This window comes from Myxine glutinosa, chromosome 10, assembly GCF_964187855.1.
Source record: "Myxine glutinosa chromosome 10, kmMyxGlut1.1, whole genome shotgun sequence".
Taxonomy (NCBI): Eukaryota; Metazoa; Chordata; class Myxini; order Myxiniformes; family Myxinidae; genus Myxine; species Myxine glutinosa.
In genome coordinates, this window is record NC_136270.1 from 17,667,854 (window position 1) to 17,788,894 (window position 121,041).

The window sequence follows — 121,041 nt, forward strand, 5'->3', positions numbered from 1 at the left end:
AAACGTCTGAAACGGCGTCTGTAGTTGTCTTACAATCCATCGCACCGTAAAGTTATGTGCAGAGCGGTGGCTTCAGGATCGCTATCGGGGAAGTCTATTGCAAGAACTTCCCTGGTAGTCCACCCTGAGGCGAATCCGTAACAATACTTTTATTAGCCCCTGTTGGACTTGGGGGCTTATGAAAACTTGGGGGCTTGGGAGCTAGGGGGCTTATGGATTGTATCTTGTCCTGTCTGCAACAATATCTGAGAGATGGACTGATTTTGTTCATACTTGGCACAAAGACAATACATGATGGTATACATAAGCACATCATTTTGTTTCATGACGCGATCAAAGATGGCCGACTGGCGGTCATTTTAGTTCTAAAAAACTCGATGTTGAACATGTCCTCAACCATTTCTTGGACATGCATGTACCGATTTTGTTCAAACTTTGGACAAAGCAAATACATGAGTATACATATGCAGAAGATTTAGTTTTGTAATCCGACCAAAGATTGCCGACTGACGGCCTTTAATTCTGTATCGCAGAATTACTAAAACCACGAGGGCCATGACATTTTATGTATTTTTCTTCTTGTTTCATGGCAGAAGATACATTCAGTCCTCAAATGTACACCTGAAGCCTAAGGCCTATACAGAGTGATCAAAATGGTGGTGATTTGATGTTGAAGCTCCGCCCCGGCCGGACAGACTGACATTATATATGTATGCATGATAATTTGACATTTAAACCTAATATGGTGCTTGAGAGGAAGAACCAGAAAATGCTAATCCACAAATCAAGAACCATGAACTTCAACTTGTAAGTTATAATGTACAATTGGGTTGTACACAAAAACACGTGACTGTAGCGGTATCATTTTGCCTTTAGTTTTGTAATATGTGAATATGCCTTAGGTTTGATTTAACAGGATTTCCCGGCAGGAGAGAGCTTTGACCATTGTGGTTTAATAAAGAATGGACTTGGAATTCGAACGTCTCGGACTTCTTTTCTTCCACGCTAAATTAGTGAGGACATTATCCAAATCGACTCGTGAGGAATTGCAAGCATGCAACCAGTCATGGAGAACGGCCAACCAGCCGTGCCCTTCCCAAACGCTCAACCAGCTTTGTTGGTGACAGTGGTTTTGGTAAAGCTGCTGCGATTCTGGCCTTATGATCCGTAGTTGTGGTTCACGCGAGTCAAAGCCCAATTTAACTCCTGAAACATTACTACCTAGTTGTTGCAGTTCAAACACATTGTCTCCTTGTCACAAGAGTATGCGACGGAGGTGAGAGATATTTTACTGCAACCTCCAATGAACACTCCGTACACAACTTTGTTGACTCCCTCTGAGCATCACCACTTTAAACCACACCTTATAGCCGAGGATTTAGGAGATTGAAGACCCACACAACTACTGCGTTATACGCGAGCTACACTGTGAGCTGGCACTACCCCCCATCGCATATAATACTTGCGACTAATGCAGAGCTGGCACTACCTGCCATCACATAATACTTGCAGCTGACGCAGAGCTGGCACTACCCACCACCGCATAATACTTGTAGCAAACGCAGAGTTGGCACTACCTGCCATCGCATAATACTTGCGGCTAAAGCAGAGCTGGCACTACCCGCCATCGCATAATACTTGCGGCTAAAGCAGAGCTGGCACTATCCACCATCGCATAATACTTGCAACTAATGCAAAGCTGGCACTACCCGCCACCAGATAATACTTGCAGCTAATGCAGAGCTGGCACTACCCACCACCGCATAATACTTGTAGCTAACGCAGAGCTGGCACTACCCACCACTGCATAATACTTGCAGCTAATGCAGAGCTGGCACTACCCACCACCGCATAATACTTGCAGCTAACACAGAGCTGGAACTACCCACCACTGCGTAATACTTGCATCTAATGCAAAGCTGGCACGACCCACCACCACATAATACTTGCAGCTAATGCAAAGCTGGCACTACCCGCCGCCACATAATACTTGTAGCTAACGCAGAGCTGGCATGACCCACCACCGCATAATACTTGTAGCTAACGAAGAGTTGGCACTACCCGCCATCCGATAATACTTGCAGCCAACACAGAGCTGGCACTACCCACCACCGCATAATACTTGTAGCTAACGCATAGTTGGCATGACCCACCATCGCATAATACTTGCAGCTAACACAGAGCTGGCACTACCCACCACCGCATAATACTTGTAGCTAACGCAAAGCTGGCACTACCCACCACCACATAATACTTGCAGCTAATGCAAAGCTGGCACTACCCACCGCCACATAATACTTGTAGCTAACGCAGAGCTGGCACTACCCACCATCGCATAATACTTGTAGCTAACGCAGAGTTGGCACTACCCGCCATCGCATAATACTTGCAGCTAAAGCAGAGCTGGCACTACCCGCCATCACATAATACTTGCGGCTAAAGCAGAGCTGGCACTACCCGCCATCGCATAATACTTGCAGCTAAAGCAGAGCTGGCACTACCCACCATCGCATAATACTTGCAGCTAATGCAAAGCTGGCACTACCCGCCATCGCATAATACTTGCATCTAATGCAAAGCTGGCACTACCCACCGCCACATAATACTTGCAGCTAATGCAAAGCTGGCACTACCCACCGCCACATAATACTTGTAGCTAACGCAGAGCTGGCACGACCCACCACCGCATAATACTTGTAGCTAACGCAGAGTTGGCACTACCCACCATCGCATAATACTTGCAGCTAATGCAAAGCTGGCACTACCCGCCATCGCATAATACTTGCATCTAATGCAAAGCTGGCACTACCCACCACTGCATAATACATTGCAGCTAATGCAAAGCTGGCACTACCCGCCATCGCATAATACTTGCAGCCAACACAGAGCTGGCACTACCCACCACCACATAATACTTGTAGCTAATGCAGAGTTGGCTCTACCCACCATCGCATAATACTTGCAGCTAACACAGAGCTGGCACTACCCACCACCTCATAATACATTGCAGCTAATGCAAAGCTGGCACTACCCACCACCGCATAATACTTGCAGCTAACGCAGAGCTGGCACTACCCACCACCGCATAATACTTGCAGCTCACGCAGAGCTGACACTACCCACCACCGCATAATACTTGTAGCTAACGCAGAGCTGGCACTATCCATCATCGCATAATACTTGTAGCTAAAGCAGAGCTGGCACTACCCGCCGCCACATAATACTTGCACGTAACGCAGAGCTGGCACTACCCACCATCGCATAATACTTGCAGGTAACGCAGAGCTGGCACTACCCACCATCGCATAATACTTGCAGGTAATGCAAAGCTGGCACTACCCGCCATCGCATAATACTTGCAGCTAATGCAAAGCTGGCACTACCCGCTGCCACATAATACTTGCAGGTAACGCAGAGCTGGCACTATCCACCATCGCATAGTATTTGCAGATAACGCAGAGTTGTCACTACCGGCCACCGCAAATATGGCTGATCATCTCATTGACACCATTACACTGACCGTGGCTAATGTGACACCTGCACCACACCATGTCACGCAGCTACAATCTGAAGTGGCGGACCTTCAGAAGCTGGTACTCGAGCTCCATGCTCTGCAACACCAGTCATGCCCATCTTCATGTTCCCCTTGTATGGACAGAGAAACGCCATACCTTGAGCTGCAGTTTGCCTTCCCCTTTCATGAACACTCCAGATAGGTGTTTTACCATGTGACCTTTGGTGCTGATGCTCGTCAGTGTAGAGCACTGTGCTCGTACCGGCTGTAGGGAAACGATGAGGCCCATAACTAATGACGATGAGTTTACCAGGGCCAAAAGTTAGTTGCCTTGTCTTCCTCGTGGATCGTACTAGCAGTTTTCTTTTTCTTGTGGATACAGAGGGCCGAGGTGAGCATTGTGCTGCCGTCTCCCGCTGAATGGAAAAATGGACAGGAATATTCATTACATGCTACTAATAACAATGATATTGCTACTTTTGGAGAACGTCTCCTCCAGCTTGATTTGGGTTTACATCACTCACTTCTGTGGGTGTTTACTATTGCTGACACACCAGATACTCTATCCTAGGTGTGGATTTTTTTGTGTCATTGCAATGTCCTCGTATACATCAAGCATCGCCCTTTATTGGATGCCTCAGCACAGCTTTGGGTTCTTGGTAAAGCATCCTCCGTTTCTTCGCTGAATATCACTCGTCTCCCATCCTCGTCCGCGTGTCCTTTTCAGACGGTACTTTAGGACTCCTCGACCATAACGCGTCTATCGGCGAAAATTCAGCACCTCAAATACCAGATCACTCAAATACCAGGTGTTGTATTCCATCGAAACCATGGGAGCCTCGGTTTTTATGCTTGCTCGCCAACTAGCACCTGAAAAATTATGTATTGGTGGACAGGAATTTGACTATATGTTACAAAGGGGAATCATCAGACCATCATCCAGTAGTTGGGCTTCACATGGTACCCTAAAAAAACACCTGGAGATTGGCGTCCTTGCAGGGATTACCGGTCCTTAAATAACACGACTGTTCCAGACCATTACCCCATTCCACACATTCAGGGTTTTACCACGACATTACATGGTGCCACAATCTTCTCCAAGGTCGAAATGTTCCGATGGGTGGGCCAACCTTGTCAGCCTTCCACACCATCAAAGATGCACTGGCGAACGCCTCACTCCTGATTCATCCACAGCCCGAGACGCCAACATACCTGATGGTCGATGCGTCTGAGGTCACGGTAAGTGCGGCCCTGCATCAGTTCATCGATGCCAACTGGTGTCCACCGTCCTTTAAAACGCTAAAACCAACAGAGCGCAAGTACAGCGCCTTTGATCTGGAATTACTCGCTGTATACCTCGCCATCAAGCACTTCCATCACTTCTTAGAGGCCAGGGAATTCACTGTCCTGACCGACTACAAACCTTTAACTTTCGCTCTGTTGACTCATTCAGACTATCACTCTCGTACACTTCATCAACTCAGTTATATTTGGTAATTCACCACTGCTATCCAGCACATCAAAGTAACTGCGAACTCTGTGGCTGGCACGCTCCCACGCATCAATGTATTGGTGTTGTCTTCCACCAGTACACTGGCCATCTATTTTAAGGCACTTGCAGCAGCACAATGGGAGGACACGGAGCGCCATCATCTACAATCTGCAACCAATTTCACTTACATTTTCAGAGGTACCAATCCCAGGGACAAACGCTAGATACCCTCATGTGTGATACATCAAAGGGACAGTCACTCATTTTTGTACCTACGCCATTCCGTCATACAATCTTCGACACTTTCCACTTACTCGCGCACCCAGGTATTTGAGCAACCCAGCAACTCCTCACCATGCGCTGCCTCTGGCCACTCATCAACGCCGATGTGTACTGTTGGGCCAAGGAATGTCTTCAATGTCAATGCACAAAGATCCAACGCCATAACGTCGCACCACTTGGTAGTTTTTCAACACCAGACAGGGTTCATTGCATCCTGGGTCGTTCCCCTACCAGCTACGACCTTCAAATGGGCAGTGCTATTTATTGACTTGCGTTGACCACTTCACCCGTTGGCTACACCGATAGCTGACATCACCGCACCTACCATCACCAGGGCTTAGGTCCACACCTGGATCACACGGTTTGGTGTTCCATCAACCATCACTACGGATTGTGGTAGCCATCTTGAATTGGCTCTTTCATGAGCTGACTCAACTCCTGGGTACCGACCATGTGTGAACCACCGCTTACCATCAAGCAGGGAACGGTGTGTTGGAGCGTTTCCACCGCCAACTCAAGTCTTCCTTGAAATGGCTGTTTATCTTCCTTCATAAATTCCTGTTTAGACATGTGATTAGCTGTGCGTGTACAACGATGTTTTGTCAGTGTTTAAGGGTTAGGCACGTGTTAGCAAGACGCTCACCAAACGCCTTTCGTAAAATTTGGCTCCTGGAGTCCCTACATACTTGGACTAGCGACAACTTGCAATTTGAAGCTATTTTGTATCAACCAAGGCACCAGGGCGGCGCACCGAATCTGTGCCCATTGTGCGTAAAGTGTAATGCGTGCGTTTTCTAATGAATGAATGCAGAAATTTGAAAGAATTGGAAGAAGGAAATTGAAAGTGAGAAATGGAGGCACACCATCCATCCTGGATGCACACACCATCAGGAAATTAGAAAACAAATAATCGTGAGTGAAACAAGTACCGCAAACGAAAAAACATGTTTTAGTGCTCCACATTTTTTTTTTCTTTTAAAGGTTTTAAACCAATTTTTATGACTATTAACAAAGAAAAGAATGAAATTAAATTTTGATAGATGAAAATGTACCAGAAAAGAGGACCATGGACCAAATTTCAGCTCTCTAGGACGTATGGAACCTAAAAAACGAACAGCTCAAAGATTTGAAATGGGACAAGGAAAGTTCAGATGAAGTTAAATAAAAAGTGTGTAAAAAGAGAGATTGCGTGATCGATTGCTGCTTGGCAAGGGTGATAATGGGTGGTTTGGCAATGGCCTTCCCAGCAGTTCGGGCAGGAATTTGTTTAAGTTAGGGCAGGAATTTGTTTATGGTGCCGGTGATAGCTAGCCTCCTTGTGAAGGACCCTGTAGGATATCTAAAGGTCGACAGACATAATATATATATTTTGATTTTAATTAATAAACAAAGAACTGAATGTCGTTTTTTAATGCCAATATTTTTGTGGTGTTACAGTTTGCAATGGTCATGACGTCATCTGCCTGACGTAATTAAGGGAAAGGTTGTCTCAGCACATAACGAATAATAGCCGCACAACTCGCTCCATGCTCGTCAGAAAGTGAATTCGACGAAGATTTTTCAAATCAAGAATCCTCAGATTACGACGACAAGTGGGGATGACGTCATGCACGAAATACCTGGTGATCACAGCTATCAAGACAACTTTTTGTGATACGCCCAGGTTTTTGGCTTCATCTCTCCAATGGTGAAGAATCACTTTCGAATCACATGTACATGTAGTGAATGATGTACAGTAGGTTCATAAAATGATCTACACATGTTTCGATGATGATTTTCGAGTTATACCAAACTACCAAGTTCCAACTACAATATGATTACAGCACCACACATAAATGTACACACACGGGACTGCAACTTACCTGGTACAGAAACTAACCTGAAGTCGGCTTCCATCTCAGACTATGAACTTTATTTTACACATTTTTTTTCCTTCCGGCATCTGGAGGGAATCTATACATTTTGAAACCCTTTCTGATCGATTGGTCCATCCAATGGCACAGCATCCTGTCGTTAAAAAAAAAAAGAATGATGAGATATTGTTTGCTGATCCAAATAGCTATAGGTGGAAACAAAATGGCACTCATTACCCACGTGACCAGAATTTTTGGGACATGCCATGTCACTCGCTACTCCTTTTGTATCTTGTATAGGGACTCCAGATAGCAAACACCCTCCACCCCCAAAGTGTCACGTATTTTGTGTACGGCTCCAAAGTGCATTAAAATGAGTACATTTAATTATAACCTTGTTTTTGGCATACATAAACCAATATAGCTTTCCTTCTCAATTATCAAGAAAACTAACAAGAAATAAACGTTTTTTTACAAGCTTGTTTTGCGTGAACTTCGAACAGTGCAGTTTCTTCAGTGTCTATCAGGTGGGTGCTGTAGTTTATTCGGGGTCAGATGGGTGGGCGGTGTAGTTTATTCGGGGTCAGATGGGTGGGCGGTGTAGTTTATTCGGGGTCGGTTGGATGGGCGGTGTAGTTTCTTCGGGGTCGGTTGGCAGGGCGTTGTTGAAGGCGTCGGTACTCGGTTTTGTGCCAGATCGTGTTGGGCAGTCTGACGCGATGGAGCTTTCGTCCTTTTATCCACAGGTGATTGAGTTCCTTGTTTGTTTTTACCGAAAATCTTTTTTAATGTTCGCATTTCCCGGCGCAAGCAATCTGTCTGCTCGATCCACCACTTGTAGCAGGCCTTTTACGAGATGACGGTGTAAACTGCCATACTGACGACCAGTCCTCGCACTCCCTCCTCACAGACGTTTTTTTTTACCCCACCGGTTACCAATACCATGCGTACCACAGAGTGCATAGCCGTGTGACTTTCCCAATTGATCGATGAGTTTTGCTGGCCGTCGTCTCGCACTATTTCCTTTGGATCATGTAAGTGCACACATGGCAAGTTTCGGATAGGGCAGCAGAATGAATGTGTCGCCATGGTGTAATATTTCTCTCTTTGCCTTCACGGGTTTGAAGAATCACGTTAGAATAAAGAAAATGATTTAAAATCTGCTTCACCAATGCATGACTCCATCGTTCGATGTTCATTTAGATTCTTGTATGATTTATATATTACATACCAAGTTAGTGACGTGTTGCATATCAACAAAGGTCACCGATGGGGGATGAAGGGGTCGGGTAACCCTTCCCACTCGCCCCCGCCGACATTTCCACCTTTTTAATGCTGGTTGTCCACGTATCGATATCCCAGGAATGTAAACATTCTCGCACTAAAAACAACGACGTCACAAAGGTGCGCACGGACAACTCTCCTGAGTTGTGTCTGAAGAACTAGTTACAGGTGCAGTTACAGGGGAGTTGTGATCGGAGACTATTGAATCCTTGAAGCTGCAGATCTGTATGGTGTTGTGCACGAGGATCTGGTGTTGTGCACGAGGATCTGGTGTTGTGCACGAGGATCTGGTGTTGTGCACGAGGATCTGGTGTTGTGCACGAGGATCTGGTGTTGTGCACGAGGATCTGGTGTTGTGCACGAGGATCTGGTGTTGTGCACGAGGATCTGGTGTTGTGCACGAGGATCTGGTGTTGTGCACGAGGATCTGGTGTTGTGAACGAGGATCTGGTGTTGTGCACGAGGATCTGGTGTTGTGCACGAGGATCTGGTGTTGTGCACGAGGATCTGGTGTTGTGCACGAGGATCTGGTGTTGTGCACGAGGATCTGGTGTTGTGCACGAGGATCTGGTGTTGTGCACGAGGATCTGGTGTTGTGCACGAGGATCTGGTGTTGTGCACGAGGATCTGGTGTTGTGCACGGGGATCTGGTGTTGTGCACGAGGATCTGGTGTTGTGCACGGGGATCTGATGTTGTGCACGGGGATCTGGTGTTGTGCACGGTGATCTGGTGTTGTACACGGTGATCTGGTGTTGTACACGGTGATCTGGTGTTGTACACGGTGATCTGGTGTTGTACACGGTGATCTGGTGTTGTACACGGTGATCTGGTGTTGTACATGAAGATCTGTTTTTTGTTTGTTTGTTTGTTTTTTGTATACAAGATCGAGGCTCGTCTTAGAGCTAACCTTGATCACAAAAAGACAAACTGACACATAAAACATGAGATAAAGGGAACGGGAGACAAGATGGGGAGAGAGAGGGAAGCACACAAGTACAACATTTGAGAGCAGGGACATCAGGAGATCTGTGGGAGGGAGAAGGCTTGGGGGGTGGGGGGAGGTTAGGAAAGGAGAGTTGGGGGGGGGGGGGCGGTGGGAGAGGTAAAAAAAACACAAGGACACTGCAAGGACTTCCAGGAAAGATGTTGGAATTTCAAAAAAGTGGATCTTTTGTGGAAACAGCCAAAAAAGTGGAATCAACCGGGGTAGAAAAGATCAAGGTTTTGGATGGGGGAAGACGAGAAATGGAGGTGAACAGCTGTTTTAAAGACCTGGAGGGAGGAGTGGGATTGAATAGAGAGAGGGAGTTTGTTCCAGAGGTGGGAGAAAAGAGGAATATTTCTTTCTTTTTTTCTTCTTCTTTTTTTTGTATACTGAATCGAGGCTCGTGAAAGAGCTAACATTTATTTCACAAACAAATCAACCAGACAAACAAAATATATAAAAAGAGGGAGCGGAAGACAAGATGGGGAGAGAAGGGGAAGCACACAAACACAACATTTGAGAGCAGGGAGATGTGTGGGAGGGAGAGGGCTTCGGGGGGGGGGGGGGGGGCGTGGGAAGAGGGAGGGGTGGGAGAAGTATAAAACACCAAGGACTTCCAGGACAGAAGTTGGTATTTCAAAAAAGTGGATTTGGGGTGAAATTAGCGGGGGTAGAAAAGATCAACGTTTTGGATGGGGGAAGATAAGATATGGTGGTGAACAGCTGTTTTAAAGACCTGGAGGGTGCAGTGGGATTGAAGAGAGTGAGGGAGTTTGTTCCAGAGGTGGGAGAAAAGAGGAATGAAGGAGTGAAGGTGAGCAGAGAGTCTTGATTTTGGCAGTTTAACCATAAGAAGGTTGCAGGCAGATCTTGTGCGACCTGTAGGAATATTTGGGGGACAGAGCCCAGAGAGAGCTGGGGGGGGGGGGGGGCAAGGCCAGAGAGGAGTCAGCAGAAGACGGAAAGACCACCAACCTGCCTGCGGTGAGTGAGTGAAAGGCCCTTGGAGTTAGCTTCATCGCGGGAGATTCCAATGATTCTGAACGCTTTGTTTTCAACAGCGTGAAGACGAGCTAGGTGTGAGGCAGGAGCACCAGCCCAGAGGGGAGAGCAGTATTCCATTGAGCTGTGGATGAAACCCTTGTATGTGGTGAGGAGCTCAGGCGTGCCAAGGAAGGACTTCGCACGACGGAGGATGCCCAGTCGGCGACTGGCTTTGGAGGCCAGATTTGAAATGTGGTTTTCCCAGGAAAGATCATGGCAGATAGTGAGACCCAAAAGCTTGAGTGACAGAACTTCTTGGAGAGGATTATTCAGAGAGTGGATGGGAGGGTTGTCCAGTCGGTCTTTTCGGAGAGACATGGCAAGGGTGTGAGATTTGTCAGGATTGAAAGACATGTTCCACTTGTTTGCCCAGTCTGTGATTTTGTCCAGGTCTGCAGAGAGTGAGGAGTCTGCAGACTGCCGATCTGAGGGATGAGGAATGGAGCGACAGAGAGTAGAGTCATCAGCAAAGAGATAGAGAGGCTTTTCAAGAGAGTCAGAGAGATCATTGATGAAGACCAGAAAAAGCCCAGGGCCCAGAACACTGTCTTGGGGAACTCCAGCCTGAACAGGAAGAGGAGATGAGAGAAACCCATTCAGGGCCACACGTTGACTACGACTCGAGAGGAAGTCCGCCAGCCATGCGTGGAGATTTCCATGGATACCAAAGGAGGAGAGTTTGGTGAGCAGAGCGGGGTGCCAGACTGTATCGAAGGCACGTGATATGTCAAGGAAGACAGCTCAGCTCTAATTTCCTGTTTGGCATTGAGGACCTCCATCCATTGTTGAGAAAGCAGAAGCAGCATGTCCAGAGTAGAGTGACCAGGTCTGAAACGAAATTGATGATCAGAGATCAAGCCATTGGAGAAGAGGAAAGATTTCATATCTGAAGCAATGATGGATTCCATGACTTTGCTGATAATTGGGAGAAGGCTGATTGGTCTGTCGTTGCTAGGATCTGTTTTTGCACCTTTTTTGTGCAAAGCAGTGATGTTGGCTGATTTCCAAGCATATGGCAGATGACCTTGAGCAAAAGAGAGGGTGAAGAGAACAGAGAGAGGGAGTGAAAGAGCGGAAGAACAGGATTTTAGGACCCGTGGGCTGATGCCGTCAGGTCCAGTTGCAGAATCAGAGTCGAGGGTTGACAGAAACTTTTCCACCTTGTCAGGAGGAAAGGACACAGAGTCCAGGAGCAGCTGGGTACGACTGGGTACAGAGAGGGATGGGTTTGGGCCACGAAATTTAGAGGCAAACACAGAGTTGAGGCATTCAGCTTTTTCCCGTGCGGAGTCAGCCGTGTAGCCGTTTGAGGTGAGGGAGGGGATGGAGGGGGAACAAACACCAGAAACAGATTTGACCAGACGCCACCAGGATTTGGAAGAGGGAGACAGATATGAGAGTTCGGTCTTGAGAACGGAGTGATATTGTTTCCTGGCTCTCCTGAGCGTGGACACACTTGTTTCGGGCTTTGTGAAAGGAAATGAGATTTCCTTCCGTTGGATTTGCTTTCCAGGAGACGAAAGTAAGTTGTTTCTGGGCAACAGCCTCACCACAAGATCCGTGTACCATGGACAGGAGGAAGGGTATGACAACTGAAGACGAGATGGGATAAATCTGTGCATGAGAGAGAGCAATTTACTTTGGAAGAATTCCCAGGATGAGTTGATGTCAGAGGCGGTAGAGATGGGAGACCAGTCCAGATGATTGATGGCTGCTTGAAGACCATGCCAGTTGGCCTGAGTGAAATGCCAGACTCGTCGACGCTGAGGAGGCTCTCTGAGAATGGTCAGAGAGATGTCCACTTTAACAAGCACATGATCAGATGAGCCGATTGGAGCAGAAGAAGAGCAGCAGACATTTTCAGGGAAGTTGGTCAAAACCAAGTCCAGAAGAGAAGATGCTCCGTTGACTGAGATCCGGGTCAGGAAATTGACAGATTGTGTCAGTCCCAGTGAGTCGCAGAAGTCCTTTGCTGAAGAGCCATGGCTGGTGAGAGAGCTACCCACACCCAACCAACTGGCATGGTGACAATTGAAATCACCACATATGAGGAAGAGAGAGTTGGGATGGGTAGATAGAAGTTGGTCCATATTATCAGACAGCGAGATGTAGATGGAGTCATCACTGTTTGGTGGACGGTACAACACACATATGAACAAAAGGTGGGAGCGAAGGGGAAGCCGTAGCCAAAGGTATTCCTGGGGGTGAGGTGGAGAGAGGGCAGTGCAGGGCGAGTGAGGAAGAGAGTTTTTAAAATAAAGATAGCAACCCCACCTCCAGGACGAGGCTCAGGTCTATCATACCGGAGGAGGGAGTAACCTGGGAGAGATACCAAGGAATCAGAGACATCATGAAGGAGGAAACTTTCTGTTAAGCAGATCACGTCTGGTTTGTCAGAAGCAACCTGTATGGAGAGATCAGTCAAGTTTGAGCGAAGGCCCCGGATGTTTGAGGTCCATACCGTTAATGAAGAGGAAGGGGGAGCATCGGATACAGAACAGGGGGGGGGGGGAGGGGTAGGGTAAGAGGAGGAAGAGGTAGGGAGAGCTGTTGAAGGTGTGTCAGGGATTTCAGAATAGCTTGGAGAAAGGGAAGAATGGGGTGGACAAAAGGTTTGATGGTGATTGGGTGAGGCACAGTGAGGTGTTATTTGAGGAGGGGGAAGAGCGAGGCAGAAGGTTGGGGGTGATGAAGGTGAAAGTTGGAAGGGGGAAGAAGCGGGGAGGACGCTTTGAGAAGGAGGGGTGAGAGGGGAGTCTAGGAGGGGAGGAGCGAGGGAGAGTCTCGGAGGGGAGGGGTGTGGGGGTAGTTTAGGAGGGAAGGGGCAAGGGGGGAGATTTGAAAGGGATGGGTGATGGGGAAGATTTGGAGGGGAGGGGCAAGGGGGAAGATTTGAAAGAGATGGGTAATGGGGAAGATTTGGAGGGGAGGGGCAAGGGGGTAGATTTGGAGGGGAGGGGTGATGGGGAAGTTTTGGAGGGGAGGGGTGATGGGGAAGTTTTGGAGGGGCGGGGTGATGGGGAAGTTTTGGAGGGAAGAGGTGATGGGGAAGATTTGGAGGGGAGGGGCAAGGGGGAAGATTTGAAAGGGATGGGTGATGGGGAAGATTTGGAGGGGAGGGGCAAGGGGGAATATTTGAAAGAGATGGGTGATGGGAAAGATTTGGAGGGGAGGGGCAAGGGGGGAGGGGAGGGGTGATGGGGAAGTTTTGGAGGGGAGGGGTGATGGGGAAGTTTTGGAGGGAAGGGGTGATGGGGAAGATTTGGAGGGGGTGGGGGGGGGGGGTGAGATTGGATTTTGAAAAGGGTACGATTAATGGGAAAAGAACATTTATTGCAAAATGAGTTTCTTGAGACCTTCGAGTCAAAAATACGTTTGAGGACGCTGAAGGAGGGGTGGAGTGCAGGAGAGTTTCGGGAATGTAGAAAAAAGGAACTGTAAGAGATGGAATTTTTTTTTGGAATGAATAGATTTGGTGAGCAAGTCGAAAGCATCCTTTTATAGAAGAAGAAGAAAAAGGTGTTATAATATACGACAGAATACAGTTCTTCAGGGGAAAGTTTAAACATTTTTAACAACGTGATCACGAACAACGTGATCGAAGAACGAACGAACAAATAAGAACAATGAATAAACGAATAAGAACACAGAAGGAAATGTTTTTTTTTTTTTTTTTTTTTGTTTTTTTTTTTGAGTTGAGATTTTAAACAAGGAAGTATGGGGTGAAAGACTGGGACAAAAACAGAGAACGAAAGTAATTGCAGCGCAATCGATGAACCGCTGAGAGAAAAACAAAGCCTCAAGGTCGGACACGGTAGCCTACGAGGCCTCAGAATACGTGACACTAATTAACCGACGATTTTGTATACATGTATGAAAAATTAACACCGAGAATCTGACTAAAGACACACTCTTGGTACACACACCGAAAGATAGATACAGTTTCGACAAAAACACAATTGTGAAAAATTACTTAACTTCAAAAGCGTGAGCGCATGGACAGCTTCGAAAAAACGTGACCTCCAATCTTGCGCATCAAGATTGATTTTGGCAGTGAGTCTGAAAGTGAGAAAGAAAGTGAGTGAGAGAATGAAAGAGTGAAGGTGAGCAGAGAGTCTTGATTTTGGCAGTTTAACCATAAGAGGGTTGCTGGCAGATCTTGTGCGACCTGTAGGAATATTTGGGGGACAGAGCACAGACAGAGCTGGGGGAGCTAGGCCGGAGAGGAGTCCGTAGACGACAGAAAGACCACCAACCTGCCTGCGGTGAGTGAGTGAAAGGCCTTTGGAGTTAGCTTCATCGTGGGAGATTCCAATGATTCTGAAAGCTTTGGTTTCAACAGCGTGAAGCCGAGCGAGGTGTGAGGAAGGAGCACCAGCCCAGATGGGAGAACAGTATTCCATTGAGCTGCGGATGAAAGCCTTGTATGTGGTGAGGAGCTCAGGTGTGCCAAGGAAGGACTTCGCACGACGGAGGATGCCCAGTCGGCGACTGGCTTTGGAGGCCAGATTTGAAATGTGGTTTTCCCAGGAAATATCATGGCAGATAGTGAGACCCAAAAGCTTGAGTGACAGAACCTCTTGGAGAGGATTGTTCAGAAAGTATATGGGAGGGTTTTCCAGACTATCCTTTTGGAGAGACATAGCAAGAGTGTGAGATTTGTCAGGATTGAAAGACATGTTCCACTTGTTTGACCAGTGTGTGATTTTGTCCACGTCTGCAGCGAGTGAGGAGGTTGCAGACTGCCAATCTGAGGGATAAGATACGGAGCCTTAGATAGTGGAGTCATCAGCAAAGAGATAGGATTTTCCAGAGAGTCGGAGAGATCATTGATGAAGACCAGAAAAAGCATAGGTCCCAGAACACTACCTTGGGGAACTCCAGCCTGAACAGGAAGGGGAGAAGAGAGAAATCTATTCGGGGCCACACGTTGACTACGACCGGAGAGGAAGTCCGCAAGTCAGGCGTGGAGATTTCCATGGATACCATAGGAGGAGAGACGAGTGCACATGAGGATCTGGTGTTGTGCACGAGGATCTGCTGTTGTGCACAAGGATCTGGTGTCGCGCAGAGGGGATCTGGTGTCGCGCACGGGGGATCTGGTGTCGCGCACGGGGGATCTGGTGTCGCGCACGGGGGATCTGGTGTCGCGCACGGGGGATCTGGTGTCGCGCACGGGGGATCTGGTGTCGCGCACGGGGGATCTGGTGTCGCGCACGGGGGATCTGGTGTCGCGCACGGGGGATCTGGTGTCGCGCACGGGGGATCTGGTGTCGCGCACGGGGGATCTGGTGTCGCGCACGGGGGATCTGGTGTCGCGCACGGGGGATCTGGTGTCGCGCACGGGGGATCTGGTGTCGCGCACGGGGGATCTGGTGTCGCGCACGGGGGATCTGGTGTCGCGCACGGGGGATCTGGTGTCGCGCACGGGGGATCTGGTGTCGCGCACGGGGGATCTGGTGTCGCGCACGGGGGATCTGGTGTCGCGCACGGGGGATCTGGTGTCGCGCACGGGGGATCTGGTGTCGCGCACGGGGGATCTGGTGTCGCGCACGGGGGATCTGGTGTCGCGCACGGGGGATCTGGTGTCGCGCACGGGGTATCTGGTGTCGCGCACGGGGTATCTGGTGTCGCGCACGGGGGATCTGGTGTCGCGCACGGGGGATCTGGTGTCGCGCACGGGGGATCTGGTGTCGCGCACGGGGGATCTGGTGTCGCGCACGGGGGATCTGGTGTCGCGCACGGGGGATCTGGTGTCGCGCACGGGGGATCTGGTGTCGCGCACGGGGGATCTGGTGTCGCGCACGGGGGATCTGGTGTCGCGCACGGGGGATCTGGTGTCGCGCACGGGGGATCTGGTGTCGCGCACGGGGGATCTGGTGTCGCGCACGGGGGATCTGGTGTCGCGCACGGGGGATCTGGTGTCGCGCACGGGGGATCTGGTGTCGCGCACGGGGGATCTGGTGTCGCGCACGGGGGATCTGGTGTCGCGCACGGGGGATCTGGTGTCGCGCACGGGGGATCTGGTGTCGCGCACGGGGGATCTGGTGTCGCGCACGGGGGATCTGGTGTCGCGCACGGGGGATCTGGTGTCGCGCACGGGGGATCTGGTGTCGCGCACGGGGGATCTGGTGTCGCGCACGGGGGATCTGGTGTCGCGCACGGGGGATCTGGTGTCGCGCACGGGGGATCTGGTGTCGCGCACGGGGGATCTGGTGTCGCGCACGGGGGATCTGGTGTCGCGCACGGGGGATCTGGTGTCGCGCACGGGGGATCTGGTGTCGCGCACGGGGGATCTGGTGTCGCGCACGGGGGATCTGGTGTCGCGCACGGGGGATCTGGTGTCGCGCACGGGGCTCTGGTGTCGCGCACGGGGCTCTGGTGTCGCGCACGGGGGCTCTGGTGTCGCGCACGGGGGCTCTGGTGTCGCGCACGGGGGCTCTGGTGTCGCGCACGGGGGCTCTGGTGTCGCGCACGGGGGCTCTGGTGTCGCGCACGGGGGCTCTGGTGTCGCGCACGGGGGATCTGGTGTCGCGCACGGGGGATCTGGTGTCGCGCACGGGGGATCTGGTGTCGCGCACGGGGGATCTGGTGTCGCGCACGGGGGTTCTGGTGTCGCGCACGGGGGATCTGGTGTCGCACACGGGGCTCTGGTGTCGCACACGGGGCTCTGGTGTCGCACACGGGGCTCTGGTGTCGCACACGGGGCTCTGGTGTCGCACACGGGGCTCTGGTGTCGCACACGGGGCTCTGGTGTCGCACACTTTCACATCCTACACGCTGCACCTCTAAACACACCCAAATCGCCCACCCAGTTTAGCACCACATCCAATCCTCACTGCTATCACTCATCTGTCTGCCAAAATTACCCTTCTTCTTATTTTCCCAGAATGAATGTGGCGCCGAAGTTATTTGTGGTAAGTGGTTGTCGAAGGGGCTTCTGTGTGTAGATAAGACTTTTTCATCTGTGACGTTGTTTGACTTATAAATATTTAAATTGCTGAATCAAAGGGAGGCGCGAAGCGCCCCTCCCTTTATATAAGGGATCGTTTCTCTGTATGCAGCTTTAACATGGGGACTGAAAATACGTTTCTCAGCTTCTACTGGACGAAATTGGCTGCAGATTTCAGAAGTAAATGCTTTGTACGTCGAGGTAAGACAATATGTTCCAAATTTCAGCAACGTTCGTTTCCGCATTCTTGAGTTTTATTAAGAAAACCCTCAAATTCATGTTGGCGTCTGTATGTCGGTCTGTCTGGCCAGCCGTCTGCCTAAAATGTGTTGGTGCTCATATCTCAAAGGCTATATGCCCAGTACTAGTTTCAAACATTGAAACTAGCTGAACCCTAGAATATACATCGGCCAATACGTCTAATTAATGGCTTTCGAAACAAATTCAAAATGTTTAAAAAGGGGTCTACGGGGGGGGGGGGGGTGGGGGGGGAAGAGGGGTGGACGAACCTTCCCTCGATTTGTACCTTGTATGACACATTTAATGTCCGAAAGGTTCACAGGATAATCTGGGATCCATCACACCCACTTCTTGATTGTTTTAGTTTTAATCGGTCAGGTATTCACCTTCGTGCTTCACTTACCTTGTGACATTTTACACTATCATTTCTACCTCATTCAATTCACATGTTTAATGCTAATGTGGAAAGGATGTGATGCACACTCTTCAAATTGAATTGCCAGTGGTTGAAAAATTTCCATGTTTCACATGGACAATGAGAAAAAAATGGAATGGAATTCAAACACTCTCGGATGGGATGACTTTTACATATTTCTTTGCCCTGGTTTTGCTTCTTATTGAAAATTACAGTACCACTCGTGGTAGATTTGCTACAACTGAGACACCATTGTGTAACTCGTCATGGAAACCTCCTCGGTGCCAAGATACACGGCTCTGTTGCGAAATAGATCATCGCTCTGTTGCGAAATAGATCATCGCTCTCTGTGTAAGTTTCCATTCCAAGTAGTGTGTGTGTGTGTGTGTGTGTGTGTGTGTGTGTGTGTGTGTGTGTGTGTGTGTGTGTGTGTGTGTGTGTGTGTGTGTGTGTGTGTGTGTGTGTGTGTGTGCGTGCGTGCGTGCGTGCGTGCGTGTGTGTTGCAATCAGAAAGTATTCAGACCCCTTCACTTTTTTCACATTTTGTTATGTTGCAGCCTTATGCTGAAATCGTTTAAATTCATTTTTTCCCTCATCATTCTTCACTCAATACCCCATAATGCCAAAGAGAAAATAGGATTTTTAGTCTAGTAGGAAGACTAGGTCCCCCTGCACCCCCCGGAGATATACTTCTAATCAGTGTTTCTAGATTGGAAAAAATGTGTAGAAAATGACTAGCTATGGCCCCAAGCTGAAAAAATGTCCCACATACCATTTTTATGCAAATTACTGCTGCAAATTTTATGCAAAATTATGCAAATTTTATGCAAATTTTTGATGAGGAGTAGAGTTGAGGGGTCTTTGAGGGCTTCATCGAGGTGCTCTCGGTTGCAAGACTGGGTCATTCTGAGAAGCACAGCAGGGTCAGAGATCATGATGTTCTCCTCCTCAGTGAATCTCTCCATCAACAGCCTCTCCATTGCCTCACACACTGTTTTGAGGCAAAAGAGGGACTTTGCGTAGGCCTTTCCACTGAGAACACCTTTGAGAGATCCACTTGTTACTAGTTGTGCCTCAAAGAGAATCTCTGCATATCCAGAACCACGCATCTTGTGTCCAGTGAGCATCCCGATGTAGTTCATGGATGTGTGGAAGGGTCCAATCGTTACTACATGACTAGCAAATTCATTTGGCCAGCGCCAGATGATGGGAAGGGCTTTCATGCAGACACCCAGATCAAATGTATTCAGGACCCATCTCTGACCCACCTCAGCAGTTGCTGCCTCGGAACGCTTCAGTAGCTCACGAACAACTGCGTTGTCTGTGATCGGTCTGTGCCTGGTGCCTGCATGGCATGGCAATGGCCTGCAGCCTGTGCCTGGGCTAGGGGGTTTCACCTCTGCAACTGGTTCTCCCCCACCCAGCAAATCAACAGTCGACTACTGCACGCCTATCCACCAACCGATCACAGACAACGCAGTTGTTCGTGAGCTACTGAAGCGTTCCGAGGCAGCAACTGCTGAGGTGGGTCAGAGATGGGTCCTGAATACATTTGATCTGGGTGTCTGCATGAAAGCCCTTCCCATCATCTGGCGCTGGCCAAATGAATTTGCTAGTCATGTAGTAACGATTGGACCCTTCCACACATCCATGAACTACATCGGGATGCTCACTGGACACAAGATGCGTGGTTCTGGATATGCAGAGATTCTCTTTGAGGCACAACTAGTAACAAGTGGATCTCTCAAAGGTGTTCTCAGTGGAAAGGCCTACGCAAAGTCCCTCTTTTGCCTCAAAACAGTGTGTGAGGCAATGGAGAGGCTGTTGATGGAGAGATTCACTGAGGAGGAGAACATCATGATCTCTGACCCTGCTGTGCTTCTCAGAATGACCCAGTCTTGCAACCGAGAGCACCTCGATGAAGCCCTCAAAGACCCCTCAACTCTACTCCTCATCAAAAATTTGCATAAAATTTGCATAATTTTGCATAAAATTTGCAGCAGTAATTTGCATAAAAATGGTATGTGGGACATTTTTTCAGCTTGGGGCCATAGCTAGTCATTTTCTACACATTTTTTCCAATCTAGAAACACTGATTAGAAGTATATCTCCGGGGGGTGCAGGGGGACCTAGTCTTCCTACTAGACTATTTAGAAAGTTTTGCAAATTTATTAAAAAGAAAAAACTGAAATATCACATTGACATAAGTATTCAGATTTCAGACCCTTTGCTATGACACTTGAAATTTAGCTCAGGTGCCTCCCATTTCTCTTGATAATCTTTGAGATGTTTCTACATCTTGATTGGAGTCCACCTGTGGTAAATTCAATTGATTGGACATGATTTGGAAAGGCACACACCTGTCTATGTAAGGTCTCACAGCTGACAATGCATATCAGAGCAAAAACCAAGCCATGAGGTCGAAGGAACTGCCTGCAGAGCTCAGAGACAGGATTGTGTCGAGGTACAAATCTGGGGAAGCCTACAAAAAAAATTCTGCTGCATTGAAGGTTCCCAAGAGCACAGTGGCCTCCATAATTCTTAAATGGAAGAAGTTTGGAACAACCAGGACTCTTTCTCGAGCTGGCCGCCCGGCCAAACTGAGCAATCGGGGGAGAAGGGCCTTGGTAAGAGAGGTGACCAAGAACCCGATGGTCACTCTGGCTGAGCTCCAGAGATCCTGTGTGGAGATGGGAGAAACTTCCAGAAGGACAACCATCACTGTAAAACTCCACCGATCTGGGATTTATGGCAGAGTGGCCAGATGGAAGCCTCTCCTCAGTGAAAGACACAGCCATTACGAAGCTACGGGCCAAGCACACCAGAGTCCACGAGCCGCGACCACCCCTCCACACGATCGTTGAAACCCAAAACCAGGGATATAAAATACCGAGTCCAATGTCCCTGGCGCAAGACGAGTAAATGTCCACATCTCCTCACCACCAAAGCCAGAACCCAAGAGAGGAAATGAATCCGACTGTTCTTTTTAAATGTCCCTCGCGCAAGAGGATCTAAACTGCATCTGCTCGTAATGACTGTACCAATGCAAAAAAGCGTATAATTGTGACTGCACGGCACCAATGTCCCAGTGCAAGAGGACAAAATGTCAGGAACTCAAGTCTTTTATTCGCAAGGCTCTGACTTCATCTGATGACCCCCGTGCATGCTCCAATCAGCGAGTCCCTCTCATCGCTCGACCAAACCGGACCAATCGCTGCTCTTTGGGGCGTGGCCTCACCGACCTGCCTGCTTGATGTTGCGATGTGGCAGGTGGCGGCGCCAGCGGTATTGTTCAATGTCTTGTTCCGGTTACTTTTATTTAATGTTTATTTTAGGTGTGGAGTGCATGGCAGGTGTGATGTGTGTCATAAGGAACAAGGGGAAAAGTACAGAGGCGATTACATACAGGGGATTAATTACCCTTAATCCCTAACTAATTAACATAACCCCACTCCTCGTCATAGGGACAAAGATACACTCTTACACGACATCCTAGCTCGTCTCGTCTTCACGCTGTCTTCACCCTAGCTTGTCTTCACGCTGTTGAAACCAAAGCGTTCAGAATCATTGGAATCTCCCGCGATGAAGCTAACTCCAAGGGCCTTTCACTCACTCACCGCAGGCAGGTTGGTGGTCTTTCCGTCTTCTACCGACTCCTCTCTGGCCTTGCCCCCCCAGCTCTCTCTGGGCTCTGTCCCCCAAATATTCCTAGAGGTCGCACAAGATCTGCCTGCAACCCTCTTATGGTTAAACTGCCAAAATCAAGACTCTCTGCTCACCTTCACTCCTTCATTCCTCCTTTCTCCCACCTCTGGAACAAACTCCCTCACTCTCTTCAATCCCACTCCACCCTCCAGGTCTTTAAAACAGCTGTTCACCACCATCTCTTATCTTCCCCCATCCAAAACCTTGTTCTTTTCTACCCCCGCTAATTTCACCCCAAATCCACTTTTTTGAAATACCAACTTCTGTCCTGGAAGTCCTTGGTGTCCTTGTGTTTTATACTTCTCCCACCCCCCCCCCCCCTTTCCACGCCTCCTCCCCCAAGCCCTCTCTCTGCCACACATCTCCCTGCTCTCAAATGTTGTGTTTGTGTGCTTCCCCTTCTCTCCCCATCTTGTCTTCCGCTCCCTCTTTTTATATATTTTGTTTGTCTGGTTGATTTGTTTGTGAAATAAATGTTAGCTCTTTCACGAGCTTCGATTCAGTATACAAAAGGAAAAAAAAAGAAAAAATCTTGTCTAAACGGATACCTACTTATGGTACATGGGGGTTCTTCTTCTTCATGACAGTCGGAGCACACTACCTATACAATTCTACCTGGACTAAGGTATTCCATTGCCTACCCCCCATAAACGTAACAACCCTTTAAAACCCTGAATACCCTTTTGATCCCAAACACCCTTTAAGACCCCTTCCCAAACCGGCTTCACCTTAACTCACCTCTTAAAACCACCGTTTAGAGGCCATTTTCCCCCACAAAGCGGGGGTTGGCCTTTCCGGGGACCGTGGTTGTTGTTGTTTTTTGGTCCCCTTTTTGAAGCAATGTTTTACGGCCGGATGCCCATCCTGCCGCCAACCCTGTTTGTCGCCTTTTTACGATAAACAGGGAATTACCAGTGAACTGGTACTCAATTTGCCGACCTTGGAAGGATGACAGGCTGAGTCAACCCCCCTGGCGTTAATTCAGCGATCGACCGGGATTCGAACCCCGGATCCTTGGATCCTAAGCTGGCACCCTAGCCGCTAGCCCAACACCAACCCAAATCAGCATCACCTCAACTCACCATTTTAAATAAACCCTTCTGCCCTCCGCCTCGCCAGCTATCTTGCCCCTCTGCCCCCCCCCCTTCTTGGGTTCCCCACCCACATCCCCACTCCCTTCCCGGAGCAATGCCGGGGAACCCTGCTAGCTAGCAATAACGTTGTAGAGCGCTGGCCAAGTAGCTTAAGCACTCAAGCAAGCACACCAACAAAACGGTTGATCAGGAACGGCTGACTTGGCAAGTGATTAGCGATTTGTACTTATGAAGATCGGGGTTTTGGATGATGAATGCATGGAGTTCACTCATCCCGTCGTTTCTTTAATCTATATTGTAATAGGCGTAGGTGATTCTGTCTGTCTGTCCGGGGGTGTGGCTTACTCCGTTTAGACTTTAGAGAGTAGCTCCACCCATTCTGTGAGGGGCGTCATAAACAAATATCCACCATTTTATTAACTCGCATAGCTTTGAGGCCTGTTTTGTTAGGCCCGCGGTGTCTTGCTTTCTCACAGTTTTATTTCAACTCTAATTCGATATATCATTTCATTTTTCACAGTCGCTAACAGTTTTAGACTCGGTGGAAAAAAACAGAAAGAAAATTCGATGAAAGTTTCCGTTTATAGAACGAAATGAATTTTCAAAGGCCTGTAATTTCAAGGCCATTGAGTCTCTTTCACGCCTTTATCTCCAATCTAACTCACCATCTGATTTAATTTGTGTCGATAGTTTTAGACTCGTTGTCAGAAATAATTGAGAACATTCATGCACACGTAGGAAAATGCAGATATATTAAAAAAAAATCGCGCCACGATGTATCGTACACCGCCCAACATCACACAGACAGCAACATGTCAACATTTGTTTTTTTAATTCCCTTTTTCTTTTCCGTTAAGATATATTACTTTTCCGTTTGATGACAGTCGTCACAAAAACGTCAACAATGATGCTGACATATATTTCTTCGTTCCTTATTTCATTCAACATTATTATCCGGAAGTAAAGGTTCACGTGTGAAAAAACAAACTCCATTTCATGTGTGCATGGACGTGTCATTCACATATTTTGTTTGATTGTCTGCACGCGCTAATCTCCTGAACGGTGAAAGATAGGAGGAAACGTCTAAAACAAAAAATGTCGAGACAGGCTCCGGGAAGGCTATAGGCGAGGTGACAAGGCCGGTCGAGGCCGCTTCGGCCGTGCTGGGCCCATTTCGCAATTAAAACCTGAGCTGAATTATAGTAGTCGATCTACGGCCACAAGTAAAAGCTGAATTATAGTAGTAAATTCATTCAAAAAGAACTAAAAATGTCGGGACGGGCCCCGGGAAGGTTATGGGCGAGGTGGCGAGGCCGGGCTGGGCCCATTTTACAATTAAAAGCTGAGCTGAATTAAAGTAGTCAATCTTCTACGGCTGCGAGTAAAAGCTGAATTATAGTAGTAAATTCATTCAAAAAGAACCCGGGCAGTGCCGGGTGCTTTCGGCGAGTGTAAAATAAATAAATAAAGACGGGAAATTGCTGACTTTTAAAACAGACACTTTAAAGTTTAAACGTATATACATGTGGGGGGGGTGTGTGTGTGTGTGTGTGTGTGTGTGTGTGTGTGTGTGTGTGTGTGTGTGTGTGTGTGTGTGTGTGTGTGTGTGTGTGGGGGGGGGGGGGGGGGGGGTGTAAAAAAAAAAAATGTGAAAGGAGTTGTATGAAAGCGGGAAGGCGGAGGAAACCGGTCATCACTGCCGACAGTTCTAGTTTCACTGTTAATATCACATAACCTTTGTTTTTCATTCTGAACTTAATATATCCTTTTAAATCAGAAAATAAAAAGAAATCATTTCAGAATCATTGGAATCTCCCGTGATGAAGCCGATTGTGAGGGCCTTTCACTCACACCGCAGGCAGGTTGGTGGTCTTTCTGTCTTCTACCGACTCCTCTCTGGCCGAGCCCCCCCTGCCCTGGCTGTGCTCTGTCCCCCAAATACTCCTACTGGTCGCACAAGATCTGCCAGCAAACCTCTTCTGGTGAAACTGCCAAAATCAAGACTCTCTGCTCACCTTCACTCTTTCATTCCTCATTTCTCCCGCCTCTGAAACAAACTCCCTCACTCTCTTCAATCCCACTCATCCCTTCAGGTCTTTAAAACAGCTGTTCACCACCATCTCTTATCTTCCCCCATCCAAAACCTTGATCTTTTCTACCCCAGTTAATTCACCCCAGATCCACTTTTCTGAAATACTGACTTCTTTCCTGGAAGTCCTAGCAGTGACCATGTTTTTTTTACCTCTCCCACCCCACCCCCCTTCCCGTGCCTCCTCCCCCCAAGCCCTCTACCTCCCACAGATCTCCCGATGTCCCTATTCTCAAATGTTGTACTTGTGTGCTTCCCCCTCTCCCTATCTTGTCTCCCGCTCCCTTTATTTCGTCTTAAGTGTTCGTTTGTTTTTTGTCATTAATGTTAGCTCTTACACGAGCCTCGATCTTGAAAAAAAAAAAAAAGGCATTGACAAAATTATTGACGCCCTCGACTTATTATTTGGTGGCACACACAGCCTTTGGACAAAATAACTGCAGTCAAGCACTTCCTATAGCCATGAATGAGCTTCCGACACCTCTCTACTGGCAGTTTGGCCCACTCTTCTTGTGCAAACTGCTCCAGTTCTCCCGGATTTGAAGGGTGCCTTCTCCCAACTGCTATTTTAAGATCTCCCCACAGGTGTTCAATGGGATTTAGATCTGGACTCATTGTTGGCCACTTCAGAACAGTCCAGCGTTTTGTCTTGAACCATTCCTGGGTGCTTTATGAAGTGTGTTTGCGGTTATCGTCCTGCTGCAAGACCCATGACCTTCGACGGAGACCCAGCTTTCTGATACTGGGTTGAACATTGTGCTCCAAAATGCCTTGGTAATCTCCTGATTTCATGATGCCATGCACACATTCAAGGCACCCAGTGCCAGAGGCAGCACAGCAACCCCAAAACATCACTGAACCTCCTCCATGTCTGACTGTAGGGAAGGTGTTCTTAGTCTACAAAGTGCACTGTGGGAGGGAGTAGGCAAAAGGGAGTCTTCCTCGGTGGCAGGGATTCGACAAAACGCATAAGCTGCATTACATGGTTAGGCCGAGTCCCAACCACATGTTGATTGGTATGATACTGGACACCCCAAACACGGTCCTCTGCAGCTTTACGAACACGCATATTGATCAGCTTGATACTGGGCGCCATGTGCGCGGTCCTCGGCCTCATTGAAGCTGTAGTTTTCGGCTCGGTATTCACTCCCATCTAAGCCGTTAAAGTCGGTGCGGTCTTCGATCCCAATGAATCTCAATCCCATTCGTCCTCAGCAGGAGGAAGTTGGATATGGCATAGAGGTACGTGTGTGTGTGTGTGTGTGTGTGTGTGTGTGTGTGTGTGTGTGTGTGTGTGTGTGTGTGTGTGTGTGTGTGTGTGTGTGTGTGTGTGTGTGTGTGTGTGTGTGTGTGTGTGTGTGTGTGTGTGTGTGTGTGTGTGTGTGTGTGTGTGTGTGTGTGTGTGTGTGTGTGTGTGTGTGTGTGTGTGTGTGTGTGTTACTGCGTCTTCTCAAACTCGTGTCTCCAGAACAGTGAAACCTTTGGAAGCGTTTTACGAATGGTATTCATCGCAGATTTACTCCAGTTATTTAGTTTTTCAAATAATCACCCTTGTCTGTTTGTTTATGAGCAGGATATCTCAAAAAGTTATGAATGGATTATGACAAAACTTGGTGGACAGGTTGGGTGTGTGAAAAGGACAAATTGATGAGATTTTGATGACTATCTGATCTGGATACTCGAATTTTTAAAGGTCTTTTAAATGATTCTTCACAATTGAGAGATGGGGCCAAAAATGATATCGGGCAAGATGTCGCAAAAAGTTATGGACGAGCTATGACAAAACTGGTTGGATTAGTTGGGTAGGTGACAAGAACAAGTCGATTAGATTTAATTTCATGTCCGGATCCGATCAGTGGGGTACAAAAAGTAAACTTCAGCCTTGCGGAGGTATGCGCTCTACCGAGTGCCATTGTAGTTATTTTTAAAAGGTTTTCATTGCCTATGAATGCAGCAAATGCATTTTTGTCCCCCGTCGCACCGTGGAGCGAAAGGGGGACTATGGTTTTCCCCTTCATCCGTGTGCGTCCGTGCGTGCCTGCGTAAGCGAAGGACCGAATTCTAATTTGGTGTGTGGGTGCAACCCACGTCAAAATCAAAGATGGCCGCCGCCATATATGTCTGACGCCATGTATGTCTGAACCTTGTGAGCGGAATATCTTGAAAAATAAGTGAAGTACCAACTTCTAATCTGGTGTTTGGGTGTATCCAGGCATAAGGAAGAACGCCATTGGAAATTGGGTCGCCACGTAAAAATCCAAGATGGCCGCCGCCATGTATGTCTAAACCTTGTGAGCGGAATATCTTGAAAAATAAGCGAAGTACAAACTTCTAATCAGGTGTGTGGGTGTATCTAGGCACAAGGAAGAACGCTATTGACTCCACGCTAACCACTGACTTCACTGATTTACTCACCTGCTTTAACCTCACTCAACATGTCAACTTTCCTACCCATAACCGTGGTCACATTTTGGACCTTGTCTGCTCTACTGGACTAATTTTGCACCATCTCTCTGGCTCCGACCTCACTCTCTCTGACCACCTAGCCATCACTCTGACCATCAACATCCCCACCCCAGCACCAAGGCATTATCGCACTATCAACTTCCGTAAGCTAAACGCTCTTTCACCTACCTCATTCTCATCGACCCTCTCTGAAAAAATGTCCACTTCTCCCTTCGTTGACCTCCACACCCCTTCTGACCTCACTGACTACTACAACCACACTCTCTCCTCCTGCCTTGACCAACTTGCGCCTATAAAAACCAAAACAGTTTCTTTCACCCATTCTGCTCCCTGGTTTACCCCTGAACTCCGCCTGATGAAAACTCGTGCTCGCCAACTTGAAAGACTCCGCAATAAAACAGGTCTCACAGTTCACTCCCAGGCCTACAAGGACCACATACAACACTATAAAGATGCCCTCTCCCGCGCCCGCTCCGCCTACTACTCTCAAATTATCCACTCTGGCTCCGGAAACCCAAAAGCACTCTTCTCTACAATAAACAAACTCCTCAGCCCCCTGAACACCACCACCCAGTCATTCACAATAGACAACTGCATCTCCTTCCTTTCATTCTTCCAACGCAAAATTGAAAACATCTACAACAGCTTGACCACCGCCGCACCCGCTCCCCCTCAAACCACCTGCCCCCCCTTATCCTGCCATCCCCTGTCTCAATTCTCCCCAGTCTCCCCTACTGACCTCTCTGAACTCCTCATCGGAATGAAAACTGCCACCTGCACTCTTGACCCCATCCCCTCCAGCTTTGTCAAGGCCTCCCTTCCTGCTCTCTCTCCACTTATCATTGCAACAATAAACTCCTCCCTGTCTACAGGCATCGTCCCACCATCCCTCAAAATTGCTGCTGTTACCCCCATTCTGAAAAAACCTGGACTAAACCCTGACACCCTAAATAACTTCAGACCCATCTCCAACCTACCCTTTCTGTCAAAGGTTTTGGAACGCGCTGTAGCCACTCAACTCAAACATCACCTCTCTGCCAATATCCTGTATGAAACATTCCAATCTGGATTCCGCTCCAACCACAGTACTGAAACTGCTCTCCTCAAAATCACCAACGACCTTCTCCTCTCCTCTGACGCTGGCAACCTCAACATTCTCATCCTCCTCGACCTCAGCGCCGCCTTTGACACCAACGATCACACCATCCTCCTCACCCGACTTGAAACCACCTTTAACATTACCGGCACTGCCCTCTCTTGGATTAAATCATACCTCTCTGACAGACGTCAGTTCATCTCCATCAATAACTGCAAATCCCCCACTGCTCCCCTCCCCCAAGGTGTCCCCCAAGGTTCAGTTCTTGGCCCCCTCCTCTTCATCCTTTACCTGTCCCCCCTCGGTCACTTAATCCGCCGTCATGGTCTCCAATTCCACTGCTTCGCCGATGACATCCAGCTTTTCATCTCCACCAAGTCCATCTCCACCGCCACCCACTCTATCCTGACAAACTGCATCACTGAAATAAAATCCTGGCTTCAAATCAACTTCCTCAAACTTAACTGTGATAAATCTGAAATAATCATCATTGGCCCAAAAACGCTCACCAAGTCCACCCATAACTTTGCCCTCAACATCGACGGTTTCCCAGTATCCACCTCCCCTCACATCCGGAATCTTGGCATCATCTTTGACCAAACCCTCTCCTTCGACAAATACACTAAACAGATCACAAAGACAGCCTTCTTTCACCTGAAAAACACATCGCCCGTCTCCGTCCATCCCTCTCCTCCGTGGCTGCAGAAACCCTCATCCACGCCTTCATCACTTCCCGTCTGGACTACTGCAATAGCCTCCTTTATGGTTCACCCTCAACAATCACCAATAAACTCCAATACATTCAGAACTCCGCTGCTTGTCTACTCACCCATTCCCGGACCCGTGACCACATCACCCCCGTCCTTTACAAGCTTCACTGGCTCCCCATCTCCCAGAGAATCCAGTACAAAATCCTCCTCTTGACCTACAAAGCCCTCCATAACCTGGCCCCATCCTACCTGGCTGACCTCCTCTCCAGACACACTCCCACCCACAACCTCCGCTCTGCTGGTACCAACCTCCTGACCCCCCCCATCCGGACCAAATTTAGATCCTGGGGGGACAGGGCCTTCTCCATCGCTGCTCCCACCCTCTGGAACTCGCTACCTCACACCATCAGAGACTCCTCCTCACTCACCACATTCAAAACATCACTCAAGACCCACCTGTTCAACACTGCATTCAACATTTAACCCACAGCATCTAACCCCTGACTATGGACTTCGGACTTCAAGCCATGGACTTCGCTCTTTCACGAGCCTCGATCTTGTATACAACAAAAAAAAAAAAAAAAAAAAAAATCTCCTCTCCTTCTCCCTCCTTTGTGCTTTGAATATTTCCCTATTGATTCTTCTTTTTTTGCAATTGTTTTTGTTTTGCTATGCATTATGTTTTGCACTCTGTCAAAGCGTCTTTGGGCTTCCTGAAAAGCGCTATATAAAATAAATGCATTATTATTATTATTATTATTATTGAAAATTGGGTCGCCACGTCAAAATCCAAGATGGCCACCGCCATGTATGTCTAAACCTTGTGAGCGGAATATCTTGAAAAATAAGCGAAGTACAAACTTCTAATCTGGTGTGTGGGTGTATACGCATAAGGAAGAACGCTATTGAAAATTGGGTCGCCACGTCAAAATCCAAGATGGCCGCCTTGCGTCTTCCACTTTGTCAACTCATCACTTCAACGACGGGGGACCTAGGCGTAACGCTTGTTGTACTTTATTTGTCTTCAAAGTCTATACTATTTTCAGAGAGATTTTCAAGGCTGAATGTGTTAGCCTTTGTACCAAATGCAGTGACTTTGTACTGCACGGTGGAGGTGGACTTTGTCTGATGGAGACTTGTGTTGATTTGATAACATGGATGATAGTTTTACGTGTGAAAAGAAAATACTGTACTGATTTAATTAAGGTTGAATATCTCATTAATGTGCAGAGTGCACATTGTGCAGAATGCACAGGGCACCATGGTTGAAAAAAAACAAACCATCAGGATGATGCTTTTGGGAATTTCTGATATATCGAGCATGTGGTAATATGCCTGTTTTGTGCAGTTATGGCCTGGCTGACCAGGTCTTCCGGGTGAAGTATCAAGGGCGAGGAGGGGCTGGGGGGCTGGTCCTCCCATTGTTCTTCCTGAAGCTCGGTAAGCCGTGTCCACCAAATCTGTTAATTTTTCTACCTTTCCTCACTGCAACCATTTCCAGAGCAAGCTTTTGTATGCATTTCTTGCACGACAAATTTTGTCCAACAGGAATTTTTAATAATTTATTTTCACGACATTACATATGACATTACTTGTGATGCATTGAACATGCACTGCATGTTGAGTAATGTATGCTGGAATTAACTGGGTGCACATTTTCCAGTTGGACGTGTATATCTCACATTGTAATCATTTGAGCTGTGGGGTGGAATGTTGATCTTGAATTGCATAATGCCCCTCTGTCCTCACGTGCTTTTCACCCTGACCTTCCACAGCCATGGATGAGCAAGATTGCGAGCTTGCCACTTCATCGGATGTTCGACCTTCGTCGTTCCTCCTCACGGCGCAGGCGCCGACCCTACACGACAACCTTGTATCGTACCTAGAAAGCGTGACTACTACTTGTGTTGCTGGTTCTCGCTTGGCCGCTTCGCTGGACGAGGCGTTGTCTGGGTCCCCGCTGGCAGGCCCAGCTGCAAACTTGTATAAAATACAAGAGGAGTTGCGAGTGGCCACCGTGGCCATGGCTGCTCGCCTGAGAGCCGAGCTTCAACCTTTAGCAAAGCAGGATGGCTTCTCTCGAGGTGAAAACGAGGTAGGATTTTTTTGGCCGAGATTATTGTCAGTAATCGTGAATTTGGACGTCACATAAAAAAATGAATTGTTATGATTGTGGTACCTGTTACCTTCACAAGGTTATGGGCTGCTGTCTGCGCTCGCTGGTGCGGTTTCAGAGTGACTTGTCAGCCCGTTCGGCTCGGTCGCTGAGTGCAGTCGCCCTCAAGCTTGGCCTTGAGGGTGTTTCCTTTGTGGGCCATTTGTCCCAGGACAACTTCTCGCCCAGTCGAGCACCACATGCCGTAAGAACCTGGCAGAGTGGGCTTCAGGTGAGCATCTAGAGTTGCTCATCAACAGTGATCTTCTGGTTGTATCTGATTAGAATTGCAGCAGTAGAGTTGGTCACACGTGTGCCGAGTAATTGTAGGCTTCATATCATTTCAGAGAGTAAAGTTACCATGGTTGACTCGGTAGGCTCTCGCAGGGCACCGTGGTTGACTCGGCGGCTTCTCGCAGGGCACCATGGTAAACTCGGCGAGCTCTAGCGGGGCACCGTGGTTGACTCGGCGGGGTCGAGCAGCGCACCACGGTTGATTCAGTGGGCTCCAGCAAGCACCATGGTTGACTCGGTGGGCTCTAGCAGGGCATCGTGGTTGACTCGGTGGGCTCTCGCAGGACACCATGGTTGACTCTAGTAGGGCACCATGGTTGACTTGGTGGGCTCTAGCAGGGCACTGTGGTTGACTCGACGAGCTCTAGCAGGGCACCCTGATTGACTCGGCGGGCTCTATCAGGGCACCACGGTTGACTCGGTGGACTCTAGTAGGGCACCATGGTTGACTTGGTGGGCTCTAGCAGGGCACCTCGGTTGACTCTGCGAGCTCCAGCAGGGCACCTCGGCTGACTAAAGCATGGCACCGCGGTTGACTCGGCGGGCTCTAGCAGGGTACCATGGTTGACTCTGTAGGCTCTAGCAGGGCACCATGGTTGACTGGTGGGCTCTAGCAGGGCACCGTGGTTGACTCGGTGGGCTCTAGCAGGGCACCATGGTTGACCCGTCGAGCTCCAGCAGGGCACCTCACTTGACTCTGCGAGCTCCAGCAGGGCACCTCGGCTGACTCGGCGAGCTCAAGCAGGGCACCACGGTTGACTGGCACCATGGTTGACTCGGTGGGCTCCAGCATGGCACTGTGGTTGACTCGGAGGGCTCTAGCAGGGCACCGTGGTTGACTAGGTGGGCTCTAGCAGGGCACCGTGGTTGACTCGGCGGCTTCTCGCAGGGCACCACGGTTGACACGGCGAGCTCTAGAAGGTCACCACAGTTGACTCGGCGGGCTCGAGCAGCGCACCACGGTTCATTCGGTGAGCTCTAGCAGGCACCATTGTTGACTCTGTGAACTCAAGCAGGGCACTGTGGATGACTCGGCGAGCTCTAGCAGGGCACCGTGGTTGACTCGACGAGCTCTAGCAGGGCACCGTGGTTGACTCGGCAGGCTCTATCAGGGCACCGTGGTTGACTCAGTGGGCTCTAGCAGGGCACCGTGGTTGACTCGGTGGGCTCTAGCAGGGCACCGTGGTTGACTCGATGGGCTCTAGCGGGGCACCGTGGTTGACTTGGTGGGCTCCAGCAGGGCACGGTAGTTGACTCGGTGGGCTCTAGCAGGGCACCATGGTTGACTCGACGAGCTCTAGCAGGGCACCATGGTTGACTCGGCAAGCTCTAGCAGGGCACCATGGTTGACCCGGCGAGCTCGAGCAGGGCACCACGGTTGACTCGGCAGGTTTTGTTGCTGTTATTTTTATTATTTCATGTGAGTATCATGCAGTGCCCTCAAGTAGTCCCTGCAGTTTTACAGACTTTTTATAATCTTTACCTTTGTATTGTTACAGTTATATTATTTTTCCACTGTGTATTATAAGCTGCAGTATCCTTCAATGAAACAGGATGGATATTTTCCATAAAAGAAATACTTTGAAGGTGATCCAATATTTTAGTAAAAGCAGCTGAGAATGTTTCTAGGGCCTTTGGTGCTTTTTGTTGTTGAGCTCTTTTATACATAATTACAACGCATCAGAAAATTGATTTTTATTTTTCACCCACCTCTGCTCCTGCTTCCTTGTAGGCTACGGCTCAGCTGCGGGTGCCTGGCCTGGATGGTTGCCTGGTTGGTCGTGAAGTTCAGCAACTGTTTTGTTCACAAGCTCACCTCGTGACAGAATCGCAGCTTCGTGAGCTCAACTCTTGTGTGGATAGTGCCCTCCAGGTTAAAGCCCTGATTGTTTAACCTCCCTGTTCCTGGATGCGACTGCAACTGTTTGTAATGCTGCAAGTTGACTTTCTGTATCACCCGGGGCCATTTCATGCAGTCATTACAGCATTAACTGTCATGATATTTGTCATTTTGTCATATGACAAAGGGGTTCTATTGTATTTTTCAGGTGTATGTTGAGGCTCTCGAGAGGTTGGATCCATGCAACTTCCACTTGCTTGCCGGTTTTGAGTTGTGGCCTGAACAGATCCAGGGTGTATTACAGGTATTGGATTATCCGATTGGGAAGATTTGTGTAAGCCAAGAGTGAGTGTTGCAATGGGAAAGGGTGACAGTTGCTTGCTCCCAGGACTGCTGCAGTGCAGCTGAGGCCCAGCAAGCGGGCTTGGGACAGCCCCGTGATGGTCCTGTGGCGTGCGAGCTACCCAGTGTGACCATGCAACTTCCTGGTGGTACCTTGGGAGGTGTGCCCTCCAGTGGGCCTGGTGCTTCTGAAAATCTCCGCAGGAAGCTGGTTATTTTCTCTAAATGTCATATTTAAACAATTATCCTCTACAATTGAATGTGTGTGTATGTGTATGTGTACAGTGCATTCAGAAAGTATTCAGACCCCTTCACTTTTTTCACATTTTGTTATGTTGTAGCCTTATGCTGAAATCGTTGAAATTCATTTTTTCCCTCATCAATCTACACTCAATACCCCATAATGACAAAGAGAAAACAGGATTTTAGAAAGTTTTGCAAATTTATTAAAAAGAAAAAACTGAAATATCACTTTGACATTAGTATTCAGACCCTTTGCTATGACACTTGAAATTTAGCTCAGGTGCCTCCCATTTCTCTTGATCATCTTTGAGATGTTTCTACACCTTGATTGGGGTCCACCTGTGGTAAATTCAATTGATTGGACATGATTTGGAAAGGCACACACCTGTCTATATAAGGTCTCACAGCTGACAATGTATATCAGAGCAAAAACCAAGCCATTAGGTCGAAGGAACTGCCTGCAGAGCTCAGAGACAGGATTGTGTCGAGGCACAGATCTGGGGAAGCCTACAAAAAAAATCTCTGCTGCATTGAAGGTTCCCAAGAGCACAGTGGCCTCCATAATTCTTAAATGGAAGAAGTTTGGAACAACCAGGACTCTTCCTAGAGCTGGCCGCCCGGCCAAACTGAGCAATTGGGGGAGAAGGGCCGTGGTAAGAGAGGTTACCAAGAACCAGATGGTCACTCTGGCTGAGCTCCAGAGATCCTGTGTGGAGATGGGAGAAACTTCCAGAAGGACAACCATCACTGCAACACTACACCGATCTGGGCTTTATGGCAGAGTGGCCAGACGGAAGCCTCTCCTCAGTGAAAGACACATAAAAGCCCACAGAATCTTGTTTCTCACAGTCTGAGAGTCCTTTAGTCCATCACAGGCTCTATTCCCATCATCTTTCGCAATTCATCATTTGTCTTCCTCTCTCTCAACGATACTCCGCACATCCACCGAACCATTTGCATTTCCACCCTTTCCAGCCTTCGTTGCTGCTCTACGTTCATTACCCATGTCTCGCTCCCATAAATCATAACACTTCTCACACATGCAGCATACAGCTTTCCCTTCAACTTCAACGACACTCACCTCCTCGTCAGCACGCCACTCAGTTCCCGAAACTTCTTCCATGCACATCTCACTCTAGCAACCGTTGCCGAGTCTGATCCACCTTCTCCATTCAGCATGTCTCCAAGGTAACAAAATGTTTTCACACCTTCCAGCTTCACTCCGTCTCCAAGATCCAACTCAACATTGCCCCGATCTGCAGCTCCCTCTGTGCACACCTTATACTTGAATGTGGCTGCCACACTGGTTAATGACCCTCTCGGACAACTACATTTTTGATGAACCCACTCGGCGCACTTTGTACATTGAATGGAGTTCACTCCGACACCCTTCCTGCACACAGCACATGGCCACTTCCCAGTTCTTTCCACCTCACCACATGCTTTACCACTTGCCATCACCTTCGTCTTTCCGATATTCACCTTCAGACATTTTGCCTCCATACATTCCTTCCACTTGTTCATCTTCTCCTTCAGTCCATACTCTCCCCAATCAGCACTAGATCCTCTGCATACAACAACTCCCATGGTAAACCCTCCTTTACGTTCCGAGCCAGCACCTTCATCACAGCTACAAATAGTAGTGGACTTAGTACCGACCCCTGATGCACTCCCACCTTCACCTCAAACTCACCACTGTTCCCGTCCTTCGTCCTTACAGCTGTGCGCGCTCTCTCGTACATTGCCATCACTACTCGGATCAACCATTCCTAACTTCCTAACTTCCTCAATGCCCATGTCACTACTTCACGTAGAACCCTATCGAATGCTTTTTCCAGATCAACAAACCCAAGAAACAACTTCTTCCTCTTCTCCATGTACTTCTCCTACAACTGCCTTACAATAAAAAGCACGTCTGTCGTTCCTCTTCCTGGCATAAATCCAAACTGCATTTCGTCTATCTTCACTTTCTTCCTCATCCTCTTCTCCAACACTCTTTCCAATACCTTCATCCCATGCTCTAATAACTTTATCGCTCTGTAGTCTATACGAGCCACAGTCCAGAGGGTTACCTTTCCCCTTGTATAGAGGGACGGGGGTACTCAGTTCCCAATCCACTGGAATGCGGCCTTCTTTCACCACCATATTACAGATCTTTGTCATTCCCTTCAGCTGTCATTATTACAGTCAGCTGACAGGTATATATAATCAAGCACACAGCCATGCAATCTCCATAGACAAACATTGGCAGTAGAATGGGCCTTATTGAAGAGCTCAATGACTTTCAATGTGGCACCATCATAGGATGCCACCTTTCCAACAAGTCAGTCCATCAAATTTGCATCCCAATAATGTACATGCCGAGATGAGAAGTTGGGAGCCACCTGATGGAACTCAAACAAGTGCACAGTGGCAACTTTAGGATTGGCTGAGTACTTGAAAAATTCACCAAACTAACGAATCCAATTTGTACGCAAACACGAAGATGACACACTGGAAAAGATATCCCTAACCCACCGAGCAAAAATTTTTCAAACACAGATGTGAATGGATCTCACACATGAAACTGAAAGAGCAACAAATACAGCCCCAATGATTACAAAAAGACAAAAGAAAATGTGAAATATAAACAAATATTGACTGACAACTGGGAAAACGATACAAGAGCAGGAAGATTTTTTTTTTTTTTTACCTCAAGCCATGTCCGAAGGAAGCGGTTCAGTTTAACATTTTTAATATGAAATAGGCAAAGCGTAGAAATGAACAAAATCTATTTGAATTACCCTTTAGAAACCATGAGAATTACACATGGTTGGGTTAGGTTCTTCTTCTTCATTTTTGACAAACAGACATAGCCAAATATTGAAGTGACTTCACTGCTTAAAAATAATAATTGAACAGATTAGGGTTAGAGGGTTGATCAATAAACAAAAAAAGCTCATTGAAATGGTGAAGAAGAGGTCAGCTCAACTGGGACAGAGAACCGATCATAATAAATGTCCAAGACCAATGACACTACACCAACAGTTTTAAGAAAATGGCGTGACTGAATCAATCAAACGGGTGTCGGTTTTGCCACGTATAAACAGAAGGCACGAATCACCTCATTTAAGGATGTAAAAAAAAAACTTTCTGTCAGAACAAAGCATGTGGAGCTATAATTGAAAACAAGGAAGTAATGTTCACGTAGACTTGATGATCCCATAGAGCGTGAACATAGAAAGCAAAGCATTGCGACCAGGAACAAAAAGCACTGCGACCAGGTATTGTGAATACTCCCATTGCTCCAACAAAGAAAAGAAAAAGAAAAAAAAACTCGGGTACAAAAACGAGCATTGCTAATTGAGATTTAAGTATCCAGTGATTTTGGCCTAAACAACGCAGAAATCAAGAAAATAATCAAATAACAGGACCTCAAAAATGAAATGAAAAGATATTGGAATTTGTGCCAGTGCTAATTGGAGCAATGGGAATGATAAAGAAGAACCCTATGGGAATATTAAAACACAATCCCTGGGAATATTACTACAAACGAACTGCAGTTGGAAGCTGTTCGGGGTTGGATGACGATGAACCCCCCCAAAGCCCTCTCCCTCCCACAGATCTCTCGATGTCTCTCGGTCCCTGCTCTCAAATGTTGTTTGTGTCCTTCCCCCTCTCTCCCCATCTTGTCTACCGTTCCCGATGTTATTTGTTTTATGTGTCTGTTTGTCTTTCTGTGTGATTAATGTTCGCTCTTTCACGAGCCTCGATCTTGTATCCAAAAAAAAAAAAAACAATCCTGCAAAGATCCTGCGGAACAAAACTTTGAGACAAAGAAAAGTTCACAACTTGGTCCATGCAGTGTGACATATTAACGAAATGAAGCTGAATACTTTGAGACCTGGTCGGCCTCCGCTCCACCTCTTAAAACACACCCCCGTGTGGAGATAGCGGCCAAGAACAGCAACCTATCCGTGCGCACACACAAACACATATGAATGAATGAATGATCGTTTTATAGTGCAGCGGCATAGCAAAAATTTAAGAATTGTGCATTTTGTGATGGAAGCACCAAATTTGGCACAATGATAGAATGTTATATTTAGAACATTTTCAGATATGGAACCACTTTGAAATTCACCCAAGGTCGCCGCCATATTGGATTTCAAAATGGCGGCTTTAAAAATCTGTAACCCTTAGGGGGGGGGTGGCGGAAACAAATCCTACAGGCACAATTATTGCCCCATTCACCCTATATCTTTTCTAACATCAGTAGACACATTACAGCGGCGATTCTGAGCTCAAGGGAACATCTAGGGGTCTGGGGAGTGAAAATTTTGAAAATTTCGGCCAAAAATACCCCTAAAAGAGGTCATTTGGTGTCAAATTTCAGGGGGGGTCGTGTATTGTCCTGTAGATAAAACATGCTGGTCCGTTGATTAACCCCTAATTAAACGACTTTTTTGTTTGTTTGCTCCATCCAGGTTTCAATCATGTCGAAGCAGTTCAAGTTAGTTCATGTTACCAAGCATGTAACTTCAACGCCAAAGACGCCACTGGACTGGGAACTCTGTGTTCTGTGTCAAGTTGATATAGGAGAGTCCCTACAGTGTCGTGCTGTCACGAAAAGAACTGATGCAGGTGCTGGATACAAGACACTTGAAGACAATCTATCAGCATTCAATAAACTAGGCAAGCTGCAAAAAGACGTGGACTTGCAACGACTGGATGAAGGCCAAGGGATAGCTGCCACTCTAGCTGCCCACCAAGCCAAGTGGCACAAGTCATGCAGGGTGAAATATAACACTACCAAGCTACAGCGGGTACAGAAGAGAAGTCATTCAGAGGGAAGCCCTATCCCCAGTACAATCACAGACAAGTACAAGCTTACTAGGTCTCAGGCAGCTTGTGTTGATAGCATATGCGACAATTTGTGCTTCTTCTGCCAGCAAGAGCTTGGTTTGGAGTTTCATCAAGCAGCGACATTGGAACTAGATAAACACGTTCGCAAGGCTGCAGAGTTTCTTCAGGATACCACTTTGTTAGCCCAACTGAGTGCTGGGGACATGGTCGCAAGAGAGGCCAAGTACCATAAGAAATGTTTGACATCCCTATACAACCGCGTGAGGGCAGCAAAAAAGCTTGCTGAGCAAAGCCAGAGCACGGTAGATGTCATTTCAGCAATAGTCCTTGCTGAACTGGTAACGTACATAGAGGAAACTGCTAAAGAAGAAGACACTGCTCCTGTATTCAAAATGGCAGACCTCACCAAGCTCTACACAATGAGAATGGAACAGTTCAGAGTTGTGCTGGAAACACGAGTCCATACAACCAGACTCAAGGAGCGTATCCTGGCACACTTCCCTGATCTGCAGGAGCACAGGCAGGGAAGAGATGTCCTGCTGGTGTTTCAGGAAGACATTGGCAGTGCATTAGCCAAGGCATGTCAACATGATATTGACAGTGATGTTGTGCACCTGGCACGAGCTGCAGGGATTATAAGGAAGGATATGTTCCAGTCATCTCAGCCTTTCAATGGGTCCTTCTCAAACAAATGTCAAGAAGAGTCTGTGCCACAACTGCTGCTGACAATGGTCTCCATGATTTTAGAGGGCGCAGGCATCAAAGATCAGGCATGTCAGTCATCGGCATCGGCGTCTGTGACAATAGCTCAACTTCTCAAATACAACAGTGTGAAGCATGAGAGGAGAGGTGCAGGCACAGACGTACGACACAGCATTAGTCAAGAGACTCCTTTGCCAATATATCTTGGCTTGATGCTTCATGCCAATACGAGAAAGAGGGAACTGGTTGACACATTATCTGGACTAGGGATCAGCATTGCCTGTGATAGAGTGCTACGGATCTCTGCAGAGCTGGGGAACGGGGTCTGTCAGCGCTTTCGGGCGGAGAAGGTGGTCTGTCCCCCAAAGCTCCGCGGTGGAGTGTTCACCACATCAGCTGTGGATAATATAGACCACAATCCCAGTTCCACGACAGCACACGACTCCTTCCACGGAACTGGCATTTCATTGATACAACATCCAGACTATGACAATCAAGGCACAGACCGAGGTATTGTCATCATCGGGGGTGTCTCAAATGTCAAGACTGTGGAGGACCTTCCACGGTATTACACAGATGTACAACCAGTTAGTTCACTTGCCAAAAGCCACCCTGTACCAGCTGGAACCCAGGCGTCGCTGCAGAGGAATCCTGCACAAGCTGAACTGGATAAAGAGAAGAGGTGGCTCCAGACTGTGAAGGATGCATGTGACAGTGGTGACACACAGAATCCAGGAAACATTTCTTGGGCTGCACATCACGCAGAGAACCAATCGGCCAAGGATACTAGTATCACAGTCACACCCACTGCCTTGCTTCCCCTCTTCCATGACCAAGCCCACTCAGTGGCAATGATCCGCCATGCCATGGATGTCGTGAAAGCAGCGATCAATGAGCTAAACCCTGGACAGATACCCGTCGTCACACTGGACCAACCACTTTATGCGATCGCCAAGCAGGTGCAATGGAACTGGCCAGACACACATGGTGAAGATCTCTTTGTGGTCATGCTGGGTGGTCTACACACAGAGATGGCAGCTTTGAAGACAGCAGGAGACTGGCTGCAAAACAGCGGTTGGACACAGGCATTGGTTCAGGCAGAGATAGCAACAGCTGGCACAGCAGACTCCTTCTTGCGTGCAGCTCACGTCAGCCGTACAAGACGCGCCCACCAAGTAACTGTTGCTGCCCTACACATACTGCAGCATCGTGCATGTAATATGACATATACAACGAAAGAGCAACTGCAAGAGATGAGGAACCATTGGAGTTCGAGGCATGGTGTGACCAGAGAGCAGCGGCATGTCCACAGTTTCAGTACTGGGCCACTGTACTTAACCTGGAGCTCTGTATACTCCTCTACATACGTTCACTGAGAGAGTCCAACTTCACGCTGTACATGGACACCCTACCAGAGCTAGCTGCATGGTTCGCTGCATTGGGCCATATCCACTATGCTCGCTGGTTACCAGTCCACATCAGGGACATGGTTGGCATTGCAGAGAAACACCCAGATGTTGCTGCCAAGTTCCATGCGGGGCACTTCACATCCAAGAAGACTAGGCATGCTTTCTCCGCCATCTCCCTAGACCAGGCTCATGAACAAAACAATGCCACGGTCAAAGGCGATGGCGGGGCAGTGGGCCTAACTGAAAATCCAAGTGCCCTTCGACGGTGGATGGTGGCTGGCCCCGCAGTTGCTCGGGTCATCACAGAATTTGAGACCTCACAGCAACTGCGCCAAAGGGGAGAGCACACCCACCACCATGAGCAAACCGACAGTGTGCAGAAGAAGTTCGTCCAAGATGTCCGTGCACTGACAACAGTCATCGAAGAGATGGGCAGCCCCTTTGAAGAAGAAAGCACAGATTTGCTGGTCCTGGGCACACTGGAGATATTGGGCCCAGCTGTTGTAGATACTGTGCGTACAGCTTTACAGATTGGGAGAGATCAGTTCCATTCATTTGAGAAGGAACGTCTGGCAGACAGATCCAAGCCACTCAATGATGTCATCAAACGCAACAAACTCCCGTTGTTTTCATCCATCAAGGTCAAAGCTGCCCAGAAGAGCAAACAACAAGTAGCCTCTGCAAAGAGTGATTCAGAGCTCTTCTCCAGACTATACATCACATGCCAAACCAGAGATGGGGGTCTCGAGCAGTTCTTCAAACATGAGAACAGCGCACATCCGCCAGCACTCTCGCAAAATGGACAGCTCCGCTTTGGTTCCAAAGCTGACTTGTTGCAGCCCTTAGAACATCCAATATGGCGTCAGTAAATCAATTTCCGCCATCTTGAAATCCAATATGGCGTCAGTAAATCAACTTCTAAGTAGAACCATTCAATTCCTTGACCTCAAGTTTGTACATCCAGACACTAAAATCAAGGCTGTAGCTGGTATAGAACCAGAAATATTTGTAATTAAAGATTTTTAAGCCGCCATTTTGAAATCCAATATGGCGGCCACATTGGGGTGAATTCCAAAGTGGTTCCATATCTGAAAATGTTCTCCATATAATATTCTATCATTCTGCCAAATTTGGTGCTTCCATCACAAAATGCACAATTGGTTTGCTATGCCGCTGCACTATTAAGGCCATTTTCCCCGCTAGAGTGGGGGTTAGCCTTGCGGGCCCCATGACAATCATGGTTCCCTGTTTGAGGCAATGTTTTTATGGCCGGATGCCCTTCCTGACGCCAACCGTTGGTCACGCTCTTACGATGCGCAGGGATACGGTGTACCTATTCTAAATCGGGGTACACACCGTGATCATTCATCCCAGCAAGCTGGTACTCAATTTGCTGACCTCGGAAGGATGACAGACTGAGTCAACCCCCCTGGCGTTAATTCAGCGATCGACCGGGATTTGAACCCAGGATCCGAGGATCCCAAGCCGGTGCCCTAACCGCTAAGCCAACACACACACAAACACAGACCCTCACTATTGTATATCTGTCTATATTATAAAAGGAGCCGTGTTTGTCTGTTTGTCGTGTTGTAACTTGAGAACGGATTTCAATAAATCCAACTACGGTGGATTCGGGTAACTCATGCGGGTGTTTGTGAGCCAATTTTTTGTTTATGGGTACATGGACATGCGTGTCAAAACTGCAAATGCCAACACGTGATGTTGGTTATCCCTGCACGGAGAGCAGGATCTCCCAGGAATCCCTTTTTTTTTTTTCTTCCCCCATAGATTAGCCATCACAGCAAAGATTGGTATTTCCGTCAGCGAAGCGACGGGCCTTATATTCTAGTCTATATTAAACAAAAACGTCTCTCTAAGCCTGAAAGCGACATGACACTGACCATGCACATAAGAATACCAACACATCACTTCCAAACTAGGATGGCCTCCGTGAGGTCCTCAGGTCTAGGCCAAGATTTATAGTCGCAAGTAAATGACGGCAGAGCCGCCGATCCGGGTTCTGCATTTGTGAGCTCGACAAGACGACAGCACACTGAAATCGTTTACTTATGACCATGCGAAGTTTTCTTAAAAATAAAAATTTAACCATAAAGTTGGTGGTTTTTGTATGCGCATAACATCAGTGGAAATCATTTTTGTGTTAATTTATCCTGCCTGAGAGCAGAGACGATGCATTTGTGTGGGGAGATGATGCTCGTTGCTAACAGGTCGTGCAGCATTTGCTGTTATGGGACTCAACTTGTGCTTTGCTACCTCACCAAGTTAGGGGGTATTATTTAATATTATGGTATTGTAGCGGTTACCGCTGGATGCACACAATCGCCTTGCACCGGCCAGAACACGGCCAGACGCGCCTCTCCCGGGCATGCCCGAACCTCCCGGGCACGCCCGGTCTCGTCTTTCCCGGGCATGCCCGCTCTCGCCTTTCCAGGGCTCGCCCAGAGCGTCCGGGCATGCCCGCTATCGCCTTTTCAGGGCTCGCCCAGAGCGTCCGGGCATGCCCGCTATCGCCTTTCCAGGGCTCGCCCAGAGCGTCCGGGCATGCCCGCTATCGCCTTTCCAGGGCTCGTCCAGAGCGCCCGGGCACGCCCAGCCTCGACTTGCCAGGCCGCAGCCAAACACGCCCGGGCAGGTCCAGACTCACCTTTCCAAGGCTCGCCCGTGACACCCGGGCATGCCCGGTATAGCTTTTGCCGGGCAACCTTCCCGACATAAATGTGTATATATATTGCTGCCCGATAAACGGGCTTGTCAGAATACCTGAGCTGTTTTGTTTCAATAAAGCAACTCGGACGAATTCCGTCTTTGGTCGCGTCAATTCTTTCGACTCGCGTTGGAGCGCAGTTCCTTCATTGGTGACCTACCGACATGGATACGGCAGTGACGCTTAAACTGCCTACCTTCTGGGAGGCTCACGCGGCTGTTTGGTTCGCTCAGGCGGACTCTCAGTTCGCCCTGCGAGGCATCACCGCGGACGACACCCGCTTCCACCATGTTGTGGCGGCGCTCGGTTCCGCCACCGCGGCCCGCGCCTTGAGCCTCCTCGAGCACCCGCCGGCTGCTGACAAATACGACGCGCTGAAGACACTCCTCCTCGACGCTTTCGCCCTCTCACCGGCAGCACGCGCACGGCGCCTGCTCGCTCTGCCCGAGCTCGGCGACACGCGCCCGTCCGAGCGCATGGACTATATGCTCTCGTTGCTCGGTGAGCACTCTCCGGATTTTCTGTTCCGCGAGCTGTTCCTTCGCCAGCTGCCTCACCCGGTACGCCTCGCCCTGGCTGGCACGTTGATCACGGATTCCCGCGCCCTCGCCAGGGAAGCCGATAAGATCTCCTTGGCGGGCCAGCACATCGGCGCGGTTACCTGGAGCCCGCTGCCGTCCGAGGCGACGCCCACGACACCCGAGCGCCCTGCGCGGTTGGAGGCCGAACTGCCGGTGCAACTGGTGGCCGCCACGCCGCACCGCCCGCTTCCGACACGACGACCGGGGCCTCCACCTGACCGGGCGTGGTATTACCACGCCAGGTTCGGACACAAGGCTCGGACGTGCCGGCCCCCGTGCACTTTCGGCAGGTCGGTAAACGGCCGGGCCGGCGTTCATTCCCAGCCATGAACGCCGGCCACTCGGGCAACTTGCTGTTTATTCAGGACAAAGCGTCTGGGCGGCGTTTCCTGTGTGACACCGGCGCCCAACTGAGCGTCATACCCGCCTCCGAGCAGGACAGGCGGGACGCCGTTTGAGGCCCCTCTTTGGTCGCTGCTAATGGCTCGGCCATACGCACTTTCGGCCCACGCGTCGTCACCCTCTGCTTCGGCAGCCAGCGTTTTCAATGGACTTTTGTGACCGCCTGCGTCCCCATGGCTTTGCTGGGCGCCGACTTCCTCTGCGCGCACGGGCTGCTGGTCGACGTCAAACGTCGTCGCCTTGTCAACGCCGAGACCTTCAGCTCCCTGGCGTGCACGATGAGCAGCTCCGCGCCGACCGAACTGGCGTGCGCCCTCCCGGCAGCGAACGAGTTCACTCGCCTGCTCGCGGAATTCCCGGCCCTCACGCGGCCGACGTTTTCGGCCGTCGCGGTGCGGCACGGGATCGAGCACCACATACCCACTACGGGCCCGCCGCCTCGACCCGGCCAAGCTCACCGTGGCGAAGGCCGAGTTCGACGCGTTGGAGCACCTCGGCATCGTGCGGCGCTCCGATAGCGTGTGGGCCTCGCCACTGCACATCATGCCAAAGCCGGGGGGTGGATGGCGCCCGTGTGGCGACTACCGCCGTCTCAACGACGCTACCACCCCCGACAGGTACCCGATCCCGCATATTCAGGACTTTTCCGCCCGTTTGGCGGGACGGGTCATCTTTTCGAAAATTGACCTGATACGGGGCTACCACCAGGTACCTGTCCGGGCGGCCGACGTCCCGAAGACGGCCGTCATCACGCCGTTCGGCCTGTTCGAATTTTTGCGGATGCCGTTTGGCCTCAAGAACGCGGCCCAGGCGTTCCAGCGCTTGATGGACGGCGTGCTGCGCGACCTGCCGTTTCTTTTCGTCTATCTGGACGATATCCTCGTCGCCAGCACGTCCCACGCCGAGCACCTCCTCCACCTCCGAACACTGTTCGGTCGCCTCAGCGAGCACGGCTTAATTGTCAACCCGGTCAAATGCCACTTCGGCGCGACGACCGTTGACTTTTTGGGCCACCGCATCACCAAGACCGGAGCCGTGCCGCTGCCGACCAAGGTCGAGGCCATCACCACGTTCCCGCGTCCCCGTTCCATCAAGGCCCTCCAAGAGTTCCTCGGCATGGTGAATTTTTATCACCGATTCGTGCCCCGCGCTGCTCAGCTCATGCGGCCCCTTTACGAGGCCCTCCGGGGCAAGCCAGCCAAGCATGACATTGTTTGGTCCGCGGCCATGGACGCGGCCTTCGCCAGCGCCAAACGGGCCCTCGCCGAAGCAACGCTGCTGGCTCACCCGGTGCTCAACGCGCCCATCGCCCTCACTACGGACGCCTCCAACTACGCGGTGGGCGCCGTCCATGAGCAATGGGTGGACGGGGTTTGGCAGCCACTCGCTTTTTTCAGCCGGCAACTTCGGCCGAACGAGTTAAACTACAGCACGTTCGACCGCGAGCTGCTCGGGCTATTCCTGGCCGTTCGCCATTTCCGACACCTCCTGGAGGGCCGCCCGTTCACGGCTTTCGTCGACCACAAGCCGTTGGTCTACGCAATGGCTAAGGTCACGGAGCCGTGGTCGGCCCGCCAGCAGCGCCACCTCTCCGCCGTGTCGGAGTTCACCACGGACATCCGGCACTTCGCCGGCAAAGACAACGCCGTGGCCGACTGTCTTTCTCGGGCCAGCGCGAACGCAGTCCACCTCGGCGTGGACTTCGCGCTCATGGCGGCCGACCAGACCACCGACGCCTCGGTGCAGGCACTCCGTGCGGCGGACACGGGCCTCCGCCTGGCCGACATTCCCTTCGCGGGCACCGTCCTGCTCTGCGACGTCTCCCAGGGCCAGCCTCGCCCCATCGTGCCCGTTTCCTGGCAGCGCCGCATCTTCGCCTCCATCCACGGCCTTTCTCACCCGGGCCGGAAAGCTTCTCAGAAGCTGGTGTCGGCGCGTTTCGTCTGGCACGGCCTTCGACGAAACATCCGCGACTGGGCCAACGCCTGCACGGCCTGCCAGCGGGTCAAGGTCCACCGCCACACCCAGGCCCCGCTGGCACCTTTCGCCGTGCCTGAACGGCGTTTCGACCACGTCCACGTGGACCTGGTGGGTCCCCTGCCCCCCTCGCGGGGGTTCACCCACCTGCTCACCATGGTGGACAGGACCACCAGGTGGCCGGAGGCCGTGCCCCTCGCCTCCACCACCACCGCCGACGTGGCGCAGGCGTTCATCGCCACCTGGGTCGCGCGCTTCGGCGCACCAGCGGACATCTCGTCCGACCGCGGCCCACAGTTCACGTCTGAGCTTTGGGGCGCGGTCGCCCGTTCGTTGGGGGTCACGCTGCACCGCACCACGGCCTACCACCCCCAAGCCAACGGGTTGTGCGAGCGGTTTCACCGCTCCATGAAGGCCGCACTCATGGCCGGCCTTCAGGACGACGGTTGGGCCGACCGGCTGCCGTGGGTCCTTTTGGGCCTTCGCACGGCCCCCAAGGAAGACCTCCAGGCGTCCGCCGCCGAGCTCGTCTACGGCCAGCCGCTCCGCGTCCCGGGCGAATTCGTGCCCGACGCTACCAGTCCCTGGTCCGCCGCTCGCCAGCGCTCGGACCTCCAGGAGGCCGCCCGACGATTTGCCCCCGTGCCGACGTCCCGCCACGGTGGCCCCCAGTCCTACGTCCCCCCGGCGCTTCGCACAGCGGAGTACGTCTTTGTGCGTCATGACGCGCACCGGGGGCCACTCCGGCCGCCGTACGACGGGCCCTTCCGGGTCCTGCGACGGGGCGACAAGTCTTTCATCGTCGACTTCGGCGGCCGGCCGGACCGGATTTCTGTGGACCGCCTCAAACCGGCGCACATGGACGTCGACCGACCACCACGGTTGGCCCTTCCTCCGCGGCGAGGCCGCCCCCCGTCCACAGTTCCCCCCGCTCGACCACCCACCACCACGTCGGACCCCTCCCCACGACCCTCCAGGGGTCGCTTCGGCCGGGTCATCCGGACCCCCCTTAAATTGACCCTGCCGGTGCAGGTCGATTCTGGAGGGGCGTGTGTAGCGGTTACCGCTGGATGCACACAATCGCCTTGCACCGGCCAGAACACGGCCAGACGCGCCTCTCCCGGGCATGCCCGGACTCACTGTTCCCGGGCACGCCCGAACCTCCCGGGCACGCCCGGTCTCGTCTTCCCCGGGCATGCCCGCTCTCGCCTTTCCAGGGCTCGCCCAGAGCGTCCGGGCATGCCCGCTATCACCTTTTCAGGGCTTGCCCAGAGCGTCCGGGCATGCCCGCTATCGCCTTTCCAGGGCTCGCCCAGAGCGTCCGGGCATGCCCGCTATCGCCTTTCCAGGGCTCGTCCAGAGCGCCCGGGCACGCCCAGCCTCGACTTGCCAGACCGCAGCCAAACACGCCCGGGCAGGTCCAGACTCGCCTTTCCAAGGCTCGCCCTTGACACCCGGGCATGCCCGGTATAGCTTTTCCCAGGCAAACTTCCCGACATAAATGTGTATATATATTGCTGCCCGATAAACGGGCTTGTCAGAATACCTGAGCTGTTTTGTTTCAATAAAGCAACTCGGACGAATTCCGTCTTTGGTCGCGTCAATTCTTTCGACTCGCGTTGGAGCGCAGTTCCTTCAGTATATAAATATATATATTTCAAAGCATCACAAATTCAACCCTAAGATAGCAATTTTCTAATTTATTGTGGTGCTGCTACCAAAGTCTTGGGATCAAAAAGAAAAAACAATAACTTCCGATGCAAAAGAATGCAAGTTGTTTTCCAGATAATCTAAATAATGATTGCTAATTATCACCCCCAAACAAGCACTTGTGCTGTTGGGAAACTTTTGTAGCTATACCTGATGAAGTTCACCATTCTCTTTGCAGATGGCTGTTAGACGGTTGATCGAGGAGGCATCTGGAGGAAAGTGGGTGATTGGCAAGAGATCGGACAAAGAAAAAGAATGTGAAACTGCAAGTCAATCGCAAAACTGTGCCAATGGCAACAGGCAGGAAGAAGAAAAGGAGCAAAATGGAAATGACAAAGATGTACAGTCTTCAATGAAAACGGAAGAGGAGATTGCAGCTGAGATCCTCTTCCACGTATGTCCGTCCGTGTGGCGCACCGCGTGCAAGACGGCCGTGCAGCTTCTCTTTGGACAAGCCGGCTTGGTAAGGGGGACATTAGAATGCACTCATTTCTCTCGGTTTAGCCATTTATTATGATAATTCTCTGTTGTACTAATGTCCTACATATGGAATAACTCCTGATCGATGATTTGGCTCAAATGAAGGAAGATGCTCGATTAGACTCACACCATTCTTTACACTTTTATTACCCTTGCCAAAGGAGAGGGTATTGTATTTGGGTCCGTTTGTTTGTTTATTTGTCCACACTGAATGTGCTAATGATGGTCACCAATGACAGCTGGTGGAGTGGTGGTACTTAGTAGTACATGTTCTCTCTTTTCAACCGAGTACCTCTATAAAATATGTACAATTGAAATGTGAGTATGTCTATAAAGAACGTACTATTAGAATATGAGTATATCTATAAAGTATGTACAATTAAAATGTGAGTATATCTATAAAGTATGTACAATTAGAATGTGAATACATCTATAAAGTATGTACAATTAGAATGTGAATACATCTATAAAGTATGTACAATTATAATGTGAGTACATCTATAAAGTATGTACAATTAGCATGTGAGAACATTTATAAAGTATGTACAATTAGCATGTGAGAACATCTATAAAGTATGTACAATTAGAATGTGAGTACATTTATAAAGTATGTACAATTAGAATGTGAGTATATCAAAAAGTATGTACAATTCGCATGTGAGAACATCTATAAAGTATGTACAATTAGCATGTGAGAACATCTATAAAGTATGTACAATTAGAATGTGAATACATCTATAAAGTATGCACAATTAGAATGTGAATACATCTATAAAGTATGTACAATTAGCATGTGAGAACATCTATGAAGTATGTACAATTAGCATGTGAGAACATCTATAAAGTATGCACAATTAGAATGTGAATACATCTATAAAGTATCACAATTAGAATGTGAATACATCTATAAAGTATGTACAATTAGCATGTGAGAACATCTATAAAGTATGTACAATTAGAATGTGAGTATGTCTTTAAAGTATGTACAACTAGAATGTAAGTAAGTTTATAAATTACATACTATAAAACCACACAAGTTCGGGTGAGGGTATGCAATGTTTGCTTGTTTTCGTTACCACCGCCACCGAAGGTGGATGGAGGTTATGTTTCACCACATGATGTGGAACACTCACAGAGTAAAACGAATGTTAATTTACGTCCGTAGGATATATTAATAAATAGAGAAGAGATAAGCACACCTGATACTAAGCCGAGGCTTCAGACTTTGGCACGCTCACAAGGCTGCACCTTTGAATAAAGTGTTGCAACCCGTCATTTTGATGGACTGTTTACTAGTTTTGGATATTTAGGAAACGGGAAAATTTGTGAACAATTTCCTGGAAAGTCGGGGGAGGTAAGGGGGACCGGATGGAATAGATTTGCTCCATCCCTCTTGTGATGATGAGCCTTTTCACAGACTCGTTTTTGTTCAGCTGCCAAATTACACGTGTGCATGTTCACACCGAAGATTCTTGTCTTGACGTTTAGCCGCACGTAACAATGGGTCTTATTAAGGCAAGCATTAGATTTAGTCTTTTCCTCTTCTACCTCTTCGTCACTTCTCATTGTCAGGTGGTGGTGGACACAGCACAAGCTCAAGATCGAGAGGCGCTTGCTTCTCAGATATCCTGTGACACCGGAACCATTGTGGTTCAGGTCCCTTCAACTTGGTAAGGTCGGCCACAAGCTGCTTTAGGTCTGGTAATATTTTCTTGATTCAGACGGATTTTTTTTCACAAGCTTAAACTTCCATGTGTAGTAGTTATTTTGTGGGTTGATCATTCCATCACTAATTCCTAAAATATTTGGATACATGCGTGCCAACAGGTGTGTAAAGGAAGACCCAGCAACGATGTCACTATTAAGACGTTGGTTGGATCCTGAAAAGACGCTTGTACTTGTGGATGTCCTGTACGCAGCTACATTTGACTTGGAATCCTGGCATTATGGCAGGTATGGCATGTTACAAGACTTCAGAAGGAAACAGCCCTCTTAATTCCACTTCATATACAAGATCACAACAATTATTTGTTGTTTCCAATGCTAATAAACTTGTAATTTATTCACATTACAGAGAGCAACCCTTGCCAAGCGTGCATCTGCAATTGCGTCGAGAACGAGAATTTGCATCTGCCACTCCCGTCAACCCCGCAGCTGTGACAGCCAAGGCCGGAGGGCTGCAACGCACCTTTTCTAGGCTCACCTCCCGCTTCGCGAAACGTGCCTCGTGGGCTGGAGCGCCAGCCGCGTCCATGCGCGATGACAAGCGGACGAAGCCTCATGAAGGCGGCGCGCTGGCCACGCTTTGGTGTGGCAAACAGCCTTCATCTTCTTTGACCAGGAGAGCAGCTGGAGACTCCAGGGGTTGCAGGACTATGCCAAGGCTCGCTTCAAATAAATCGGACCCCTGGTCCTTTGCACTAACAGATGGCAAAAATACAAGTTTGCCCAGCGACAGGGAAATGCAAGAGGTGATAGACTTCCTCTCGGGTGTGTCTATGAACAGGCCACAAACCGAAAGATGGCAGGTACAGCATGATGAGCGGCCAACATGCTTTTCAAATATTGGCAAAGTCTCTTCTACTTCCACAACATCTTATGCAACCAAGGCTGGGAGCATTCCATCGCAAACCTGGCGTTCTCCCCGGCCTGGTTTTCCCAGCATGCCTTTGCCTACAGCCGTGGAGTTCCAAAGGCTGAGAATTTCTGGCTCACCTTTTGATCTTGATAACCTTCAGTTACACAATCGGCCGATGCCAGCTCGGAACAATACGTGGCCAAGTCGAATCCAAGGTGATGGTGCATGTGAAATAGCCAGGAAGTTTCTCGTGTCAGATCCTGCAGGTGAGGCGGAGCAAATTAACGTAAATTAATTAACGCAAATTAACGCAAATTCTTCCTTTCATTAATTATTTAACGATGTACACGACTGGTGAAAAGTTTTAGAACACCTCAAATTTTCCAGTTTTTATTGAAATTCACGCAGTTTAATGTCTCAATGTACTCTGAAATTAAGCATACAACAAATAAACAATTGGAGATAAAAAATAAATCATAGAATCATTTTGTTTAACAAAATTTAATTTAAATTTTTGACTCAGCAAAGTAGCCACCTTTTGCAGATATAACCGCCAAACACACTCGTGGCATTCTTTCTACAATGGAAATCAAATATTGTTCGGGAAGTTCTTCCCAACACTGTTGCAGAAGTTCCCAGAAATGTGTTGCACTTGTAGGTTGCTTTGCTTTCACCCTTCTGTCCAGTTTATCCCAAACCAGCTCGATGGGGTTTAAGTCTGGAGACTGTGCTGGCCATTCCATGATTTGAAGCCCACCGTCTTGTTCTTTTCCTCGAAGGTAGTTTTGACATAGCCTGGAGGTGTGTTTAGGGTCATTATCTTGCTGTAGGATGAACCCCTGACCAACTAGGCGTATACCAGAGGGTATTGCATGGCGCTGCAAAATGCTGTGGTAGCCCTTTTGGTTCACGGTGCCAGTTACTCTGTGCAAGTCTCCGACTCTTGGATCTAGCAAAAGATCCTCAGACCATCACGCTTCCTCCTCCATGTTTGACAGTTAGTGTCACACACTGAGGAACCATCCTTTCGCTGACTACGGCATACAAAAACCCTGCGTGATGAACCAACGATTTCAAATTTTGATTAGAAGACCTTCTTCCAGTCTTCACTAGTCCACTGGCCGTGCTTCATGGCCCAGGCAAGCCTCTTTTTCTTATTTTGCCATCTTAGCCATGGCTTTCTTACTGCCACTCGACCTGTCAACCCTGCAGCTCGAAGTCTTCTCTTCACAGTTGAAACTGAGACTTGCTTACTTCGACCAGTGTTAAGCTGTGCTTGAAGCTGTTGTCCCGTGAGCCGCCTATCACGCAAGCTGTTGACTCTCAGAAACTTGTTTTCTGATTCTGTTGTGGTTTTGGGTCTGCCAGACCTCTTTCTGTCATAGTTTCCTCCAGTTTCCAATATACTACTTCCTGCAGTGAGTACCAGTTCACTGGTAATTCCCTGCGTGTCGCAAGAGGTGACTAACAGGGTTGGCGGCAGGAAGGGCATCCGGCCATAAAACATTGCTTCCAAAAGGGGACCACGGTGCCCCAAAAAGGCCAACCCCTGCTCTACGGGGAAAAATGGCCTCAAAAGGTGGTTCTGCAGTGCAATATTGTCCAAATAATGCTTCAGAGGGTGTAATAACAGTTTGTTCCAATACTGCTTTTATACAGACAGGGTGTTTGTAATCAAGTAATCAGCAGAGGTTGGGACACCTGTAGGAATTGTTTGCATCAATTTTCAAGGCTTAATTTACTTACATTGCTGCAGAACAGGTGTAAGTTGTTAACCCATTACTTGTTCCCTGAAGAAGGCCTTTTTTACAATATAACTGTGCAATTTACATTATTTTCCCGTTTTTGCTAAAGCCGCTGTCACACCTTGACGTTTTAGCCAGCGTATGCCGACGTATGAAAAATTTGGCTACGTTAAGAGCACGCTGGCATACGTCGTAGTACGCCGAGCTCGTCGACAAATTTTGTGCATGCACAAAATTTGTCGACGTATGCCAGCGTATGACTCACACCAGCACTCAATTTTGATACGTCGGCACTCGGCATACGCTGGCTAAATCGTCAAGGTGCGACAGGGGCTTAACGCAAACTTTGTTTTACCCTCGAGCAGTTTACTGCTTACCGTTGTACCATTTCAGGTTATTCACTGGACTTGAATTGCTTAAATTTCAATAAAAACTGGAGAAATTGAGGTGTTCTAAAACTTTTGACCAGTAGTGTATTAACATGTATTTTCCCACTTTGTCGAATATCTCGTAGCTCACCCTTGGTATCATGCTCCAACAATACCCAGAAGCTTATGAAAGTCTTTTTCTGGTTCTCCTTCTGTAATCCAGCTGAGAGAGACCCAGAATATGCTCGCTACGTGGCTAATCTAGCTCAAGTCATACAGCAACAGCAGCAGAGAGACCACCATCCGGTATCTCCAAGCCCTCTGCGCAACTGGGGAACCATGACCGAACGTGGTGGGCTGGAACCCGGGCCTCCTTGGATTCCTACCAGCAACACCAGTACTCTGGGGTACATAACCTTTTTCTCTTGCTAAAGAACACCATTCTGACCTTTAACCTTTTGATTTTTTTTTTGTCGGTGGGTAGAGTCGTTAAGGATGCGGTTCTGTGGTTGCAGGAGTTCGGATGTGCGGTGGGGGTATGGCGAAGCTGAGAGCGACGCGCCACCTCCAGCTTTTGGTTGCTTTTCTATGTTCTCAGGACCAGACATCTCTGCTGCGGTACATTCTCGGAGGTACTGACATGGTAGAGAAGCCAAGTACCAGTCAGTCGTATTAAGGGGGTATCTATTTTGCTGTCATTAATGTTTTCGTGTGCCCAGATCTGCATGCACTTGCACGGGAAAGTTGATGTAACATGTTTTGTTTGTATCGCCGGTTGCTTTGCTCTACAGGAGGCACAGCAGTGGTGAGGATAAAGCAAGCTCCCTGCTCTCCTCTGTGCTCACCACCACTGGTGATCCCAGTTGTCCTGTGAGTTGGTGGAATGAGAAATATGAAGGATAAAGCTTATAATTAGCTTGAAGTGGTGCTGGATGGACATTCAATGAGAATGTACACGCATTAAGATTTCATGACACTCATTTGGGTTAATTGCTCACTTTGTTCAAATATTATCATCTTTTGGACAAACCAAGATGCATAGGATAGTTGTTGCTCTTTTTGTTTGTCCTCAAACCTACACATTTGCATTACCCGATAGGACAAGACCCACACTTGGCCACTGAAAACACAATGGCCCGGCCAGGCTGGTCCTGCGACCGACTCTGCCCGGCTGCCGCCGTCGTCTTCCCAAACACCCTGGGTAGCACCACTTGCTTCTGTTTTTGGTCCCTCTCTATGGTCCGAGGGTACAGGACTCACGTTATCTAGCTCTCTTGGACTCGGACAAGGAGACGAGGATGTCCGGTGCAGCCCCCATCTGAGTCGTCTTCATGTAAATCGCTTTCCTGAAGTATTTGCACCAGGTGGTGATCATAAGGGTACGCAACCGTATGGGCCACACTTTTAGCTGCTACCTGTGAGGTGTGTGCATTCCTGAAAAACAGCAAGGATGGGTGGCTGAAGGGTTGCTATGACAATGGAAGGAAACTATGGATGCAGTTTGAGTTTATGCTCGGAATAATGGTGTGACCTTGGAGATGTCATGAAGGATATTTTTTTTGACCGATGAACTGTTTGGGTCTGTTTGTTTGGGTCTTAACCAAGGTGCTAAATGCCACGTTAATGTTTGTACAACGTATGAAACGGTTGGAATTTGTTGTTGGACCGAACTGGGCCCGCCCGTCCACGGTTCAAATTGGGCGAGTGCCGCGCTGGCGCTGCAAACTGACCCGATTTGAACCGTTCTGCTGTTGTTGCTTGGACTAGAGTTCAAAATGGGGTAGAAAGGTACACGGGCCTGGTCTATGATCCATTGTTTCCATCTTGTATCATTCGCCTATGCACATGGCATGGACCTGTGTTTAACAGTATGCTCTCGTCAACTGGCGGGAAGCTTTGTATGGTCCGTGTTTTTAAAACTACCATCTTCGTTCGAGTTGCTGTCGCGTGTTCAAATTGTTCGTTACACGGCACGGGCTCGATCAGGTGAGCGCGTAAGAACATCCCCAAAACATGGGCTTTGGCCCAATGGCGTTTCCGTGGTGTGTAATGATGTATGGATTTTGCAGTTTAGTGAATCGCATCCTTTGTGCAGGGTGCATCGTTTGTGAAAAAATCCCTCTGGTTCGGACCAATAGTTACTCATAAGAGAACAAGTTCATCATCCTGCGGTCAAAACCATGAAAGTAAAGACCACACATTACAAATATGAGCGTTTTGGATGTTGCACAATGCGCACGATTGACGGGTCCGGTTTAGCCGACGTCACTTGAACTGTGTTTTTTTAAAAGTGCATTTGCTGTTCAAACCGTTTTGTATGTTTAAATTGAATTGCTATTTTTGCACTAATAGGCTTAATTGAAAAACATTTTGAAGTTCAGATTGAAAACAAAATCAGAGTAGCACATCACTGCACATGAAGTTCTCATCCGTGTTTAAAATACTACAGCCAAAAGGTGGACACGTTTGTACAACGACCTTTTCGCATGATCCCCCTGTGCCAACATAAGACACCGGACTCGTCTCCGCCCCTCGTCCGCGTAACGGTAACGGCAACGTAACGGACCGCCGTTTCCTCGTTCCACGCGTGCTGCTTGCGCTCCAGTGTCTGAACCAAAGGTTAAGGTGACCATCCGGCTAAAAGTTGCTCGTCCGGTGTGAGGAGGTGTCGCACTAAAGCCAAGGCAATGAGGCGTCCGTCGCAGAAACGCATCATCGCTTCGGTTGCGTTTGGAATAAATGAGATGCAAACACTTTATGTCGGCCTGTTTATTAAAGCACTTCATCGTTTTGTGCAAGGTGCAATACTCTGCTTTTTGTGTGAAAATAGCTTTTGTTCCCTCGTCATAGAAACATTTTCTTATTCATCGAGCACTTTATTTCCCCCGTTAGGTTGCTATTGACAGGTACATGTTAAAGCAAACCTGTTCAGCAGCATTCACCGATTTCAGTGCACTTTCATTTTTTTTGTAATACATTACATTCCAAGTGAAATCACACATACACATTAGCCCAGTTCAGTCTGTTCCATTCTTGATTATCCAAATAAAAGCTATGTTACTGGAGACACAATTTCCTCGAATTCCAGCCACGACGAGGATATAACATTTTAAAAACTCGTCAATGGCACCTTCCTGTAATCATGTGAACTCGAACCCCTCCAAATGGGCACGAGCACCGTGGCAGTGCAGAAAAGAACCCTGGGACTTAAAATCAACTGATGGCGGCTCCGGTGGGTGAAACGTTCAACCCAGGGTATTACAATCCAACAGCGTGCCCCCGTAACTGTTTGCATTTTAAACCCCACACTCAATCGGTCCGGTATTCAGGCAGGACAAAAATTCTGTACCAAAGGTAGTGGAGTGAGGGTGTAGCTGTGGATGTATAGCCTCACCGCCATGGCTCCGTGATGTTTTGTAATCGAATTACAGTAAAAGCAAGATGATGCGGCAGTCACTCATTCCGCCAAGGAAACGTGGCTGCATAACACAGGTGGCTGCATGATTTGAACATTACAAAATGCTGATAAACTGAACCATATGTTTTGGCTTTAACATATGGAACCACAATCCCAGAACCCTTTAAAAAGCTAACTCACACATACCTCTTCCCATTTCATCAGCTGCTTGCCCTTAACATTGTTCATAAGGGAAAAGGGGGGCTTGTAACGATGCAGGAAAGCAAAAAATGCGCTCGTCTACGGCTGATAAAACCGCTGCTTCCATGTCCCACCCCAACCCCTCGTCCCCCTCCACCCGGACCGACCCCATTGGTGCAAATTCACATAGCAAAATGTCCCACCAACCAACGCTCAGATGTTTCCCTTCTCGACCTACGGAGGAAGCAACATAAGGAATCGTTTGCTTACACAAAACTCTGTTCACATAACAAAATGGACACTTAGGCAACATTTATGACAGGTAAGTCTTATGCATACCTGCCAACCTTTCATTTTCTGAGGGAATCATTGTTTGATTTGACTTGCTCAAATACATACGATTACAGTAAACCCCTGTCCAATATGGCGGGCATTTCAGCAAAACCGTGTTACGCAAGCTTAACACCTTATGGGATAAATAGGGAATGGGGAACATGGCTGCAGAACATAGCACAAATATTTTGCACGTTCTTTGTTAATAATACCCTCAGAGGGAATACACATAATGTATATAGATTTGTAGGGTGTGGGGTTAATTGTTTGAGGACAGGGAATCATCATCGCCGGTTGGTGTGTCGTGGCACGAAAGGTTTGCATTGAAAGTCTCCAGATGTATTTCCACAAAAAAGAAGTGTAAGACGATCGTTGAAAGACTTGAACCGGTGTGCTACCTTCTGCTCCTTGGAGATGTACGTCCTGTAACCCACTTTTCATCACCGTTGAACACCTGTTCAGGGGCATTGTCTATTTCTGTTAACTCCAGGAAGTAGGGCTTGAACGAATGGTGTATATGGTGGACTCGTTCGCATGAAACTCATCCGGCCACGCGACTTGTCTAAAATCACGATTTTCTCTGCTGTCGTCATAACGTTACGGTATTTTTTTCACTCCACTACTACTTTGAAACGCTTTATGTTCCGGTGCCATACTTTATTTAAGAGAACAGTCGGTGACTAAATAACGTTGAGTTAAATACATCTCCTGGGCACAAGCTCACTCGACCGCGGAGCGATGCAGACTGAAAATGGCGCAGGTGGTAGAAGATATCACACCTTTGTGCATGACATGGTCACAGTGCCACATTCAAACCTGCGTATTATAAAGTTTATGCGCATTCGGGAAATAATCGTCGCATTTATTCCCACGTGTATAAATGAATCTGCATTGGACGTGGGTTTACTGTACGTAGTGTGTATATCTATACCTGTTTTGGAGAAAAACAATAGGAGGCATTACTTTTTAACTCTTCGTTTGTATATTATATAGGGCAAGATGGAGAAGATTGTCATGGGGACCGCAAGGCTAACCCCCGCTCTAGCAGGGAAAATGGCCTTAAAATGCATGTTGTTGTTGTTGTTGTATACAGACAGTACCTTCAGAAAGTGTTCACACACTGACTTTTTCACATTTTGTTGTGTTACAGCCTGAATTTAATATGGATTAAATTGAGATTATTTTAGCACTGATCTACACATAATACTCCACAATGTCAAAGTGAAATTAATTTTTTTTAGAACTTTTCAGTCTCATAAGACCACAGAATATTTTGCCTCATGATCTGAGTCTCTCGTGCCTTTTACAAACTACAATTGTGCTCTCATGTGCCTTGTCTTCAAGAGTGGCTTCCGTCTGACTAATCTCCCATAAAGCCTGCATTTGTGAAGTGCTGCAGAGACTGTTGTCCTTCCGGCAGGTTCTCCCTTCTCAGCCAAGGAACCCTGTAGTTGTCACAGTGATCATTAGGTTCTTGGTCACCTCCCTGACCAAGGTCCTTCTTGCCCGGTTGCTCACTTCCAATCAAGTTGTAGAGACATCTCAAGCATGATCAATGGAAATTGGATGCACCTGATCTCGATTTGGAGCGTCATAGCAAAGCCCTGGTGTTGGGCTAGCGGCTAGGGTGCCGGCTTAGGATCCTAGGATCCTGGGTTCGAATCCCAGTCAATCGCTGAATTAACGCCAGGGGGGTTGACTCAGCCTGTCATCCTTCCGAGGTCGGCAAATTGAGTACCAGCTCACTGGTAATTCCCTGTTTGTCGTTAACGGCGGCAAAAAGGGTTGGCGTCAGGAAGGGCATCCGGCCGTAAAACATTGCTTCAAAAAGGGGACCGAAAAAAACAACAACAACCACGGTTCCCGAAAAAGGCCAACCCCCGCTTTGCGGGGAAAAATGGCCTCTAAAGGTGCTTATATATTTTTTATATAGCAAAGGGCTTGAATACTTATAGACAAGATATTTCAGCTTTTCATTTTTAATTTAATAGTAGATTTCTAAAAAAAAAAAAGAAGAAATTCTACGGACATTATGGGGGCACTGACATTATGACATGATGTGTGGATCAGTGACAAAAAAAAAAATCTCAATTTAATTCATTTCTAATTCAAGCAGTCACACCAAAATGTGAAAAAGTCAAGGGGTGTGAATACTTTCTGACGGCAGTGTATATATACACCTGCAAATCATCATGTATGTTTGATTTGTGCATACCTGAGATGATACGAATGTTTTAAACCACTGAAAATTAAACTGAAGTTACACTTTATTAACACTCACCTTCTGCTCAACATCCGTCCACAAACGGCCTCCACCACGTGCGCCCCTGTCACCTCCGTTGAAACCACGACTTCTGTCCCCACCACGGCCAGCCCCTCGTGACATGGCACCATAATGTCCCCTGTAGTCGCCTCTGCCTCCTCGCCAACCCCCCCGCCAACCACCGCGGCCCCATCCCCGACCCCAATACCCTCCACGTCCCCAACTATGTGACACACCAAAGGTCTCGACGTTCAGCCGTCGCTCCTCTGCCCAGGTATTGCGTCGATCTCTGCAACATTTGGTTGTGAAGGGAAGGGGGGCAAATAACCCAGGACCAGTTAACGTTTCAACAGGGCAGATACTCGTGGATAGGCAAAAGTAACCATTAACCTACCGTTGTAAGCTCGCATGGGGAAGTTAACAGCTGGGTCTCCACAAGATGGAGTTTAAAAAAAGTTTCTCAATTGCAATCGGCTCGGCGTATTCGGGAAAAATGGAACTTGGACTCCAAAATTAACTGCACAGCATAAAGCAACGTAATGTTGTTATCTGTTCTCTTGTGTTTGTCTTTCTTCGGGACATGTCATCGCGTGTGCTTACAAAAGGACTAGTGTACAAGGTAGGTCAAGGTATGCAAGCAGTAGTGTGGAGTGCAGTCCTGGTCGAATACTGCGCAAGGTAAATATTGTGCACAACTCTGCACTACATTTCATTCCTTGTACTCAAAAAGGTGGAGTGGAGTTGTGTCGTGTGTGTACAAGGATGGGGGTAGTGTAATGTCACGTCCTAACGACCAACAACCACCAAACATACCCCTCCACAAATCGGTTGGTTCACCTTGTATCGGCGTCACGGGAGATCGTATCAAAGAACGACTTGGTCCTGTCATAGGAAGCGGGTACTGGTACGGGACTCGCCAGCTCTGGACCAGATTGTGAATGAATCCCAGGTTTAATCACTTCTTCTCCATTCTCCACAGGAATATCTCTATCATCTGAAACGTTCCCGAAAAGGTAGCACATTTAACCGACGCTCCGACGAGGATCGCTAGATTGTGACGTACAAGGTTTTCACTGACAAATGATCATAAATATAAATACAAGGCACTGGAGCATGAAAAGGAAAAGATGTGATGAAGATTAATGATGTGTGCATATCTGACCCTTTATCTTCATCTTGCTTTGTATTTCCTTTTCGAGATCCTCCTTGTTGAACTGTGCGTTTGCACTTTCAAAGTCAAAGTCTCCATCAAACTTTATTGGCTCCGCAGACTTCCGAGAACCCGAACGACCACGCGGCCGGAAACCGTCACGGCCTCGCCGCGGCATTCCTAGGAAAGAACCACACCGAACCCATCGGCCTGTTCATCAAACTTAGCACGAATGGGACATCACCAGGGTGTTTATGTATACTGTATTTTATTTTTCTTAATTCTAAATACACCCTTTTTGGGGGGGCGACCCAAATAAGCACACTGCTGTGACCCAAATGGCATGTTAGAAAAAACTGCTTCGGACAAAGGGAATTGCCAGATCTCCCTCCACTAATGCAAGTGTAAAACCAGATTGATTTAAATAGTTAATATACTTGGACTTATTTTGATCATTTAAAATGTGCTTTTGTAGACATTTGAACCATGTAGAAATGAGGTGTTGCAGAATATTTATTTGCATTTTTGCCACGACAAAACTGATTTAAAAAAAAAACATTTAAATTTTTAAAATTTTTAACAGGAAGTGAGTTGTGTGGGTGAGACCCACATGACATCAATAAGGGCAAGTGTGGTCCACCATGGCAATGAGGTTAAAACAACGGCAAACCTATGGTAGCTATGTCCTTCCTGAGATATGGTGACCACAACTGAACACAATATTCCAGATGAGACAGCACTAAATTCCGATAAAAAGCGTTAACCCTAGCTCCTTTGACTTATAATTTATCCCCCTTTTTCAATTTTTTTGGTCAAGGCAAGGCAGGAGCTCGGTGCCATCAGACCTCACCCCTTATAAAGGGAAAAGGAGAACAACAAAACCCCTACGAATAAACCCAAAAACCCTGTTTGCTTTACCTACAGCGGCCTGGTACTATCCGTCCGCTTAATCACCTCCCACGTATGTTCTTCCACCCCTAGATCCTTCTCCTGTGTGACGTGCTCCAAGATTGCCCCTTGCATCATATATGAATCTCTATTTCCATTATTCGTTCCCATCCCCAGCACAATGCATTTATTCAGGTTAAATTGCATCTGCCAATCTTTTATCCAATCTATTAAAATTAAAGTATCGACTTAAAGGACAGGGTGGGGGTCATCAAAGTATCTACCTTACCTCCAAAAGTGGTGTCATCTGCAAATTTAAAGCATACTCTCAGCTCCACCATCCACATAGTTGATCTAGACTATGAATAATAACTCAAAATAACTAACACTGTACTGTATTTGGGTTACCACACCACATACAACCTCCTCGCCTGAAATCCCCCATTCATCTATCTATAATTCCATTAATCTCTGTGTGTATGTGTGTATGTGTGTATGTGTGTATGTGTGTATGTTTGTCTGTGACCGCTGTTTCTCGACAACCACGGGTCCGATATACTTTAAACTTGCCAGGTATATTGCTGGGGACCCGAGGATGTGCCTTTTCAAGGTTTCATATTAATCGGACAAGTACTTACCGAGCTATGGCGATTTAGCCGTTCGCCGTTCGCTTTGGCGTTGCGAATGGACCAAACCATTTCATGTAAATAGAGGGGGGGGTTCTGTGGTCGTTGCGAATGGACCAAACCATTTGATGTAAATAGAGGGGGGGGATTGTCACCGTACTCGCAAGCCGTTCGCCGTTCGCTTTGGCGTTGCGAATGGACCAAACCATTTCATGTAAATAGAGGGGGGGGGGGGGGGGGATATAATTTTAGATATATATATAGTACGGGCATATATATAGTACGGGCATGCCCTAGTATAACTAATTCCAGTTAGAATGTTAGCTACTCTCCCAGTAAATATATATATATAGATATATCTGTGCAGTGTCTGTGTTTTGTCTCGTCACTGAACTACTTTCTCAAACTTTTGTGAAATCGTACCAAACTTCTGGTATACACATATCTCTCCCGTCGGTATGTCCTAAGGGTATTTTTTTTTTGGAATTTCTTCGGGGAAAATTTTTTTTCCCAACTTCAATTGTTTATAAAAGGTAATATCATGTATATTACACATACATTTGTGCAAAATAATTGTTTGAATTATGATTGGTTTAAACCATGACAAAACGGCAACTCGGGGACAGTCATTTATCTATATATCTACACATCTGGGCAGTGTCTGTGTTGTCACTTAACGACTCCCTCAAACTTTTGTTTCCGTGGTTGTGAAGTGTTTTTTTAATAACGTTGTGGTGGTTTTGAATCACGTGGTGGTGAGGTGTTTTGAATTACGTGGTGGTGAGGTGTTTTGAATTACGTGGTGGTGAGGTATTTATAATTACGTGGTGGTGAGGTATTTATAATTACGTGGTGGTGAGGTGTTTTGAATCATGTGGTGATGAGGTGTTTTGAATTAGTTGGTGATGAGGTGTTTTGAATTCGTTGGTGATGTGTTTTGAATTCGTTGGTGATGAGGTGTTTTGAATCACTTGATGGTGAGGTGTTTTGAATTACGTGGTGGTGAGGTGTTTTGAATTACTTGATGGTGAGGTGTTTTGAATTACGTGGTGGTGAGGTGTTTTGAATTACTTGATGGTGAGGTGTTTTTAAATGACGTGGTGGTGAGGTGTTTTTAATATCGTGGCTGTGAGGTGTTTTTATTACGTATTTTATGGCCGTGAGGTGTTTTGAATTAGTTGGTGGTGAGGTGTTTTGAATTAGTTGGTGATGAGGTGTTTTGAATTCGTTGGTGATGAGGTGTTTTGAATGACTTGATGGTGAGGTGTTTTGAATTACTTGATGGTGAGGTGTTTTGAATTACGTGGTGGTGAGGTGTTTTGAATTACTTGATGGTGAGGTGTTTTTAATATCGTGGCTGTGAGGTGTTTTTATTACGTATTTTATGGCTGTGAGGTGTTTTCAATTTCGTGGTGGTGAGGTGTTTTTAATTTTGTGGTGGTGAGGTGTTTTTATTTTGTGTTTTATGGCTGTGAGGTGTTTTAAATTACTTGGTGGTGAGGTGTTTTGAATTACGTGGTGGTGAGGTGTAATCGTCCCAAACTTCCAGTCTGCACCTACCCCTCCCCTATGTGTGTGCTGAGGGGTTCTTTCTTGAAAAAAAATCATTAAAGCTAAATCTTCAACCTAAATTGCCTATAAAAATGTAATATCACAAACACAACAAATACATTTGTGCAAAGTAATTAATTGTTTGTATTACGATTGGTGTAAATCATGACAACACAGCAACTCAGGTACAGTCATTAGCCTCAGCTAAAATAAGCCCGTTGGTAAGCAACGACGGTTGGTGAGGTGAGCGTAGCGAGCCGAGCCAAGCTAGTATATATATATATATATATATATATATATATGGCATCACAAGTGAGGGAGGAGGCAGTGGGGAGTCCACAGGCAGCCACACATTTGGGCCAGATCTTCCACACTCACCGGGAGCAGGGGAGTTTGGTCCCGTAACCGGCCGAAAACCACCTCTTCGACGATAAGGTGGTCGTCCTTCGGGAAGCCCACATGCCCGTTCATCGTTCCGTAATGAATTTCCAAAGTCTAATGAAAATATAAATTCAAATCAAATTTTCCACCAAAACGATCTTGTTCACTGCAAATGAAAGATGCTTACTCCTTTCCATTGATTTGTGGAGCAACCCTCCAGGTTTGGTGCTTTTGTGCAACGTTGGCATGACAACTAGTTTCTTCTTTTTTTTCTTCTTTTTTTTGAATACAAGTTTGAGGCTCGTGAAAGAGCTAACATTAATCACACAAAAAGTCAACCGACACATAAAACACAAAATAAGGGGAGCGGAACACAAGATGGGGAGAGAGGGGAAAGAACACAAACACAACATTTGAGAGCAAGGACATCGAGAGAAATGTGGGAGGGGGAGGGCTTGGGAGGAGGTGGGAGAGGTATAAAACATATCAACACTGCAAGAACTTCCAGGAAAGAAGTTGGAATTTCAAATTTTTTTTATCTGGGGTGAATTAGAGGGGGTAGAAAAGATCAAGGTTTTGGATGGGGGAAGATAAGAGATGGTGGTGAACAGCTGTTTTAAAGACCTGGAGGGAGGAGTGGGATTGAAGGGAGTGGGGGAGTTTGTTCCAGAGGCGGAAGAAAAGGGGAATGAAAGAGTGAAGGTGAGCAGAGAGCCTCGATTTTGGCAGTTTAACCATAAGAGGGTTGCTGGCAGATCTTGTGCGACCTGTCGGAATATTTGGGGGACAGAGCACAGAGAGAGCTGGGGGAGCAAGGCCGGACAGGAGTCGGAAGAAGACAGAAAGGCCACCAACCTGCCTGCGGTGAGAGTGAGTGAAAGGCCCTCGGAGTTAGCTTCATCGCAGGAGATTCCAATGATTCTGAAAGCTTTGGTTTCAACAGCGTGAAGCCGAGCTAGGTGTGAGGCAGGAGCACCGGCCCAGAGGGGGGAACAGTATTCCATTGAGCTGCGGATGAAAGCCTTGCATGTGGTGAGGAGCTCAGGTGTGCCAAGGAAGGACCGCACGACGGAGGATGCCCAGTCGGCGACTGGCTTTGGAGGCCAGCTTGGAAATGTGGTTATCCCAAGAAAGATCATGGCAGATAGTGAGACCCAAAAGCTTGAGCGACAGAACTTCTTGGAGAGGATTGTTGAGAAAGTAGATGGGAGGGTTTTCCAGACGGTCTTTTCGGAGAGACATAGTAAGAGTGTGGGATTTGTCAGGATTGAAAGACATGTTCCACTTCTTTGACCAGTCTGATTTGGTCCAGGTCTGCAGAGAGTGAGGAGGCTGCAGACTGCCGATCTGAGGGATGAGGAATGGAGCGGCAGATAGTGGAGTCATCAGCAAAGAGATAGAGAGGATTTTCCAGAGAGTCGGAGAGATCATTGATGAAGACCAGAAATAGCACAGGGCCCAGCACACTACCTTGGGGGAACTCCAGCCAGAACAGGAAGGGGCGATGAGAGAAATCCATTCAGGGCCACACATTGCCTACGACCAGAGAGGTAGTCCGCAAGCCATGAGTGGAGATTTCCATGGATACCATAGGAGGAGAGTTTGGTGAGCAAAGCTGGGTGCCAGACCGTATGGAAGGCACGTGATATGTCAAGGGAGACAGCTCTGATTTCCTGTTGGCATTGAGGACCTCCATCCATTGTTGAGACAGCAGAAGCAGCATGTCCAGAGTAGAATGGCCTGGTCTGAATCCAAATTGATGATCAGAGATCAAGCCGTTGGAGAAGAGGAAGGATTTGATATCCGAAGCAATGATGGATTCCATGACTTTGCTGATAATTGGGAGCAGGCTGATTGGTCTGTAGTTGCAAGGATCTGTTTTTGCGCATTTTTTTGTGGAAAGCGGTAATGTTTGCTGAATTCCAAGATGCTGGCATCTGACACCTTTTACAAAGGTCAAAAAAGAAAGAGCAATCAGAAATTCCAGACCCTCGCCAGGACATGTTTTTAGTGGTTTTTCAGGCTTTTGTGTTAAAACAAATATGGCGGCTGAACCACATGACCGATGACGTTACCATTATTATTTTTTCCACCACCAATTTTCCATAGATGACGCTCAAGAAATTTCATCTTGATCGGATGACGTTTTGTACTTGTCAAATTACGACGTCATAATGGAGGAACATATGGCATCATCATTAACATGTTATTCCTTATGGAGAGTTATTTACAATGAGCCATGTCTCATTTTTTTCATTTGTAGCGCCATGGCACCTCAGCAAAGGACTTCTGTGACTCATTGGGACTGACACAATCTGTCAATTTCCCGACCCGGATCTCAGTCAATGGAGTATCTTCTCTTCTAGACTTGGTTATGACAAACTTCCCTGCAAATGTCTGCTGCTCTTCTTCTGCTCCAATCGGTTCTTCTGCTCATGTGCTTGTAAAAGTGGACATCTCTCTGGCCATTCTCAGAGAGCCTCCTCAGCGCCGACGAGTCTGGCATTTCACTCAGGCCGACTGGCACGGGCTGCAAGCAGCCATCAATCATCTGGACTGGTCTCCCATCTCTACTGCCTCTGACATCAATTCTTCCTGGGAATTCTTCCAAAGCAAACTGCTCTCTCTCATGCACAGATTTATCCCGTCTCGTCTTCAGTTGTCTTACCCTTCCTCCCGTCCATGGCACACTGAATCTTGTGGTGAAGCAGTTGCCCTGAAACAACTTGCCTTTGCCTCTTGGAAGGCAAATCCAACTGAAGGCAATCTCAGTTCCTTCCACCAAGCTCAGAACAAGTGTGTGTCTACCCTCAGGAGTGCCAGGAAGCACTATCTCTCCACACTCAAGAATGAACTCTCAAACTTGTCTCCTTCCTCCAAATCCTGGTGGCATCTGGTCAAATCCGTTTCTGGGGTTTGTTCCCCCTCCATCCCCTCCATCCCCTCTCTCACCTCAAATGGCAACACAGTTGACACCGCACGTGACAAAAGCCGAATGCCTCAACTCTGTGTTTGCCTCAAAATCTTGTGTCCCAAACCCATCTCTCTCTGTTCCCACCTTACCCAGTCGAACCCAACTGCTCCTGGACTCTGTGTCCTTCTCTCCTGACAAGGTAGAGAAGTTTTTGTCAAACCTCGACTCTGATTCTGCAACTGACCAGACGGCATCAGCCCACGGGTCCTAAAATCCTGCTCTGCCGCTCTATCTCATCCTCTCTCTGTTCTTTTCACCCTCTCTTTTGCTCAAGGTCATCTGCCAGCATCTTGGAAATCAGCAAACATTACCGCTTTACACAAAAAAGGTGCAAAAACATATCCTTGCAACTACAGACCAATCAGCCTGCTCCCAATTATCAGCAAAGTCATGGAATCCATCATTGCTTCGGATATCAAATCCTTCCTCTTCTCCAATGGCTTGATCTCCGATCATCAATTTGGATTCAGACCAGGTCATTCTATTCTGGAGATGTTGCTTCTGCTGTCTCAACAATGGATGGAGGTCCTCAATGCCAAACAGGAAATCAGAGCTGTCTCCCTCGACATATCACGTGCCTTCGATATGGTCTGGCACCCAGCTCTGCTCACCAAACTCTCCTCCAATGGTATCCATGGAAATCTCCACACTTGGCTTGCGGACTTCCTCTCTCGGCGCAGTCAACATGTGGCCCTGAATGGATTTCTCTCATCGCCCCTTCCTGTTCTGGCTGGAGTTCCCCAAGGTGGTGTTCTGGGCCCTGTGCTTTTTCTGGTCTTCATCAACGATCTCTCCGACTCTCTGGAAAATCCTCTCTATCTCTTTGCTGATGACTCCACTCTCTGCCGCTCCATTCCTCATCCCTCAGATCGGCAGCCTGCAGCGTCCTCACTCTCTGCAGACCTGGACAAAATCACAGACTGGTCAAACAAGTGGAACATGTCTTTCAATCCTGACAAATCTCACACTCTTACTATGTCTCTCCGAAAAGACTGACTGGAAAACCCTCCTTTCTACTTTCTCACAATCCTCTCCAAGAAGTTCTGTCGCTCAAGCTTTTGGGTCTCACTATCTGCCATGATCTTTCTTGGGAAAACCACATTTCCAAGCTGGCCTCCAAAGCCAGTCGCCGACTGGGCATCCTCCGTCGTGCAAAGTCCTTCCTTGGCACACCTGAGCTCCTCACCACATACAAGGCTTTCATCTGCAGCTCAATGGAATACTGTTCCCCCCCCCTCTGGGTCGGTGCTCCTGCCTCACACCTAGCTCGGCTTCACGCTGCTGAAGCCAAAGCTTTCAGAATCATTGGAATCTCCTGCGAAGAAGCTAACTCCGAGGGCCTTTCACTCACTCACCGCAGGCAGGTTGGTGGTCTTTCTGTCTTCGACCGACTCCTCTCCGGCCTTGCTCCCCCAGCTCTCTCTGTGCTCTGTCCCCCAAATATTCCTACAGGTCGCACAAGATCTGTCAGCAATCCTCTTATGGTTAAACTGCCAAAATCTAGGCTCTCTGCTCACCTTCACTCTTTCATTCCCCTTTTCTCCCGCCTCACTCCCTTCAATCCCACTCCTCCCTCCAGGTCTTTAAAACAGCTGTTAACCACCATCTCTTATCTTCCCCCATCCAAAACCTTGATCTTTTCTGCCCCCCCCCGACCCCCCCCGACCCCCCCCCCCCCCCCCACCCCGAATTCACCCCAGATACATTTTTTCGAAATTCCAACTTCTTTCCTGGAAGTCCCTTGCAGTGTCCATACTCCATATGTTTTACACCTCTCCCACAGACCCCCAAAGCCCTCTCCCTCCCACAGTTCTCTCGATGTCCCTGCTCTCATATGTTGTGTTTGTGTCCCTTCCCCCTCTCTCCCCATCTTGTCAACCACTCCCCTTATTTTGTGTTTTATTTGTCGGTTTGTGTCGGTTTGACTTTTTGTGTGATTAATGTTAGCTCTTTCACGAGCCTCGATCTTGTATACAACAACAACAACAACAACAACAAAAAACCTTAAAAACCACTGAAAATATATCCTGGTAAGGGTTTGCAATCTCTGATTGGTCTTTTTCTTGTTTAATAATGTTCTTGCATTTATAATGCTGTTGTTTGGCCTAAAATAGATGCACTAATTTGAATTGTTGAGGGATCATCACTCAAGGGAGGGGAAATTAAATAAAGAGCAAACCAGGTTGAGAAAAACACAATGAGACATTACTCAAGTATTTTCCGTGTTGGTGGCTTCGTAGTACGATATTGATTTTACATACAGTACCTTCAGAAGGTATTCACACTGCTTAATTTTTTTCATATTTTGTTGTGTTACAGCCTGAATTTAAAAAAGGGTTTTATTGAGATTTTGTGTCACTGATCACATAATATAATACCCCATAGTTTCAAAGTAGAACATTTTGTGAGAATTGTTTACAAAATAATTAAAAATTAAATACAGAAATATCGAATTCACACAAGTATTCAACCCCCTGAATCAATACTTCGTAGAAGCGCCTTTGGCAGCGATTACAGCTTCGAGTCTTCTTGGGTACATCTGTATCAGCTTTGCACATCTGGATTTGGGGAGTGTCTCCCATTCTTCCTTGTAGATTTGCTAAAGCTCTGTCAAGTTGGATGAGAAGCATTGGTGAACAGCAATATTCAAGTCTTTCCACAGATTCCCAATTGGATTCCAGTCTGAGCTTTGCCTGGACCACTCAAAGACTTTCATGTTGCTGTTCTGAAACCATTCCAGTAAGACTTTGGCTGTATGCTTGGGGTCATTGTCCTGTTGGAACATAAATCTTCACCACAGTCTAAGATCTTTTGTGTTCATTGTTCCTCTCTCCTTACAAGTCTCCCAGTCCCTGTTGCTGAAAAGCATCCCCATAGCATGATGCTGCCACCACGATGCTTCACGGGCGGGATGGTGTTAGATGGTGATGAGCTGTGCTCAGTTTCCACCAGACGTCGGGCTTTGCATTCAGGACAGAGTTCAATTTTCGTCTCTTCGTCTCATCATAAAAACAATATTTTGCCTCATACTATCAGTGTCTTTCACATGCCTGTTTGCAAATTCCAGGCATGCTGTCATGTGCCTTTTTCTTAGGAGTGGCTTCCGTCTGGCCACTCTCCCATTAAAGCCTACATTTGTGAAGTGCTGCAGAGACTGTTGTCCTTCCGGCAGGTTCTGTCATCTCAGCTAAGGAAGTCTGTGGTTCTGTCACAATGGTCATTGGGTTCTTGGTCACCTCCCTGACCAAGGTCCTTCTTGCCCGGTTGCTCAGTTTGGTCGGACAGCCAGCTCTAGGAAGAGTCTGAGTAGTTCCATATTATTCTTTTTCCATTTCCTAACGTTGGAGCTCACTGTGCTTTTGGAAACTTACAACACTCTAGAAATTGTTTTATACCCTTCCCCAGATCTATGCCTCCTCACAATTCTATCTCTCAGTTCTATGGACAGTTCATGGTAGAGCTTCGCTATAGCTTCATTGGACTTCATGTCAACTGTGGGACCTTATCTAGAAAAATGTGTTTCTTTCTAAATCATGTCCAATCAATTATTGAATTAGCTACAGATGGACTCCAAATAAAGTTGTGCAGACATCTCAAGGATGATCAAAGAAATTTGGATGCACCTGAGCTCAATTTGGTGTCGTAACAAAGGGGATGAATACTTGTTGACACAAGATATTTCAGCTTTTCATTATTTTGTAAAAAAAAATTCAAAAAAAAAGAAATTTCTCTGACATTATAGGGTATTTATGTGTAGAGCAGTCACAAAAAATCACAATTTCATTTTAAATTCAGGTTGTAACAAAACAAAATGTGAAAAAAGTCAAGGGGTGTGAATAATTTCTGAAGGCACTGTAGCTGCTACAGGCAATCAAAGGCATCCCTAAATGGGTAACCCAATCAGGTGCATATGACTAAGTTCCAAACTTGCTGACCTTTTCTGCCCTCATGCCTTTCGGGGGGATTGGGCAAATGAGGAGTGCCTGAAGTGAGAGGCATTCCCTGGTCCTTAATTGAAGTCCCTGGTGGTAACATTTCCTTCCTAGGACTTCTGTGTTCTGAGGAGGCAGATGAGGAAGGCTCCACCGTCAGATCTAAAGGAACAGAAATGCCAAGAAAAGACATGGATGATGATCCTTCACAAGATTCCAGGCTCCAATCTATCAAATGTGTCAGCAGTTAAACGGACGAACGGACACAGCATTTGTTGAACCTCCCATCTGCAACATCCCGATTTGTATACACGATGCTGATGACCCGTAAACACTCCAAAGTAAGTAAGTAGGTGATTGTGGCACCAAAAACAGGTCAGCAAGTTAATAATTTGCAATTCAATATTACACATGCTGAAGTAGAGATGTCAAATGAGAAGTGAGGAGAAAGTTGTGAAGGTTGAGAGCATGGCACAACCTTAAATAAATAAATAAAATTTTCCTGGGGCTGGTGGGAAAGAAAAAAATATTGTGTTTATGGTCACATCTCCAATGGTAAAGTTTCCTTTTCATAACTCCTGGTCCATCTGAACTCCTCTAAATTCATCTATTAATCAGTGCTACTGTACTTTCACCTCCTTTAAATTAGCCTCCACCAGTGCTACTGTACTTTCACATCTAGCCGTGCTACTTTACTTTCACATATACTGGTGAAACTGTACTTTCACATCTACCGGTGCTACTGCACTTTCACCGCTACTGGTGCTACTGTTTTCACTTCTATCAGTTCTACTGTACTGTCACATGGAAGGAAAAGCAGCAGCAATAACATACTCCCTTCCACCAAACCCCTGCAACCCCTTCCACCCAAAATGACGACTCCATCTACATCTTCCAAACAAACAGTGACTCCTCCATCTCCATCTCTCTTTCATACAACAGGGCCAAACACTTTTAACTACTCATTCCAGCTCCAGCTAGTTTGACATCTCTGCAGTTCCCTTTCCTGGGAAAACCACATTTCCAAGCTGGCCTCCAAAGCCAGTCGCCAACTGGGCATCCTCCATTGTGCGGTCTTTTCTGGGCACTTCTGAGCTCCTTTTTTTTTTTTTTTTTTTTTTTTGTATACTGAATCGAGGCTCGTGAAAGAGCTAACATTTATTTCACAAACAAATCAACCAGACAAACAAAACACACAAAAAGAGGGAGCGGAAGACAAGATGGGGAGAGAAGGGGAAGCACACAACCACAACATTTGAGAGCAGGGAGAAGTGTGGGAGGGAGAGGGCTTGGGGGCAGGAGGCGTGGGAATGGGGGGGGGGGGGGGGGGAGGTATAAAACACAAGGGGACCGAAATTAGCGGGGGTAGAAAAGATCACGGTTTTGGATGGGGGAGGATAAGAGATGGTGGTGAACAGCTGTTTTAAAGACCTGGAGGGTGGAGTGGGATTGAAGAGAGTGAGGGAGTTTGTTCCAGAGGTGGGAGAAAAGAGGAATGAAGGAGTGAAGGTGAGCAGAAAGTCTTGATTTTGGCAGTTTAACCATAAGAGGGTTGCAGGCAGATCTTGTGCGACCTGTAGGAATATTTGGGGGACAGAGCCCAGAGAGAGCTGGGGGGGGCAAGGCCAGAGAGGAGTCGGTAGAAGACGGAAAGACCACCAACCTAACTGCGGTGAGTGAGTGAAAGGCCCTTGGAGTTAGCTTCATCGCGGGAGATTCCAATGATTCTGAACGCTTTGGTTTCAACAGCGTGAAGACGAGCTAGGTGTGAGGCAGGAGCACCAGACCAGAGGGGAGAGCAGTATTCCATAGAGCTGCGGATGAAAGCCTTGTATGTGGTGAGGAGCTCAGGTGTGCCAAGGAAGGACTTCGCACGACGGAGGAGGATGCCCAGTCGGCGACTGGCTTTGGAGGCCAGATTTGAAATGTGGTTTTCCCAGGAAAGATCATGGCAAATAGTGAGACCCAAAAGCTTGAGTGACAGAACTTCTTGGAGAGGATTATTCAGAAAGTGGATGGGAGGGTTTTCCAGTCGGTCTTTTCGGAGAGACATCGTAAGAGTGTGAGATTTATCAGGATTGAAAGACATGTTCCATTTGTTTGCCCAGTCTGTGATTTTGTCCAGGTCTGCAGAGAGTGAGGAGGCTGCAGACTGCCGATCTGAGGGATGAGGAATGGAGCGACAGAGAGTAGAGTCGTCAGCTCCTCACCACATACAAAGCTTTCATCCGCAGCTCGATGGAATACTGCTCTCCCCTCTGTGCTGGTGTTCCTGCCTCACACCTTGCTCGGCTTCAAGCGGTTGAAACCAAAGCATTCAGAATCATTGGAATCTCCCGCGATGAAGCTGATTCTGAGGGCCTTTCTCGCTCTCACCGCAGGTAGGTTGGTGGTCTTTCTGTCTTCTACCGACTCCTCTCCGGCCTTGCTCCCCCTGCTCTGTTTGTGCTGTATCCCCCAAATATTCCTGCAGAACGCACAAGATCTGACAGCAACCCTCTTCTGGTGAAACTGCCAAAATCAAGACTATCTGCTCACCTTCACTCTTTCATTCCTCTTTTTTCCCACCTCTGGAACAAACTCCCATACTCTCTTCAATCCCTCTCCTCCCTCCAGGTCTTTAAAACAGCTGTTCACCACCATCTCTAATCTTCCCATATCCAAAACCTTGATCTTTTCTACCCCCGTTAAAACACCACAAATCCACCTCTTTCAATCCCCAACTTCTTTCCTGAAATTCCTAGAAGTGTTCATTTGCTTTATTCTCTACTGGTGCTACTGTACCAGTAGAGAATAACCCTCCCTCCTGTGTAACCCTCCCTCCTCCCCCAGCCCTCCCCCTTCCACAGATCTACCGACGTCCCTGTTCTCTTCTGTTGTTGTGCTTGTGTGCTTCCCCCCCTCTCCCCCTCTTGTCTCCCGCTCCCTTCATTGCTTGTTTTATGTGTCTGTGCATGTTTTCATGTTCAATGTGTTAGCTCTTACAAGAGCCTATATTCCTACAAAAAAAAGCTCCCTCTTCCTCACATATGGTGATTTCAATCATCACTATGCTAATTGGCTGGGTGTTGGTACCCCTCTCACCATCCATGCAACTTCAGCAAAGGACTTCTGTGATACCATGGGACTGACTCAATCTGTAAACTTTCCAACCTGGATTTCTGTCAAGGGCAAATCCTCCCTTCTGGGCTTGACTTCCCCACCAATGTATCTTGCTCTTCCTCTGCCCCAATTGGTTCATCTGATAATGTGCTTGTGAAGGTCAACATCTCTCCAGCCATTCTCAGAACAGCTTCAGTGCTGGAAAGTCTGGTAGTTCACTCAGGAAAACTGGCAGGGACTGCAAGCAGCCATTACACTTCAGACTGGTCTCCTATATCTAACGCACCTGATATTAACTCAGCCGACGAATTCTTCCACAGAAACCTGCTCTCTCTTATGCACAGATCCATCCTATCTTGTCTTCAGTTTTTTTGTTCTGGTTGAAGGCTCTAGTCATGTACTATGTAGTCCTCATCGAGGCCAGGCCTTAAATAAAATAACTGCATTGACAAATGTGAGGAAAGCGAAATAAAAGAGAGAAGGTGAAGGTGAGGAGTGATAATGAGTAAGAAAAGTGTATGATGAAAAGTGTATGATGTTTTTTGCAAGAAAAAGAGATTGAAGCTAGCCCTGTAGCTGTAGTTTGAGACAGAAAGCAAGACCAGCAATCCTGACACGGAGAGTGCAAGATGGTTCCGGGCACTACTTTAACGCTCCTAAGTCCAAACGGTAGTTCTACACTGAGTGGTTGCTGTCTACAACCTACTACCTAAAAACCCATCCTCCCCCACCCCTCCCTCCTTGCCCCCTATTGTACACTGAATACTGTGGTGAGGCAGTTACCTTGAAACAACTTGCATTCTTCTTCACAAAGTCACATCCGACCGAAGGCAAATCCGATCGAAGGCAAATCCGATCGAAGGCAAATCCTATTGAAGGCAAATCCAATCAAAAGCAACCTCCTGCTCTGCTGCTCTTGCATATCCTCTCCCACTAGCCTTTACCCCAATCATTTTCCCGAGGTCAGCTTCCATCTTCTTGGAAGTCAGCCAACGTCACTGCATTACATAAAAAGATGCAACACCTTGCTCAACTTGAAGCCATGAAAACCAAGGCTCTCAAAATCATTGGAGTCACTCACGATGAAGCTGAGTCTATGGGCCTATCACTTGACCATCGCCGACAAGTCGGTGGTTGCTCGCTTTTTTCTTCCAACTCCTTTCTGGTCTTGCACCCTCTTGTTCTCTACACGCAGTCCACCAGCCACCTATTTCTAGTAAAACTCCCAAAATCCAGAATTACTTCTCACCTCCACTCATTTGTTCCTTCTTTTTTCCTGCTTGTGGAACCAACTTCCACAACCGCACATCCTCTTCAATCTTTCTTTCCTCCAGGTCTTCAAGACAGCTGTTCGCCATCATCTCAGATCATCCCCCATTCAAAACCATGATCTTTTGTACACCCATTAAACCACACCTACCCCTCTCCCCCATAAAATTTGCTTCTGTATTCATCATGTCCACCGCTTGCATTCTACCCCTACCCCCCACAGTTACCCGCATCCCTTGTTTGTCCGTCTCAGTCTATTTTCTCCGTCGGCCCTACTGTTGGCATTTCCCCCTTCTCTTTCTGCTGTTTCTTTTGTTATGTTGCGTTCTGATCCGTTCGGTGTTCTAGCTCTTCCATGAGTCTTGACTATGTATACAAAAAGATAAAATAAACAGGCTGACAAAAAACTGTGTATTGCATGCGAGGATAAATATTACAAAAGGAGGAGTTAACAAACAGAGCAAAGAGTTCGGTGTTATTTATCCAGAACAGGGTGGATATAGTCTGTACCCTTTCAATGATTAAAGGTCCACAGACACTGAAACAAAAATAAAAAATTGATGTCATCTTAATTTTAAAGCAATAAACAAAGAACTGAATGTGGTTTTTTTATTCTAATAATTTTTTGATGTGTTACAGTTAAAATAAATAGGGGCAATATCCCTGGGTGGTCACCTGGTAGAACAAAGCAGTATACTACACTGACTGAAGGTATTTTAAACCAATTTCAATGGTTAATAGAAGACAGGACAGCATGTACAATCATACTAACATAATCATAAGACTTTAAAAAATAAAAAATATATAGCTATTTTGGGGGGCAACTCCATCCCCTGCACCTGCACCTTTCCCCTCTGTAGACTCCCATAGACCCCGATTTTTCTAATGCCATGAACAAACATTGGTACATCACGGGTAATGAATGGAACGTTTTGTCGCTGTCGCTCAAGCTTTTGGGTCTCACTATCTGCCATGATCTTTCTTGGGAAAACCACATTTCCAAGCTGGCCTCCAAAGCCAGTCGCCGACTGGGCATCCTCCGTCATGCGAAGTCCTTCCTCGGCACACCTGAGCTCCTCACCACATACAAGGCTTTCATCCGCAGCTCAATGGAATACTGTTCTCCCCTATGGGCTGGTGCTCCTGCCTCACACCTGGCTCGGCTTCACGCTGTTGAATCCAAAGCTTTCAAAATCATTGGAATCTCCCACGATGAAGCTATCTCTGAGGGCCTTTCACTCACTCACCGCAGGCAGGTAGGTAGGTGGTCTTTCTGTCTTCTACCGACTCCTCTCCGGCCTTGCTCCCCCAGCTCTCTCTGTGCTCTGTCCCCCAAATATTCCTACAGGTCGCACAAGATCTGCCAGCAACCCTCTGATGGTTAAACTGCCGAAATCTCGGCTCTCTGCTCACCTTCACTCTTTCATTCCTCTTTTCTCCCGCCTCTGGAACAAACTCCCACACTCCCTTCAATCCCACTCCTCCCTCCAGGTCTTTAAAACAGCTGTTCACCACCATCTCTTATCTTCCCCCATCCAAAACCTTGATCTTTTCTACCCCCACTAATTCACCCCAGATCCACCTTGTTTGAAATTCCAACTTCTTTCCTGGAAGTCCTGGCAGTGTCCATATGTTTATACCTCTCCCACCCCCCCCCCCCCCCCCCTTCACATGCCTCGCCCCCAAAGCCCTCTCCCTCCCACAGATCTCTCCATGTCTCCATGTCTCTCGGTCCCTGCTCTCAAATGTTGTGTTTGTGTCCTTCCCCCTCTCTCCCCATCTTGTCTACCGCTCCCGATGTTATTTGTTTTATGTGTCTGTTTGTCTTTCTGTGTGATTATTGTTCGCTCTTTCACGAGCCTCGATCTTGTATACAAAAAAAAACAAAAAAAAACAAAAAACAAAAACGTTGTGGTCAAGTTTCATCAAAATGTTGTGTGTGTCGTTTCGGAGCAGAATGCAAATACCTACTTTGGGGGGCTCAAATCCCCCATGGACTTCCTTAGACCCCAGTTTTTTTAAATGTTGTGAACAAACTTTGCTACGGCACGGGTGATTAATGGAATGTTGTGGTCAAATTTCATTGAAATAGTGTGTGCAATTTCAGAGGAAAAAGCCAAATCCTATTTTGTTTTGTTTGGTGTTGGGTGAGTTGGGAGAGTGGGAGGTGTCAAACCTGGATCCACTTTGACACCCGATAGACCCCCTTGGACCAGAGATTTTATGCCGTGAACAACCTTGAATTGCAACATACCAAATATAATTTGTGCCAAGTTTGATCACAATCCCATCAGCAGTTTCGAAGAAGAAGTTGCAAGTGTTTATGGAACTACGTTCCAGGTGAGCTAAAAAGCAAACCGTCCGGTACCGCCCCTAAAAATAGCAATGATCAGAGCGTCATGACAATCAAAGGCAAGATTGTCTCAGCATGCAACGGATAATGGCCGCACAACTCGCTTCAGACTCGTCAGAAAGTGAATTTGACAAAGATTTTTCTTATCAAGAATCCTGTGATAGTCAAAATCATTATAAAAATTACCAGCAGCAAAAAATTATCGATGATGCAGCGGGTCACATGGGTAATAAATTCGGTTTTTTGGGGGGTGGAGCAAATCGAGCGTAAAAAGACACCCAAAAACATTAATAGAGACGGCGGCAGGGATTTTCGAAGCTCCACACGGTCTCCACGTTTTTCGAAGTTAAGTCTGTTCACAATTGTATTTTGTCGAAACTGTATTTATCTTTCGGTGTGTGAAGTTATTGTGTGCAACTTTGGTTGTTTCTCGGTGTTTATCTTTCATAAATTGATCGTCTGTTTGCCGTGTCGCGAGCAAGGCCTTGTACAGTGTGCACTGTACAACCTTGAGGCTTTGTTTTTCTCTCAGTGGTCCGTCGTTTGTGATCCAATAACTTTCGTTCTCTGTATTCCCAGTCTTTTCACCCATAGCCTACTTCCTTGTGTAAATCTCAACTCAACAACAAAAAAAAAAAAAAAAAAAAAAAAAACATTTCCTTCTCTGTTCTCATTCGTTTATTCATTCTTATTCGTTGTTTCGTTCTTCGACCACGTGTTTCTCCCCCATTTCCCCAGATAGTTTTCACTCATTAACCTTCAATGTTTACACTTTCCCCTCAAGTTATGTATTCCGTCATATTTTATAACACCTTTTTCTTCTTCTTCTTTAAAAGACTACTTTCGACTTGCTCACCAAATCAATTCATCCCAAAAAAAATATCCATCTCCTATAGTGCCTTTTTTCTACATTCCCTAAACTCTCCTGCACTCCATCCTCCATCCAGCGTCCTTAAACGTATTTTTAACTCGAAGATCACAAGAAACTCATTTTGCAATAAATGTTCGTTTCCCATAAATCGTACACTTTCAAAAATCCAATCTCACCCCTCCCCTCCAAATCTTCCCCATAACCCCTCCCCTCCAAATCTTCCCCATCACCCCTCCCCTCCAAATCTTCCCCATCACCCATCCCTTTCAAATCTCCCCCCTTGCCCCCTCCCTCCTAAACTACCCCCTCACCCCTCCCCGCCAAGACGCCCCCTCACCCCTCCCCTCCTAGACTCCTGCCTCACCCCTCCCCTCCAAATCTCCCCCATATCCCATCCCTTTCAAATCCCTCCCCTTGTCCCTTCCCTCCCAAACTCCCCCCTCACCCCTCCCCTTCAAATCTCCCCACCCTCATTGCTTCTCAATTTCCCCCCTCTCACTCCCCCTCCTCAAAGCATCCTCCCCGCTTCTTCCCCCTTCAAACTCTCACCTCCATCTCCCCCAACCTTCTGCCTCGCTCTTCCCCCTCCTAAAATAACACCTCATTGTGGCTCACCCAATCACCATCAAACCTTTTGTCCGCCCCATCGTTCCCTTTCTCCGAGCTATTCTGAAATCTCTGACACACCTTCAACAGCTCTCCCTACCTCTTCCACCTCTTCCACATCTTACCCTACCCCTCCTCCCCCCTGTTCTGTATCTGATGCTCCCCCTTCCTCTTCATTAACGGTATGGACCTCAAACATCCGGGGCCTTCGTTCAAACTTAACTGATCTCTCCATACAGGTTGCTTCTGTCAAACCAGACGTGATCTGCTTAACAGAAACTTTCCTCCTTTATGATGTCTCTGATTCCATAGTATCTCTCCCGGGCTACTCCCTCCTCCGGTATGATAGACCTGAGCCTCGTCCTGGAGGCGGGGTTGCTATCTTTATCAAAAACTCTCTTCCTCACTCGCCCTGCACTGCACTCTCTCCACCTCACCCCCAGGAATACCTCTGGCTACGGCTTCCCCTTCGCTCCCACCTCTTGTTCATATGTGTGTTGTACCGTCCACCAAACAGTGATGACTCCATCTACATCTACATCTACATCTCGCTGTCTGATGATATGGACCAACTTCTATCTACTCATCCCAACTCTCTCTTCCTCATATGTGGTGATTTCAACTGTCATCATGCCAGTTGGCTGGGTGTGGGTACCTCTCTCACCAGCCATGGCTCCTCAGCAAAGGACTTCTGCGACTCACTGGGACTGACACAATCTGTCAATTTCCCGACCCGGATCTCAGTCAACGGAACATCTTCTCTTCTGGACTTGGTTATGACTAACTTCCCTGAAAATGTCTGCTGCTCTTCTTCTGCTCCGATCGGATCATCTGATCATGTCCTTGTTAAAGTGGACATCTCTCTGACCATCCTCAGGGAGCCTGCTCAGCGTAGACGAGTCTGGCATTTCACTCAGGCCAACTGGCACGGTCTTCAAGCAGCCATCAATCATCTGGACTGGTCTCCCATCTCTACCACCTCTGACATCAACTCATCCTGGGAATTCTTCCAAAGTAAATTGCTCTCTCTCATGCACAGATTTATCCCATCTCGTCTTCAGTTGTCATACCCTTCCTCCCGTCCATGGTACACGGAATCTTGTGGTGAGGCTGTTGCCCAGAAACAACTTGCCTTCGTCTCCTGGAAAGCAAATCCAACGGAAGGAAATCTCATTTCCTTTCACAAAGCCCGAAACAAGTGTGTGTCCACCCTCAGGAGAGCCAGGAAACAATATCTCTCCGTTCTCAAGACCGAACTCTCTTATCTGTCTCCCTCTTCCAAATCCTGGTGGCGTCTGGTCAAATCCGTTTCTGGTGTTTGTTCCCCCTCCATCCCCTCCCTTACCTCAAACGGCTACACAGCTGACTCCGCACGTGAAAAAGCTGAATGCCTCAACTCTGTGTTTGCCTCTAAATCTTGTGTCCCAAACCCATCCCTCTCTGTACCCACCATACCCAGTCGTACCCTGCTGCTCCTGGACTCCGTGTCCTTTCCTCCTGACAAGGTGGAAAAGTTTCTGTCAACCCTCGACTCTGATTCTGCAACTGGACCCGACGGCATCAGCCCACGGGTCCTAAAATCCTGCTCTGCTGCTCTATCTCACCCTCTCTCTGTTCTCTTCACCCTCTCTTTTGCTCAAGGTCAACTGCCATCTGCTTGGAAATCAGCCAACATCACCGCTTTGCACAAAAAAGGTGCAAAAACAGATCCTAGCAACTACAGACCAATCAGCCTTCTCCCAATTATCAGCAAAGTCATGGAATCCATCATTGCTTCTGATATGAAATCTTTCCTCTTCTCCAATGGCTTGATCTCTGATCATCAATTTGGTTTCAGACCAGGTCACTCTACTCTGGACATGCTGCTTCTGCTGTCTCAACAATGGATGGAGGTCCTCAATGCCAAACAGGAAATTAGAGCTGTCTCCCTCGACATATCACGTGCCTTCGACACGGTCTGGCACCCCGCTCTGCTCACCAAACTCTCCTCCTTTGGTATCCATGGAAATCTCCACGCATGGCTGGCGGACTTCCTCTCTAGTCGTCGTCAACGTGTGGCCCTGAATGGGTTTCTCTCATCTCCTCTTCCTGTTCAGGCTGGAGTTCCCCAAGGCAGTGTTCTGGGCCCCGTGCTTTTTCTGGTCTTCATCAATGATCTCTCTGACTCTCTCGAAAATCCTCTCTATCTCTTTGCTGATGACTCCACTCTCTGCCGCTCCATTCCTCTTCCCTCAGATCGGCAGTCTGCTGCCTCCTCACTCTCTGAAGACCTGGACAAAATCACAGACTGGTCAAACAAGTGGAACATGTCTTTCAATCCTGACAAATCTCACACTCTTACTATGTCTCTCCGAAAAGATCGACTGGACAACCCTCCCATCTACTTTCTCAACAATCCTCTCCAAGAAGTTCTGTCGCTCAAGATTTTGGGTCTCACTATCTGCCATGATCTTTCTTGGGAAAACCACATTTCCAAGCTGGCCTCCAAAGCCAGTCGCCGACTGGGCATCCTCCGTCGTGCGAAGTCCTTCCTCGGCACACCTGAGCTCCTCACCACATACAAGGCTTTCATCCGCAGCTCAATGGAATACTGTTCTCCCCTATGGGCCGGTGCTCCTGCCTCACACCTAGCTCGGCTTCACGCTGTTGAAACCAAAGCTTTCAGAATTATTGGAATCTCCCGCGATGAAGCTATCTCTGAGGGCCTTTCACTCACTCACCGCAGGCAGGTAGGTGGTCTTTCTGTCTTCTACCGACTCCTCTCCGGCCTTGCACCCCCAGCTCTCTCTGTGCTCTGTCCCCCAAATATTCCTACAGGTCGCACAAGATCTGCCAGCAACCCTCTGATGGTTAAACTGCCGAAATCTCGGCTCTCCGCTCACCTTCACTCTTTCATTCCTCTTTTCTCCCGCCTCTGGAACAAACTCCCTCACTCCCTTCAATCCCACTCCTCCCTCCAGGTCTTTAAAACAGCTGTTCACCACCATCTCCTTTCTTCCCCCATCCAAAACCTTGATCTTTTCTACCCCCGCTAATTCACCCCAGATCCACTTTGTTTGAAATTCCAACTTCTTTCCTGGAAGTCCTGGCAGTGTCCATATGTTTTATACCTCTCCCACTGCCCCCTTCCCACGCCCCCCCCCCCCAAAGCCCTCGCCCTCTCTCAGATCTCTCGATGTCTCCATGTCTCTCGGTCCCTGCTCTCAAATGTTGTGTTTGTGTCCTTCCCCCTCTCTCCCCATCTTGTCTACCGCTCCCTATGTTATATGTTTTATGTGTCGGTTTGTCTTTCTGTGTGATTAATGTTCGCTCTTTCACGAGCCTCGATCTTGTATACAAAAAAAAAAAAAAAAAAAATATTGTTATGAATTTTGGGGTAGGCATATATAGATTTAGGTAGATCTGAATAGGTATCATGCTTTGTCTGTCGTGCTAGAGAATCTCACCTGTAATAAGTTCTGTGTTTAGGCGGTTTGTCGGATTAAGGTGTGTCTTCGTCCCCATTATGAGGAATGGGGCCTGATAAATAGTTCTAGGGAATAAAGATAAGACCCCTGTGTGTGAAACCTTGATCATTCCTTTGTCCCGTATGGCAACACACCACATATAGTCTGGGATCCGAGGCCTGGAAATGTGTAAAAAAGTGATTTTGAAGTGACACCCCTGCTATAAAATGTTTGACCCCTAGATCATGTCTGTGGGGGTGTTAGCCACCAGAAAAGTGACTTTAGCAAGGTAGTTTGGATTGCGCGAATTCTGTAAGGACGTTTTTTAACTTGGGGCGTCAACTGTAAAAAAGTAAGAAATTTAGGGGTAGGGGAAGTTCAATTGACCATATATCCCATAATACAGGGGTGAGTGCAACAAATTACCACTCATTCTTTTTGTTATAAAGTTGGCTTTTATATGAAATATGATTCAACGTGATTGGACCATCCATGAGGTCAGCAGAGGTCAAAAGGTCACGGAAAGTGGGTTAAGCTGAAAATTTAGCTCCTTTATCAAATAATTCACATATGTATATGTCACAATATGTTCTTTGCATCCCTCTACTGTTTCTGGCCTATATTGATCGTAATAGTGATGGTTTACTGTGGTGGTTGATGCTTTTCATCTTTTGAGTGGTGCTAGTGATTATTATGCTACATTTGTTTCAGCAACTTGCTTCACTCTTGCTGATCTTTATGATTACCATCGATCTTCAGCCTCCCTAGCTGGAGCAAGCTTCCTTCTTGTCAATTATTATTTACGTAACAAACATACAAACATACATAGAGAAAACAAAGATTGGTTATGGACCATTGCTTCCACAAAACCCAACCAACGCAGATGTAGTCCAGACCTCATTGGACTACTTTGTCTCCTTGAGTCTTAAGATGGGTCAGGCTAAGACGGTGGTGACTTGTGACCAGGCGATATATGACATAGTAAAGGGGTTGTTTAGGAAGGAATCGGAAAAGTACAAAGATGTTATTGTTCGACTTGGAGGATTCCATATTGCCCAGAACTTCTTGGGATCTATTGGATTTTTCATAATGGAGAGTGGCATAGAGGACATTCTGGTTTCTAGTGATATCTGTGGTCGAGGTACAGCCAATAAAGTCATGGCAGGAAAAGATTATTATAAGATGGTCCGTTATCATTCATGGTTGAGTGAGGCATTGTTCATGCTGAAGTGGGAGGCATTTGAGAAATGGCTGTTGTTCGAGAAGACTGAGGAGACACTTTCTTTGCTTTCGTCTCTGCTTGAAAGTCTTAGAAATGCCTTTGACAGGAAAGAGAAGGACGAATTTGCTGCACTCATGAAGGAAGTCATGAAATGCCTAGAGTCACTGGAGTCACTCTGGGGAGATTTTGAGAAGGGATTAGGAGTGACAGCCCATCTTTGGAGCATGTACATAGACATGCTGCTTATCCTAAGGCGTTACATCCATGCTGAGAGAGCTGGGCTGTGGCAACAGCACTTACAAGAGGTACAGAATATGCTACCCTATACCTTTGCTTCCGGCCATAGTAAGTACATGTCCTGCCTTCCGATCTATCTCAGTGAGATGCAAAAGCTTCCAGAAACAGCACCAGAAGTGCACGAGGAGTTTGCAGCTGGCAAATTCACAGTTCACCAGACTGCAGGCGACTTTAATGGTGTGTGGACAGACCTTGCCCTTGAACAGACCTACAATAGGGAAGGAAAAACAAGCCTCTTTAAGGGTATAACACAGTCTGAATCAGCACGAGAAAAGTACATCAAGGCTCTACCGTTCATGACCTCTGTCTCTGAAAGTGTAAAACAGATGGCACACATGGCCTCGCCGCAATCTGACCACCACGGGAAGCTGAGGAAAGACGACATGGAAGCCGTGTTGCAGATCAAACGGACCGTGGAAGAGAAGATGCAAAACCCATTCGATCCTTCACTTGCAACAGATAAACTAATGAACATATCCACAGGTCAGATTCTTGCAGCAACTACCCTGGTAGATGCCAACCGTCTAGGCTTGGAGGCAATGGATGCTGCCACGACAACGAATGCAGACAAGATTGTCCAACCGAAGATAGAAACATTCGCCACGCATCTGAAGAAAAGTAAGAAAAAGATGGACACTGTGAAAGAAGTCATCAGAGAGGAGAGTGCAGTGACAAGGGCACTTTGTTTCGCACAGGACCTGAGTGATGAGGCACGGACTGAGGCATTTAGTTACGAATGGCTTGAGTACCCTCCCTCGTTGTTTGAGCCAGAGAAGAATGGATTTTCCATGCGCAAAGGTTGCAAATCCAACTATCTATCCACTCTACAGGCAGAGGTTGCTGAGTCATGGGAACCGTTAAAAGAGTTGCCTCCTTCTGCATCTGATGCAGTTTATGTAGTCAATGCAATGGCATTCATCCAGCGGTTCAACACACTTGGTTCGAGTACATTTGACCAACTTCAGGAAAGGTACAGGAACAAACTCTTGAACATGAAACCCAGACATTGCACTGAAGTGCATTTCGTGGGTGATCAATATGATTTTGGGTTGAAGAGTCTAAAAGGGGATGAACGCCAGAGACGGGAGTCAAATACCAACTTGCCAGAGTTTGTTCCAGCGGACATCATGAAAATCCCTGATTGGAACACATTCCTGTCAAACCCTTGTAACAAGACCAATCTGCTGTCGTATCTTGCTTCACGTTGGTCCCAGGAGTCATCCTGGCCTGATGGCTTCTGCCTGGTCCTTGGGGTCAACGCCCAGGCAACTCGTGTGACGCAGACGGAACATACCAATGTTTATGAGCTGTACTGCCCTAACCACGAGGAGGCGGACACCAGAATCTTTGCTCACATTGCTAGCTGTGACAACAGCGTAGTTGTCATTCAGGCTACAGATACAGATATCATCGTCTTGTCAATGTATCATTTCCCTCGGTTGACAAGCGTTGTTGAGTTATGGGTGGAAAAGGATGATCTGTTCCTCCCCATCCATGACTTGGTGAATGAGTTGGCCAAAGCAGTTGGAAAGGACGTATTGGCACTCACAGACACACTGCTCATCTCCTACATTCTGTCAGGTTGTGATTTGGTGAGCTATCCTTTCAAACGGGGTAAGAAGAGAGCAGTGAAAGTCGCACTCCAGCATGTTCACAAACAGCCAGCGTTGTCCAATTTCATCCGACATGAATCCGGACCTTCTGCACATGATCAGGTGATAACTGAAGCACGAAGCTTCTTTTGTGATCTCTACGGAAAGCCAGGGTATTCATCCCTGGATAAGCTCCGCGCCCACTTGTTTGCATCTAGCAAACTAGATCTGCGCTCCCTTCCTCCAACAGAAGATGCTTTTCACTTCCACGTTCTCAGGAGCCTTTGTCAGATCAGCTTATACAAGCAAGCTTCACTCAGCAATCCAGTGCTTCTTTCACCTGAAGAGTATGGCAGGAGTGTGGATGGTGACAGGTTAATTCCTGTCATGAAGAGCAAGCCATCAAAGCCTTCTGCTGCGAAGTTGAAGTACTGCAAATATGAGAAGAAACCGAACTGCCTGAAGAATTGCCCTTGTGCGAAAGCTGGAGTACCATGCATCATTGCATGTGCCTGCAATGGCGACAGAGAAAAATGTGGACGGCTTCTGACTGATGACGGTGATGATGATGAGTAAATAGAGGTAATGACACTTTTCCAGACAGTATGTGGTATGACTTGTCGTTTTAAAACATGTTGAAGAGTACCGTGCAAATAGATAGTGTGAATGCCCGATTTTGGTGATTTTTTAAAAGTTATGCAAATCTAAAGTGACATACATGCCAGTAAGTTAAGTTCAGTCGGGGCATTTCTTTCCCAAAAACATCAGAGGGGTACAAACAACATATTTTGGGTGTAAAAGTTTGGCTATATTGAGCTTGAAGTAGGAAAAATGTGATTTTATTTACTAAAGGAGCTAAACTTTTAGCTTAACCCACTTTCCGTGACCTTTTGAGCTCTGCTGACCTCATGGATGGTCCAATCACGTTGAATCATGTTTCATATAAAAGCCAACTTTATAACAAAAAGAATGAGTGGTAATTTGTTGCACTCACCCCTGTATTATGGGATATATGGTCAATTGAATTTCCCCTACCCCTAAATTTCTTGCTTTTTTACAGTTCACGCCCCAAGTTAAAAAATGTCCCTACAGAATTCGCGCAATCCAAACTACCTTGCTAAAGTCACTTTTCTGGTGGCTAACACCCCCACAGACATGATCTAGGGGTCAAACATTTTATAGCAGGGGTGTCACTTCAAAATCAAATTTTGAGGTCTCGGATCCCAGACTAATACATTAGATAGGCCCATTAGTGCACCACATTAATTAATTCCCCCTCCGCCACAAGACGACAAGACTGACCGGAGGAACCAACAGTCAGCGGCCGCGCAGTACGCCATCATGGCGATGGAACATCATGCAAGGCAGGCTGAGGCCACGCCCACTTGGCACGTGATTGGTCAAGAGGGTTTTGATGGGAAGATCGCACCATGGGGTAAGAGATTGGTGAAAGGAAGGTGGAAGGAAGCGGTAGACTGATTGGCCACCGAAGGATGGAATGACACGAAGGGCAAAAAGCGCTCGGCCAATGACAGGACACCAACACGGCGAGAAGATTCGAGAAGTCGAGGGGCACCGCGCTGGTTGGGGGAGAGGAGGGCTGACGTCACGGGACGGTGAGTATAACCTCTCGCTCTTCCCTGTTGGACCTGTTCCGCTTGGACGTTGGAAAGACGGTGGGCGCCGACGGTCATCCTCACCTGGTGCCTGCGTGCAAGTGCTGTGCTGTGTGGCGTGGGACGGACTGTGCAGAAGGCCGGTGTTCGCGCCAGCAAACGGGGCCGAGTGGTTCGCGCCGACCAGAGCCACGTCAGACGGAGCTTGAACGGACCAACCCAACATACAGACTGAGATAAGCCCGACACAAACGCGCACACAGCGTTTCTTTTATTTATCCTCCCATTGTTCTGTATGTGAAGCGAGGTGTGCGGGATCCCGATTTAGGAATATTGTTTAGTTTTGATCATCGCGTTTCCCTGTCCCGATATTTATTAAATAAATCCTTTCATTATTTTCCCCTGTACATTTCACATCCGTTTTGGTTGAATTATTGATTTCAGGTTGAAGACGCCTGCGGCCGTGAAGGTAAGTCGGCATTGTTCATTCCGTCTCGCGTATGATCTGCCATCGATTGAATAAACGCCTCCATTAAAGCTCGATTCCATCCGACCGGTCTTAACTGTGCAAACCACACGACAATATCTTCCTGCCAAGATATTTATCAAAAAACGAACAACGATTAAATGTTAAGTGAAGCAATATCTAAATCTATTAATTAAACCAAACATGATTTTCTGTGTCTGTGGCCCTCTAGTACCTCAAATTAACATCCACTGTATAAACAAAAGGGTTTGTAAACAATCAACAAAAAATTTCTATCAACTGTCTTTTCCCATCAAAGTACAACTTTTAGAACTGCTAACCAACTACAGTATACATTCTGTTTCAAAATTAGCGATGTATTTAGCTTTCTCATCTAGGGCAAAAGGTTTTCAAAGAACAAACCTTGCAAAGTGAGTCGACTCTTGGGAGACAGGAGGTCGGGTGTGAAACTCGTGTCGGGGAAAAGTCCAGCACGTGACACAGGTGTGCCTCGGATCGCTGCTCCAGGTGCAAGTGATGACAGTGAACTCCCTGTTGTAACAGAACTAGTTTAAGGCGCAAAGCATCTTGGAGTCGAGAATTTTGTTTGAATGTTAGGTTCTTGTACTAGACCATGAGTGTAACGTAATAACCGAGATATGTTTCTTGGTTAAAGAGATCCGAGGAAACCCGAATGCTTTATACGTGGAGTGTGTGTAATAATTACATCAATATTGGTACCATAAAGGTAGAAATAATTATCTGAATGGAACATGGAGAAAATCAACAAAAGTAACAAAACAAAATTAGAATGAGCACGGGAATCATCCCAACTGACAGGAAGAGGCACCGTGTTGTCCCTCTCTCTGCGAAGGGGAGGGTGATCGCCCCAAGACTGCAACAACTAGCGAGGAGTAACGCTACTCTGTGCCTGGCAAGGTCTTTGGCTCAGATAATTCTTAATAGTTTGCCACCATTCTTAAAAGCTCGAGCACCAGCAACCAGAGCCGTCTGATTGTACACCAAAAGAGGTCAACGATTGACCACATCCTTGCTCTTTGGGTCCTCACCTAACGCAGGCAAGAGCTTCAGCACGGGCTGCTTGCATCCAATGTTGATCTCGCAAAAGTGTTTAACTTGGTGAATCGGGATGCCCTATGGAGGATTCTCAGTCTTTGTGGGGTGCTACCAAAGCTGGGGTGTCATAAATCTGACATCTGAACTATACTCTGGTACTGAGAGTGCTGTAGGGTATCGTGGTCACATCTGACTTTTTCCAGTTGCCACCCCATAATGTCAAAATGGAATGTTTTTACAGGAATGAAAAAAAATAAAAAATAAATATGAAATACAGAAATATATAATATACACAAGTATTCAACCCCCTGATTCAATACTCTGTTGAAGCGCCTTTGCCAGCAATTACAGCTTCAAGTCTTCTTGGGTGTGTCTATCAACTTTGCACATCTGGATTTGGGGAGTTTCTCCCATTCTTCCTTGCAGATTTTCTCAAGCTCTGTCAAGTTGGATGGAGAGCATCGGTGAACAGCCATCTTTAAGTCTTCATCTTTAAGACACGACAACCTCCAACACAACACATCACCTCTTCACTGCCACCTCAATCATCACCTCCCACATATCACATCACCACTTCACGACCACCGACTACACAACACATTACCCCTTCACTACCACCTCCCACACATCACATCACCACTTCACTACCACCTACTACCCAACACTACCACCTCTCACACAACACATTACCCCTTCTCTACCACCACCCACACAACACATTACTCCTTCACTACCACCACCCACACAACACATTACCCCTTCACTACCACCTCTCACACAACACAATACTCCTTCACTACCACCACCCACACAACACATTACCCCTTCACTACCACCACCCACACAACACATTACCCCTTCACTACCACCACCCACACAGCACATTACCCCTTCACTACCACCTCCCACACAACACATCACCCCTTAAAGATGGCTGTTCACAGATTCTCAATGGGATTCAAGTCTGGGCTTTGGCTGGGCAACTCACGGACTTTCACGTTGTTGTTCTGAAACCATTCCAGTGTTGCTTTGGCTGTATGCTTGGGATCATTGCCCTGTTGGAACATAAATCTTCGCAGCACTCAGTTATTTTGCACTCTGAAGCAGGTTCTCAAGGATTTGCCTGTATTCGGCTCCATTCATTGTTCCCTCTATGCTTACAAATCTCCCAGTCCCTGCCACTGAAAAGCATCCCCATAGCATGATGGTAGGGATGGTGTTGGATGCATGATGAGCCGTTCCCAGTTTCCACCAGATGTAGCGCTTTGCATTCAGGCCAAATAGCTCAATTTTCGTCTCGTCAGACCACAGAATCTTTTGTCTCATGCTCTCAGAGTCTTTCACACGCCTTTTTGGAAACTACAGTCGAGCTGTCATGTGGTTTTTACTCAGGAGTGGTTTTTGTCTGGCCACGCAAATAAAGCCTGGACTTGTAAAGTGCTGCAGAGACTGTAGTCCGGCAGGTTTTCCCATCTCACCCAAGGAACTCTGTAGTTCTGTCAGTCGTCATGGAGTTCTTGGGCACCTCCCTGACCAAGGTTCGTCTTGCCCGGTTGCTCAGTTTGGACAGATGGCCATCTCTAGGAAGAGTTTGGGTCATTCCATATTCTTTCCATTTTCTAATAATGGAGCTCACTGTGCTCTTGGGAACTTTCAACGCTAAAAATTGTTTTATACCCTTCCCCAGATCTACGCCTCCTCAAAATTCTATCTCACAGTTCTATGGACAGTACATTGGACTTCATGGTAGAGTTTCTGCTCTGACATGCACTGTCAACTGTGTGACCTTATATAGAATGGTGTTTATTTCTAAATCATATCCAAACAATTGGATTGACCACAGGTGGACTCCAATCAGGTTGTAGAGACGTCTCAAGGATGATCAAAGGAAATTGGATGCACCTGAGCTCAATTTGTAGTGTCATAGCAAAGGGGGTTGAATACTTAGTGACTTAAAACATTTCAGCTTTTCCTTTTTTATTATTTTGTAAAAAAATAAACAAACAATTCCACTAACATTATGGGGTATTATGTGTAGATCAGTGATAAAAAAACATCTCAATGTAATTCATTTGAAATTCAGGCTGTAACACAACAAAATGTGAAAAAGTCAATGGGTGACAATACTTTCTGAAGGCACTGGAGATGGACAAAACACAGGAACCAAACATGCAACTCACCAACTCCTAGAGGATTATAGGTTGGGGTGATGAAGGGAGCCTGTCCAAGCTGTCCATAAGGAGACATGCCAGTGAAGTTCCCATATGTGCCAGATGGCTGGAATCCAGGTGCAGAACCGAGAGACGACTATAGAGGGGAGGTTAAAGTTAAAGTGGGGTCGAGGAATGGTAGAAACAGTTCAAAATGTACATTCTACACATACAGCCCGGCTGAACACTCAAAGACTTCTGCAGCAATGAAAGACAACAGGGAGCAACAACCAAGGTAAGGTTTAGGAACACGATATCGTTTCAAATGTTTTGACTTGAACAGAAAGCTCCACTTGGATTCTATGTAGAAAAACCGGTACCTGGACAATGGCAGGGTCTTGAGGAAATGGTCGTGGGGGCTTGGGAGACTCACAAACAGTGATGTCCTTAATATCACTGCCTCGGAACACGATGTACTCGAATATCTCATCTCGAGGTGCGACCGGCCGCTCTGCTGGGCGCTCCTCCGTACCAAACGAGCGTACTGCGTGCACGGGCAGGCAAGGAAAGGGACATCGCTGAACGTCTCTACCCGAACCCAATCAAGGGCGAACCATTTGGTAGATCGTCATCAGAAAAAGTTATCAGTCCTCATCTCTTGATTGGAAAGGTGTAGTTGCTGTTGCCAAACGTTTTGGTTTTTTTTATCCAAATCAAAAGAGAAACCAGAGGGAAAAGCTCAGCAAAACAAATGCCGGAGGCGAGAGGAACTAAAGCGGCTGCACTGGGACGCAACAAGAGGAAGAAAAACGAGAGATTGTGAGGAACCAAAAAGTCCGTTTCATCTTTCATACTATCCACGTTGCTCAAGTGCGATTCGTGAAAGGTTTATAAAATAAACACCTCATGAATTCACCTCTTTCTCAAACTGTCTTCTTTGAAAATCTGTCTTCTTTATAACGGATCGATCCACTCCGATTAAAAAGCAAAATATTTAACGGTCGTCCAATGCAATTCAACATCCACTTTTCCTTCAGAATCGTTTTGGATCTCCTTCCAACTTCACTCCAAGTCCATCAATGATCCAAATTTCAGTTAAAAACAAACACAGATGCTCAAAGGCTTCCTTGAAATGAGGACCTTGTTGGTGCACAATATTCCGTTTCCATATTGTGTTTTGGAATTTTAATACCGTACTTTTAAAAACAATCTTACGACCATCTAAGCAGGAACAAATAACACTTGTTTTCCCTCATGAACATCGGAGCCACAGTATTGATGACTCACTTTGACACTGGATATTCTCATTTTATTCGGAGGAGGGCAACGATCTACAGAAAGGTAACTGCCGCTTATTTTTGAATATCAAATGTATTCATTCACAGCAACATTCACCATTAAAATAGCTCCTGAGACATATTTAAAGGATGAACGAGTCAAACTTGCTACCACAACAAATGGCTAGTGTCTACGACTACAACAACTACGATTACTGCGACGACTCCAATTGTTCCCACGATGTGGGGTCGGCGGAACAGTTTTTGACCCAAGTCTTTCACGAACCGGTTGTCTGGGCCCGGCATTCAACCGATTTAATTTGTTCAGGGTGCCAGCGATAACTCACCTCCTCATGAAAGACACCGTGGTCATCTTTAACATCCACCAACTAACGCTAACAGACGGGACAACAGGCTTAACGCTCATCCAAGGGACGGTGCACTTCCTGGTGCAATGCACCGCATGGCCTGCAAAGTACCAATGCGAGAGTTTATAGTTGGGTCAGGAATCAAACCCAGGATAGACAATTCAAAGGTAGGTGCGTGATCTCTACAGCATCCTCTCAGACCAAAACAAATGCCTGTTGTAAACGAACTATTAAAATACAGAAATAGATAATGTAATAAAATGAAATATAATGAATATACCACCCATTCACTACCACCTCAATCAACTCCCACATAACACACTACACTACACTACAACCTCCAACACAACACATCACCTCTTCACTACCACCTCAATCAACTCCCACATAACACACTACACTACACTACACTACAACCTCCAACACAACACATCACCTCTTCACTACCACCTCAATCAACTCCCACATAACACACTACACTACACTACACTACAACCTCCAACACAACACATCACCTCTTCACTACCACCTCAATCAACTCCCACATAACACACTACACTACACTACACAACAACCTCCAACACAACACATCACCTCTTCACTACCACCTCAATCAACTCCCACATAACACACTACACTACAACCTCCAACACAACACATCACCTCTTCACTACCACCTCAAACATCACCTCCCACATATCACACTACACTACAAAACAACCTCCAACACAACACATCACCTCTTCACTACCACCTCAATCACCACCTCCCACATATCACACTACACAACAACCTCCAACACAACACAACACCTCTTCACTACCACCTCAATCATCACCTCCCACATATCACACGACACTACAAAACAACCTCCAACACAACACATCACCTCTTCACTACCACCTCAATCATCACCTCCCACATATCACACTACACTACACAACAACCTCCAACACAACACAACACCTCTTCACTACCACCTCAATCATCACCTCCCACATATCACACTACACTACACAACAACCTCCAACACAACACATCACCTCTTCACTACCACCTCAATCAACTCCCACATAACACACTACACTACACTACACTACAACCTCCAACACAACACATCACCTCTTCACTACCACCTCAATCAACTCCCACATAACACACTACACTACACTACACTACAACCTCCAACACAACACATCACCTCTTCACTACCACCTCAATCAACTCCCACATAACACACTACACTACACTACACTACAACCTCCAACACAACACATCACCTCTTCACTACCACCTCAATCAACTCCCACATAACACACTACACTACACTACACAACAACCTCCAACACAACACATCACCTCTTCACTACCACCTCAATCAACTCCCACATAACACACTACACTACACTACACTACAACCTCCAACACAACACATCACCTCTTCACTACCACCTCAATCATCACCTCCCACATATCACACTACACTACAAAACAACCTCCAACACAACACATCACCTCTTCACTACCACCTCAATCAACTCCCACATAACACACTACACTACACTACACTACAACCTCCAACACAACACATCACCTCTTCACTACCACCTCAATCATCACCTCCCACATATCACACTACACTACACAACAACCTCCAACACAACACAACACCTCTTCACTACCACCTCAATCATCACCTCCCACATATCACACTACACTACAAAACAACCTCCAACACAACACATCACCTCTTCACTACCACCTCAATCATCACCTCCCACATATCACACTACACTACACAACAACCTCCAACACAACACAACACCTCTTCACTACCACCTCAATCATCACCTCCCACATATCACACTACACTACACAACAACCTCCAACACAACACATCACCTCTTCACTACCACCTCAATCATCACCTCCCACATATCACACTACACTACACAACAACCTCCAACACAACACATCACCTCTTCACTACCACCTCAATCATCAACTCCCACATATCACACTACACTACACTACAACCTCCAACACAACACATCACCTCTTCACTACCACCTCAATCATCACCTCCCACATATCACACTACACTACGCTACAACCTCCAACACAACACATCACCTCTTCACTACCACCTCAATCATCACCTCCCACATATCACACTACACTATGCTATGCTACAACCTCCAACACAACACAACACCTCTTCACTACCACCTCAATCATCAACTCCCACATATCACACTACACTACACGACAACCTCCAACACAACACATCACCTCTTCACTACCACCTCAATCATCACCTCCCACATATCACACTACACTACACTACAACCTCCAACACAACACATCACCTCTTCACTACCACCTCAATCATCACCTCCCACATATCACACTACACTACGCTACAACCTCCAACACAACACAACACCTCTTCACTACCACCTAAATCATCACCTCCCACATATCACACTACACGACGCTACAACCTCCAACACAACACAACACCTCTTCACTACCACCTCAATCATCACCTCCCACATATCACACTACACTACAACCTCCAACACAACACAACACCTCTTCACTACCACCTCAATCATCACCTCCTACATATCACACTACACTACACTACAACCTCCAACACAACACATCACCTCTTCACTACCACCTCAATCATCACCTCCCACATATCACACTACACTACAAAACAACCTCCAACACAACACATCACCTCTTCACTACCACCTCAATCATCACCTCCCACATATCACACTACACTACACATCAACCTCCAACACAACACATCACCTCTTCCCTACCACCTCAATCATCACCTCCCACATATCACACTACACTACGCTACAACCTCCAACACAACACCTCTTCACTACCACCTCAATCATCACCTCCCACATATCACACTACACTACACTACAACCTCCAACACAACACATCACCACTTCACTACCACCTCAATCATCACCTCCCACATATCACACTACACTACACAACAACCTCCAACACAACACATCATCTCTTCACTACCACCTCAATCATCACCTCCCACATATCACACTACACTACACCACAACCTCCAACACAACACAACACCTCTTCACTACCACCTCAATCATCACCTCCCACATATCACATTACACTACACTACAACCTCCAACACAACACATCACCTCTTCACTACCACCTCAATCATCACCTCCCACATATCACACTACAAAACAACCTCCAACACAACATATTACCCCTTCACTACCACCTACGACACAACACATTACTACTTCACTACCAACTACTACACAACACATCACCACTTCACTACCACCTACTACACAACACATCACCACTTCACTACCACCTACTACACAACACATCACCACTTCACTACCACCTACTACACAACACATCACCACCACCTACGACACAACACATCACTACCACCTACGACACAACACACCACTACCACCTACGACACAACACATCACTACCACCTACGACACAACACATCACTACCATCTACGACACAACACATCACATCACTACCACCGACTACACCACACATTACCACTTCACTACCACCGACTACACAACACATTACCACTTCACTACCACCGACTACACAACACATTACCACTTCACTACCACCTACGACACAACACATTAACACTTCACTACCACCAACTACACAACACATTACCACTTCACTACCACCAACTACACAACACATTACCACTTCACTACCACCAACTACACAACACATTACCCCTTCACTACCACCTCTCACACAACACATTACCCCTTCACTACCACCACCCACACAACACATTAGTCATTACCCCCTTCGGCCTTCACTACCACCTCACACAACACATTACCCTTCACTAACACCTCTCACACAACACATTACCCTTTCACTACCACCTCTCACACAACACATTACCCCTTCACTACCACATCAATCATCACCTCCTTTCCATACATTCTCAACAAAACAAAAGACCCCGGAAGATCATAACGTCGTCCATTGCAGTCGCCCATTCTCCTTCGATGTTTGCTTCAAGTGCTTTCAACAACTCATTTGTAATTCGTAGTTTCCGTTCACGAACTCGGTGACATTTCTGTGATTAACATGTCGGTAACAACAAATTATTAACTCAAACAACCAGGAAATATCGTTGCAAGGTGTGGGGTTCGCACCTTTGGCAAGAGCCACAGTCGAGTTCTCAGGGTCAATGGTGTACAAAACTCCCTCGTACCGGATCCCTGCCTTGGACACCAAGCTAATCTTACTCCCGATGTACGGCGTACTTCCACTCATTCTGTCCGTTCGATGGAAACACAGCCGAGAGACAGAAAAGGAGGTGCAAAAAGGTAACACAAGTTATCTCAGACAGAACAGGAGTGAAACTACGAAGGGAAAATAGATAGCAAGAGAGGACATAAATGGTGGAGATAATAGAGAAGGAAAGTATTCCGATTCGAAAAAATTCAAACGACGAAGCAACAGAAAAACCATACGCAAACAACAAGATAAAAAAAAAACCAGAAGGCCGTAAAGGAAACAAACGTCTGGCCTACAGCCCGCTGCCTGCTAGGCCGCGGCAAGATGGCCGCCCGCGCACTGTATTGTGGGTATTAGTTGTGGCGCGCGAAAGTGTAAATTTTAATTGCGAGGAAAAAAAAATTTTTAAAGGACACAAAGTCCAAATTACATTTACATCATGAACGTTCGCTTTTTCTCGATTTCGAAATGATTTATGAAATGTTCGTCATCCGTGGGTGTGGAGTTCCCTTAAATCGCTCCGAATGTAAGCGAAGGCACAATGGCTGGACTGGGGGGGGGGGCGGGGGGGTATTTACGAATCCGGGTTGCTGGTTCATCGTTGCTGAGAGGAGCAGCTGAGCCGCTGATGCAATTTGCCCCAAGAGCCGCGGCACACCATGTCCTACTCTTGGCGAAGGACACCGTGGGATATCTTAATTCCAGCAGACGGGACGCCAATCTAATTTATCGTCGATCCGAAGTTCGACCATCAACTGATCAAAGAATTCATAATTAGGAAAAAAAATTATTGGGATCCATCCGTTCGTCCATCCGAGGATTCATTGGAAAACACCGACGAAACATAATAATTGTTCAGAAAAAATAATCGCACGAGTGTCTGAAGGAAGAGATTCAGTTTGGCATTTTTAATATGAAATAGGCAAAGCCTAGAAAAGAACAAAACCCATAAGAATTACCCTTTCGATCCTATTAGAATTACCCTTTGGAAATAATTAGACTTTAGAATATTATTTATTATTACACTTTAGAAGTTTATTTATTATTATGAAGCACGCGGTACGACGCGCGTGACTTGCTACCAAGGAGGAAGCGGACAACGCGGTGAGTTTATAGTTCTTTATTCCAAAGAGGTCACTGTAGCACTGGCGGCTGGCGCGCCCGGTGTATATCCTGAGGCCACGCCTACCCCTCGGGCGTGGCCGCCGCCCACTTGGTGCACGGAATGATGTCACCACGCCAGTGGGCTTTCGTGTCCGCCACACGCGCCCCCCCAGAATTCCCGCGCACCTGGAGGGCCAGTTTGCGGGGCAAACGGATGACCCGGCCGAAGCGCCCTCTGGCGACCAGCGGCGTCCGGGGTGCAGGGATGCCAGGTGGGATGCCCCCGGCGGGATGGGTGCCCGGGGGGTGGCGTGCCTGCAGGGCTGGGCGGTGCCGGGGGTCCGCCCGCAGGGGGGCGGCCCCGACGCGGGGGCCCGCCCGCAGGGGGGCGGCCCCGACACGGTGGCCCGCCCGCAGGGGGGCGTCCCCGACACGGGGGCCGAGCCACCGGCGGTGGGTGGTCCACGTCGAGGTGGGCCGGCTTGAGGCGGTCTATGGAGACCCGGTCAGGAGTGCCGCCGATGTCCAGGGTGAAATGTTTCACCCCGGTCTCCAGCACGCGGAAAGGCCCCTCGTACGGGGGCCGCAGTGGTGTCCGGTGGGCGTCGTGCCGGACGAAGACGTACTCCGCGGTGCGAAGCTCCGGGGCGACGTGTGTAGGAGGGTGCCCGTGGTGCGCCGTCGGCACCGGGGCGAACCCCCGGGTGGTCTCCTGCAGCGCAGAACGCTCCTGCGCCGCGGACCAAGGTGCCGTGGGGTTGGGGAGGAACTCGCCCGGCACCCGCAGCGGTTGTCCAAAGACCAATTCCGCCGCGGATGCGCGCAGGTCCTCCTTGGGCGCCGTCCGGAGGCCCAGCAGGACCCAGGGGAACCTGTCGACCCAGCCGCCGTCGCGGAGGGTGGCCCGGAGCGCGGCCTTCAACGAGCGGTGGAATCGCTCGCACAGGCCGTTGGCCTGGGGGTGGTAGGCCGTGGTTCGGTGCAGCTGGACCCCGAGCCCCCGCGCGACCGCGGCCCAGAGCTCCGAGGTGAACTGGGGGCCGCGGTCGGACGAGATGTCCGAGGGGGCGCCGAACCGGGCGACCCAGGTGGCAATGAACGCCTGCGCAACGTCTGCCGCCGTCGTCGCCGCCAACGGCACGGCCTCCGGCCACCGGGTGGTGCGGTCCACCATGGTGAGGACATGGGTGAAACCCCGCGAGGGCACCAGGTCCACGTGAACGTGGTCGAACCGACGTTCCGGCACCGTAAACGGGGCCAAGGGGGCCTGGGTGTGTCGGTGCACCTTTGCGGGCTGGCACGCGAGGCACGTCCTGGCCCAGCCGCGGACGGCCTTCCGGAGGCCATGCCAGACAAACTTGTCGGCGACCAACCGCTGGGAGGCCCTCGTGCCCGGGTGGGACAGGCAGTGGATGGCGTCAAAAACCTGGCGCTGCCAGCCTGCGGGCACGATGGGGCGAGGCCGCCCGAGGGAGACGTCACAAACGAGGGCCGTGCCCGCGCCGTCGAAGGGCACCTCGGTGACGCGGAGGCCCGTGACGGCGGTCCGCAGGGCCTGGACCCTGGGGTCGGCGGCCCGGTCCGCTGCCATCCGGGCATAGTCGATGCCAAGGTGGACTGCGTGGGCGACGGCCCGGGAAAGGCAATCGGCCACCGGGTTGTCCTTTCCCGTGACGTGCCGGATGTCCGTCGTGTACTCGGACACGGCCGCGAGGTGACGCTGTTGCCGGGCCGACCACGGCTCGGCGACCTTGCCCATCGCGAAAACCAGCGGCTTGTGGTCGACGAAGGCCGTGAACGCACGGCCCTCGCGCAGATGGCGGAAGTGCCTGACCGCCAGGTGAAGCCCAAGCAACTCGCGGTCGAAGGTGCTGTAACGGCGTTCGGGCGGGCGAAGCTGCCGGCTGAAGAACGCCAGCGGTTGCCAAGCTCCATGCACCCATTGCTCGTACACCGCGCCCACCGCGTAGTCCGAGGCGTCGGAGGTGAGGGCGATCGGTGCATCGAGCGCCGGGTGCGCGAGCATGGTGGCGTTGGCCAAGGCGAGCTTCGCGCCCGAGAACGCCGCGTCCATCTGCTCGGTCCAGGTAACGTCACCTTTGCCCGGCTTCCCTCGAAGGGCCTCGTGTAAGGGGCGCAGGAGCTGGGCGATGCGGGGCAGGAACCGATGGTAAAAGTTTACCATGCCCAGGAACTCCTGGAGCCCCTTGATCGTGTGGGGCGCGGGAACCCCTTCACCGCCTCCACCTTGGCCAGTAGGGGGACGGCCCCGTGCCTGGTGACGCGGTGCCCCAAAAAGTCGATTTCAGCAACACCGAACCGGCACTTGGCGGGGTTTACGATCAGGCCGTGCTCGCCCAGACGTTCGAAGAGCGTGCGGAGATGGTGTAGGTGCTCTTCGCGGGACGCGCTGGCGACGAGGATGTCGTCCAGGTAGACGTACAAAAAATCCAAGCCGCGCAAGACGCTGTCCATGAGGCGCTGGAACGCCTGAGCCGCATTTTTCAAACCGAAGGGCATCCGAAGAAATTCGAAAAGCCCGAATGGTGTGATGACAGCCGTCTTCGGGATGTCCTCCGGCCTGACAGGGACCTGATGGTAGCCGCGCATGAGGTCCACCTTTGAAAAGAAGGACATATTCGCCAAGCGGGCGGAAAAGTCCTGAATGTGGGGGACGGGGTAGCGGTCGGGGGTGGTGGCGTCGTTTAGGCGCCGGTAGTCCCCGCACGGTCTTCATCCCCCGCCGGGCTTGGGCACGATGTTGAGCGGGGACGCCCATGCACGATGCCGAGCCGCTCCAGCGTAGCGAACTCCGCTTTAGCTACGGCGAGCTTCGTCGGCTCGAGGCGGACTTGTGCTGGCAGCTGGCATCGAAACAATGCCCGGAATAGGGCGTTCGGGGTTTCGTCGCCCATGAGCGCCAGCATATGGTCCATACGGACCGACGGTCGCGTGTCCCCGATCTCGGGGAGGCCCAAGAGGCGATCGGCCCGTGCGTCCACCGTAAGGCTGAACGTGGCGAGGAGGAGACGCTTGACCGCCTCGTACTTGCCGTCGGCAGGTGGATTCCTTAGGACCGATACGACGCGGTTGGCCGTGCCGGGCCCGAGGGCGGAGGCCACGTGGCAGTACATCGTCTCGTCCACCGTGATGCCTCGAAGTCGGAACTGGGTTTCCGCCTGCAGGAACCAAACTTCGGCTTGTGATTCCCAAAATACGTGGAGCTTGATGGAGACCGCGTTGGTAGCCATTGTTGCGGCGGTTTCGGGGAGTCAGCGACGGCTGACTCGAATGTCGGAGGTCACCAATGAAGCACGCGGTACTACGCGCGTGACTTGCTACCAAGGAGGAAGCGGCCAACGCGAGTTCTTTATTCCAAAGAGGTCACTGTAGCACTGGCGCGCTCCGGGCTGCGCGCCCGGTGTATATCCTGAGGCCACGCCTACCCCTAGGGCGTGGCCGCCACCCACGCGTGAGTGAGCACCACATCACGATTTGAGCACCGACCTTGCACATATTCCATCACCTCCTCCTGTATTTCTCTCTTAGTTTTTGTCCGAATGATGTCACCACGCCAGTGGGCTTTCGTGTCCACCACAATTACACTTTAGAATATTATTACACTTTAGAAGTTTATTTATTATTACACTTTAGAATATTATTACACTTTAGAAGTTTATTTATTATTACACTTTAGAATATTATTACACTTTAGAAGTTGATTTATAATTACTCTTTAGAATATTATTACACTTTAGAAGTTTATTTATTATTTCACTTTAGAATATTATTACACTTTAGAAGTTTATTTATTATTACACTTTGGAATATTATTTATTATTACACTTTAGAATATTATTATTTATTATTACACTTTAGAATATTATTACACTTTAGAAGTTTATTTATTATTACACTTTAGAATATTATTACACTTTAGAAGTTTATTTATTATTACACTTTAGAATATTATTACACTTTAGAAGTTTATTTATTATTACACTTTAGAATATTATTACACTTTAGAAGTTTATTTATTATTACACTTTAGAATATTATTACACTTTAGAAGTTTATTTATTATTACACTTTAGAATATCATTACACTTTAGATGTTTATTTATTATTACACTTTAGAATATTATTACACTTAGGAAGTTTATTCATTATTACACTTTAGAATATTATTACACTTTAGAAGTTTATTTATTATTACACTTTAGAATATTACTACACTTTAGAAGTTTATTTTTTATTACACTTTAGAATATTATTACACTTTAGAAGTTTATTTATTATTACACTTTAGAATATTATTACACTTTAGAAGTTTATTTATTATTACACTTTAGAATATTATTAGTTATTACACTTCAGAAGTTTATTTATTATTACACTTTAGAATATTATAACACTTTAGAAGTTTATTTATTATTACACTTCAGAATATTATTACACTTTAGAAGTTTATTTATTATTACACTTTAGATGTTTATTTATTATTACACTTTAGAATACTAGGGCATGCCCGTACTATATCTATATCTAAAATTATATCCCCCCCCTCTATTTACATGAAATGGTTTGGTCCAAAGCGAACGGCTTGCGAGTACGGTGACAATCCCCCCCCCCCCTCTATTTACATGAAATGGTTTGGTCCATTCGCAAAGCCAAAGCGAACGGCAGTTACGAATCGCAGTTACGATGAATCGCAAAGTAGTTTTAATTAGTTTTAAAACATAGTTTAACGCCAACATAGTTTGCCAACGTGAAATAAATGAATACGCTCTCAAATGTGCCGTCCGAGGCAGAGTCTGTTCGGCACGTTCGGCACACGTGATAGCTTGCTGCTCTCTGATTGGTTGAATCGTTTTTTGGACATAGCTCGGTAACTACTTGTCCGATTAATATGAAACCTTGAAAAGGCACATCCTCGGGTCCCCAGCAATATACCTGGCAAGTTTCAAGTATATCGGACCGGTAGTTGTCGAGAAACAGCGGTCGCATACACACACACACACACACACAGACAGAGATTAGTGGAATTATAGATAGATTATTACACTTTAGAAGTTTATTTATAATTACACTTTCGAATATTATTACACTTTAGAAGTTTATTTATTATTACACTTTAGAATATTATTACACTTTAGAAGTTTATTTATTATTACACTTTGGAATATTATTTATTATTACACTTTAGAATATTATTTATTATTACACTTTAGAATACTATTACACTTTAGAAGTTTATTTATTATTACACTTTAGAATATTATTACACTTTAGAAGTTTATTTATTATTACACTTTAGAATATTATTACACTTTAGAAGTTTATTTATTATTACACTTTAGAATATTATTACACTTTAGAAGTTTATTTATTATTACACTTTAGAATATTATTACACTTTAGAAGTTTATTTATTATTACACTTTAGAATATTATTACACTTTAGATGTTTATTTATTATTACACTTTAGAATATTATTACACTTAGGAAGTTTATTCATTATTACACTTTAGAATATTATTACACTTTAGAAGTTTTTTTTTTTTTTTTTGTTTTTTTTTTTTTTGTATACAAGATCGAGGCTCGTGAAAGAGCGAACATTAATCACACAGAAAGACAAACCGACACATAAAACATATAACATCGGGAGCGGTAGACAAGATGGGGAGAGAGGGGGAAGGACACAAACACAACATTTGAGAGCAGGGACCGAGAGACATGGAGACATCGAGAGATCTGAGAGAGGGCGAGGGCTTTGGGGGGGGGGGGCATGGGAAGGGGGCGGTGGGAGAGGTATAAAACATATGGACACTGCCAGGACTTCCAGGAAAGAAGTTGGAATTTCAAACAAGGTGGATCTGGGGTGAATTAGCGGGGGTAGAAAAGATCAAGGTTTTGGATGGGGGAAGATAAGAGATGGTGGTGAACAGCTGTTTTAAAGACCTGGAGGGAGGAGTGGGATTGAAGGGAGTGAGGGAGTTTGTTCCAGAGGCGGGAGAAAAGAGGAATGAAAGAGTGAAGGTGAGCAGAGAGCCGAGATTTCGGCAGTTTAACCATCAGAGGGTTCCTGGCAGATCTTGTGCGACCTGTAGGAATATTTGGGGGACAGAGCACAGAGAGAGCTGGGGGTGCAAGGCCGGAGAGGAGTCGGTAGAAGACAGAAAGACCACCTACCTGCCTGCGGTGAGTGAGTGAACGGCCCTCAGAGATAGCTTCATCGCGGGAGATTCCAATAATTCTGAAAGCTTTGGTTTCAACAGCGTGAAGCCGAGCTAGGTGTGAGGCAGGAGCACCGGCCCATAGGGGAGAACAGTATTCCATTGAGCTGCGGATGAAAGCCTTGTATGTGGTGAGGAGCTCAGGTGTGCTGAGGAAGGACTTCGCACGACGGAGGATGCCCAGTCGGCGACTGGCTTTGGAGGCCAGCTTGGAAATGTGGTTTTCCCAAGAAAGATCATGGCAGATCGTGAGACCCAAAATCTTGAGCGACAGAACTTCTTGGAGAGGATTGTTGAGAAAGTAGATGGGAGGGTTGTCCAGTCGATCTTTTCGGAGAGACATAGTAAGAGTGTGAGATTTGTCAGGATTGAAAGACATGTTCCACTTGTTTGACCAGTCTGTGATTTTGTCCAGGTCTTCAGAGAGTGAGGAGGCAGCAGACTGCCGATCTGAGGGAAGAGGAATGGAGCGGCAGAGAGTGGAGTCATCAGCAAAGAGATAGAGAGGATTTTCGAGAGAGTCAGAGAGATCATTGATGAAGACCAGAAAAAGCACGGGGCCCAGAACACTGCCTTGGGGAACTCCAGCCTGAACAGGAAGAGGAGATGAGAGAAACCCATTCAGGGCCACACGTTGACGACGACTAGAGAGGAAGTCCGCCAGCCATGCGTGGAGATTTCCATGGATACCAAAGGAGGAGAGTTTGGTGAGCAGAGCGGGGTGCCAGACCGTGTCGAAGGCACGTGATATGTCGAGGGAGACAGCTCTAATTTCCTGTTTGGCATTGAGGACCTCCATCCATTGTTGAGACAGCAGAAGCAGCATGTCCAGAGTAGAGTGACCTGGTCTGAAACCAAATTGATGATCAGAGATCAAGCCATTGGAGAAGAGGAAAGATTTCATATCCGAAGCAATGATGGATTCCATGACTTTGCTGATAATTGGGAGAAGGCTGATTGGTCTGTAGTTGCTAGGATCTGTTTTTGCACCTTTTTTGTGCAAAGCGGTGATGTTGGCTGATTTCCAAGCAGATGGCAGTTGACCTTGAGCAAAAGAGAGGGTGAAGAGAACAGAGAGAGGATGAGATAGAGCAGCAGAGCAGGATTTTAGGACCCGTGGGCTGATGCCGTCGGGTCCAGTTGCAGAATCAGAGTCGAGGGTTGACAGAAATTTTCCACCTTGTCAGGAGGAAAGGACACGGAGTCCAGGAGCAGCAGGGTACGACTGGGTATGGTGGGTACAGAGAGGGATGGGTTTGGGACACAAGATTTAGAGGCAAACACAGAGTTGAGGCATTCAGCTTTTTCACGTGCGGAGTCAGCTGACTTTATTTATTATTTATTATTACACTTTAGAATACTAGGGCATGCCCGTACTATATATATAGGGCATGCCCGTACTATATATATATCTAAAATTATATCCCCCCCCTCTATTTACATGAAATGGTTTGGTCCAAAGCGAACGGCTTGCGAGTACGGTGACAATCCCCCCCCTCTATTTACATGAAATGGTTTGGTCCAAAGCGAACGGCTTGCGAGTACGGTGACAATCCCCCCCCTCTATTTACATGAAATGGTTTGGTCCAAAGCGAACGGCTTGCGGAGTTTGGTAAAGAAATCGCCATAGCGTGCACAAACTTAGTTTTAAAACATAGTTTAACGCCAACATAGTTTGCCAACGTGAAATAAATGAATACGCTCTCAAATGTGCCGTCCGAGGCAGAGTCTGTTCGCCACGTTCGGCACACGTGATAGCTCGCTGCTCTCTGATTGGTTGAATCGTTTTTTGGACATAGCTCGGTAACTACTTGTCCGATTAATTTCAAACCTTGAAAAGGCACATCCTCGGGTCCCCAGCAATATACCTGGCAAGTTTAAAGTATATCGGACCCGTGGTTGTCGAGAAACAGCGGTCACAGACAAACATACAAACATACAAACATACAAACATACAAACATACAAACATACACACAGAGATTACTGGAATTATAGATAGATTACTACACTTTAGAAGTTTATTTATTATTACACTTTAGAATATTATTACACTTTAGAAGTTTATTTATTATTACACTTTAGAATATTATTAGTTATTACACTTTAGAAGTTTATTTATTATTACACTTTAGAATATTATTACACTTTAGAAGTTTATTTATTATTACACTTTAGAATATTATTACACTTTAGATGTTTATTTATTATTACACTTTAGAATATTATTACACTTTAGAAGTTTATTTATTATTACATTTTCGAATATTATTACACTTTAGAAGTTTATTTATTATTACACTTTAGAATATTATTACACTTTAGAAGTTTATTTATTATTACACTTTAGAATATTATTTATTATTACACTTTCGAATATTATTACACTTTAGAAGTTTATTTATTATTACACTTTAGAATATTATTACACTTTAGAAGTTTATTTATTATTACACTTTAGAATATTATTAGTTATTACACTTTAGAAGTTTATTTATTATTACACTTTAGAATATTATTACACTTTAGAAGTTTATTTATTATTACACTTTAGAATATTATTACACTTTAGATGTTTATTTATTATTACACTTTAGAATATTATTACACTTTAGAAGTTTATTTATTATTACATTTTCGAATATTATTACACTTTAGAAGTTTATTTATTATTACACTTTAGAATATTATTACACTTTAGAAGTTTATTTATTATTACACTTTAGAATATTATTTATTATTACACTTTCGAATATTATTACACTTTAGAAGTTTATTTATTATTACACTTTAGAATATTATTACACTTTAGAAGTTTATTTATTATTACACTTTAGAATATTGTTGCGGAAATGAGGATTGAGTTTTTTGATTGTGTTGTATTGTATTGTAAATTGTTATGAATTATTGCTTATTCTGAGCCCTCCTTGCTCCAGTGTGTATAAAGGTCAAAGGGCGTTCCGGTAGTTAATTCCATGAAGCATACATTGAAGGACACTATAATACCCTTATTCAGTAGTTTATTTCCTTATTCTGTGTATTAGGTTAAGGCTTTGTCTTCCATTAAAATGTCACTCCATTGCACCAAGTGAAATAAGATAGATTCCCTTCATTCTTCATTCCCATTCCCAAAACCTCCATTTCCCCTTTTGTCATGGCCAAGCCTCGATTGCCAATATTACATCCCCTCCAAAACCACCATTGAACATGTGCTTGGGTCGGGGAAGAAAGGCGTGCCCGCCCGTCGTCATCAAGAGCGGAGCCAGAGGGTTGCGCGACCAACCAGGGCCGAGGTGAGCACACCAATGGGCGTGTCCTGAAGGCCGGTGGCTTGATCGCCGGAGGCGTTATAAAAGCGCACGCGCAAGGTACTGCGAGAGAAGATCCAGATGAGCTTTGAAGAGAGAGAGGTTTAAGGTCAATTACAAGCAGTTGCGCCAGAGACGACAGACGCGTCCTGAGGTGAGCCAGAGAAGCAGCATTGACTCCACCAGGCAGCTTCAACCAGTTACCCCGTGGGAGCCAGATAGCGGTGGCATCGGTGGCCGTCGAGGTCCAGCCGACGTCCCATGCGGGATCAAGACCGAATCATCTGCCCCAGCTGAACCTTCCCAATCCTCCTTCCAGCATTCATTCCTGCCATTCCATCCTTCTTGTGTACGTGAGTTTGTTCTGTTTGTTCTGTCCTAGGTATTTAATTAAGTTTGTATAAGCTAGTATTTTCACTGTGTCACCTGCTTTTTCCATGTTCCCTGTATATAACTTTGACTGCTCCTTTTGCTTGTGTGTGTAAATAATAAATCCCGTTACTCTTCTGTACGTCTTCTTCTTCCTCTTTACATTCGGTCACTTTAGAGGTTTCCAAATTGAATATCTGTGGCGCGATCCGGCCAACGTTCGGGAATCGGGTTTAGTCGGGGAAAACTGTTCGGCCGCGGTGCCTCCGCTCGGCAAACAACATCCTTATCCGCAGACCGTAACAATTGGTAGTCAGGAGTTGGGATTCGAACCTGGGACTAAATGTATTTAGCCCAAATTTTGGGACACCAATTGTACTATTGGCCGTAACAATTGGTGTCGGGAGCGGGAACGGACCCGAAGCGCGCTTAACGCGCTCAAAATTACGAGCTGCCAAAATTTGTGTTGTTTTAAAGAAAAACCCGAATTTTGAAATCGCGCCATGGCTGGTCAAGGCGACGGGATGTCGGTGGGAGAGATAGATGGGGTGGAATCGACCCAGGACCTCGGGGAAATGTATGTGGAGGAAAGAGAGGAGGAGAACATTGGCAATGTGGTTGAGGAGGTATCAGGCGCACAAAATGGCGCTCTCGCGCACGTGGTTGAGGGGGCCACGGCCGCGGAACCAATGGGCATGGTCCAAATGCAAGCCTTCATGGCCCAATTCATGGTGGAAATGCAGAAAGAAAACGACAGTATGGAACGAATGGAAAACAGAATGAGGGCTGATAGTGAGCGATTAGAGGGCCAAATGGGGGCAATGAGGGACGAAAGGAGGGCTAACAGTGAGCGATTGGGAAACCAAATTGAAGCAATAACGAACGGAATGAGGGCCGATAAGGAGGAAATGGAGCAGAGGGACAGAGACTGCAGGTTGGGCGAAAGGGTCCCAGGGGTGCACGACGAGGTAACGCGGGTCGAGAAGCGCTGGTTGAGCGAAGTGGAGGAAAGCGTGGGTAAAATGACGGGGGTAGAAATCGCGACACGGGGTATGGAGCAGCCGGCGACCGCTGAGGTAGAAGAGAGGGTTTTATTAAAGCCAGCGGTCGTCGAGGGGAATAAAGACAAAGCAGTAGTGGGTACAATTAAAATTGAAGAGACGACGGAGGTAGCCCGGGAATTGCAGGGAGAAATGGAATATGTGCAAGGTCGGTGCTCAAATCGTGATGTTGTGCTCACTAACCAAATAAAGAGTTTGCAGGTGGCGAAGGAGGTGCGGAGACGAGGTGCCGAGGTGAGTGGCGATATACGTGGAAATGTATATGATGTGAGGGGAGCTTCAGTCGGCTTGGGGGTTGATTTGGATCCGGGTGTTCGTGAGAGGCCGTTGGTGAAGTGTGCGACAGGTACGGTGTGCGAAGGAAGAGGTGTGCGAGAATGTCCGACCATGAGGTGTGTGAGGAAAAAGTGCGCGCCGAGGGGTGAGTGTGCTGTCAAGAGTGAGTCGGTCGTAGCGCGTGTGCGAGGGAGCACATGGAAGCGCGTAGTGGGGAGTGTTACAGAGGATGTAACGAGAGAGTGTACACCTGTGGTGAGTGTTACGGAGGGAGTAACGAGAGAGTGTGCGCAAGAGGATGCGCGAGAAAGGTGTGCAACGGACAGGTGCATGAGGAAAGAGTGCGCTGTCGAGAGTAAGGGAGAATGCACACCTGTGGTGAGAGTTACGAAGGGTGTAACGGGAGAGTGTGCACAAGAGGATGTGCGAGAAAGGTGTGTAACGGACGGGTGCATGAGGAAAGAGTGCGCTGTCAAAAGTAGGGGTGAGTGCGTGACCGAGTGTGGTGGTGAGAGTAGTGAGAGTGACACGGAGCGTGAGTTGGTTGTGGCAGGTGAGAGAGGATGTACACCTGGAATGGAAGGATGCACACCTGGAATGGTAGAGCGTGTGTGGGAATGCACGCTGGAATTGGTAGTGAGGCACGTGGTTGGGTGTGCGAGTGAGAGCACACCTGTTATTGTCACAGAGGAGGTGACCGAGGAGGGGGCGCGAAGAGGTGTGTTGGTGAGGTGTGCGAACGACGAGTGTGTGCCAAGGTGTGCGGTGGTCAGGTGTGTGACCAAGTCTGTGAGCGAAAGAACGAGTGCAATGACGAAGTATGCGGGGTGTACGGGCGGCGTTGGAGCACCGAGCTCGGTGAGGGTGAAAGGGGTAGCGTATGCGTGTGAGCATGCAGGTGAAGCATCGACGGTAACCGGGTTAGCGGTTAGAACGACATTTAGCCGAATCGGGCCCTCGGTGCGCGCCGAGCAGCTTCGCGTGCCGCGAGGACCAGCGGGGATCCGAACCACGGCGGTTTCGAAAGAACCGCCGTACGCGATCCACGCTGGGCGTCGCTCGGAACGGCCGCGTCCGTGCTCCACTAGGCGGAGCGGGCAGCCCGATAGGAAGGGTCGTCATGGCGACCCCCTTTTGTTGAGGCGTTCCGGCAGGTCGAGATCGGGCCATTGGATGGCTCTGTGCCGAGGTGGTGCGTGGGATCTCGGCCCGGGTAAGCATCCTTCCCTTCACCGAGTGCCGGACGTATCCAGCCGCTGGCACCAAGCAACCCGCATTCATTGCTCGGCTTTACGAAGCCGAGCTTTAGAAGTGAATTGGCGCACCGAGAGGCACTAGTGAGAAGACTGATGACGAGGATAGTGTTTTGTCCCCGAAATTAGAAAAACAAAATTTGATGATTGGCAAAGGATTGGCAGTAATGATTGGCAGATGATGGGTAGTGATTGGCAAATTTTTGATTTGTTGAATTTGGACGAGCAAAATTTATAGTGGGAGATGCCCGATGTGGTGGGATGGCAACTCTGTCATCCCTCACAGCGGGGGCAAAGGAGCACTAGATTTATGGGGTTTATGGCAGTGAAAACTAGCCCGGGTGGGTTAGGATATCGTGTGTAGGGATCTAGAAAAGATTGACAATAGGTAACGTTAAGATTAGTTAGTGACAATGATACCTGTAGTGGGGACGCAGGTAGGTTAGAGTGGATGATAATGACGTGGTATGTGCTTAGTTTAAAGGGAAGACGGGGAGCACTAAGTTAGCAGGGCAACAGGTAGATTAGATGATGCCGTGTGAGTGTTGGAAGTGTATTCAGAAGTGTATTGTGAAAAGTGTGTGAGGAACAGGTGTGATTGCACAGGTGTGCAACTGAACAGGTGTGTGGAGCAGTGTATGAGTGAGAGAAGGTGATTGTGCGTTGTGTTGACCAAATGGTCCAGGAAGGAAGGAGGGTGCAGGTGGCACCAGGTAAGATTGCACAGGTGTGCAACAACAGGTGTATGGAGATTTGTAGTGTGGAATACATGGAGTGTGGAATATATGGAGTAATGGAATGGATGGTCGTGGAGTGAGTATGGTGGAAACTATGGAGTGGAGTGGATGGTGCGAAGGTGTGAATGGGGGAAGGATGGACCCCCATCACGAATACCCGGGGAGGGTAGTGTAAGTGTTAGGTAGAGGGTATAGGTAAATTGTGGTTGGATATTGGCATCTGTGGTGCGGGTGAAAGAATGGTATTTGGATGGGTGCATTAGTGTTGTGGAAATGGCTGGGCGTGTAGCCTGTTAGTGTGTGTAGTTGGTTTGGGCACTCCACCACTGTGAGGATGTCGGCCAGGTGAGGCCACAGGTGGGCTCTGGGAGCCGGTAGAGTTGTTGTGGATGGGGACCGAGGATCCGGAGGACGGACCCGGGTAGCCCAGTGCCAGAGGGCACCGAGGGGTGACAGAGCCAGGAGGGGCCTTCCCCAGTTAGATAGGTTAGGTGAGGAGCTAGGTAAGCTCGGGTGGCAACTACAGTGGTGGAGGTGTGCAGGTGGGTAGACCTGCTGGGAGAGCTACACGCCCCAGCCCAGAAATTGTGCAAGGGCACAGGGAGATGAATCGGGGGAGTGAGACCCCAAATTGAGAAGCACCACAGTTTGGTCAATGGGAATTGATTTTTAGAACCCATCGTGTAAGTTGGCCAATGGATTGGCAGGGAAAGACCCCGGGTAGTGTAAAGTGTGTTAATGTCATTTAGAGGATAGTTAGGATGAAGATCTCCTCGCACCATCTACATCGACTCACCTGGGATGATGTACCTCCACACCATGCCATGTTTTATTATTTTTGATGCAAATGTGGTGGAGGCAAATGTCATCTCCTTGCCATCCACCGTTTGCCCTGTTCACGTGACTCGTGGTGGTCCCTCTCGGCTCTCCCCCCGTTGGTATTTTTGTGCATATAAGATTGTTCATAGTTCTGTTTAAATATTTTTAAATATGTTTAACCTTTCCCCTTCTGTTTTTTATTCAGTGGTATATTACAACACACTGTTTTTCTTCCTATTTAAAAGGCTTTTCTCAATTTCCTCTCCAACTCATTCCACTTCAAAAAAAAGAAATTCAATATCTTATACGTCTCCCTCACTACATGGTCTAAATTCACATTCATTCCATCCCTCCTCCATCATCCTGAACCGGATTGCTAACTTGAAAATCACAACAAACCCAATTTGTTATCAATGTTCGTCTTTCATTAATCATCCACTTTCTAAACTCCCCTCTTGCCCCTCCCATCCAAATCCCCCCCCTTGCACCTACACTCCGAAACTTCCCCCTTGCCCCTCCACTCTTAAACTCCCCCCTTGCCCCTCCACTCCTGAACTCCCCCCTTGCCCTTCCCCTCCTAAACTTCCCCTTTGCCCCTCCCCTCCTAATCCCCCCCCTTGCCCCTCCACTCCTGATCTCCCCCCTTTCCCCTTCCCTCCAAAACTCCCCCCTTGCCCCTCCCCTCCTAAACTCCCCCCTCACTCCTGCCCTTCAAAACTCCCCCCCAATCCCTCCCATTCAATTCTCCCCACATACCATTCCTCTCCAATTCTCTCTCCTCCCCCCTCCTCCTCCAAGCTGCCTCCTCCCCACTTCGTCTCCCTTCTATCTCATACCTCCACCCCCCCCAAACCTTCTACTTTCCTCTGCCCCCCCTCAAACAACCCCTCACTGTGCCGCATCCCTTCACCAGCAAACCTTTCATCCTCCTCATCCTTCCCTTCCTTGGAACTCTTCTGCAACATCTGAAACACTATCAACTGCTCTCCCTACCTCCCCCTCTCATCCTTCATCTTACCCTACTCCTCCCCTCCCCTGTCCTGTACCCGATGCTCCCCCTCTCTCTTCATTAACGGTATGGACCTCAAACATCCGGGGCCTTCGCTCAAACCTGACTGATCTCTCCATACAGGTTGCTTCTGACAATCCAGACTTGATCTGCTTAACAGAGACTTTCCTCCTTCAAGATGTCTCTGATTCCTTAATATCTCTTCCTGGTTACTCCCTCCTCCGGTATGATAGACCTGAGCCTCGGCCTGGTGGTGGGGTGGCTATCTTTGTCAAAAACTCTCTTCCTCACTCTCCTTGCACTGCTCTCTTTCATCCTCACCCGCAGGAGTATCTCTGGTTACGGCTTCCTCTCCGCTCCCACCTTTTGTTCATATGTGTTCTGTACCGTCCCCCAAACAGTGATGACTCCATCTACATTTCAATGTCTGACAACATGGACCAACTTCTATCCACTCATCCCAACTCTCTCTTCCTCATATGTGGTGACTTCAACTGTCATCATGCCACCTGGTTGGGTGTGGGTTCCTCTCTCACTAGTCATGGCACCTCAGCAAAGGACTTCTGTGACTCACTGGGATTGACACAATCTGTCAATTTCCCGACCCGGATCTCAGCCAATGGAGTATCTTCTCTTCTAGACTTGGTTATGACAAACTTCCCTGCTAATGTCTGCTGCTCTTCTTCTGCTCCAATCGGTTCTTCTGATCATGTGCTTGTCAAAGTGGACATCTCTCTGGCCATTCTCAGAGAGCCTCCTCAGCGTCGACGAGTCTGGCATTTCACTCAGGCCGACTGGGACGGTCTTCAAGCAGTCATCAATCGTCTGGATTGGTCTCCCATCTCCACTGCCTCTGACATCAATTCTTCCTGGGAATTCTTCCAAAGCAAACTGATCTCTCTCATGCACAGATTTATCCCATCTCGCCTTCAATTGTCTTACCCTTCCTCCCGTCCATGGTACACTGAATCTTGTGGTGAGGCAGTTGCCCTGAAACAACTTGCCTTTGCCTCTTGGAAGGCTAATCCAACTGAAGGAAATCTCAGTTCCTTCCACCAAGCTCGGAACAAGTGTGTGTCTACCCTCAGGAGTGCCAGGAAGCACTATCTCTCCTCACTCAAGAATGAACTCTCAAACCTGTCTCCTTCCTCCAAATCCTGGTGGCGTCTGGTCAAATCCGTTTCTGGTGTTTGTTCCCCCTCCATCCCCTCCCTTACCTCAAATGGCCACACAGTTGACATCGCACGTGACAAAGCCGAATGCCTCAACTCTGTGTTCGCCTCGAAATCCTTAGTCCCAAACCCATCTCTCTCTGTTCCCACCTTTCCCAGTCGAACCCAACTGCTCCTGGACTCTGTGTCCTTCTCTCCTGACAAGGTGGAGGAGTTTTTGTCAAACCTCGACTCTGATTCTGCAACTGGACCAGACGGCATCAGCCCACGGGTCTTAAAATCCTGCTCTGCCGCTCTATCTCACCCTCTCTCTGTTCTTTTCACCCTATCTTTTGCTCAAGGTCATCTGCCAGCATCCTGGAAATCAGCTAACATTACCGCTTTACACAAAAAAGGTGCAAAAACAGATCCTTGCAACTACAGACCAATCAGCCTGCTCCCAATTATCAGCAAAGTCATGGAATCCATCATTGCTTCGGATATGAAATCTTTCCTCTTCTCCAATGGCTTGATCTCTGATCATCAATTTGGTTTCAGACCAGGTCACTCTACTCTGGACATGCTGCTTCTGCTGTCTCAACAATGGATGGAGGTCCTCAATGCCAAACAGGAAATCAGAGCTGTCTCCCTTGACATATCAAGGGCCTTTGATACGGTCTGGCACCCAGCTCTGCTCACCAAACTCTCCTCCTATGGTATCCATGGAAATCTCCATGCATGGCTTGCGGACTTCCTCTCTGGTCGTAGTCAACGTGTGGCCCTGAATGGATTTCTCTCATCTCCCCTTCCTGTTCAGGCTGGAGTTCCCCAAGGAAGTGTGCTGGGCCCTGTGCTTTTTCTGGTCTTTATCAATGATCTCTCTGACTCTCTGGAAAATCCTCTCTATCTCTTTGCTGATGACTCCACTCTCTGCCGCTCCATTCCTCTTCCCTCAGATCGGCAGTCTGCAGCCTCCTCACTCTCTGAAGACCTGGACAAAATCACAGACTGGTCAAACAAGTGGAACATGTCTTTCAATCCTGCCAAATCTCACTCTCTTACTATGTCTCTCCGAAAAGATCGACTGGACAACCCTCCCATCTACTTTCTCAACAATCCTCTCCAAGAAGTTCTGTCACTCAAGCTTTTGGGTCTCACTATCTGCCATGATCTTTCTTGGGAAAACCACATTTCCAAGCTGGCCTCCAAAGCCAGTCGCCGACTGGGCATCCTCCGTCGTGCGAAGTCCTTCCTCGGCACACCTGAGCTCCTCACCACTTACAAGGCTTTCATCCGCAGCTCAATGGAATACTGTTCTCCCCTATGGGCTGGTGCTCCTGCCTCACACCTGGCTCGGCTTCACGCTGTTGAATCCAAAGCTTTCAAAATCATTGGAATCTCCCGCGATGAAGCTATCTCTGAGGGCCTTTCACTCACTCACCGCAGGCAGGTAGGTGGTCTTTCTGTCTTCTACCGACTCCTCTCCGGCCTTGCTCCCCCAGCTCTCTCTGTGCTCTGTCCCCCAAATATTCCTACAGGTCGCACAAGATCTGCCAGCAACCCTCTGATGGTTAAACTGCCGAAATCTCGGCTCTCTGCTCACCTTCACTCTTTCATTCCTCTTTTCTCCCGCCTGTGGAACAAACTCCCACACTCCCTTCAATCCCTCTCCTCCCTCCAGGTCTTTAAAACAGCTGTTCACCACCATCTCTTATCTTCCCCCATCCATAACCTTGATCTTTTCTACCCCCACTAATTCACCCCAGATCCACCTTGTTTGAAATTCCAACTTATTTCCTGGAAATCCTGGCAGTGTCCATATGTTTATACCTCTCCCACCCCCCCCCCTTCACATGCCTCCCCCCCTTCACATGCCTCCCCCCCTTCACATGCCTCCCCCCCAAAGCCCTCTCCCTCCCACAGATCTCTCGATGTCTCCATGTCTCTCGGTCCCTGCTCTCAAATGTTGTGTTTGTGTCCTTCCCCCTCTCTCCCCATCTTGTCTACCGCTCCCGATGTTATTTGTTTTATGTGTCTGTTTGTCTTTCTGTGTGATTAATGTTCGCTCTTTCACGAGCCTCGATCTTGTATACAAAAAAAAAAAAAAAAAAAAAAAAAAAATGTTTGGAATGAGAGACGCATCATGACGTGGGTGTGACATTGTGCTTTGTTGTTCCATCTCTTCCTCCTTATGAGGATTGATGATGAATTGGTGATGGCAAATTTTGGTTAGAGGGAGTGAAGACGAATTTGGTTTAGGGGAAATATGGGGAAGACGTGACAGTAGCGACGAATTTGTAATGTGTAGATTTTGTACATATGGGGTAAGGGCAAGGGTAGTGTAGGTGACAAGGGGGGGTGACGTACGGTAGGGACGAGCTTTTCTCACTTCGCTCTCCGTACGCACTTCGCCTTGCATTGCCTTGTTTGATGTGTACCCTTGTGACCTTACCCCTCGCTCATCTGTCTGTCCCCCCTTTTGTCTCCCACATGAGGACCTGAGCGCCACTGGGCGCCGAGGGGAGCATGCGTGAGTCCGCCATTGTGCGCCCGGAACTCCCAGAACCAGCTGTCTGCATCGATGCACCACATTATGGACCACATGTCTGTGGCCGAGCACCACTTATGGACCCCATGGGTTGGGGCATGGCCCCTCTGCTGGGACCGGCCATGAAGGCCCGAAATCTTGCTGGCGGACCTTGATCACAGGGCACCGATGCCCCACAGGTGAACCACACTAGTCGGCCCTGTGGGCCATAAATAAAATAAAAATGGACACGTTTGGGCAAGTTTTATTGCAAATAGGCCGCCAGCAAAGAAAATGACATCTGGAAGAGAGTAATAGCCAGCAGAGGGAGCCGAAGAGCAAGAGACCACCTGCAGGGTCAGGGGTTGTTGATTTATTTTTATTATTGAACAGTGATGACTGTGCACCGATTGGTGCTTGAGGGTGCTTTGGTGCGTTTTGGGTGCTTTCATGGTGCGTCGATGCAGAGCAGACTGTCTCCCCCCCAGAAAGAACAATCACAGGTCCTGGGTTGCGTTTTGTAAATAAAGTAGCGTCAATTGTAAATAATGCTCCCCACCGTCAATGTATAGTTTGAAGACCATTCCGCAATTCGGTTAGCTGTGGGCGTGAGTCTGTTAGGTAGGGTGCAATGGAGCAGCGGGACATATTTATTTATGTTTTAAAACTGTCGCACTCAAGGTCAGGTTAAATGTAGAGGGAACTACACCTACGTGTCACACTAAATTAAAGTTATAGGCCCGGGACGTGCCTAAGAGGATGAGGGTGCAGTGTTGCGGAAATGAGGATTGAGTTTTTTGATTGTGTTGTATTGTATTGTAAATTGTTATGAATTATTGCTTATTCTGAGCCCTCCTTGCTCCAGTGTGTATAAAGGTCAAAGGGCGTTCCGGTAGTTAATTCCATGAAGCATACATTGAAGGACACTATAATACCCTTGTTCAGTAGTTTATTTCCTTATTCTGTGTATTAGGTTAAGGCTTTGTCTTCCATTAAAATGACACTCCATTGCACCAAGTGAAATAAGATAGATTCCCTTCATTTTTCATTCCCATTCCCAAAACCTCCATTTCCCCTTTCGTCATGGCCAAGCCTCGATTGCCAATATTACATCCCCTCCAAAACCACCATTGAACATGTGCTCGGGTCGGGGAAGAAAGGCGTGCCCGCCCGTCGTCATCAAGGGCGGAGCCAGAGGGTCGCGCGACCAACCAGGGCCGAGGTGAGCACACCAATGGGCGTGTCCTGAAGGCCGGCGGCTTGATCGCCGGAGGCGTTATAAAAGCGCGCGCGCAAGGTACTGCGAGAGAAGATCCAGATGAGCTTTGAAGAGAGAGAAGGTTCAAGGTCAATTACAAGCAGTTGCGCCAGAGACGGCAGACGCGTCCTGAAGTGAGCCAGAGAAGCAGCGTTGACTCCACCAGGCAGCTTCAACCCGTTACCCCGTGGGAGCCAGATAGCGGTGGCATCGGTGGCCGTCGAGGTCCAGCCGACGTCCCGTGCGGGATCAAGCCCGAATCATCTGCCCCAGCTGAACCTTCCCAATCCTCCTTCCAGCATTCATTCCTGCCATTCCATCCTTCTTGTGTACGTGAGTTTGTTCTGTTTGTTCTGTCCTGGGTATTTAATTAAGTTTGTATAAGCTAGTATTTTCACTGTGTCACCTGCTTTTTCCATGTTCCCTGTATATAACTTTGACTGCTCCTTTTGCTTGTGTGTGTAAATAATAAATCCCGTTACTCTTCTGTACGTCTTCTTCTTCCTCTTTACATTCGGTCGCTTTAGAGGTTTCCAAATTGAATATCTGTGGCGCGATCCGGCCAACGTTCGGGAATCGGGTTTAGTCGGGGAAAACTGTTCGGCCGCGGTGCCTCCGCTCGGCAAACAACATCCTTATCCGCGGACCGTAACAATATTATTACACTTTAGAAGTTTATTTATTATTACACTTTAGAATATTATTTATTATTAGACTTTCGAATATTATTACACTTTAGAAGTTTATTTATTATTACACTTTAGAATATTATTACACTTTAGAAGTTTATTTATTATTACATTTTAGAATATTATTACACTTTAGAAGTTTATTTATAATTACACTTTAGAATATTATTACACTTTAGATGTTTATTTATTATTACACTTTAGAATATTATTACACTTTAGAAGTTTATTTATTATTACACTTTAGAATATTATTACACTTTAGAAGTTTATTTATTATTACACTTTCGAATATTATTACACTTTAGAAGTTTATTTATTATTACAATTTAGAATATTATTACACTTTAGATGTTTATTTATTATTACACTTTAGAATATTATTACACTTTAGAAGTTTATTTATTATTACACTTTAGAATATTATTACACTTTAGAAGTTTATTTATTATTACACTTTCGAATATTATTACACTTTAGAAGTTTATTTATTATTACACTTTAGAATATTATTACACTTTAGAAGTTTATTTATTATTACACTTTAGAATATTATTACACTTTTGAAGTTTATTTATTATTACACTTTAGAATATTATTATACTTTAGAAGTTTATTTATTATTACACTTTAGAATATTATTACACTTCAGATGTTTATTTATTATTACACTTTAGAATATTATTACACTTTAGAAGTTTACTTATTATTACACTTTAGAATATTATTACACTTTAGAAGTTTATTTATTATTACACTTTAGAATATTATTACACTTTAGAAGTTTATTTATTATTACACTTTAGAAGTTTATTTATTATTACACTTTAGAATATTTTTACACTTTAGAAGTTTATTTATTATTACACTTTAGAATATTATTACACTTTAGAAGTTTATTTGTTATTACACTTTCGAATGTTATTACACTTTAGAAGTTTATTTATTATTACACTTTAGAATATTATTACACTTTAGATGTTTATTTATTATTACACTTGAGAATATTATTGCACTTTACAAGTTTATTTATTATTACACTTTAGAATATTATTACACTTTAGAAGTTGATTTATTATTACACTTTAGAAGTTTATTTATTATTACACTTTAGAATATTATTACACTTTAGAAGTTGATTTATTATTACACTTTAGAATATTATTACACTTTAGAATATTATTACACTTTAGAAGTTTACTTATTATTACACTTTAGAATATTATTACACTTTAGAAGTTTATTTATTATTAGACTTTAGAATACTAGGGCGTGCCCGTACTGTATATATATCTAAAATTATATCCCCCCCCTCTATTTACATGAAATGGTTTGGTCCATTCGCAAAGCCAAAGCGAACGGCTTGCGAGTACGGTAGAACCCCCCCCCTCTATTTACATGAAATGGTTTGGTCCATTCGCAAAGCCAAAGCGAACGGCTTGCGAGTACGGTGACCATACCTTGGGAACCACTTGTCCGATTAATTTCAAACCTTGAAAAGGCACATCTTCGGGTCCCCAGCAATATACCTGGCAAGTTTCAAGTATATCGGACCCGTGGTTGTCGAGAAACAGCGGTCACAGACACATAGACACACACACAGAGATTACTGGAATTATAGATAGATTAATTATTTATTATTACACTTTGGAATATTATTTAGTATTACACTTTGGAATATTACACTTTAGAATATTATTACACTTCAGAATTACACTTTAGAACCTTTAGAAGCCTTAGAATTACCCTTTAGAACAATTTAGAATTACAATTTAGAATTACCCTTTAGAACAATTTAGAATTACACTTTAGAACGACGTAGAATTACAATTTAGAATTACAATTTAGAATTTCAATTTGGAATTACAATTGAGAATTACCTTTTAGAACAATTTAGAATTACC

The 121,041-nt window shown here is 47.3% G+C and overlaps 2 protein-coding genes and 1 long non-coding RNA gene across 9 annotated transcripts; 1 reads left to right on the top strand and 2 right to left on the bottom strand.

Annotated features, from left to right (window-relative positions):
* The first annotated feature begins 7,762 nt into the window (after nucleotides 1-7,762).
* Nucleotides 7,763-56,374, top strand: LOC137434199 (granule associated Rac and RHOG effector protein 1). Of its 6 annotated transcripts, none has more exons than XM_068126974.2 (16): nucleotides 7,795-7,887; nucleotides 17,520-17,608; nucleotides 30,571-30,662; nucleotides 30,998-31,317; nucleotides 31,418-31,609; nucleotides 33,404-33,544; nucleotides 33,720-33,815; nucleotides 33,900-34,064; nucleotides 48,626-48,910; nucleotides 50,500-50,597; nucleotides 50,755-50,880; nucleotides 51,002-51,771; nucleotides 53,842-54,025; nucleotides 54,134-54,250; nucleotides 54,410-54,488; nucleotides 54,718-56,374. In XM_068126974.2, the coding sequence occupies exons 2-16, from the start codon at nucleotides 17,592-17,594 to the stop codon at nucleotides 55,024-55,026; spliced, it is 2,991 nt and encodes a 996-aa protein (XP_067983075.2). In that variant the 5' UTR covers nucleotides 7,795-7,887; nucleotides 17,520-17,591; the 3' UTR covers nucleotides 55,027-56,374. The 6 variants fall into 6 exon arrangements, with proteins under 6 accessions (XP_078641499.1, XP_067983075.2, XP_067983073.2 ...); XM_068126972.2 differs by lacking the exon at nucleotides 7,795-7,887 and adding an exon at nucleotides 7,917-8,175; XM_068126973.2 differs by lacking the exon at nucleotides 7,795-7,887 and adding an exon at nucleotides 17,337-17,372.
* Nucleotides 56,373-97,687, bottom strand: LOC137434201 (protein LSM14 homolog A). 2 transcript variants are annotated; one of them, XM_068126978.2, is made up of 11 exons: nucleotides 97,638-97,687; nucleotides 97,257-97,378; nucleotides 91,762-91,925; nucleotides 91,412-91,538; nucleotides 88,578-88,706; nucleotides 71,318-71,476; nucleotides 64,406-64,522; nucleotides 60,975-61,142; nucleotides 60,650-60,806; nucleotides 59,831-60,101; nucleotides 56,373-57,450 (listed from the first exon to the last, which is right to left on the bottom strand). In XM_068126978.2, exons 2-11 carry the CDS (start codon nucleotides 97,375-97,377, stop codon nucleotides 57,430-57,432), a joined length of 1,434 nt encoding a protein of 477 aa, XP_067983079.1. In that variant the 5' UTR covers nucleotide 97,378; nucleotides 97,638-97,687; the 3' UTR covers nucleotides 56,373-57,429. The 2 variants fall into 2 exon arrangements, with proteins under 2 accessions (XP_067983079.1, XP_067983078.1); XM_068126977.2 differs by having other exon boundaries at nucleotides 97,627-97,686.
* Nucleotides 93,547-96,896, bottom strand: LOC144893992 (uncharacterized). The gene is made up of 4 exons (XR_013624671.1): nucleotides 96,286-96,896; nucleotides 94,602-95,756; nucleotides 93,897-94,050; nucleotides 93,547-93,601 (listed from the first exon to the last, which is right to left on the bottom strand). It is a non-coding gene; the product is annotated as an uncharacterized LOC144893992 (long non-coding RNA).
* Nucleotides 97,688-121,041: the final 23,354 nt, after the last annotated feature.

Bases quoted from the DNA above. Each gene is read 5' to 3' on its own strand.
- LOC137434199 (XM_068126974.2), top strand. The intron at 34,065-48,625 runs GTTATTTTCTCT...TTCTCTTTGCAG, and splicing joins AAAATCTCCGCAGGAAGCTG to ATGGCTGTTAGACGGTTGAT. The intron at 51,772-53,841 runs GTGAGGCGGAGC...TCTGTAATCCAG, and splicing joins TCTCGTGTCAGATCCTGCAG to CTGAGAGAGACCCAGAATAT.
- LOC137434201 (XM_068126978.2), bottom strand. From the start codon at position 97,377: ATGAGTGGAAGTACGCCGTACATCGGGAGTAAGATTAGCTTGGTGTCC. The intron at 91,926-97,256 runs GTGCGAACCCCA...CCGTGCACGCAG, and splicing joins GACTGTGGCTCTTGCCAAAG to TACGCTCGTTTGGTACGGAG. The intron at 57,451-59,830 runs GTGAGTGTTAAT...CTTCCTCCGTAG, and splicing joins GGACGGATGTTGAGCAGAAG to GTCGAGAAGGGAAACATCTG.